General features: G+C 34.4%; 8 protein-coding genes and 1 long non-coding RNA gene across 16 annotated transcripts; 3 read left to right on the top strand and 6 right to left on the bottom strand.

The window, feature by feature from the left end:
* Positions 1-23,800: 23,800 nt before the first annotated feature.
* LOC120339970 (carbohydrate sulfotransferase 11-like) lies at positions 23,801-30,401 on the top strand. The gene is made up of 6 exons (XM_039408218.2): positions 23,801-24,242; positions 24,882-24,980; positions 25,424-25,539; positions 26,879-26,988; positions 28,634-28,831; positions 29,110-30,401. Exons 1-6 carry the CDS (start codon positions 23,960-23,962, stop codon positions 29,600-29,602), a joined length of 1,299 nt encoding a protein of 432 aa, XP_039264152.2. The 5' UTR covers positions 23,801-23,959; the 3' UTR covers positions 29,603-30,401.
* On the bottom strand, positions 30,101-35,262 carry LOC120339940 (uncharacterized). Its single transcript, XM_039408184.2, has 8 exons — positions 34,887-35,262; positions 33,522-33,655; positions 33,068-33,205; positions 32,586-32,939; positions 32,400-32,515; positions 32,213-32,322; positions 31,769-31,963; positions 30,101-30,909 (listed from the first exon to the last, which is right to left on the bottom strand). The coding sequence occupies exons 1-8, from the start codon at positions 34,913-34,915 to the stop codon at positions 30,414-30,416; spliced, it is 1,572 nt and encodes a 523-aa protein (XP_039264118.2). The 5' UTR covers positions 34,916-35,262; the 3' UTR covers positions 30,101-30,413.
* A 257-nt stretch (positions 35,263-35,519) lies between these two features.
* LOC120339896 (protein O-mannosyl-transferase TMTC1-like) lies at positions 35,520-39,114 on the top strand. The gene has a single exon (XM_039408133.2). The coding sequence runs from the start codon at positions 36,738-36,740 to the stop codon at positions 38,904-38,906; it is 2,169 nt and encodes a 722-aa protein (XP_039264067.2). The 5' UTR covers positions 35,520-36,737; the 3' UTR covers positions 38,907-39,114.
* A 3,224-nt stretch (positions 39,115-42,338) lies between these two features.
* Positions 42,339-48,833, bottom strand: LOC120339912 (tRNA wybutosine-synthesizing protein 4-like). The gene is made up of 10 exons (XM_039408155.2): positions 48,696-48,833; positions 47,852-48,032; positions 47,016-47,238; positions 46,569-46,695; positions 45,856-45,977; positions 45,178-45,485; positions 44,714-44,838; positions 43,665-44,188; positions 43,349-43,483; positions 42,339-42,734 (listed from the first exon to the last, which is right to left on the bottom strand). Exons 1-10 carry the CDS (start codon positions 48,708-48,710, stop codon positions 42,386-42,388), a joined length of 2,109 nt encoding a protein of 702 aa, XP_039264089.2. The 5' UTR covers positions 48,711-48,833; the 3' UTR covers positions 42,339-42,385.
* Positions 48,751-51,848, bottom strand: LOC120339987 (2-oxoglutarate and iron-dependent oxygenase JMJD4-like). Its single transcript, XM_078110321.1, has 2 exons — positions 51,692-51,848; positions 48,751-51,372 (listed from the first exon to the last, which is right to left on the bottom strand). Exon 2 carries the CDS (start codon positions 50,979-50,981, stop codon positions 49,548-49,550), a length of 1,434 nt encoding a protein of 477 aa, XP_077966447.1. The 5' UTR covers positions 50,982-51,372; positions 51,692-51,848; the 3' UTR covers positions 48,751-49,547.
* Positions 51,849-55,684: 3,836 nt separating this feature from the next.
* On the bottom strand, positions 55,685-56,737 carry LOC120337857 (uncharacterized). The gene has a single exon (XM_078115511.1). The coding sequence runs from the start codon at positions 56,735-56,737 to the stop codon at positions 55,685-55,687; it is 1,053 nt and encodes a 350-aa protein (XP_077971637.1).
* Positions 56,738-63,480: 6,743 nt separating this feature from the next.
* On the top strand, positions 63,481-67,402 carry LOC120343412 (uncharacterized). The gene is made up of 3 exons (XM_039412585.2): positions 63,481-64,410; positions 64,573-64,668; positions 65,774-67,402. Exons 1-3 carry the CDS (start codon positions 63,706-63,708, stop codon positions 66,974-66,976), a joined length of 2,004 nt encoding a protein of 667 aa, XP_039268519.2. The 5' UTR covers positions 63,481-63,705; the 3' UTR covers positions 66,977-67,402.
* Positions 67,403-70,131: 2,729 nt separating this feature from the next.
* On the bottom strand, positions 70,132-74,230 carry LOC120344431 (uncharacterized). 2 transcript variants are annotated; one of them, XR_005569709.2, is made up of 4 exons: positions 74,099-74,230; positions 72,930-73,029; positions 71,294-71,420; positions 70,132-70,617 (listed from the first exon to the last, which is right to left on the bottom strand). It is a non-coding gene; the product is annotated as an uncharacterized LOC120344431 (long non-coding RNA). The 2 variants fall into 2 exon arrangements; XR_013477235.1 differs by lacking the exon at positions 72,930-73,029 and having other exon boundaries at positions 74,099-74,227.
* A 1,592-nt stretch (positions 74,231-75,822) lies between these two features.
* On the bottom strand, positions 75,823-103,602 carry LOC120347462 (myoferlin-like). 7 transcript variants are annotated; one of them, XM_039417494.2, is made up of 55 exons: positions 103,414-103,602; positions 102,120-102,175; positions 101,555-101,646; positions 97,458-97,554; positions 97,149-97,233; positions 96,969-97,056; positions 96,609-96,783; positions 96,356-96,500; positions 96,165-96,280; positions 95,791-95,831; positions 95,631-95,713; positions 95,347-95,437; positions 94,862-94,990; positions 94,679-94,764; positions 94,181-94,204; positions 93,936-94,036; positions 93,600-93,722; positions 93,257-93,434; positions 92,674-92,798; positions 92,304-92,410; positions 91,881-92,073; positions 91,388-91,455; positions 91,208-91,295; positions 90,979-91,119; positions 90,501-90,569; positions 90,296-90,418; positions 89,809-89,977; positions 89,564-89,700; positions 89,242-89,415; positions 89,049-89,124; positions 88,347-88,511; positions 87,758-87,799; positions 86,817-86,957; positions 86,373-86,551; positions 85,742-85,813; positions 84,830-84,979; positions 84,515-84,691; positions 84,177-84,263; positions 83,925-84,099; positions 83,736-83,803; positions 83,559-83,609; positions 81,796-81,900; positions 81,566-81,697; positions 81,275-81,364; positions 80,997-81,154; positions 80,641-80,811; positions 79,367-79,523; positions 79,159-79,287; positions 78,767-78,855; positions 78,400-78,546; positions 78,046-78,236; positions 77,596-77,780; positions 77,279-77,388; positions 76,939-77,086; positions 75,823-76,607 (listed from the first exon to the last, which is right to left on the bottom strand). In XM_039417494.2, exons 1-55 carry the CDS (start codon positions 103,511-103,513, stop codon positions 76,572-76,574), a joined length of 6,435 nt encoding a protein of 2,144 aa, XP_039273428.2. In that variant the 5' UTR covers positions 103,514-103,602; the 3' UTR covers positions 75,823-76,571. The 7 variants fall into 7 exon arrangements, with proteins under 7 accessions (XP_039273428.2, XP_039273395.2, XP_077966434.1 ...); XM_039417461.2 differs by lacking the exon at positions 83,559-83,609 and adding an exon at positions 82,914-83,270; XM_078110308.1 differs by lacking the exon at positions 83,559-83,609 and adding an exon at positions 82,914-83,270 and having other exon boundaries at positions 87,764-87,799.
* Between the last annotated feature and the right edge of the window lie 8,497 nt (positions 103,603-112,099).

Genomic DNA, 112,099 nt, shown 5'->3' with positions numbered 1-112,099 from the left:
CGTATTTGAACAGATTAAACTTCAAATATATTGCACAATTTCAAGCATATTTTCTCTCAATGCACAGAACTCCATAATCAACATCCAATGAGGTACAGTAAAATCATTTGGCTTGAAATCTTCTGTTAATGCTCTACCTTCACCAAAAAATAGCATTGCTCATTACAAGTAAAGAGCTATAATAAAATCCGAAAATGTTACTTAAGAGTATGAAAAATGGTGAGCTCAGCAGCGAATCAGATTCAGGGTGTTCATTTTTACCTATGCGAAACAAGAGTGAGAGAGAATTCAAGATAGGTATATAAATTATATCAGGACATTTCACATACAGTCTGTTTTTTTATACTTTCAAATATGAAAACAATTTATCCTCACTAATATACAAAAATTTATAAGCTATTTATATTTTTCCCAGATTTAGAATTTGTTTTTGAATATTCTCGTGGTTGTCAATTTCACTTGTATTTATATATATGATGATTCAAATTTATGAAGATAGATTATGATAATTATAATTATGTTGAAGAGTTTCACGTGCGAAGACGATTTCCAAGTAACAACTATTCGCTTTTTCAAACGAACACAAGCCATTTTAGGAGAAAGTGACCGTCCGTTCTTTAGAACCCAACGAACTTGAATCTTTTATTACATCACTACGCTTTTCTGTACATATCATATGCGGCGTGTCGTCAGAACGGTTACAACAATTTGTGCTTCGAGCCTGACCCACCCATAGTGAATATTATATACAGTTAATACCACCCAACCCCGTCGCATGTAATTATAGGCTTTCGTAAAACTTGGCATATATTGAGGGATCAGGATGGATAACAATTCAGTAATAACTTCCACAATTGTAATAACTTTCATGACGACCTTTTGCGACAAATTCTCGCCCCGAATATTGGTAATAACTTCTTTACACGCAATGTGAAAACGTATTCCTGTCGTTGACCGCTGGTAAGCCTTTTTCAAAAATGAAAAAAATTAAATATAAGGAAAACTATTTCAGTTTCCTCTGGTTTTAAACTGTACTGTTCACGTATTTTTTTCAACAACAAGCAGGAAGTGAAGCATCTATTTCAATTTTCATTAACAGATTGAAAAATTTCATTCATGAAAAGATTTCGAGTCCGACACCCCTCAGCGACTCGCTGATTCGGTAAACACTTTTTATAAGATTATATTTAACAATTTACGTGTCCGGTGTGTCCAACTTCTCGACAAAAAAACGGGTACTCCCGTAGTATGTGTATCAGGTAAGGGTGAGGGCATAATTTTATTCCTATTTTCCTTATTTTAGTTCTATTACGAGTCCGGGACTGTCGGTGTTAGCCAAGTTAATATATATACCATATATTTCAGTCTCTTTACACAACTTGATGTAAAATTGGCAAACAAGATTAGTTACCTCCATATTGATACACATACTTCTGGAGCGCCAAACAACGAATGTGAAACCTTTATACGATTCCTCATCAATATCGCCCCTGGAATGTGTTGTGTATACACCACACTTTGTAACTACCTAATAATCATTAAAAACTGTTTATTTCTTTATGTTGAACTAGACCTAATTTCGTAATTTTCTCAGTATGTTTAAGGAAGCTGTGAGTAGCTGACAAACCAAGTGACATGGGCCAGCATGAAAATAAGATGTTACCGTTTTAACATTAGGTTAAATAAAACAAACGATTGCTTCGGAGTTCCAAACAAAAACAAAAACTAAGATTTAAACTGAATCCAAAACTTCAGACCGCTGATATGACGTTAACAATGATTGATGAATATTTATCGATGAATAGATCAGTAATATTATACATCAGACAGCTATGTATGAAACAAGTAAGTATGAATAACTTTTGTTGTGACAATCGATATTTTATATATTTGGCTCCGTAGCTCCACCTAACGTTATAAGCGGAACATTATAATGAAATTATATGATGGTGATTTTTAATGCTGTCTCATTTCTGAAGGTATATTTATTTTCTTAATTTGTAGATGGATTCATAATCCGCTTCTGAATTTCATGTAACAGAGTACATCGTATTTGGTATATCATTGGAGAAGGTCATGATTTTAGTCCCAAATCTCTAGTCGGCTCATCTGTGCAAAATATTTTGATCACGCTCGCACTTTCCATATTATATCAAAAAGTTATAATTATCAAGTGTTTTCTGCTCTTAAGAATTCAGCCTAATCATGCGAAAAAATGAGCAATAGATTTGGAAATGAGGTGTCTTTTTCCCAATTGCCGTCCGCGTAGTTTTTTGTCTGTCAGCGTGAAATTTTGGTACTTGCCTTGTTCTTTTTTCTGCCAGCATAGCCTTTTCGGATCGGATAAATGTCAAAACATACCAACTTGTAGAATGTTCAAGATAGGAAATCATGAATTAAATCAATAGTAGGGCCTAGGGCTAGGCTATGCCATATGTCAGCCCTCTTTGTTGTGGTTATATGTTTTGCGTTCGTGGATTTGATGAACATATAATAATGCTTCATTGTCGGATGATCACAAAACTAACTATAGAAGCAGGTCCTCTTGTAACTAATTTTCAATTTCTGTTTTATTTACGCTTGTCTGGCACATGAATTTTAACGTTATTGTGAATGCTCCTATTAGTTAGTGTTTATTAAAACAGTGCAGCTATTGCATTCGCTTCAAAATTGCCGAGCTGTGAGGAATTTTATTTAATGTCAACATTTCGATGGGGTACCACTGCTCCACGCGATACAACATGATGAATATATCGACGGCAATTAAATTGAAGGCAAACAGTTGAAAGTGTTGTGCTTGAACATGCTTCTAATAAATTACAATTCATGATAATTATTACAGATAACAAATGTAAAACCACCTTATACCTAATCCTATCATCTAACGCTGGTTAAACACAATGCAAACATTACACACTATCCTAGACAACAATTTCAGATTTACGTTTACCTCATCGATTAGAAGAAACGCAGAATCCTCTGTAATATTTGAACTGTTCTTAGATGATGATTTAATTGTTATTACTTCGCAGAACCATCTTTCAGCACAATGGCAGTACTTGCAAGCGACTTGTGTCTATGGAAAAACCTTGACAAATTTTTTAGATGTTGGATTGCTTGCGAGAGGGATAAAAGCATACGAACAATGAACAGATGAATCCTACAAAATATTAGATGTTGCAAAAATACGGGATCAAATATTGAACAAAAAGCGATGCTTTTCAATAACGTCATTAAATATTAAAACGAATTCCGTAGAAACCTCAGAAAACTTTTAAATAAATAAAAGTAATAGTCTTCTAACAAAATTACAATCTTTAAACACTGGAATTTCAAACAAATTGATCCAGTGATTAAAAAGAGAAGAGATTTTTTCATCACAACGAAGAGAAAAATAGCAACAAAAACAACAACATAAAAATAACAAATAAATCCATGATCATGATGAAAGATCACTATGTGTTCAATGAATCGTTTTTTTAATCAAACTATTCTCTTATTGTATATATATTATATGAGGCCAAACACAACTTAAACAGTGAGGCTACTCGTGGGCTTATTTTTAATGCATTACAAACGTTTAGTTTGACAACAGGATTGTTGAAATATTTGGTATGCTTTATGCATCTATGGCCAGAAAAAAACATGACTTTTTTTTTGAACTTATACACCTTGCCTTCTCCCAGATATATATTTTGATCGAGCTCTAAACGAAGAAAATTTTATGCCAAAATTATATTTTATAAAAAGCATTTATGCGAACTTTACTACCAAAGCTGTTTCGATGTACTTGCTTTTACTGCCTCAGTTTATATTCACTGGCGTATCATTAATACCGCAAATCAGCATGGTCGCCTGTAGATTTACTAAGAGATGACTTACCCTTATTTTTGAATGAGTGCTCGAATGAGCAAACTCGGAAACGAGAATATCGATCAGAGACCGAAGACTTATCGATCGAAAGTTAGGGGATCCCCCAAAACAGAAACTGTGGTTTCGATTTATTCGCATTCATTCGACTTCATAGTGACACCGCGTGTCCCATCACTAATTAATTAATACCTCGCTAATTATACGACATAATTCATCTAAAATCAATGGGCTTATGGTCCGAGATATGATGAATGCACATGCAAAATTTGAAACAGATTCAACCTCGCTTTCGTGAGATATCGCGTGCATCTAACAGACAGACAAACAAACAAACAAACAAACAAACAAACAAACAAACAAACAAACAAACAAACAAACAAACAAACAAACAAACAAACAAACAAACAAATACCTATCAACATACTTACCGACTTTAAGATCGATAAGTAAGAACTAACATGAATATCATCATTATTGCTGCCGTCACCAATTCCAATCGATACATTTGTCGGACTTTATCATCAACCAATAAACGGGCAGGTTTTCACACGTTGTGTTTACAAACTGTAATATTTATTTTGCTTCGTAAAAACTCAAAGTTGCATTAAAAAGCTTTAACATGAACACCAAGATTGTACTTTTAGAAATTTTAAAGTTACATAGTCAATTTTGTTGCGCATTTAAGTTCAGTAATTGTTTATTATTACTATCTGCATTGCGGCAGATGACTCTGCACGGGACTGCTTTGAACTTTTTGTTCATGATGTTGTTTCTATGAATTATAACAAGCAAAATTTTCAACCACAATATTCTGAATAATTTCATTTATTCCCTTCTTAGATTCCATTCGCCATAAAATGAGAAAATGTAATTTTTTGATGTTTGCTTTATTACACAAGAAACGCGTTATCAGCTCATGTATTTGTATTAGTATCTCACGTCTCATCTACGTAATCGGGGATAATTTTGAATATTTACTTGCTGTTTTTTGCCAATAAGGCTTCTATATTGGTTTTCGCCATGTTATTTTGGGTAAATGATGCAGTAATGTGATTCGTAAAAAAATTGTAAAAAAAACTAGTAAAAAAAACTGGGGTACTGGTGATATACCTAAACCTAGTAACTAGATCAATATCTCAAAGACATAAATTTGCTTAAATTTTTTTTAACAAAACTAACTTTGTAAGATTTTTCTACTTTATGATAAAAGTCTGGACCAGAGTTTGTGCAAAACAAACTGTATGTGGGTATTTCACATCTTTCAATGGTTTAATATAAATCTTTAATTTTTACTTCAAATACAATTACGCACAATCTATAATTTTTTGTTGATCCGTTCATAGTCACAATTTATAAATACCCCATACTACTTCAATATATACGATACATAAAATTCCAAAATCATCATTTAGTCGTCGGTAGAAAATAACAGCGCAAACAAAATATACAATCACTATACAACTAATTTAAATAAATATTGAGATTATTCAAATATCCTAAACAATAAAAATAAATAATTGAATAAATAGTTATGAAAATGAATGAAGAGCTGAATATGATAAAAAGTGATTCAATTATAAAACTGAAATATAATATGCATACACAATAAAAAATCATATTTTATTTTTAAATAAAGAAATTTTAGGCTGAAGACATTAAGTCAAATGCGTAAATTTTTCGAAAAATTAAAAATATTTAATGGCGACTATAGTAGTGTCTAAAAATATAGATTTATGAATAAAAATAATAGGTAAAATTGCATAAATATCCGTTTCAATTATTTTGCGCATCTTTGCATGCTATTGATAATTCTTCGAGCTCTTTTCAAGAAAGCAGTGCAGATCGTTATAGGATTTTTCTCCAACTCAGCTGAAAAAAATTCAATTTTTGCAGAAGTTCTTCTTTTATCGGTTAAATCGCTTATGCTCCTAAGACGTTGTGTGTTACGATCCTGGAAGAAAATTTTGTGACATAAGCAAAATATTTCATCGTGCATTTAAATATTTTTTTCAAAAATAAAAATAATGAAACACACTCACCTTACTACGCCGAAGTGAGGATACAAAGCACTTTCCGGTCTGGCGATCCTTTTAAATTATTATAATAACAATATTAAAACATCATATAATATTTTTCGTCATAATTAATAAAAAGAAACACTACCTTTGTGCATTCTTTGAGAATTTCCTCATTTACTAAAGCTAGTAAATTCATTCCACCAAAAAAGCATTTTCTAACAACATTTGATTTCTAAAATGATAAAGTTGAATTTAATGCAAATGTTTTGAATATATCAATACTATATATTTATAATATAATATATATCATACTACACCGTCTTGGACAAACTCAATTAATTTTTTGAATCGAGAAACGTTTGGATTTATTTGTACATTTCCTTCATTTTCATCATCTTCAAATAAATTATCAATCGACCTCAAAATGTCTATCCTTGTTGATAAATAGGAACCTGAATTCTGAAATAACAGATATCGCATTACTTTTTGTATCCATATCCTTGAATGCGTAATATAGATTAGATTCAGAACTCACCATCTCAATAACCGAATGTAGAATCTTACTCGCTAGATATTTTACTTCTGCTTTTATACAATAATCTGGTCTGTTATAATGCGAACAAAACGACATCTGGACGAACACTATCAGAGAAAGCAAGGCAAAAAACGAGGGTTTAAGATTAATGTGGTTCATCTTTAGTTGATGCGATATTCTGGTAATCGGTCTCTAATGGCTTTGTATTGAAAGTGTGCTACATTATATAGAAAATTTTATCTCTAGAAACCACTCTAATGTTACTATATATTGCATGTCTATCGTAGGAGACGGAATTTTTATTTCATTTTTAAATTTCTCTTTCAGACTTACTATGTATAGGAATTTCTGTTTTTTCTTATCTTCGATATGTATTTACAAAAATAGTCAATGATTTATTATCCGTAATGAAACTATTGGTCAGTATTGTAGATATGATAAATATTTTTACAATACGCGATATACGCCAACGCTTGTTACTTTCCACTTCCACATTCAGAAAAAATCAATTGTGCGGTTTCAGGCATTTTTAGCAAACCGGACTTTTCGGCATTATCGCATATGCCATATATTGTATCCAAATGAATTGTCGTCGTTGCAAAGATATGATCAACAGCATTTCATAAACATAACATGTATGGATGCTTTCATAAGACATAATAATATCTTTAAATATTAGGGTATCCTGAATAAAAAAAAACATCATTGTATATTTTGTTAAATTTGTTGCCAAACGCAATCACAAAAAAAGGCTAATCTGACATATTTTACAGGCAGTCTACATGTCATGTCAGTTTCCATGTGAGTTAGATGTAATTCTGTCATCAGGATGAAAAGCATGTACAGACAGATGCCTCCTGCAAAATATTCGCCGCTGTCAACAGTCGACAAATTATTCAAATGTATGAAATACAGAAGCATGTTAATACGTGGATTATGTTGCATAGCATATTTCTCGAACAGGTTACCGGAGATATACTACTAAAACAATTGGTTTCAAACTTTTGTCTCTTAAAGATGGAATAAGTCTTTATGAAATACTATTAATTTTGTATTCTTCAGTCTTATGGGACTTGAAACTAAACTGAACTCCAACTTGTATGTATATATTTCGGCCTTGTAATGCGTCGTCAGAATATAACGTCAATATTCATGGCAAACCCGGTTCTCAGCTCGGTACTGATGTTAAATTAGTTGAATGAGCAATCGGTGATTTTTAACCTCAAAGACTATTAGTCAGTTTGTCGTGACCATGCATACGACATAGATGAATAGAATCTACCATTTCGTAGGGGACGAAGATATTTGAATGATTTTATCATTATAAGGTTGTCCACGTGTGATAATGGCATTAATTGACTGTACCAAGTTTTTTGCTGAGGACACCCGATATTATTAAAGTTGAAAAATATTCATTTTTCCTATATGACATTTTATATATGGTGTTAAGCACATAATTGATAACTCCTTATCAACATGATAAACATGTTTTTTTTTTTCTATACAATTGAGATTAACTTTTTTAATTTGAACAATGCCAACTTACAACAATTAGAGCTAATATTCTTGAAAACATATTTAAGTTGGTCGTTTATATTTTGATTATGTTATAATATGTTATTTTTAGAATATGATCAGTTTATAATTTTCAAGAGGTTTTTATCTTGCAGATTTTCTATCAATACTATCAAAATAAATCGGTTTCATTCTAAATGATTAAATAAAGATTTTGAATTGGTATATTATCTGTGTCAATTTCGTACTGAAATGTCGAAGTCCTAAACTAATAACTAAGTCCTAAACTAATCGATCGTTAAACAAATGTGAAACTATGTAAATACCACAAATGATTGAAAAATACTAGTTTGAAATAAACAGGGCAACCAAAATTTTTTTAAACGTGATTCTGCTAAAATTAAGCTGTTGTAATGCAAAATGTAAAGCAAATGAAAAGTTGTATGCAATACATCGCAAAGGTAGAAAAATTAGACAGTCAATTTCAAGGATATGGTTTTCTTCGTAGCACGCATCTATATCCTGTAATATACAACAAAAAAAAAAAACACTTCATGTGCCTGTAGAAGCGTACTTTTACGTTGTCAAAAAATTTATCGTTTTGATATAAATTGCTCTATGTTTTATCGATGAACTGGTATATATATATACTGATCGTCGCAAATCATGATTCCTTCACAAATCAGAATATTGGTTTAATATCAATCCAAAAAACTTCAGTTTCAGAACGGTAGGTAACTTTTATATTTTTTGATTAAATTTTCCATCTATTCCATCGGCTAACACAGATTGTCCCCAAACTCGTAATAGAACTAGAATGAGGAAAACCGGAAAAAATTACGGCCTAACCCTAATCTAGTACACATACTACGGTAGTATCTTTTTTTTCGGAAATCTGTGAAATGAAAACGAATAGTCATATCTATCATATTTCAACTTTAGTGCTTTAAACAATTAAACATCAATGTAATTTGAGTAAAAATGTGTGTGTTCATTTTGCAGTATTTTCAAAACGTTAGAGTTTTGACTTGTTCACAGCTTACCTGCATGTAGTACTGGGCTGAATTATTTTCAAATAAAGTATTGTATTTTTCGAATGTAATGGCCTCTCATTGCTTAAGATATAGTCAAACTATTAGGTATGAATTTTGAAGGTCAGATGAGATCACGAATAAAATACATTTAAAATCATTTCTTTTTCGATACGTTTTCGTTTCTTTTAGGTTTTAGGACACTAGGTTGTTTTAGGTTGATGAATGTATCCCCGAGCATGATTTTCTTGTTTAATTCCGTAACAATAACAAATTAACAATAAGTTAACAATGACGTAACAATTGGAATTTATGCCGTCGCTCAGACACTTCTTTCGCTCAGATAGATATTCAAGCGCGTTGTGAACATTGCCTCTTTTTGGTAGTTTTGCGTGTTATTGTTAGTTTTTGATTGTGTTTGGATAAAAATGATAGTTTTGAACACACAGCGCCAACTCTCTAAAACACTCATAAAATCAGCGTTGAAAATTTTGCAATGATAAAGTATAGGGAGAATCTTTTAGGGACGAAGGAAACATTTATACCTATAAGGTTCTATTTGATTTCTATTTTGAAACCAACATCATGGAAGAAGGCAGGAAACAGATTTTAGACTTTGAAAGAAAAGTTATTATTCTTTTCAAAAGTGAACATCCGACTTGAGGACTAATAAGATGTCTTGGTAAATGCATTAGTATCGGAAAACTCATTTTTACGATGCTAATTTCAAAGACCAATTTTCAAGTTATTGATTGAAAATATTTAGATTTTTATCGCAAGAAGAAGTTTCCGTTGTCGTCATTATCCAAAAACTGTCAGTTTTATTATTTTGATAATGGTATTATATATCTGGTATTATTGGAACGTGATCTTTGTTTTTATTTCATGAGAATTTTAACATACACTGTTATTTTTAAAACGATTCAGTTTTATTTTGAATGGTGATGTCAATAAATAAACAATTTTCAAATTTGTGACGTATTTGTGTCAACGTCGCTGGAAACGGATCCTAATTAATCAATCTTAATGTAGTGATACAAATCAATCTCGATTTGTAGTGTCAGATCTATAAATATATATGTAATATATAAATATAAATTCTTTAAACACATGTATATATATTACAGGTGTTTATAGAACGCAACCGGGCTGTGTAAAATTCACGAGAAAAGCCGTATTGTTGAATTGTTGAAAAATTTCCGTGTTTACAGACTCGTACGTGTAAATAGGAATACACGCAAAATTATTAACATGTTTAGTATTTTGGTTAGAGTTTTAACATCAACTAGATTTTTGTTACAAATACAATCAGTGCGGAAGGATTCAGTTTTTGAAAATCAGTAATTTTTCTTTTGTTTGATTGAATTTACCATTTTTCCTAATAATAATGAATATTCTATTCTACTTCAACTTTTGTGTCAACTTTTATCATTTTCATTTTACCAAGCTATTACTATATAAATTACTTTTTTTGGAATTTGCACATCTTCTCAAATTTCTTTATTTTTCAAAACACAAAACAAGTTGAAAATATAAATGAACAAACTAAGACTATAATAAAAATAACTGAGGATATTGATAATTGTGACGCCAAAAATTCAATAACTTATATTAAATGCATTATTTAATCAATATTCATGCGAAATGAGCTAAGTGACACACTAACATTAAACTTTCATACATATGTTTTAGTCATTGTCGATTGAAAAAGTTACGTTTGCACTCAAGTTGTAGCGCGTTAAAATAATATGGCTGTCATCTTACCCAGTCATCTTGATGAATTTATTTTCCATGTGGTCGAATAGTCCATTATATTGTTGCGATACCGGGAGAATTAACATTACTATCCGGGTGAGTGAATTTTCATCACCGACTCTGTTCTGACAGACCAAGAGTCGAGCAAAACAGTTATATATCAAAACGTAATGGAGAGATTTATAGTTTTGTAAGTTATTAATTTGAATCAATGGTTTGAATTCTTCGTAACATTCACAACCATGCTCACTTAGAAGATCCTTATTGGACACGCAGTGGACCTATAGATCGTTTCAATATTATGTTGTTGTTTTTGTTGGACACGGTAGTGGACATAACGATCGTTTCAATATTATGTTGTTGTTGTTGTTCATGTTCTTTGACACTTTTTGGACACTTAGTGGAAAATCTAAAAAGTCGCTTTTCTCTTTGATTACAGGACCAATTGCTTTGAGATTTTTAGTGGTTAAAGATGAAATTTTTCTCCAGAAGGCTGTTACTTTTATTTATTTCAAATATTTCTGTTGGCTCTGTGAGATTTGTTTTTGTTTGCTATGACGTCACCGAACGTTCTGCGGACGCTTCTGTTCTTCTGATCGCGTGCCATCGAACGTCGGTGGTTCGTAATGGAATCCTTGCTTTGCTAAGATTTGAGGAATGGTGAATGACGAATAGTGCCGTACTTGGTGTTATTCTATTAAATTACAGTAGTGACTCGGATCTATGGTGTTACTACAGTTCTGAGTCGAACCATCTTGCAATTTCAATTCACGCTGTCACAATATAGGAACTTCTAAAGATAGGGCAGTTTCGGTACCGTAACACAGCGCGGTGGCACTGAACTAACTCGTAGCTGTCTGGTAAAAGCGGGGCTTGTTTTTTAAATTTTGTTCAAATAATGGAGTCACGGGACATGTGAAATGGGAGGCAGACAACTCGACTACACACTGACAACTCACCAGAGACAACTCGACTACAGATAGACCTGGTGAGTTATTTGTGTGGTCGAATCGTCCATCAGCCCTAAACGGCTATGACAGTCACTGTAACAAAATTTGTAACCCGATTCAGGTGGTGTTAAGTTGACGCATGTTATTTAGTAACGTTTTTATGTGAAAGCTTTGACTGTGGTTCGGTACCTGATCCGGTAATACGGTACATAGTTGACTCATATCACGAGATATTTCTATTAATGTTTCAATATAATCAAGAAGAATGGATCATTGTCACATGACCTAAAATATCTATGACAGTCACTGTATCGTCACGGTACCCCGGTCCCCGATACAGGTACTGGTACTCACCGCACATGATTTTTGGGGAATTGTTCTGCGTGTCCATATATTTGAGCCTTGCTCTCTTGTTTTGATAGTAGATCAGACCGTAGTGGTATATATTTACGATCAGACTCTATATTGTGGATATTTATATTTATTTATGGGGTTTGCTACCCATTACTATAATTGATTTGTTTACCAAGTTCAGAGGTCTGTTCCAAAGGCAACAATATGAACAAAAGTGAACAAGAAGAAAAGGGGCAACTGGACGTCGATCCCACAGACAAGAGTTCACTTCAACATAGATTCTTTGATCATTTTTTATAGAGACATTGCGTTTGCCATATTTTATTTTATTTTTGGGTAATCAACAGCACCGCTGCAGTGACGCACACGGTTGTAGTAAAAATCTTTGCTTCATAAATATGTATATATTAATCTCTGCAAATCTCTTTGTCAATATTTATTCAATTGTTCATAGGTAGATAACCTTTGATGCCCTGTCTGCAAAAATCTCACCATTTATATATTTTTGTTATTGTAAGTAGCTATATATGCCTATTCATCTTCGTAATTATTTGTCACTTTTGATACTCATTTGCCCTTCCTCTGATCATCGATAATTACAATGGGCAAAAGTGGACTGTAATTGGTGACATGTGGCTGCATTTGTTTTCATATTACAGATTTCATATTGAGAAATACTCATATTCCAAAACGATACTAATAAATCAACGTGATTTTTTTTTGTAAAGATTTACGTATATTAAGATTTATATATATTTTGTAATGATAACAAGAGACCTATGCTCAAATATGTGGGCACGTAAGGATAACGAAATATTTTATCAACAATTCCCCGAAAATCATACGCGGTAAATATTCAATACCTGTATTGGAGTACCGTGATAGTCCATGGACTGTCACTCTTTTCCAGATCCTGTGACGATGATCCATTCTTCATAATTCAGTTTCAAAGTAAATTGAAATATCAAGTGACTTCTGTACTACCAGTTCAGGTACAGCAGACTGCCATTCCTCATAAAAAACATCCCAAAATCATATGCGGTAACTTAGGAGAATACAGACATACCAGCAATTGCATTTTGACTTCATTTGACGTTAAAAGAAGTGATGTAAACGAGATAAATTGTAATCTACCCAGCCTACAAGATCATGCAAGAGCTCGACCGAAGTCACGTAAAAGCAAGGTTTGTTTTATTCATATCTTACTTTACTATTGAAACGGTGCACCGTTTGATCTTGCTCGAAAATAATCGGCTTCGTCTTTTTACAGCATTTTGATTCAACAACGTTTTGTTAGAAATTGTTTCTACTCGATTCTTTTATGTGGCAAATAGGCTTGAATGTAGTGTAAGGGATGCATCACCCCAAAGTATATATTTATTATTTTAGAGAAAAGGGAAAAAGACAAAGTCACTCTCTAATAATGATTTCAAGGTAAGAAAACAATATAGTGTTTGCGTGAAGTGGTGGCCTCATCGCCTGATCTCAAACCTTGAGATCATAAAACTGCAGCGTTAACATATAGCCCTCATACCGATAACCAATAGAAGCTCGAATCTAAAATTAGGTTAGATTTAAGATGAAAATATAATTTAAGCGTTTTAAAATTGAAATTGTTCGGAAAAGTTTGGTAAATTAGAAAAACACAAAGACAACTGTTTTCTAAAAATTTACAATGAATAGGTATATTTAACAAAAAGAAATAAATACGATACAGATTAGAGCTGATGTTACTGTGATTCGAATTTGACAAAAGTTGGAATAAAAATAAACAAATTTTTTTTCGTGCTCTAGGGTTAAAAGATCTTAATCGGAGAGGAAAAATATTAATAACCGTCAGAAATTTTGCCCGCTCATCGTGTCAGCAAAAAGTCAACAAGAAGTAAAACAGGCTTGCCCCACCTATACGAATTTGAAGCCAAATTGTCATCTACTTATATTTTTTTCAAGCTATAATAAATGAATCGTCATACGAGTACAGTACATGTACATAATAGAAAAAGACTGTAAATATCTGGGATATAACAGTGCCGGGATACCCGAGTCATCGACTCGAATGGAATCGAGTCATCAATTATCAAAATTAAAATTGACTCGGGTTATCTAAATGAAACGACTCGGACTTAAGTAACCATCTGTGAGACTCAACTCAGTGATTGAATAATAATTTTTGCCTTGATATTACTTGTGACTCGGGGTTCAGGAACTTATACCTAACACTGGGATATAGAGCCCATTTTTAAACCGCTGGTTTCATGTGGCATTGCACCATCATGACCAGTAGGTCTTACGAAGTGCACACTTGTCTATGACATCGTGTATAAGTTTCAGTTTATGACACCGTGTTTTGAAAGCGAAATAACAAATTAGCTTAAGTTAATGTAGTGTTGTGAATTTGGCCATCTCGATTTACATCATTCAAAATAACGACAAAATCGCAATAAATATATCTTCCCAAAATCTGATAATACAGAAGTAAAATATATTTTTGTTATTTCGTCATATAGATTTGCTTCAACGACATTTTTGTCTTCATTAAATACGAGATTGGTGTTTTTTTCTTCTTTCAGATGACAATACAATGAATTTCAAGTAACAGAATCTGGATCGATCTTTTGAGTTGTTATGTTTATAATATATATATATATATATATATATATTTGTATTTCAATAATAAAATTACGAAACTTTTACAAAATTAATTCATTGGTTTTTATGGGGAATCCTGGAAGTATACGATAATAAGTATTAAATACATGGCATGAGAAGAATTGGATTTTCGAAAACCCCGAATATCAGAGGTACTTCCGAAGCATTCTAGCAATAATTAAACGGTTATGTATGCGATGCGTTCTGTTATCGATGATTAAGGAAGTTTTGGACTTTTATTTTGCTTGCCGTCTTAATAAAAGGATTGGTGAGACAATCCATTTGGTTCGCAATCAGACTATGCGGGGTTGGCAAAACTACACCTACCCATTGTATACAAATTGAAACCGAGTAAATCGCGATTGATTCCGACCTGATGTGCTTCTACTTCCATAAATTGTACTGTAGATATTGTGATGTTACAAAACGTTTCCAATAGTACCCACTATAATATAGACCCGGGAGCTGTATTATTCCAACCCGGAAATTCGGTGAGGTGGACGGCATATAATATTTGAAAATCTGTTACGTCATAATATGATGATTGGTTTGAATTTTAAACAACGTGGTCAATTATAGTGGCGCCATCAACTGCTTCCATGAAATTCACTTCGGTATCATAACAGAGATTTCGTATTTCGTAAAATACTTTTTGCATCATAAATAAAGTTTCAGAACTATCGCAAAAAATTAATCCCAGGCAAGACACGCTCGGGTATATTGAATAATGTGTTGAATTTAAAATAAATTTTTGATAACAATAAATGAAAGCTAGAAGTGAAGAAATTGCCCTACTTGTTGAAATATTTTTCAATTGATCTCGCGGAAAAATAAATGCGATTTCAATTCAATATATAATGTATGTATTTTTGTCGCTCATTATAAACATTACAAATTTTCCGCGTGGTAGAATATTCTAGTGTATTGTCGTGGTACCGGGCATGTGTTGAGTTTGCGAAAAAGATAGAGGGAATAAACATTATCAAAACGTATTGAAGAGATTTATAGTTTTGTAACTTATTAATTTGAATCAATGGTTTCAATTCTATTCAACCTCCCCAATCATTCCCTCTTAGAAGAGCGTTATTTTGAGAGTAATTCAGATATATTGTGGGTCATTAAAGGGTGCACTTGCTATTATTATATTTAATTTGCTTACCAAGTACAGAGGTCTGGTATAGGAATTTGCTGATGATCCAAAAGCAACAATATGGTCAAAAGTGAACAAGAAGAAAAAGGCAACGACTGGACGTCGAACCCACAGACTAAGAGTTCACTTCAACATAGGTCCTTTCATCATTTTCTGTCGAGACAATGCATTTGCCATATTTTGTTTCATTTTTGAGTAATCAACAGCGCCGCTGCAGTGACGCACATAGTTGTAGTAATAATCATTGTTACATAAATATGTATATATATATATATATTATTCTTTGCGAATCTCTTTGTCAATATTTATTCAACCGTTGATAGGTAGCCTTTGATGTCCTGTCTGCAAAAATCTCTCCTTTATATGTATCAATATATTTGTTCTTGTAAGTTGCTATATATTCATATTGGATTTTGGTGTTCAAAAACTCACTTCAGCTTTTGGAATCGCGTAATTATTTATCACTTTCGATACGCCTTTGCCTTTTTCATGGGCATCGATAATGACAATGGGCAGAAGTGGACTGACTGTACATGGTGACATTGGGCTGCATTTGTTTTCATATTCCAGAATGCAAAGACGAACAACATATATATATTTATACTCATATTTCAAAACGATCCTAATAAATAAAAAAAGAGGTTTATTCGTAAAAATTTACGTACATTACATATCTTAGTAATAATAACAGGAGAGCTATGCTCAAATATGTGGACGCATAAGGCTAAACCAAATATTTTATCACTAATTTCCCATAAACCAAATGCGGTAACTTATCAGTATCTGTATCGAGGTACGGTAACGGTATAAGGACTATCATAGCTTTTCTGGGTTCCCCATAAAAAAAACTTCCAACTTTCGCTAAGCACGAGATCCGCCGGCGTTCGCTGAGCTCGATATCTGCTGATATGCGTTCACGGAACCGCCCCAAGGTGCGCATATTTTGATGGCGTTATATAGCACACAATAAACGAACGAATCCTATGGAGCTCGCAGAAATATTTGAAATAGTTAAGCTTCTAGTGAAAAATGCAATCTTCACCCAGTGAAAAATTTCAAAGCAATATGTCCAGTAATAAAAGAGAAAAGCGATTTTTTTCCCAACGATAGGAAGAAAAATGCCAACATGAACAAGGAAGCCATGCTCAAATACATGGACACGAAAGGCAAAACGAAATATTTTATCACCAATTCTCCCAAAATTATATGGTGTAACTTAACGGTACAGGGGCCGTCCTAGCTTTTTCCCGTCCGGTGACGATGATCCATTCTTCTTGATTCAGTTTCAACGTGAATTAAAATACCGAGTGATCCGAGTCACAGTTAATGGTACAGGGACTGTCCCATCGTTTCCAAGTTCTGTGACGACGATTCATTTTTTATAATTCAGTTTCAACCTGATTCGAGTCACTTCTGTATTACCAAATCCGGTCCCACAGTCTACCGTTCCCCATAAAAAAACTTCCAACTTTCGCTTAGCACGAGATACGCCGGCGTTCGCTGAGCACGATATCTGCTGATATGCGTTCACGGAATCGCCGCCACAAGGTGCGCTAATTTTGATGACGTCATAACACACAAAAAAACGAATCCCATAGAGATTACAGAAATATTTGAATAAATAAAAGTAATAGCCTTTCAGAGTTGGAATTTCTATTCTCTTACGATTCATTTTTACTTCGCCCATCGGATTCATGTGATAAGGTTGGTAACGTGATATGCAGTGGACGTGCAAATGTGTATTTTTGACATTCAATCGTAAATCTGTGTTGATTTAAGCAAACTATTTGTAGATAGTGATTTGATATCGAAAGGGGCATCAACAATTGTCAAAATAATAGCAAGTTGAACAATCCAAAAAGGTATATATATATATGTTTCATTGACGACCTAAAATATACTCTGACTTTTGTAAAGGCACTACTAATTTTTTTAACAATGCATGTATTCAATAGTAATTTGAAAACCCTTAATTTCCTATTCGAATTTATAAAGAATATCATCATATTAGGAATTGTCGGGATAAACTATATGTAGTGTTCCGGTACTGCTGTTTCATACAACGTCTGATTTTCATCACTCTCAACACCAGTCTTCAAACGAAAAGACAAATATATTTCCAAATTTTTCAGAATTGATGCATTGTAAGGAAAGATAAGCGCCAAAAAAAATTCAAAAATTGATCGTCCTTTTTTACAATTTTCGAACAAATCTCCTAGTAAAGATGGCAAAGTTGGGACTACTTGTGTAATGAAAAAATTAATGTTAGATTTGAACATATTGAAAGAAAGTTGTACCCGTGTTTTCATACGAAGAATCTTGGAATTTCCGTTTACTCAAGTGGTAGTTAACACGTTTATTTCCACTTCACAGCAATAAGAACAACTGAATGTATCTAGTGATATTAGCTTAGAGGAAATGGTTCGAAAAATAAACAGCAATACTTTTCTAATTTTTTTTTGTTCAGGGAGGGAGGATGAGTCATTGAACTTTGTGTATCATTTCAAGTTGATTGAAGTTTAAATTTGCATAAGAATTGCATTGAGCTATTTGGGCCCAATATTTAAAAATATCGTTAGAGACGAATGAGCAAAAGGACCATTAAATTTTTTGCATTCTATTCCTATATTAAATATCATTGTTTTTGCAGGAGAGTTCAATAAAAGTGTTTGAGCTTCATGCAACATATTTGTGTTTTTGAATTTTTGTTCCAAGGGATTACAGGATTCCTGATATCAAAAACGATTGAAGCGTATCTAGATATATTAGCAGTACTAATAGTATATAGCAGTACTCATTTCTCGCGTGTAATATGTATCATTGTAGGCTATGTGTACTGTGGTAAGTAGATCCATTCTATTCCCTAATCCTTATTACCGTTAAATGTGAATAGAAAACAATTGCAACTACATGTAATATATATGCTAAACCAGGGGTGGGCAACTTCTGTAGTCGGCGGGCCAGATGTGGGGAAATGAAGTTCTCGGCGGGCCGGATTATAACATGAATAGTATTCAATATCTTAATCACATATTTATTCGCTAATGCAAGAAACAAAATTATAAATCGCGTTAAAAGTAAAGTTTAAACTACAAAAAAATAGAGATCAAAAATCTATAATGAATTCATCATAATGTACTAAAAGTGTAATTATGTAATATCATAATATACTGATGTACAGTCAGCGGGCCGGTCAGAATCTCGTCGCGGGCCGGACCCGGCCTGCGGGCCGTATGTTGCCCATCCCTGTGCTAACCTATGCTAATAAATGAATAAAAACAACAGTTTCGAGTAAATACCTCGGGGGCTTGTCTGACGCAATTAGTATATAGGTTGGTAACAGCCGCTAGTGGATATACATTCGTGACAGAAAGCATTCTCGCTGGTACACATAACCAGACAGCATATCTGAATTATACGGTTTTGGATATTTCGCATCAGTAAGGCCTGGGGGCATCAAGTTTGCTAAAGATAGACAGACAAGTATCACGGATGTGGTGTAGCAATAAAAAAATGTTTTTTTTTTAAATAAAATTTTTGGTTTAATATAAGTTTCCACAGGATTCGGGCAAAAAGTATTAGCCTTCTTCCATTTCCATTTAGTGCTGAAAATTTGAAATCAATTTGTCATTTAGTTGCGGAGAAAAACGATTACCCCATCAACAACAATCACTTTGGTCAAGTTTTGCAACATAATTTGGTAACATAATTTAAATTCGATTCTTGCATGACTTTTTTAAACCCTTTTTTAAAGATTTTTGTTGTTGAAAATGTCTGCGTGTTAAAACATATAAACCCAAATACTGTTGTGCATTCTAGTAAAATATTGAAATCGAAGGATAATCTTATATTAAACAGACTATAGTATAGTATCTCACATCCACCCCACCACACGAAAATAGTTGCATAACAATCAACTCTAATCAATTTGTTATCTTAAATTTTAAAAATGAAAGTTTTTAGTGGATTCCAACACTATAAACTCAAAATAACATTTTCAAGAAATTATATTGGCAGCATTTTCAAAACGATTTCCTTCAAAGAAAAACTTTTACATTCTTTATGTCTTCTATATATTTGGTATAAAACTCCAATCTAACAAAAACAAATATTAAGAACTAGAAGCTCAATTTTGTTTTAGTCACTGGCTTTTCATATTATTATGGAGTCATGAGTGTTTGAACCTTCTTTTCTATTTCCGCTATTTAACCTCAAGGAAAGTATCTAGCAAGTATAATATTTAAGTATTCTGTAATAACATTTCACTGAATCAAAAATTAACATGAAATGAACTTAGCATGTGATTTTGCAGCAAACCACAAGCTCTCCGGTCAGAGAATCCAGGTCATATATAGGAATAGCTGACAAGGTGATTACTGATTAGTAAATTATATTTAATCAATTTCGAAAAATATTAAAGGCTATGTTTTATAATTTAATTATTATACGGCTACCTGTTATCTGATATATGACTTTTGTCTTGGTGGATAATTTGGGAATCTGGTTTGGAGCTGTGAATACCAAATTGACTTCAGATCACGTTCAGGCCAATTGAGATGTAAAAAGTTAACTGATCATGAAATATCATTACAGAGTGTGAAGTGGTGGGCTGGCATTAAAATGGACTGATTTTGATCCCCAAATTCCGAATTGACAATTTAAACACAGTTAAACCAATGCGCTAAACCCTACGCGTCCGCGTAATGCATGACTGGCATATGGGATATGGAAGATACTTATCGCGGTTAGAATTAGAAATTCGAGACAAAATAATCTACATTGTTTTGAAGATCTCACTTTTCAACGCACGAGATTAAACTTAAATGTTGTTGGATGTGGGTGGTATAGGACAAAACCAGTTTATCGTAGAGATGTATGGTAACTGAGGCTAACTGAGTTTAAATATCTTTCAGATATGTTCAAGCATTACAGGTGTGGATTGACATTACAATATTATCATCATATTATAGCAGCTCCACCTTTTTAAGTCACTTTATCGTAGTTTTCGTAATTTTTCGCTTGTAGTAATCACTGGGGAAAAAGTACATACGCAAATTTAATGTTAGATAAGAAAGTACGTTCAATCACTGTCTACGTTGGAAGTTATGTACAAATAAGCAATATTGAGATCTGCTACTCCTTCTTACGAAGAAATCATTAAATCATCTTTCAAACTTGTGGGTTTACCAAGGATTATACTAAATGTACCAATAACAAAATTGATTTTTGTCTTTCAAATGGAAACTAGAAAATATAAAAAATTGTCTGTTGTTGATATAAAATATTGTTATTTTTGCATAAAGCAGCTCAAATGTCTAATAAATAGAAGTAACGGTATGTCTTTTAAGCATTAATAGTCGATAAAGTAATAAAATTAGTTTATATGAGGATAGATAAACATAGATGCGCAATGCATGGCAAATTTTGATTGACAGACATTGCGTGACAGATCTGCTATGTTTAGTACTTATGAAAACTATTCTGTGATAGCAAATGCCGGAGGCTTGCAAGGAATCTTTAAGCTCAACTATGAAAACATAAAACACACAAACACACCTAATCTACTATGAAGATGTATTGGTAAGATTGTTGGAAATACATTTTATAAAACATGTTTTTTCATCATCTCCTAACACGTGAAAATAGCGATTGACAGGGAGATAATCAGTAATAGTCATAATGTTTCTTGCACGACGAAAATAAATTATCTGAATCTGAATCTAATCTAAGAAGCACTCAACAATGCCAGCAACAAAGGTATTGGATTGCAATAGGGATTTTTTAGACAGTAGAACCGTGGCTTCAGATATTGATAGTATATCATCCACATACATTTAAATTACCGGTACATATCTTTGTTTAACCAAAAAATTGTAAAAATGCTCATGGCTGGGTGTGAAATAAAACATAAACAATGTGCGATATCTCGCAAACGACGGACAGATTAAATCCCATGAGAAACTTTTTTTAGTTTGAAGTAGGACTACTTTTTCCTAAATAAACGCTATCAATTGAATTTTGTTTTCAATATTGATGCAGTATATATGACAATTTAACCGATTCGCAAAAAAAGAATTAGGCTTCGTTGCGACGAACCTTGCACGACCAGCTTTTATCGGGCAGTTTGATCGGGCTTTAGGCAATTTACCGCTAAAATAGTCACAATTATTGTCGTTGAAGTGATTCATTTATTCTGTACTTGTTGCATGATGAGTGAGGTATTTGTTACTGCGGTTGTTTGTCGGACATATGGCAATTCCAGCCCTAGATATTTATTACTAAACATGCAAATTGATACATTTAAGAATGAATATGCTAAAGATGAATAACGTGTTATTGTATAGCTTTATAAAGAAATTGTAAATATTGTTAACAAATTCTTATTAGCAGAAAACTAGAAAGTCAAAATGAGAAGCCAAAAGATACCGTAAGATTGAAATTAATACCCAGCAGTGTACCCTTAGCAAAAAACGAACTCATCTTGCTGAATCTTACAACTGAATATCTTAGTGTGTACAAGAAGTAAAGTTTAGCGCTTGATTCGTTCGTTTGTACTTTGTCGTTTTCATCACCAAACTTACTTTTTTAGCACATTTCAGTGAAAAACGTGGAGCGGTTGTAATGCGGCCTAAAGCCCCCGGGGCTGATTTTTATGTCATTGCGGAGGTTGCGGTTTCTCTTTTTGTTTGCTAAATCGTTTTGTAACCAATAGTTTGAGAAATAGATTTCAACTGCTTCCGGCAAAAGGAAATAGAAACGTTTTTAGTGTACATGATGGGAAGACAAGTATAAGTAGTTATTTTTGTTTTTGAGTCTGATTATAGATCGGTGAAGAGAAGGATGAGTTCTATAGTTTATTCATTTTAGCTATGTCGAATTGAAAAAGTAGTATTGAAAATTTTGGTTCCATTACATTTGAATCCACGTACATTTGAACCCATGGCAATTGCACCTGCATACTATTGCATCTATGGGAATTTTTTTGTTTTTCGGATAGTTGAACTCATACTAACCCTAACCCATGGGTTTTAGCACCCGCATATAGATTGAACGCGCGGATATACACATGGGTCCAAATGTCCGTGGGTTCAAATGTACGGTCACCGAAAATTTTACCAATGGAAAAGTTGCAAAAGTAAAGGATACGATATATTTACAACTGTTATTGTATAGGTCTTAAGATGGAGCATACCTTCGAGAAGTGTTTTAACAGAACAATGTTCCGCAAACTCAATCTGTGGTAAACGTGTGGCCTGTGCGGTACAGAACACTATTTATTTGTAAACCAAGTTTAAACCTAGCACATTACTCAGTATTTCATATTCATAGAATGTGTGTCCATTTGATGATAGTTCGCTACTATTCCAAATGGTTTTGTTCCTATAACTCTGTGGTTCTTAAACTTTAGTAATCCGTGAATCATTTCCAAATACTGTAATCACTCGTGGCCCCCGCATTTTATAAAAATACCTAGTTTTGCTTTAATTGAGGGTTGTCATCAGTTTTACAAAATAATCAACAAACCACAACAAATAAATAAATACATTACAGTCAAAAATTAAACAAATCACAGTCAATGTACTTTCAATTAATGTAGTCATCGCGAACGTCTTTACTTGTGGACTCCAGAGAACAACTTCTTTCCGACCTAAAGGAGCCGATGGCACATAATTTGAAATAAAAAAAAACTAATTCCCGCGAACTGGGGGTTCAGTGAATTCATCAAATTGACATCTATATATACCTTTAGCTGGTAAAACCTTTAGGTTTTTTGTTAAAAAAATATTTTCAAAATCTCATCTTGGAAACTTACTTGTTAGACCTTCATTTTTTGAGACCCTACCAATGGCGTTATCTTTACCCGCATATAACGGAAAGATAGAGTCCTAGTATGTAATGCTCAGATTGTGACACTATTTTAAGAGAGTACTTGCGATTTCTCACTATTTTTTTTTATTATTATGGAACGTCCGCTCAAAAATATGCTTTGACTGATTTAGATAAATGTAAAATAAAATTTTGCTTTGAGAATAACTAAGTGCTTTAAGAATATCAGAGAATAATGTTTTGAAGAGTTCGTATTTGTGGATGATCTTTCCGTGACTATACTTCATAAAAAGACTACTGAAATGAAGATATTATTTGACGTTATGCCATCCAAAGTAAAACAAGTTAAAAGACGTCATAGATCCATCCGTTCGTTGTGCATTTTTGCACTCCTTATATGCAGCACCAAACTATTTATGAGTTACAACATTTTTCCGACATTCCACCTCATGAATCGTTTTGTAAAAAATAGAAAAACAATTTCCAGTAACCAAATTTTGGAATTTGGAGATACGCAGGAAACAACGTGGAATTCAGAAGAAACAAGATACCAAACAAATGAAAAATACTTCTCATTAGGAAATGGTAAGTAATATACGATATATAAAAGTAATCTTATTCCTTATTGGAATTTTCGAATGTAATATTATAAAAAATTGGATGGAAAAGAAAATGAACATCCATATACTGCATGCACATATTTCACTTACGTGATACTCTTTCAATCTATAGTAAAAATTGCACCATCAAAATAAGTAATTTTGAATGACTCATTTTAAATTTACGTTCATGCTTACACAAGTAATGCAGATGAGGGTTTGTTCAATTATATGCGTCATAAAATCTGAGTTTTCATTAGATATTGATCGAACTCATAGTCGAAATTTAGTCAAAGAAAATTTTTGTATTGAAAAGATAGTTTGAAATGAAAATAGCTGGTTTTCCAATAAAAATATAAAACGATGACACGTAAACTACATCTACTTCGCATTGATAATGAATGGAGCGACATTGCTCTCGAGACTATATTAACAATCTGTAGTGAATGATACAGATGAAATTTTATTATGTACAATTTATGCCACAGCTAGATTAAAGATGTACTTTGCCCATTGTATTTACCACATTTCAAGGAATGCATGCTAAAATTCTAGACATTTTGTCCTTCTGATAACTCTGGAAGTTACAGTTTTTCTTGTTTCAATTTCTTTCTTTTTTTTCTAGAATCGCAGCAATCAAAAATTACACAAAATAATAAAATTGTCGTTGAGAAATTGGATGATGGGCGTAACACATTTCATATTAAAGGACTTCCAACTGCCAGTAGAAATATTTGCTATATATCACTTTTTGTTTTTCTCTTTTTATTACGTTTTTTCTAAATCAATGTATTGTCTCCTCAACTAAAAGGGGGTAGCTTATAGACATGAATGCAAGCATCATATTTTTTATCCAATTGTTCATTGCGATGATGAAGGTTACTTTGGATGTTTCAAAGTTTGAATCATTATTTCGACTGGACTCATAATTTAACGTTATATACCTCAGTAAGAAACTACATCCACAAGCTGATATATAGAATTACTTATAACTGAGAGAAACAGTTCACGAAAGTGTAAGTGATAGATGTAATCGTATATATTGATATCATATTATGTGGATTGGATAGATTTTTCAGAATTCTCATGTCATATGATAGTAATATGTGAAAGTATAGGAGAACCAGTCTGGTAGTCATGATATAAATAGTAGTCAACTTATTTCAGAAATACGAGAAGTTAGACATTTTTTGTCAATCACCAAACCACCGGAAAATATGAAACACGAGCTTACAACACAAGCTAAACAGGTCTATCAAAAAAGAAAAGAAAGGCTGTTGGAGGTAATAATGATCAGAAACAATTTTCTCTCTTTACTTCTCACATGAAATTCTTCTTAGCATATTTATAAGTATTAGTTGCTCAATGGTTCAATTTGATCTTCTCAAACTCTCAAACCAAATGACGATGAAAAGACGATATTCATATACATGCGATTCATGTCAGGCTTAAACGAGTCTATACGAATCTATAATAATATTCGTCACGCTAATAACCGAATTGCGTAAGTCATTTTTAGCAGTTTTGAGAAAAACGTAAAATACTTCCTAATGATATTGTTATGCCATTGAGAGTCAATGATTTGCCATGGTCCAATTTTTTGATCGTATCCGGATTTAGGTTAATTTGTATGACGCAGTTAAGTGACGTCATAATGGCGCACTGTGACTTAGGCAGAAATGTGTCTATGACTTGGGGACATACGCAATTTTGCAACTTTACTATAAGCACCAGTCCTGAAAACTAAACATTCCAAAAACGAATGTAATTCTCAGTATCTACAATGTCTATCCCCAAAATAGCTAATCTGTTCCAATTACATTACTTTTATGTTTAAAAATATATATTCCATCAATATAACACGTTCTGCACATCCACCGAAATAAGACTAAAATTAAATAAATATAAAGAATAAAATAGCAATGCACCCAATATAAAAGCCAACCAAGGTGAGTTGGACTTCGCCAGTGAATATCACAAGTGCACGCCTTCCTATACTGTAGTATAAATTCAAATTAATGCGCGCTAAGCTAGAATCCGAGATACAAAAACTCGAAAATACTTTGCCGAGGCTATTTTACTTTTGTGACGTCACAATAGTCATGCGGAACCATGATAATTCATTATGTCGAAACAATTGCACAAATGTGCATGTCATACTCAATCTCCATTTTTATGGTGTTCAGAATTCTTAAAATGAAATCTGAGTAAACAGACAGGTGCGCAGCATTACATAAATACCTATTTTATAAAAAAAAACTCAAAATCGCCAAAAATGACTTACGCAATTCGGTTATTAGCGTGAGGATATACATTTCAAATGGTATGTTGTTGCAAACATTGATCATCAGTTTTATCATTCGCTTTTTAAAAATCACTCGTTGGTACTTGGGTATTAATTTCACCATTTCTAGATATTTTTACAAATATTTTATTATTGGATACATATTGGCAACGCCCAAAGAAGTTTTTAATTGGATTGTTTTAATTTTTTAAATTATTTTAAATTATAAATTTAATTCATAAATAATATAAATGAAAAGAATCACAGAGACAATTTTTTATTAGCATGTTCCGGAATTTACTATCATTTAGTATCTAACGTAAATTGTGCATCTATAGACGTGTGAAGATCATCTGAAACAGGAATGGTCGAACGATATGCAGCTTATTTCATCACCAGATCAAATATTGACTGTTTGCGTGGTGCAAAAGGCAGGAAGTTCAAGCTGGTACGTAATTTGTCAACGTATAAATATATCTCCATATTTCCGAATATTATTAATTTAAATAATTGCTTATTCAAACCGTACATGACTGCAAAACCTCTAGCAAGAGAAATTCCATGACCTTATGCCCGAATCACGACTGTATATTATGAGTGAGAAGTCTGTGATGTTTTACCATTTTAAGACAAAAGTACAAATTAGTTATAAAAGCGCAGAAGAATATTTTGAAATATCTTAATTTAAAATGCTCAAACTTGTACTTTTGTATAGGTATCTGACTTTGGTGGAAATATAGTCATTTACGAAGTAAACCCTTTAAAAAACTCAGAGAATTAAAAGACTTTTCGGACGTTTGAATCTGCATTTAAGAAAAGCATAGATTTTTGAATGTTTATAATAGCGTATTCAATCGTGTTTAGGTACTAAAAATTTGAACTCGATTGGTCCATTAGTTATACAAATAAAAGCGACTTTTAGAATAACAACCAAACTTTAGCAAAACGTTCCACAGGTATACCTTATGTCCAAAAATAATTGTGTGTTGGGAAACTGTAAAAACCGAAAGCTTGTTGAAGTTCTACGCGACGAAAGCCAGCGAAAATTTTGAATTGCTCCCAAATTTTTGATGTTATAATATCGTTTACGGTTATCATATCGTTATAATATCGTTTTTCGATGGATCCTTCGAAGCGTGTATATTTTGAGTGTTATTTGGTTAAAGAATATGAATACAAATTAATATTTAAAAGAGACTAATTAAACCCCGAAGCTGACAAAAATGTATTTCCATTTCCCATAATGTCCGCCCTAAAAATTGATATTTGAATTCATGATTGTATATTCTAGAGTATTAGGCGCCTTTTTCTGATCGTATTTGTTGCTATATACCTTATTTTTGTCATACTGTGGAGGAACTTCTTATTTTACGTTTTTTCATTGAATAATATTTGGCCAAAGAAAAAAGTGTAATGGGTCGCGTCAAATCTACGAGTGGTATTTGGCGTTTTTGTGAGCCTTTAGGCTATAGCAAAACGCGTTTTGAAATATTATCAATTGACTGGTTGTAACTCGGAACTTCAAAATGTTGATATGATATTTCTGGATTTTATCTATACATTTTGCAAATCGTGACGTTAAAGACATGGAACCCGACCCTGAAATTGCAGTTCTTTTTGGGATAATTCAATCCATTCTCGTCCCGGCGCAAGTTTGTGGCGTTCGTTTATCGTTTTCGACATTTACAAATATGTATCCTTCAAAATATCGTAGTATTGTTTCTAATACCATGTCCTTAAATAAAAAAATCTTTAAAACGTTTGATTTTACAAATAATTTCATAACTTGAATTTTTGATGCTCACAAAAATAAACAGATTGGCACAAAATCGTGATGAAATTTACTGATTTCAGAATGTACTGAAGTAATGAGTAAAAATTATTTCCTATTTTTATACTGGAACGAAGTTTGTATTTTCATTGCTAACTGAGCAATGGTAACAGATATTATCAATTGAAAACCACTAAGAAAGTGCCTGTTTTAAAAAGCTAAAAATTATTAGGAGCAAGAATTTTGAATTCCTTTTTTGCAAGCAAAGAAACAATTGTGACCGTAAAAATTACTAAATAATAAATTTCATTGTTTTACACAGGCACAAAGTGGTGTACAATCTGAGAAATCCCAATACCACTTGGAGCGGAATTGGTCATGGTATCAATCGAGAGCACGGAATGTCCCTTCCTGAAATTGTCAAATACGATCTTATGAATAACGAAAATGGAACAAGAGTCCTAACCGTTCGACATCCATTTTCGCGAATAATATCTGGCTGGAACAACAAATTTCATAAGTAAGAAATAAATGAACAAAAATCTTCACCCGCCCATAAAACTATTCTGTCATACTAGAGTTAATCAACATAAAATCAACGTCGTATCATAGTATAATTCTCTCAGCAGAATAATGGACGAAATATAAGTATCATAAACGCACGTACGATATATTAAAAAAATATATAATTTGTAATACTTTTTGTTTTAAAGTTTTGAGAAATGTGTCCGTTGATGTATACATTAATTGAAATAATTTGAACCAATTGGCACGAGTTAAATATTATTTTACCGACAGAAACCACTTACAATCGTCGACAAGGATTCTCAGTGAGTTACGTGGAATTGAAAAATATATCAATCTTTCGAAAGCGGATGATGATCATATTATTGCATTTGAGGATTTTGTTCAGTATCTCGTCGACAGAGGTTTAAAAGGAATAGACGCTCATTTTCGAACAGTGGAACAACTATGCAGGCCATGTAATTTTCCTTATGACTATATTAGTAAAACTGAAACATCTTTACATCACTTGTGGTACATATTGGAAAGAGTGGGAGGAAATATGACGAATTTTGCAAAACATTATGCCGTTAAAGATGGATTTATCAAAGGCAAACGCGAACACTTTGACATGTGGAAAGCAGAGCAAAAAATTATTTCAAAATTTTTTGAAAAAGTGCCAGTAACAACAACAGAGAAGTTGTTTGATTTGTATAAAATAGATTTTCACAGGTTTGGATATACGTTCGATATAGAATCAAGGATTGCAGGAGACAATTTGGGTTAAGTCCAACTTCCAATTGAAAATATTTTCCATATTGGAAAATAAAATAACGTGTTGTAGATAATACTTCTTTCCACGTTGGAAAATTTTCTAATTATTTACAGCACGAAATATTGTTATGCAATACCTCCATTCAATTACCTTTCGTCATCATCATAAATATATTTTCATTTAAGGATTTATTTTTTCCATTATGGAAAATAAAATAAAAAAACGTGTTGTAGATAATACTTCTTTCTACGTTAGAAAATATTCTAATTATTTACAGCACTAAATATTGTTATGCAATACCTCAACTCAATTACCTTTCGTCATCTTCATAAATATATTTTCACTTTTACAAGGATTAATTTTTTCGCGACCATTCAATGTTTTCAATGCAGTCACTTAACATGCTCAGCCTTAACGGCCATGCTTGCTAACGCTTAGTAACGTGAATTCGCGACAACCACAAGTAATTAAGTTCTTTGTAAGCGCTGTTCAGTTACTGGACAACAAAAATTTGCAGAAATTAATCATTTATTGTCAAGGTATAATGGCTGATTATTATATAATCAGTAGTGGTTATCAATCTTTGATTTGAAACAATAGGATGAATTTGTGACAATTCAATGTGGACGTGCAAGTCTTCAAACCGAAAGTTATTCACAGTGTAGGTGTGATATTATATTTAATACACAGTTCTTCGTGATATCGTCTTGTTCGCAATCCTCTTTTTTTTCTGTGGCATTCAGAATTTGTAAGATTCCGGAGCGTGCTCATCTGTTTTAGAACATGTAAATTTTGAAATCACTCAGCAATCGCCCTCAAAAGTTCATGCCAAGCCACCCGCCAGCAGAGTGCTAATATCGAAAGTATAACCAAACGCGTCAAAGTCGTTTGCATACAACTGTTTCAAGACACGCGTCGTTGCGCGAGGTAGTTTTCGGAAAAGACGAGATATCACTCTAGCCTCGTCTGTTTGTCTCTCTTCTGCAGTAGTTGTACCCTTGACAGGCAAATTTACTGAGCTTGGAACATGCCTTGAAAAACTATTTAGCGTTGCATTCATTTTTTCTGTAACAAACCAAGAGTCTTCTGGGGCAGTTTCTGCCTTGATGATGTAATCATATGGAAACATACACGGACTGCACAGTTCGCTGATGGATTTCAAGTGAACGTCAACTTCATCTAATCCAACATCGGCCACGTATTGTGCCAAGTCCTCAAATGCTATCACATGATCTTTATCCGGAGGATGCTTCTGAACATAATCTTTCAAGCCGGGCATGGAATTCATCATCTTGTTTCCATTTTGCTGGACATAATCTCTAACAGTGAAACATATAAAGAGATTCGATTAAATGATATTATATCAGTACTACTCATTCGTTCAAAAAAGACAAAATCGATCAATATTTGGATATCAACTTTTATTGAATTTGCAAGTAAACAGGGCTATTTCAGTTTCATCAAAACAAAGTATTACAAGCACAACGATGCTATATATACGAGATGTAAATATTAATTCGTGTTACCATGATCATCCGGGATTGTTTTCTATTCACTTGCTCCATATTTGAAGTGGTGACGTTAATTTATTTCTCATGTATATTGATATCCTCTTAAATTAATATCCAAATGATAAATATATCTAATATATATACCAAATGGTAGTCGCGAAAGTATTTTTGTAAATTCATTTGCGATTCAATATGACCAAAAGGTGAGCCATTAAAATTAAATTTGAAGATGTATTTTAAACCAGCTGGCTAAACGTTTTATTTCTCGTTATCAGTACACATTATCATACAAGCTACTGATAAGATGATTTGAGACATTGGTCTAAAAAATGATCAAAGAAGGATTCAAAGTTAAAATAGTATCGGTCTGTGCAATATTCAATACAGTGCTGTTATGCTGTTAATGTTATAATACTGTATAGAAATCTTGAGCGATAAAAACACTTAAATGTTTGCTGAAATTTGGTTATCAAAGACAGAGTATTCATTTATAATTTATAGAGTTTTCAATATCCATACATTGCATGATCATTGTGATTTCTTTCCAATTTTTCAGGGAAATGTTATATATAAATGTTTTCTTTGGTCGATTAATGCAGAATCTAATGCAACCAACATATGTATATTATGAATATTTTTAAACATGCAGAATTTGTGTTCCACTTACTTGTGAAATTTATTATTCCATGCTGATACCAGCCTCGCAAATGGATGCCTGACAGTGATAACTCTGACTGAGTTCTTAGAATGGATCAGTCTGCGTCTTGTCGACTTATCGAGCTCAGTTGCATACTGCCAGTTTTTTATTCGGAGTCCGTCCCATTGCTGGTCTGGAAATCGCATATCGTGAACCAGTTTGTGCCTAAATGCGAAAAATGATTCCTAAATAAGAACATTATCACGCAATGGCAAGATGAAGATGTAAAATGTATTAGTCAGATTCGGATTTAGTCATACTCTGAACTCCATACATTTTATGGCCTTTCTTGTAACCTGGACACTTTTTACAGCATCCGTGAATATTCAACACATCGATTTACCAGAATGTCACATTGATATATTTAATATTCAGTATTAAGATCAATGTATGTGTTCTGTAAGTAAATCTTACCAAGAAGTGCTTCCAGCTTTTTGTACTGTACATACCACAAAATCACGTTCCGGTACCGCTAACATTTGCATTGCATCCGACCACATCCAGCCTTTATTCGGCCCACAATACTAAATAAATAATTTGCTGTAATAGGTTTCGAACTCAAACAAAATAGAAAAAATCATCTGCCACACTACCCACACACATTTCTTAAGTTTCTTCGTCTTTTACTAAAAATCTCGCCAACGTCTTTTCTCATTTTATTTCTCGCTTTATCTTGTGGATTGAAAATCTGCACAACTGTACTATATCGATCAGGGTCTGAAATAAAATGGAATATGTTAACGGATTATCATAATCATTATTTTAAAATTGCACAATATTCTGTTACCTTTTTGTACTTTCTTTGCCGTAGTCTCTATATTTTTTTCGTGCATTTTTTTATTTGGATGTTTCTTGGTCGTCGTTGTTATCGGTGTCGTATTTTCAGAAACGGCTGAATCGGGCATCGTAAATTCATCTGGATCTTCGGTGGTCACAAGATTCGTATCATTCGTAAGTTCGATTTCTCTTGGCGTTGTTTCATCATATATAATAGTAAAGCCTGTAGTAATTTCATCTTCTACCGTTGTTGTTTTTGGTGTTGAGGTAGGTTCAAAATCAAGTTTGGCCTTTTCTGTTAGGCCAAAAACTTTAGCCGTTTGCGACAGTAAAACGAAACCCGAATCATTATGTGTTCGGCTTCCTGAAAAGGTAGCATCACAAAAATTACCTTGAGATAAAATCTCCAATCCAAAAAATATATTTAATTGAAATGAAAGTCAGACCATGCACTCATTACATGTAAATCATTCGGTATTTCGATGAACTTACCTTCATCAGCAATACTGCTATGCGTTCGTGACTTCACTGTATCATTTAGTTTATCAACCTGGATTCCAGATAATAAATTCCAATGTTTGCTGTAAATTTCATCCACTTGGTGTTTCAGTTCATTATCGAGTTCTACATCTGCGTGAAATATACTCTCAAAATTTTGTTTATTGTTATATAAATTATAAGAAGGTGTCATTACATCAGCAATAAGAATACATGTTCTTCTCCTTCCTAAATAAAACCACTATAGGATGAACATTTTTTCTAATTAATTCTGATCTGGAGCTATACATTTCTTATATTGCCATTTTTCATGCCGAAATATGTATTGCATATATAGTGAAACTGAGAGTGACAAACGAATTGCCGAGTGTCAAACTGCCATTATAATACATATTAATGTGGTACCAACGTTTCTATTTGAATCAGAATGAAAGTAAATTTTACTTACTAGTAGAGGGAAATTCTTTTACTGGAAACTGCAACCACGTCAACTGGATGGAGCCGTAAACGTAGAACATAATTGTAAAAATACAAGAAATCACCAAAATTTTTGTAGCTGTATTTGCTAGTTTGGGTTTGCACCTGTATCAAAAACAAGCTCAATATGAGATTTCAGTGAATCGCTGTTGAAAAGTTTGTTTTTGTTGTTGGCGTTATTCCTGTTCTGAGAAATTGCATTTTTCCGCAACTAATGGATCAAACGATTTCAAATTTTCAGTCCTTGACAATACCTTCAGTACTTTTTCTCGAATTAACTCTGTGTCATAACTCATAAAAAGGGACTCAATATTTTACTCAGCATTTTGATGTTTTGATTTAATTCATGATAACACCTCATTTTATTCAATTGAGCCGTGATAACCGATGATCAGTATCGATGTTGATGCGGCATGTCTTGTTATTTGTCAAAGTTTATAGAATATAGAATTTGAACAGATCGAATATTAGTGTATAGAAATGAAACAAATATAATATTAGGAAATACGAAAATGACAACAAAATAGTAAGACAGTGGTACTTGAGCAATTACACCTCATATTGTCGTCAAATTCAATAACTTCGGATGCTTCCTAACCGCGGATGGAAATACAAGTCTGTATTACTGGACTAAAATGACTAATCTATTAGCCCACTTATTTCAATGGCAAGTATTAAATTGCTCCAAATATTTATATAAATTTGACGTCGCATGTACAATATGCCGTAATTTATTACGGCAATATCCCGCACTTCTGCCATTCCAAGATTATGCTGATATTTAGATATAAAGAAAACACAACATTTGTCTGTGAAACGAGGGCGTCTGGGAATATGGGGTTTGATAATAGGCCAAATTTCCGCCTAAGTTAGGCTCTTTGACATAGTTATTTCGTCATCGTGTACATATAATTGAGCATTGGTCTTCGATTTTTATAATCATCAACTCAATGAATTTGTAAAATTTGTTTGGTAACGCATTTAACAAGATCGGTACGATTGAACTGCGGTACGTACCGGGGAGCACATTACGTCATCACACTAGCATGTCTTGCTATCTTGAATATAATAATAATGAAGAGGAAGAAATTTACAGCTAACTCAATAACCTTTTGATATCTTATGCTAGCGAGGCTATTATGTCTTACAATAGATGAAAAGTATACGCAAATTGTAATTCAAGTAAGTACCTTTGCTGGAATGCATGATCGCGAAAAAATTCATGATCATTCCCAGTCAGTCAGTTACTCTATATTTTTAAAATATTAGCTTACAATCTGACAATCAATATCACTGTTCTCTAGTCTAGTATATGTAAATTCACCAGCACACTTACTTGAGAACCTCCGAGTATATCTCTGGCATCTTTTTCTCAAATTTGAGTAAGCATTTTTCGTTACTGCGATGTTATATTATGCATAATAGTCAGCAAAGATAATGAATAACAATTGCCTGAAGCGCTAAAATAAACGTCTTTCTTGGAGATATAATTAATTGAATAGAAGGCGCGTTTCATTACAGTCCAGTCAGGAGCAAAGTAAATAGCCCACACTATAACCTGCTGTGCTGCCAACTGAACATAAATTATATATATATATATATATTCTCACATAAAAATAATTCGAAGTGAAATATTATCATGATTGTTATAGTACAACGATAAACATTTCCGTTTCTTCATGATATATATCACGTAATTTGTTTAGCATTGTTTGTTCGATTACTTTACCCCTCCATAAAAGGCTGAATCATTCAACAATGTATTGCACAATAAATTACTTTTAGCTCATCTTGCTACGACTACATACCCCGAGGGCACAATAAAGTCGATTTATCGTACCATTCGTGCTATTGAAAAAAAACACTTCAGCTGCAATACGGACTTATACGCGTTAACAAACTTCATAAGATTTTGACAGGACTGTAAGGCAACCAGGAAAAGTTCGATCAGTAGGATAGTTCTGATTTAGATCATTTCACGAAAAATAATGAGAAAAAGCGTCACTTATCGATAAATCAAATAACATTTAAACATTGATTAAGATGAAGGAGCCGAGAAAAGTCGAAAAATCGAGTAGGTGGCAGCAGTGGCATATCTACCTAAAATGGCGGCCATGGCAAAGTCTAAAAATGCGCCCCCTTGATAGTTGTTTGACAATTTATAATGATTATTAATGAATTAGGATACTTCTACGTTATTATTTGAGTAAAAATACGAGTTCCAGTTGTTCCCAATTTGAATTTATTTCATTGAAACGTTTTATTATTGATACTTTTCGCCGTTTTTGCGCCCCTGTTCAAACGGCGCCCATGGCTCGTTTGCCACACCCTAGATACGCCACTGGGTGGCAGATTCAGATTTTGATATTTATTTTCGTCATGCAAAACCAATACACGCTATGAAATAATAAATTACATGTCACTAATTACAAAAGCGGATACCGGCTTGTGGTTGTTGATGAGGGGCGGGGTCGCGAAAAACTCAATGAGTCATCCAATCAGCGACACATTGTATCTGAATTGAAACAGCAAATATAGCAACGGAACAACTCAATAATAAATATTTATTTGAATAAACACAATCGTGAAAAAAAAGAACAAGAAACAATTCAAAATAAACTATGGGATGCCACACTGACTATGGAATATTAAGCATTTAATTAATTAAACACAATGATACAAAGAAACAACAACAACAAATTTGAAGAATCCTGACTTGAAAGATCATTTTGATACGTTTTGGTGTTGACTCATCCCACTTTATCCATTTTCATATAGAATTTTAAAAACTGCAGAGATACAGCTGCATTCAGATGCCAGCACATTTGATAAAACATTTACTGTTCGTGTCATCATTATTCGAATAATGCTTACGCATTACATTCTCTATAAAGTTTGACTATCATCCATCGCGAAGCCATTCGCCTGCCGCCAATCGGGTAGGTATAACCAGATGAATGTGACGCAGAAATAGGTAATCAGGCACCGTTACGGCGAATTGTCTCATATTCTGCGTGCCCTATTTCCACTACTCATCGTACGTACAGAAATACCTTTTATCTATTTTAATTATTTTGATATACTTTATTTTAATATTTGTGTCAGGAGAAAAGGAGAGTTAATAATATACCAATGCTATCTGTTTACAAAATGAAAAGCATGTAGGATCACATGTAGCACAAACAAGATGGTTCCTGTTAATGAATTGTCTATCCGCAAACGGAATGACAGAAAATTTGAATATGAATGCAGTAACGACTGCAAATTTGGAGATGGCTCGGAAAAAGTTATGGCCGGAAAAGAGGAAGCATCAGCCAACACTACGCCAAAAATAAATTCTGTATGTCTGTTGCAGTGTGTCGGAATATTTGGCGTTGCATTTGGAATTTATTCTAATACATTATATGGGGACTTTATACATGATGACAATCCTGCTATTTTACGGAATCCGGATGTCAAGGGATCAAATAGATTACTGAGTGTTTTCAAAAACGATTTCTGGGGGACACCGATGTCAAGCAACGCAAGTCACAAATCTTATAGGCCAATTTGCATTCTTATGTTTCGATTTGAACATTATCTGTTTGGATACAACCAATTTTTCTTTCATGTTACAAATGTATGTCTGCATTCAGTGGTGTCTGTTCTATTCTGGATTGTTTGCAATCATGTAGTATTCAAGTCCAAAACGAACTGCAAAATTTTATCTTTTGTAAGCGCAATTTTGTTTGCGCTTCATCCAATACACACGGAAGCTGTAGCAAATATAGTCGGAAGAGCTGAGCTTTTGTCATCGCTCTTCTATCTACTATCGATTCTGTGCTATAATATATCATTGAAGCGAGAAATTCAGCATGGATGTAAAATTACCGACGAAAAAGGGGATAAAAACGGCAATGAGAAGAATGATGGAATAAGAGTATTACTAAATGCCATGAGCTGTAAAGTTTGGTTGAAGATATATTTCTTTTCTTCACTACTGTTAGTCACATTTGCGATGCTATCGAAAGAAAGTGGAATAACAAGTTTGGGTATAATGCTTGTAATGGAATTTATTCACATGAGAGGATCAACAATAAAAAGTTCAGGAAAAGTAGTATTGCATGTTTATCGCGCAATAGCAGTTATATGTTGGATAACATTGCTCCTTATTTTTCGATTAGCAGTAATGAATTGGACGCAGCCAATATTTGCAAAACCTGATAACCCTGCTTCCCAAAGTCGTAATTTTATGACTCGACTTCTTACTTATTCATATCTGGTTTGGATTAATTTCAAGCTATTGGTTGCACCCGTTTATTTACTTTATGACTGGTCTTACGGCACTGTCCCGATAATAACATCTATATTCGATATTCGTAATTTTGTCACGTTACTGTTTGGGATATCTATAATTATTATAACCTTTCGAATAGCATTTGCTACGTGGAAAACGGGCATTATCAATCCATCCTGTTACGGATATCTCTTGTTGTTTATTCCCTACCTACCTGCATCAAACCTTTTTTTTCCTGTCGGCTTCGTCATTGCAGAAAGAACTCTGTACATGCCTAGCATGGGCTACATTCTTCTACTTGTCGTTTTCTGGGAATATATCTATAACCGCTTCCATAATATTCATAAAGTTCTGAAAGCGATAATCATTTCAATAATGCTTTTGTATGGCATAAGAACGTGGGTTCGGAACCAGGATTGGCAAAATAAAGAAACATTGTTCAATTCCGGCGTGCATACAGCACCACAGAATGCAAAAATCAGATACAACTGGGGAAATTTTCTGCGAGACAATGGACGGTACAGAGACGCCATGTTAGAGTACGAAAAAACCTTGAAGTTGTACCCTAGCTACGCTGGAGCTCTAAACAACTTGGCAATCATATTGGAAATGAACCACTCTACCTGCGCAAGGGCGGAAGAGCTATACGTAAGATTAATACGACTGGAACCAAACCGGATTGATTCCTACAAAAACCTAGCTGATCTTCACATGCGGAAAAAGCGATACGATTCTGCAGTTGATGTGTATTCACGTATTTTTGATGAATTCGGAACTCATGTAGCACACGTCATCTCATTTGCAGAGATGTTGTACAAGAACAATTTGACAAATCAAGCCGAACGACTTCTAGCGAGGGTACTATCACAATATTGCACTGTACAGAAGGACGGTGAAATCATAAACATAATATTTAAGAGTCAAAATTTTAAACGGGCCTCCTCGTGCATATCCAATACAAATGAGCTACATACCGTATATACTTTATATACTAAGATCGCAACAAAAAAGCTTACTCCGAAGGAGTTGAGTATTTTATTAGAGCGATCTGTCACTCTTGAATCAATCCAATACATTTAAGAGAAATAACGCCAATGCACTGAATTTCAAAAATATTAACACCAAAACAAATACTGTATATATAAAATGAGTTCTGAAAATTATGTACTATTGTTTTTAATATTTTGATGCGTAATATACTGTGAATTTTACTATTTTGTAACTTGTTTGCTGTTTATATTACGTTTATTGCATATATACACAGCAACACTATATATATACGAGGTGATATCAGTGTTATATATATTGAATTTGGAGGTTGATCCCATTATTGGACACGGAATTAACATATGGATCGTTTTGTTAGGATGTTGTTGTTTTCTTAATAACCGCCAAACCTGAGTTTTGAGCATTGTTGATTTGCGATGGATATATACGTTGGGGATCTCACGAGTAACTTGGGATCGAGTGGAAGCTACGCCAGTGGTGAACAAGTTAAGTTTTGGAAGCATTTAGTATTCTTTTGTTCGTTAGTTGCTATAGATTCGATTTTTTGCTTGTTGGCATGGGATAGCACGCGATTTGCCCAGCATTCAAATCGGGGCTGTGTCAACGATTTATCTATTAAATATCGACCATTCTTCTTCAATGGTATCGTATCTGTCAATTCGTAACAATCGCCCTAACTAATATTTAAATGGCGTGGGATCGAACTAATTCGGAATGTACAAGTTTGTTGAATACATAACATGGATATAGGAAAACTACAATAGTCAGATATAAATTAAGATGACTTCACATGAGACTGAACCCGACGAGAAATCCCAACACCGAAGCAGATCGTCCATATTCGGCAGCGGTTTCTTGCAAACGCAAGTGCAGTTTTAAGTATTTTGTGATGTCTGAAGCTACCGTAAAACGATGGCGGAATTTCAAACCATGGCCACTATAGCCAAACCACGACTTTTTAGCTGCCACAAACCAATGGCGAGATGCCGGTACCATGGCAGCAAATTGAAAACCAATGACGGGTAAAATTTTGCTGTCGCAACCCAAAGTGGCTATGGTCACTTTGCCGCAACCAAGGCATGTCGGCTGTAATAGCAGGGTGACATTCGGCGCGGCGGTGTGGCTCAACGGGCTAAGCGTTAGGAATACGCTCGCCACCGCACCTCTAATTACTCTGCGTGGGTTCGCAGGTTCGAATCCCAGGCAGGGATGGTTATGTGCGAGAGGATTGCTGGACTCCTCGCCGTCGTTGGGTGGTTCACGTAACCGCTGGTCGGTTACGGCTTCCTCCACCACCAAGTCCATGCTTCCGAAAACAAACAATATAACTAATCCCATACCCGACTTGGAATGGTAACCGGACGAGAGGCCGTGGTTCGCCATATGGATAAGCCGTCATATCGGCTTTCCTCTCCCCCGGGATAAATATGTAAATCCTATCCTATCCTCTAAATATTGAGTATGTTGGAACATTTTTCTTATGGATACAGTTTTTAAAGATTTGGGGTTAGGTTTCAGGTTTAAGTATGTATAATTCTGCATGATAAACTAAAATCTGGTACATGACTTTGTGAATATACCGGTAATACCAACGACTAACATACGTAATACTGATTACCGAATCGCGCCATAAAATTATGACGAGAGACGTCGCGGTTCGTTCGTGGCAGGAGCTGCCCTCAAGTGGTAAGAACTGCGACTCTGCAAACGCGAAGAACCAGTTACCAATTTTCCGTGTCCACGCGGATGACAAATATTACTAATATGAAATTTATAACTTGGTGCAATCATTTCTGAATGAAAATCAATGTAACTGTTTGTCTACACCAGCGTTGCCCAAACTTTTTTGGCCACGGAACACTTACACAATTTAATCCCGCCTCGCGGAACACCAAAAAATAAAAGGGTAAAATTGATAAAGAAAAGGGTGTAGTGCAGCGATTCCCAAAAGGGTGGCGAGTTGTCAAATGCGCCGCAAAAACTAACAGAACTAAAATATGATTGAATATTTTACATATATATTGCATTGTTTGTTTTGATTCGTTTATATGCGTCTTGATTCTCTGTATCACATTGTTATCAATGCCTACTCAATGTAGTTTTCATGGTTTTTGACCCTTCTCGGCAACTTATCACATTACATTACACCCACACATCGGATTGAATTGGTCCTTAGCTTGAGTATTTTAAAGTAGACAACAGCCCGAAAATTTATTACATTCGCGTATTTTTTGTGTGTTTATTTTTATGCCCAAGCCTTGTTTTAACAAAGTTTTTTTTTGTGAATGCGTGTTGGTGAGCGGGCACATGATACTCATCGTGTTTTAAACTTTTTTAAAGGTTTTGCTCGCTCTCCAGAATTCTCCATTTTTTTTTGTTTGTATTGTAAGATTGTGAAGATTCCGAAATAAAATATCCATCTATATATATATAGTTTTTTGTCTCCTATTTTAAATGCTGTGTATATGAATCAATAAATTAATTTTACCTTTCTATGCTGAGTGTTAATGAAAATGCCACTGCCCTCAGAAAGTTAGTCCGCATTAGGTCGACGGTGACATTGAACAATCACCAGTTGGTCGACAATTCCACGATCCCGAAATCGCCATGGCGACCAATTTAGTCGTTATTTTGATCCCTTTTCCAAAGAACACTCGCGGAACACAGTTTGGGAAACGCTGGCCTACACAGATGCAGACCAGCGAAGATTGTTGTAGCACGTTTAAAATCATTCGGCAATAATTGCTGTGCTGTAGTGGGTTGTCACTTCATTCAACTTCACCATCGACCCACTCAATGTTGGCATCAGCAATTCGATACGTATTTGTTTTCTTTACTTGGTAACATTTACTTGTGTTGTATTTTACTTTAGATTCATTCTAAATGTGCTTTAGATTTAAGTTGTATCAGCCTTATATCAAGGTATCCAGCTCGTACTCAATCTACTTTCTAAAATCTTTGTGGGTTATAATGTTTCCATAATAAAAATGCACTCAGATGGATTTTAATGTTTGTTGCGGATAGTTTAGTTTATAATTCAGTATGTTCGAACTCATTAGATGTTAACGCAATGGGTTCAATGTTTCTCCCAGCATCTGAATCGGTACTATATCAACGATTGATCTATTACTAATTATTATGTAAAGATGCTTTCGACTTCAATTCTTCTCAAACATTCCAATATGTTAGTATCTACCAATCCGTAATAATCGCCCCAACTAATATCGAAGTGGCGAGAGATTAAAATAACTTCAAATATCGGATTTTTATGTTTGTTGCACATGGTTTAAAATTCATTGGATCAGACTTTGGCTTTATAATATAAGTGACGGAATTACGTATGCCTTTACATTTATTTCGAATCCACTGATTGGATGTTGACAGAGTTTTTTTCACATACAAGCGTATGGAAGACATGTTACACTAATTTGACCAACTTATTACATTCCTTGTACATTTTATACTTCAACGACTACGGACCTAACAAAGTGGACTTGTCAGTAACCCAGCTCCCAGAGACTCTCGGCACACCATTAAAGATGAACGAAATGTTAATGTATTTCTAAAGATTGATCAAATATTAACTGCATAGGTGAAATGTTGAACCATGTACCAAAAGAAAAGCAGTTATCACCACCGCCAACAATAAACAAAGTCTGCTGTAATACCGAAAAAATGCTGGTATGATTGTGAAGCATTATGATATCATTTGATATATCATTTACAGTATAAGATGAACACTTTCCATTTTGCAAATTCAATACTGTTATCATACCACGCTCTCTTTCATCGCCGAATTTGGAGTTGATGTGAGATGTTACACCTCCTACCAATATTAACAAATCTCCATAGCAATGAGAAGTGTGAGAAAACAGCGGAGGCAGAGAGTATAGAATGATCCTGAAATGTTATCACATACTGAAAAATCAGTCCACTAGATCTGACTAGACTGAAACATACCGCTATAATTTGTACAAACTCATTTGCAAGCCATTGCCTCGAATAAAGAATCGCAATGGGCACAATGTTGGTGGTATTTTGATCAACTTTCTTTAGTATAACAGTCAAAACTTCGACACAGAGTATAATCAAGTAAGCTATATGTTGCACAGAAAAATCATTTTCTTACAGAAAAAAGCAGTGGATTAAAGTTTCAAACTTGAGGAAGAACTGAGAAAATAACAGTCCTTTCAAAAAACAAGGCAGATTAAAGGGTACTCCCGTAGTATTTGTCCCAGGTTAGGGTCAGGCCATAACTTTATTCTGATTATCTTTATTTTATTTCTATTAGGAGTTCGGGGACTGTTTGTGTTAGCCAAGTGAATATACCCCCTGCCCATAGATTTCTGTTCCTTTACACAACTTGATGTAAAGTAGCCGAACAATATTAGTTACCTCCATATTAGTACACATACTTCTGTAGAGCGCCGATTAAAGTTCAAAATTGGAGATTGTGACCTGGATATGATGCGACTGTGAACACACATACTAAATACAAAATGTTCAAAAGATACCTTTGCACACTTGCTTCAAGATTTTCTGTATCGATGCCAATCATGTATAAATCATCAAAGATGACATTGCCATCACCAATGCCCCCAGACAACAGAATATTTCCATCATTTGTTGCACATACAGAATGAGAATGTCTGTTGAGAAATGAAATAATCTCAGAAACCATGAACATTGAATCACAATTCAATCGTTTTCAATAACCATGAATATACTACCGAAATGAAGTGAAAAAAACATAGATAGATATTAAATTTAGTTCCTGAAACATGATAGAGTGTTCATATTAGACAAAATGACATTCCATCACATACATACCTTGGTGAAATTCCACTCCCATGCAGCGTTAATTGATTCCATTTCCTACTTTCAATATCATATACCCACATATCATCAAAAATTAATCGGTCATCTCGACCTCCAAACAAAATCATATACTTTTCCATTTGATTGTTAGGAATAATCTCAGTGGCATGCCTCCACCTTGGCGCAGGCCAATTTTCACCTTCCTTGACATCTATAACTTCCACTTTATACTGCCAATCACAGTCTTCTTGTAAATCTTCATTAGAAAATACCAGAAATGCTAAAGAATTTGTGCATTTGAGAGGCGACGCTCTACCACCGAAAACTAATATTATAGATTTTTCATGGTGTTGGCAAGCAACACTACTCCCAAACATTGGAAATGGAAATACACCAGCTCCATCCATTGCTTGATCGGTTTCATTGCACTTATATGATTTGCCTGTAGCTATATCAACCACTGTTACATTATTATGTAGCCTTTGGTGTGCAAGACTGTCAGCCGGAATGCCAAATCCACCAATGACGATGATAAACTGAAAAAACACAAGATCAACCATTTTAGCATGAACATGTAGAGTCACTGTATATCAGCCAAACATCAGAAACACTGTTGCTCCAGAAGTATGTGTACCAATATGGAGGTAACTAAATTTGCTCGCCTACTTTACATCAAGTTGTGTTAAGGGACGGAAGCCTATGGGCAGGGAGTATATTCACTTGGCTAACACAGACAGTCCCCGAACTCGTAATAGAACTAAAATAAGGAAATTCAAAATAAAATTAAGGCCTAACTCTAACCAGGTACACATACTACAGAAACACCCATCTCAGTAAACCTTGTAGAGAATTGTTTCTCAGGAAAATTTGTTTAAAACAAGGTCACACACAACTTGTGAATGAAAGAGACTAATCTCCGAGTGGAGTTGCAGGTTACCATGGAAAGACCAAGAGCGACTGAAACTTTATGGAAATATCACGATGTACTGTATGAATTGGGTGTAGAGCCAAAAGGTATATTGAGTGACAATTTGTTTTGGTAGAAGCTATATTTTACTAACCTCCCTTTCTTGACCAGTATCCTTTTTCTTTACCTTGATAAGTGAAGAACTATGACCAAACCTTTTAACTGAAGGTTCAACACTATATTTGGCATTCATTGAAATCACTGCTGCAGGGAGACTCTCTAAAAAAAAATATTTGACCTGAGAATACACATAGGAGAAGAGTACCGGTACTTGAAAACTTTTTTTCAATAAATCAAATGGATATGTTTGGATATGTTTTGGAATAGAGTTATACTCAATCCATTGATTGGCCTAGCCCAGGATTTACCAAATTTAGCCTGTGAGACTTTCCTGTAGTTTCGAGTAGAATGAAGATATAAAAAATAAAATCAAGAATGAAACATGACTGGCCATCAGTAGAGTTTAGGTATGTTTAAATATTCAAATATTATTGACTGTAACACAATTTCCTATCATTATTCTTTTGAACACATGATACAGGAATGAAATGTACAAACCTTTAAAAATTGCATTTGCATCTTCGAACAGCATTTTGCAGAATATTTTGTATTTTTCACTTTCGCTGTTTGTACTACACAAAATGAAATAATGCTGACAAGCTTCATGCCATGCTTCAAATTCATCGAATATTTCTAAATTTTCCAATAATTTTCTTTTTTCAGCAGGAACACAAGAGTAGTAAAATCGATCCAAACTTGTAGCATTACAGTAAGCTAAACCGAGGTTACAATGACGTTCCACTTGGCTTGCAATCGTCGGGTATTCATCAATGGTTAGCAATGGACTTCCAATCTGTTTAAAATGTCTGTTAAAATTTGATCAAACCTATTTTGTACAACAAAGCAAACAGGGGTGAAAGTATTAAAATATGACAAAAGAATTTAGAATTAGGGTAGAAAATTCTATTAAATGACCATTGCATTGCTAGATTAGTTTCAGCTCAAGTAATAATAAAAAATTATGAAAACTTTCCTCCATTGGGAAGCATTGTCTGCAAGGAAATAAATAAGAAACAAGACAAATTAAATACCCAGTTTCAATATTGGCTCCGATCTTGAATAATAACTTTATTTATCAAATAAAATTTATCAAAAATAAACAAATTTAAAATATTTTTAACATAAGTACCACACAGAGTGACAAAGGTATGAATTGTATAAATAATTCTCTCATACTTGCACATGACTTTTCCGAAACTATTCCAAGGATTAACTTGCTCAAATACCACAACTACAGCATTGTAAAAGTTTTTTGCAATCCATTGTAAAACCAATGATGAGTTTTTGGCTGGTAAATACTGTTAATGAAAAACAATAAATCAATACACTTATCTACACTTTTAGATTAACATTTTGATTATCTAACAATTCAAGATTTTCAAATCAATTATAAATGAAATTGTTTAAATATGGGTACCTGTGAAAATGTTGTACAAAATATAAAATACTGGTTAATTTGTCTAACATTTAGAACAAGGGTGTGCAATTTTTAATACAAGAGGGCCAGATACAAATAACTGGGTGAAACCGTGGGCCGCACCTTTAAATAACATAGGCTTTTAATTATGGTTATTGATCTTAATGACATGCGCTGTTCGATTCGGACACGCTAGATGTTAGGCCATCGTAACGCCATAGGCATAGATAATAAATTGGTCTCTGGTATTAGCTTTGCAACGCAATGAAATTCGAATTGCTCGCATGTACCAGATTAAAAACTTGTTTTGTGGGCCGCATACCATTCAAAATTGGCACTTCTCCGAGGGCCACACAATTTTTACCTGTGGGCCGCATTTGGCCCGCAGGTCGCACACCCCTGATTTAGAGGATTAAAACTAATTTTGCATTTTGTCTTCGTTTATATCGTAGAACACTGGAATAAGACTCACTGTCAACACAACTTCAGAGAGAAACAATGTTGGTTTCTTGAAATCAACATTAACCGACTCAAGCAATGCATGTAGTCGCTTCCCAACTAACTGCAAATCATATCCCAAACATATGTATTCTTCAGATCTGAAAATATAGGGTATAGAGTAGACACAAAAGACAATATCACATTCTGAAGTAAAAATATAAAATTAATAAAAAATTAAATGTATCCATTGATTATGTTTAGGTCTACATACATACATCTGTGAATTATTTGATATCAGTTCAATAACCGCAATGAAGGTTTCTGGAGAATTGAAATTCAATGATATTTTATACTTGAAAAATAAATACAAAATGGAAAACAGCTTCTAAAAAATCATAGTTAAAAAGTTCATACTTCAAAACAACAGAGCCAAATTGTTTGAAAATGTCATCAGTAAATATATTTGGTGGTAGCTTACTTATAGATTAGAAATCCAAGCTCTCTTTCAGTTCTGTGTTCTAATTCATCATCTTCCAGAATCAGATTTGCTCTCTTTGCTAGTGCTACCTTCCGTTTCATGACCGCTGGATAATCAATTTCAATATATTGAATATTTTTCATATAACCCTTCTGCTTTAAACGAAAATAGGTTGTATCGAATCCTGCACCAAGTGAAATGATTTGCTTCATGTCTTTGTCACCTGGAAAAAAGATATAATTTATTTTGTTAAACTAAAACTAAATATTTAGGCCTATACCAGATAGAATCAGAATTGCAATAATTTAGCAAAATATTAAAAACATTCAAAAAATAGTTGGCTTCGATGAATCACAAAATTTCAGATTTATTTAAAATTTGACGATTGCCAGAAGTCTTTCAAACCATTCAAGACATTTCTTTTTGCAATACATCTTTCTCTGAGAACATACATAGAATTAGGCATCTCATACTTTAAAATATGGCCCAAAATAAAAAATGTTCTTTTGATTTTCTCCTTCGAAATTGTTATTTGGTTTCATTATATGTAACCCTGGTCACCTGGAACAGGGATGGCCAAAATCAAATACCGGTATTCCAATATTTGGAATACATTCTGACAAAAAAATTACTCAATATATGATTTATCAAATACACTCTAAATGGGGGACAAGTTGTGGAAAATTGCATAAATCACTATTTTTTGATCTGCTTGTCTGACAGCTCAATTTTCAAATAAATTATTCCTAAATTTAAATTTTTTTATATCCATATAACGAATTTTGAATATATTCGAATATTCGATTCATTCGACATAGAATGTTTTTTTAACTCACTTGTAACAAATTTTTCGACACAGTATGATACGGCTGCTGCTCTTGCATGATAACATCTATTTATAAGAGGAGATCTACGTGACGGTTTCTCAACAAAAGATTTGATAAAATCATCCTCAAAATATCCCCTCTGTACCATAGAAAGCTTACTAACTATGCTGCTGTCATTGGTACCTTGCACCTGAAATTTGTATGACAATCTATTAAAATATATAGGCTAGATCAGGGGTGGGCAACCTGCAGCCCTCCACGGAAAAATTGTGTGACCCGGGGAGAAGTGCCAATTTTGAATGATGTGCGGCCCGCGAAACGTGTTTTCAAATTAGTAATTCCAATCCCTTTGCATTGCGAAGCCTATACCTGGGTCCAATTTATTATCTATGCCTATGACGATACAATGCTCTAACAGCTAGCTTGTGAGAAGCAAATAATTCATGTCTTAAGATCAAAAACCAAAATTTGTGTGCCAGCAACTAATAGAAAACTTATGTTAAATAATGCCGCGGTTTCATCCAGTCATTTCTATCTGGCCCTCCTGTATCAAAGGTTGCACACTCCTGGGCTAGATAATATGTAAAAACCATACAATTTTATAACAATTCATTTCAGTATTCTGAGGCTAACTATAAATTCAGCATGTTAATAGAATGTTATGGTTAGTAGTAGTGCATGGTTAGAAAAAATTGGTAAATTATAATAAAAAACTATTATTCAAAAAAAGTCATTCAAAAATTAAATAGCCCATAATGAAATCAAACTTTCATTAAAATCTATTATCAGCAACAAAATAGCACAAAAATGAAAGATATAACAGAAAATGAAAAATATACCAAAAAAATAGTACCTGTTCAGAATTCATCTTTACACAACAAAACTATGTCAGTTATAACAAGCACTAACTGTAGTAAACAAGAAGCATATGACAGATGATTCTCATAGAAGTATTAAGCATTTTATAATAAACAATCTACTTGGAATCTTGAAAATAAAATTTAAAAATAAATATCAGTAATTGAAATATTTGTTAGATCAACACATACCACTGTAAAATTATTCATGATTTATCACAAAGAAAAATATTGTAAATGCAACTGTTCTCACCCAGGTTGCTAATAGCGGGACACTATTATTATAAGCAATCTCAGCCTTACATAAACAAATTAGATAGTAATTTAGAACTTGGAATAAATAATTTAGATTATTCATATGTTATGATGGTTTCAGTGAAATATTTAAAACACAATGATAATATTATGGGGTCAACTTTGACTTATCCGCTAAATTCAAAAAACAAGGAGGAAAAGCCGGTGGAAAAGCCCTTCACAGTGGTGGTTGTTAGAGTCTAGTTGAAAAATGATACTCAAGGTGGGTCAATGACTCAAGTTAGCTCAGCGTAACTGTAGTCATAATTTACTTACAGCACACATGAAATTGACAGTATACAAAGATAAGAAGGTAAAAGTTTACTTTTGAAATTTGCCAAGGGGTAAATGAGAGTATAAAAGAGGAGAACCCCTGTTTTCATGTGACTTCCATGTTAATAGTGCCACTGAGCCACGTATTTATCTTTTTCATTTTTGTTTTATGAAACATATTATGACTCGGCAATAATTAAAATTTGCGAACATTCTGACTTGACCTTTGGTTCAGAGACAATGCAAGAGCAATGGCTTCAAATTACGTAATTTAAGACACATCACATTGATGGACACTCACAAAACAGATAGATACTGTTAAAAACATTGTGAAACAATTTTTTTATATCGCAACTTCCATAAATTTCATATTCACTGCTTTTCAAAACTATTTTAATAGCATTCAATATCATGCAAAGATCATAGATTGTGTGATTTATACAATACTCCATAAAAACATGATTTTTGTCATTATCAAGCTCACAGTATGTAGCATGAAAACTTGTATCATCTTCATTTTTTAATTTTATTCTATCTAAAAAAGTCTTGAGAACACTGTATATTCGCATATTGTCTTGGTATTCTGTATTTGAACATTCACAGGCGAATTTTAGTTTGGGATGTTTTTGCAAATGATTTTGCAGTGATATTATACGTGGATTAGATATTTTTGTTAGGAATTGAACAAAATCATTTAAATCTGTTCCACTATTTGCTTTCATTATTATTAGGCATTGGTTTAGCCATTCTTTTTCAGTCATTAATTCTTTGCAATCAATAATTTCTTTTTTAACCAATTCAAACTCTGAGCATAAAAAATTACAAACGATATCAATATTACTGGCATTCAACCAGTTATGGTTAATAGAAATTGTATCGTCAAGATTATGAACCTGGTGATACCATCCAGAAGGGACAAATATCAACTCTCCAGGTTTTTGTACTATTGTCAGACAATGAGCTTTTTGTGCATTGGGGTAAATATTCATGTCCTGCATTTCAGGAGCAGTTACATCAAAAGGAAGTTCGCCATTTACATTTTTTAGATAATGTTCATCACCTGGAGGAAATAATAACCATTTTTTAATACCACAAATATTTGCAGACCAACTAAATGAACGATAGACATCTGCATGAAAAGGTGTCCAAGAGCCCTTAGGGCCCATGTACACAAAGCGGAAATCATCACTTTCAATTTCATCATCACTCAGTTCATTTAACCAGTCACTGTGGAAATATTCTGCCACATTATATAGTTTGTAATTTTTGAATGATTTCACGAAATGCCAGTCTTTCAAATACAAACAAGGGTCTTTCTCCTTGTAGCCTTGTGTAATATAATTTTCCCAATAGGTAATAAACTCTGAAAAAGTAGTTTCCGTTTTGCATTGGCTGTTAAAATACTTTTTGTTGCAATCTGCAACTGGGACTTTGGCATTTCCAAAATGTTGTTTTAAATATTCAAAATTAGGCAAAACCTCTGTATAATTGTTCACAGTCTTTCTACTAGTCCATTCAACGGCACTTTTCCAATCTCTTGTGACAAAATTTCCAAAAAGACAAGGCCTGTTGCTCACAAGGTATTTACAGAAAAAGTCATCATATGATATTTGGCTGTCTACTTTATCTATGTGATAAGTTTCTGAATTATCGTCAGAATGTCTTTCAGTCGTTTTTTGCAGTATTTCACATAATTTTTTCTGTGATATATGCATCAAACCAAGCTATTTAGTAAGCCAAATAGTGAGATAGTGTATTGATAACAGGAACACATTCAGGTACCAGATTCTATGTGGTTGTGATACTATCAGGTGTTTAAATCTATCTTCTGAAATAAAAATAGCCTTTGAGGTAGTTTATAAATTGCTATATTATCTGATTTTTGATTTCACATACCTGAATTCATAATCAGGCAATCAAGCTGTCAACTTTAATGGCTTAAGTATGATTGACAATATGATTTGATCATCAACCTAACCCCTAAAAACATTAAGGCAGGAAACAATACAGCAATAATAAACAAATAAATTCATTTGGGTTATACTGCTATTGGTGCCCTGTGCTGCTCTTCACTTTATTTGCCAAATTGAATTCCAGTGCCAATATCTGAAAATGGAATTTGTTACTTTTGTCCATATAAAGTGAATTCAAGAATTGAAATTATTTGTATGTCAATTCCAATTTCCTGGTTTAAGTTCTGGATAAGCGAAGAAAAATTAATATACATTACAGGTATGGTACCCACATTAAATTATATCGTATTTCATATTTTCAATATCAACAATCTGACAATCCATTGACCATTGTATTTCCATTCGATTGTTGTCCCGAATGTTATCATGGTGAAGATGATTAAATATTTTATATGAGCGTGGAAAAACAAAATTTAGGCTACAAAGATTAGACAGCAAACCTGAAGACCTACCATGCCAATAAAATATTTCAGTGCCTGTGCGTTTCAATATAAAAATGCTGCACATCTGCACACGCCAATGCTTAACAGCACAAGCGAAACACGCGTCGCCCACAGAGTCGCCGCGCCCCTGTTACACCTTTTGCCTTGGCTGTGCGTAGAGTTCCATTATTTTTGCACCAGAGTTCTTTTTCTGAATATCTACACCTGCATACTTTTGGACTTGCAGGCACTTCGCCCGGCGATACCAATTACTTGTTTCGTTGAATGAATCATAATCAATGAAATAAAAGTGTTTCGTTAAGGAAAGTGAAGTATTTAGTATAAGTGTACGTTTATTTCGATTCCATAATCAATTAGAATACTGCATATACGTAATAGACCTCGACTGCCCAACCTTTTTAGTGCGGCGGGCCATTTCACATGAAGAAATTTATTGCGGGCTGCGAACGTTTTCAACAAACTGAAATAACAGCGGACTTACGTGAGAATTTACATATTACCCAACAGCTTTACAACATTTTAATTACATAAACTCAATGATTACTGAGAAGGACTGGGAGAAATATTCGAATATGCAGCGGCTCACTATTCGAAATACCTGCTGTAACACGTGACCTGCACATGACACGTTGGTTGCGCGTCGCTGAACCAAACGCTTGCATTGCACAACGCACTTTCTGATTTCAGACGAACACAAGAGAATCTAGACCAGTGCTTCCCAACCGTTGGGAAATTTCGAAGTTGCTGGTGAGAAATAAAATGCCACTCTAAAAATATACGCACAATAACACAATTATTATATATTACACAATGAAACTCACAATAAAAGCCATGAAGCGGGGAAAGATTGCCATTCAATTGAACGAAAATTTGGTAAAATATCACGGCGTTGGGCATGATATTCGATCGATTTTCGTTGTTTATTATACGACAAAGTATGACGTCAGTATAACACAGCTTAACGCTAGACAGTTCAAAACACAAGAATGAATAACAAGCACGCAGACAGGTAAAAGCAAGGAGCAATTACGAGAAAACAATTATGACATCATATTCACAAATATAGTCGGTGTTAAAACAACAAGCTATGACGTAAATACACAACACCCCTCTCCCCTTAGGAAGAAATGAACAATGTCACTAAATTAACACATTTACAGTGAACCCTCTCAATTCAATGTTCATTATCAATATCACTATAAATTTAATCTGTCAGGCGGTCTCCTGTTTCTGAGAGGATTGCGCCTGGGTATAGGATGCTGCTGTGCTCCTTGATTACCCTGTGGCTGGACAGGATTGTCATCTGTCAATGTGCTTGACCGGTTCCAATTCTACCATTCCGGTTTTTCATATCTTCGACAAAGTTCGTCATTTTCAGCTTTCAGCAGCTGATCGATATGGCGTTTCCAAGTTACACCATTAGAAATTCTGACAAGGTATGTCAGTGGTCCAAGATGTTTAATAATTGTGCCACTGACCCATCTTCTCTTTTTGCTAGAATAGTCACGAGCCAAGACTGCTTGACAAAGTTCAAAATATCTTGTTTTACGATTTCTTTTTGAATCTTGCACGTTAGTTTGCTTTTCATTAACTTTTGATGCTAGATCAGGCTTGACCAAGTCTAAACGTGATCGTAGAGATCGCTGCATTAATAACATGGCTGGTGACTCGTTCGTTGTCGAATGAGGTGTATTTCTGTACGCTAGTAGGAAATTATCCAGTTTGTGTAAAATATCACCTTTCCCCCTCGGAGAAGAGAACTCTTGAAAATTCCGACAAATCTTTCGACCATACCATTACTTGACGGATGAAACGGTGCAGATCGTGAATGAGGTATGCCATTATTCTTCATAAAATTTGCAAACTCTTCCGACGTGAATGTAGGTCCATTGTCAGACACTAGTTGTTCGGAGTTCTTTGCGATGTGATAGGGATTACTTCTGCCCATTTTGAATACGCGTCAATTACAACTAAAAACATCATATCCATGAACGGTCCCGCAAAATCAACATGAATTCGTTCCCACGCATTTGAGGGAAATTCTCACATATGTAGTTCAGCATTTGCAGGCATTTTTCGCGTTTCCTGGCAAGGAGCGCATTCTTTTACTCTATTTTCAATTGAGTTAGTAAGTTGTGGCTACCAGACATATGATCGAGCCAACGCTTTCATTTTGACTATGCCTGGATGTAGTTCTTCTAAAATTCTTGAACGTAATTTAGGTGGAATTACAACTCTGTTTCCCCACAATAAACATCCTTCATGAACACTGAGTTAATGCCTTCTATTGAAATATGGTTGTAATTCATCATTTTTGATTTTGTTTGGCCAACCTTTCAGGACCAAATCTATCACTTTATAGAGTCTTAGACAATATTGGCTCATTAGTGGTTGCTTTTCTGATTTCCGTACTTGTGACGAGTAATGCAACGTAAAGAATATTCTTCATCATCTGTATGTGAACTTTCAGACAATGCAAATTTTGATAAAAAATCTGCGTTACCATGATTTTCAGTTTTACGATATTCGATATCATATTGGTGTGATGCTAGAAACATTGCGTAGCGCTGTAAACGAGCAGCTGTCATTTTTGGAATTGATTTATCCGGGTGGAAAATGGAGGTTAGTGGTTGATGGTCTGTAACCAGTGTAAACCGTCTACCATATAAATATAGGTAAAACTTTTTCACGCCTCATACTATGGACAGAGCTTTTTCAATCTGTGAATAGTTCATTTCTGCTTTTGTTAATGTTCGTGACGCAAAAGCAATGGGTCTCTCTGATCCATCTTTCATTACATTAGATAATACGCAATCAATACCATATTGACTAGCATCACAACTCAATTTCACTGGTTTCTTAGAGTCATAATGCACTAATACTTGATCCGATGCAATCAATTGTTTCGCAGTTAGAAAACTTTGTTCACATGCCTTGGACCATATGAACGTTTGACCCTTTTTCAATAGACTATAAATTGACTGTAGCACACTTGCTAGCTCTTTGCAAAATTTAGCACAAAATTAATCATACCAGTGAATGCCCGGACTTGAGATACATTTTCCGGACGTGGTGCATCCACAATTGCGTTGACAAGTTTCTCTGTCATATGTTGTCCGTTACAACCAATATCATGGCCAAAGAAAGTAATACGATCTTTCATAAATTCGCATTTTGTTAAATTCAGCCTCACCCCATGTTTTTTTAATCTCTTTAAGACGTTTTCCACATTCTTGAGGTGATCCTCATCATTTGATCCAGTGATGATCATTTCATCTAATATACATGCCACTTTAGGCAATCCTTGCAAAATTTGTCCCAGAACCCATTGCCAGATAGCTGGAGCTGATGCAAGTCCATAAACCATTCTATTTACACGATACAGTCCTCTGTGTGTATTCAATGTGAGTAGATGTTTGCAGTCTTCATCGACTTCTAATTGCAAATAAGCATTTTTCAAATCCAATTTTGTGAACTTTTGTCCACCAGCTAGCTAAGATTTCAGCTAGCTAAGAACTCTTGGGAATGGGTATTGATCAATCTTCAAAGCTGGATTAACAGTTACTGCGAAATCACCACAGATACGTATTTGACCATTTGGTTTTGTTACAGCTACAATAGGTGTTCCCCAATCACTATGTGGTAAATATTCCTTCTTTTTCGAGACGATTCAACTCTTCTTCAATTCTCGGTCTCATGGCGAAGGTTACTTGACGTGCCCTATTGAACACCGAGGATGCATTTTCATTTAATACAAATTAAGCTTGATGGCCCTTGACAGTACCAAATTTATCTTTAAATAAATCTTCATAATTTTTCAGCAAAATATCCAATTTCGTTTTCATATCAATTGGATTTTCATTCGGATTTAGGCTATTCACATTGTCCCATTCATTCCAGTTAACTTTCAATGCTCTGATCCAATCTCTTCCAATTAATGGTGGTCCACCTTTTTCGAGTTTCGACCACATACAATTTCAGTTTTGCTTCTTCATATCCACATTAAACTTCAACTGGTAACAGCCCAAGTGGTTTTAATGGCTCACCCGTGTATGTTTTCATTTTTATAGCGGTAGGTGTGAGCTTCTCATTTTTAAAATGCTTTTGATAATCTTTATTCGATATTATCGATACTGCTGCTCCCGTATCCATTTCCATTACTTTTCCTGCTATTTTGACAGGTATCCATATGATATCAGTGGCATGGACGGACACTTCATTTTCATTTACTTTTGCCACTTGTATATTCGATAGAAATTTCGATGCCACTTTATCTGCAGCGACGCTTTTCTCTACTTCTCTAGTGCAGTTTTGTTGACGCCCAAGTCGCGGCTGGGTGCTTCTTCTGTGGTGTGGTTTAGATCTACACACAAATTTGGTGTGACCTCTTTTATTACAATTAAGACAATATTTCTCTTTAAACCAGCATTTATCTGGATGGTGTTCAATTTTACCACACCTGTAGCATTTCCTTGCTGCATCACGCTTTACGTAATGAGCATTTTCACTTTCATAATTTGCAGTATTTTTGCCTTGAAGCACTTTTGTATCTTTTGCAGCAATTTCAACTTCTACAGCAACTTGCAATGCTTTTTTATGTGTTAAATTTTTCTCAGTTATCAATCGATTTTGTGTGTGGCTGCATTTCAGTCCACTTACGAATTTATCGCGAAGTGTGTGTCCCAACTCAGCACCGAACTCACATGTGGTGGAGAGGCGCTTTAAATCTGCGTAAAAAGCTAACACACTTTCTCCATGTTTTTGACTTCGTTGATGAAAACGAAATCTTTCCGTTTGAACCAGTGGTTCCGGCGACAAATGATCTTTTAACACTTCACAGAGGTCTGCGAACGTTTTAGTGGCAGGTTTTTCAGGGGCGACCAAGTCACGTACAAGCATGAAGGTTTTACGCCCAATGACGCTAAGGTAAACGCTGACCTTTTTTCCATCTGCAATTTCGTTGGCAATCATGAATTGCTCCAGTCTTTCAACATACGTAGGCCAGTTTTTCTGATCTTCTATAAAATCTCCGATTGAGCCAATTGCCACTGCCATTTCACAGATTTTAAATAGTGATAACTGTTTACTTAGATGACTGACGACTTTATTTCAATTGATGCCGTTATTTTCAATTCCCGAAGCTTGATTTTTCTACTGAGTGATCGAGCGGGTATTTCTGCCTCTCTTTAGATTACGTTGATTCGTTTGTATTCGCCCTATAATAGGCAATAATATCCCATACTCGTCGCCAGTGTGATGTCTTGGGTATTAGCAAATCATCAGTAGACAGAAATATTACAGTTTATTATACGGCAAAGTAAGACGTCAGTATAACGCTAGACAGTTCAAAACACAAGAATGAATAACAAGCAAGCAGACAGGTAAAAGCAAGGAGCAATTACGAGAAAACAATTATGACATCATGATCACAAATCTAGTCCGCGTTAAAACAACAAGCTATGACGTAAATACACAACAGATTTAAATGGCGTTTCAGATAGTCAACTTCTTATTCCCTCCCATGATTTTCCCTTTTCAAATCACTATCAGGTGCCACTTCCCGACAAACTTTGTGGATTATCACATTCCTTGGCGTGGAATAGCAATAAGTTTCGCAAAGTTTAGCAGTTGTTTTAGCTTATGCATACCGGTATCAAAATTGCAAATTAGTGTCAAACACTTCACTGTTGTATTTAGCCATTCCACTTTAAAATCAATTTTCTTATTTTTAGCTTTACTTCCTTGAATAGACATTTCACACGTCAGATAAAGAAAACTAGTATATTATTAGTTGCTGAATATGAAAACGCTTCAAACTTTTTTTAGTAATTTCTGGTGAAACATACTTACGACATCGCTATATAACATCGGTATCATTCAGAAGCTCATGGCCACGTGTGTACCAATGTTGAGATTCATGAGCCGACAGTGCTAGCACTGGCTTAAACTCAGCTCTCCTTCAAATTCCAACTAGTTTAGCTTCCTGTAACAAACAATGGGCACCAGCTTTGCAACATTTGATACATATTAAAATTCGAAACCTTCCCATAAATTCATCTGTTTGATTACACTACGGACAATAACAAGATTTCGCCGGGTCGACAACACGAAATTCAGAGCGCGCGATGTAAATTTTAACAACCGACCCATGCTGGCATATAGAAATCAAGGTATTCGTGACAGACACGTGTGTGACATCACAATGACTTGTGGTCACCAGAATACGCTTGAAATATAAAACGAGCATTCTAGTTTAGCGTTAATAAAAATGACATATGAAATATGAGCCACGATTTGAAAACAAAATGTTGCAACTGCGCAAGAATTAGATTTTACTGCGCAAATGTTCTGGTGGTACTGCGCAATTGCGCAGCTTAGAGGGAACCTTGGTGACGACATTTAAGAAGTTTATTATAACGCAAAACTAACATAGACACGATAGAAACAAAAACGAGCAAAGCCAACACGGAAGATTACCTGATTCTGATTACTGCTTGTCTGAGGAAGTCTGACTATGGTCGGACGAAACGTTACAGCAATACATTTGTGTTAGTGTGCAGCTGCAGTCTTTAATTGGACGGAAGATAATAATCGCAATAAAATTAAATTAGAAAATTTGGGTTGCAGATTCATTTATAAAGTTTTTGCAAAGGGGCGCATGCTGAACTCGAAAGGTATTTTTCCAAGATCAGAGAATACAGTTTTCTCACGATTTCGTTCATCAAGTCCCATCTGCCGTTATTCACTCTCAAGATCAAGTGTTGGGGAATACTTAGATCCAAGCAATGTTTCGATACTGTGTACGGTTCGTATATGCATCTTTTACAGTAACCTCCATGAGCTTTCTGTTATAAACGCAAAATCTCCACACGCCATCTTGTTTTGAAAAGAACAATCAGAGCATTTTATGGGCTGACACTTGGTTGAATGACTCCCGAAGAAAGCATCTCATCAATTTCTTCCTTCGTAAGTTGCCGCAAAACTGATGGATGCTGTTTAATGGTTTACGCAGTATTTATTAAAATTTGATGCTTTGTTATTGAAGTCCACCCCATGCGTCCCCAGTTTCGGCAAAAATATTTTTCTATTCGATTAACATTATCTTAATTTTGTCTTGCTAATTCACACCCTCTTGGATGAACTATTTCTTCCAGGGTTCCCGCTTCTACATGTACCATCCGCGCACATACTGGGACCACCATTAATATTACAGGGCTTGTTCAACCTGCCAAATATGATATTCCATTTAGCACATTTCTGCAACTGTGAAGGTAGTGGTTTTTCTAACAATAAAAACTTTTTCGCCCGCAACATCGAGCTTACGTGTACAGAACTTTGGTACCAAATCATATTCAAAAGATAGTTCATACCTAAAATACCTTTTGCCAAGCTGTTCGGCGCAAACCTGGTCAATAGACAATTTCGCTATTAAACTGCCAAAGGCTTGAGCAGAAGTACCAGCAACACCTTTGCTACAAAGGAAGAACCAGAATCCACTTGGCTGCCATTAACCTTGGTGTCAACAACCCAATTAGAAACAGAATGATAACTAAGAAGATTTGAATTATTTAACATTGTCATAGTTGCCCATACTAATATTCGTATAAGGAAACGCACCTACGAATGTGGACATCATAGTCGCTGTTGGGAGTTGAAAATGATTGGAGCAACATCAACATCACCTGCCCCATTTGGACAATATCCAGGGTTATCGCAATGTGAATAAGGAAGTTACGGACAACAATTAAGGTAAAGATCCAGGGAATCACAGGTATGACAGGCTCAGCGTAGACGAGGCAACGATTACACTTTGTAGAATATCGTATACGGGGCCGACTTGGAAATATAAGAAGACAGCGTTCCCATCGATCCATAGTAGCTACAATTCCCCAATTTGCTTAGACAAACCACAACATGAAGACTCTCTTTGGTGATCGGCTGGGTCATCATAAAGGTGCTTGAACTGCTTATGCATATAAACTTTCAAACTTTTCAAAAAGTGTGAACGCACTAGTGCATTACCTACCAAGAAAATAAATATAAAAAAAACGACTTTTGTTTACATAAATGTACCTTCAAATTTTCGAAAATTATGCGTGATCGAGATAAGAGGTCAGACAGCGAGAAGCGTCTTACCACGTAAACCCCATGCAAAAACTAAACCGGCCTCGTTTTTCTCCTAATATCTTGCCTAGCAACAGGGGGAGAAACTCTAACCTCCAGTGGTCTAGTCAAACCTGGAGTGTATAACACGTCTTCCTCTCCAGTAACATCAGTGCACACCTGAGCGCGGGTTGGGTTTTTCTCAACTAAGCTTTCCCGTTACTCAACGATAGAGACCCATCAGATTCATTTACGCAAAATTGCGGTCAGACCCTAACCACATATTCTCCGATAATCGGGCATGGTTATAATTTACTTGTGTAATATTAGCTTTAACCTAGTGACCGCTATTTTCCAAAATTGCCATGCAGACAGTCAATTTGGCTACATTAGCTAAGATAATTGTGTAGGCCAGATTCAATATTATTTTCTTCAAAAAATTGGCATGCCTGATTTGGTGTTCCGTAATCAGAGTCGTCACACCCTTTTTGTTAACTCGCTATTTCCAAGCAACAGATATTTAGTATATATAATCTGATATTATTATCTTAATATATTTTTTCAAAAGTCGGGGAGTCATTCTCAAAACCTTGCCCAGGTTGTAAAAAATCAGAAAAACATTCTACTTCGTCGAAGTAAAGATGTGATAAAATCCTTAAATAAAACCGAAAAAAGCATAATCTTTAAAAAAAATTTGCAATAAGAAATGATAAATCATGACTCCATTGCACATCTGTACCAATCTTGGTTGTCAAGGAGGATCACTTGATAGACGCCGTTAGGAATAATTCGTTTTAAAACGAAGACAAAGCAAGTGTCGCTTTAACGGCAACTTTCAACAAAACTTATCCGATATTCATTAGCGAGGAAATCTATTGTTCTCTGCCTCTTGTCGTCACTCAAAAGTCTACTCAACTAATGCGTTCACTTAGAAGAAAGACTAAGTTAGTGCCTTGTTGAAAAGACATCAAATTAGTATGTTATTCACAGTGGTTTTAGACTACATATTCAAATATGCTTGTATGTAGTGCTAAGATAGATTTGTCCGTCGAGAGTAGGTCCAGCTGCTGTGGGAGTGAAAATGACTACATGTTGTTTTAAGAAATAAATGATTAATTTAGATACCTATTATTCGGGCTTCTTGTGAACCATATACAGTTATTTTGAATGATGACATCTTAGCCGCCCGGTATCGTTATCATGTTTTTCACGAGCGTCAACGCATCTTTATAGATCGGCTATTACATTGTGAAAAAAGAATAGACCCCTTTGTGAATAAGTGTTGTGATTATAAAAGACTATCTCTCGCGATTCTCCAATTACACTGAGAACACAATTAGATATTGGTAATTAAGAAACATTACAATATTATTTCATTCTTGTGTACGCTCCTGACAAATACGACGAGTCTATCCGTGTATCGTTATAGGATAGGAAGTTTCAATAACGAATAACAAACGTTCGGCCTTTGTTTTTGTAAAAGCGAAACTTTCAACGGCTTCGCGAAAGAATAAAACAATAGACTTGTTTTAGTTGTTAGTTCGAATGCTTAAAGTTAGAATGACTGAACGTGTAGTAGTCAGGATTTGGAAATATGTTTAGAATGCCTAAACATAAGTACGTAAAAATTGAATGGTTAAGCTGGGTTATTATTAGCAATTGATCTAGGTCTCATTATACAACTTATTCTTACTTAGTATACTTGCATTGTAGAAGCGATATGATAATATTATTTGTCACTGACCACTGTAATGATATTATTATTCAGGTCTCGGTGATAAAATATGATCGCTCAGCGTATTGTGCAATATTCAGCAATTCTGTAAACTCAATTGTACAATTATATTGGAAAATGACCATAGATAAATCTGAATAAAAACATACCCATATAATGCAATGAACTTTGAACTTTACTTTTAAGAAATCAGAATGCTTTTAATGTATTTTATGCAACTTTGCGTTCGCTTTAATATCGCCAATTATTTTACACGCATGATTCTACATTTTCGCATTACATTGTTTCCGCTGCAATTTCAATATGAAATGTTAGACGTGGCTAAATTCTTTGTCACGGATTATATATTTGACTACGCTCATCAAACTTAATAACTTAAATATTTGTTTTAAGCTTTATGTGAAATGGCAACTAAGTAAGACCGTATAGCAGTGTATTGTGTATACTTGAACTGGTGAACACGGAACCCTATTAAACCAAACAAGCTCTCATTAAAACGTTAGCCTAGACAAAATCTCTCTATCTTGCACTCGAATAAATGTATACCCCAGCCGAGTTATACATTAATTTTGTGGGTTAGCTCTATAAAGTTGCTTAATAGCTATATTTTGAATCGTTATCACGCAATGGCAATAAATATGAATTCAGTGCAATTTTTTAGAGGCTTTCTGTTTGATAAAGGGCGATTATGTACCGAGCATATTCCGCTCTGAACGGAAATCTTTGCAGGTTACGAACACTAGCGACAATCGTACAAGTGGCCGACACGACTTTGATGTAAAATTCTATTCGATGTGTCGTATCGTTTTATTGCAATATTTTGCCAAGTGTGCGTTAAGATATATCATGATATTTGGTTAGGCGCGTTCTGTGGTACCACGTACCTAGTTGTAATTCAAGTCAGGAAAAGTTCTCTTTCTTTGTGTCGTCTCGTAATAAGCGCCACTAACATGTCATTGCGCTAAATAGGCTAAAGTATTTCCGTACAGGAAACATTATGCCGCCAGATCAGAACAAGTGTCACAGTTTTCCCATGCCTTGACATATTAAATTTTAAATTGATGACGCGAAAATGAGAGTGTACAAGTGAATAATACAGTACCTAGAACGGAAAAACGTTTACGCGCGATGCAGTATTCGGCTATATCGGAAACAATAAAAGTTCCTATTCTGAAACATATGGTTTCAGTACAAAGAAGAAAAACAGTTTAGTTAACGAGCAATTGATTAGGTATAGTATTGGTATTTCATATTGGACGTTACCTATCCCAATCTATTTTCATTTATTTACAATCCCATATTTGGATTAAAATTCAAGTATTTTGTTTCCTCAACGCGTAATATGTTCGAAAATGCTAAATTGAAAAAGGAAATCGAATAAGATTCGAGAAGATATGATGCTTTTTATCTTCTAATGCTTTTATATATAACAGGGATACTGCTTGAAAATGCAAAAATAAGGAAGGGGTCACATTTTATATTTCAACCCAAATTGTTTTTGTCAACATCGGTGTATAATCGGTTGCAAAACGCGCCAAGTATGAATCAACCTTTTGAGTTAGAAATTTGCCCAACGTGTCTAGAAGTCTAGAAAGTCGGACATCAATGTTCATGCATGCGGCTGTATTCAATTCGATTCAAATTAGACTGGGGTTAGCGACAGCCAAACATAACAAATTACACTATATATGAATTCGATTATTAGTCACACTTTCGGATGTATGTTAGTATTTTACGGAATATTTTTGCAGTGAGTCCTATATGGGATATGCGTTTCCGTACCAGTTTATGCGTTCCTCGGGTTTCTCTCTAAAATAATATTTTAATAAGCAATCGCAAAGTACAAAGCTTATTGGACGAACTAATCGATTGATAACTTTTAGTATATAATTGACGCGTTGTCGTGCTTGACTCAGTGCGATTATCGTTAGCGAATGAGATAGAGTGATGCGTTAAATGATCTAATTAAGAGATATACCCACGTTATAACGACAAATTACATTGAAAATGACCTTCTAATGAAGGTACTTGACTGGTACTCGGGTTTGGCGTTGCACGACGCCGGATGTGAATTTCGTTTTTGAGTAATAAATTGTTTTAGTTTTTTTTTCGCTTACACTTTCAATTTATATTACGAAGTCGACAGCAAAACGTATTAGTTTATTTTAAAATAGTTTAATGCAAAATGGACGCTCTTGATCTTACGACTGGAGAACGTTTGAGTGGGCTCAAGTTTTTTCCAAAAGGGAGTCGAAGAAAAGCAGCTGCACCTCAGAGAAGGAATCACACCGAAGATATAATGAAATCGTCTGCTGCGAGCGATAAAGAAATGGAAACGTTACAGAATGATAACGAAGCCAAAGTAGAGGAAACCAATTTGGGCTCATCATCGCCACACTCTAGCAACAGCAATTTGGCAAAATCTGAAAACGAGAAACTAGCCCCTGAAGATCTAAATCCAGTTACACCACCAACAGGAGAACCTGATTTTGTAGCAAAATTTGCAGAACGTATTTTACAAACTAGAAAAAGACAATCAGATTCCGACAGTCAGCGGTTCGAAACGGGCCTTCGACAATTTCATCTCGACAGTGCTAGTGACAATAACAAGAACGACAACAATAATAACAATTCTAACACAGATTCACCAAACAAAAATGAATCTGAGAATGATTTTCAGTCTCCCTCGCCTTCCAGTGATTTGATATTGGCTCATGTCCCATCGTCATCTTCAACTTTCACAATGGATGATTTAATGCAACAAAGGCTCAGACGATATCTTGATGACGTTCAGCCCGCAGAAGCTCCGGGAATACCAGAAAGAACAAAGAAACAGAATCGTTGGGCTTTCAACGTGTGGAGGGAATGGGCTCGTAAAAGAAATATGCTGGTAATTTTTTCAATATTGAAATCTATTTGGCTGCATGTCAAAATTGAAATAATAAATTTAACTTTTCCTTGTCCAGTTGAGATATATGGAATTCGTAATCAAAATACCGTACGCCAACAACACAATGTTTAAAAATTCTGTTTTATAATTCCAAAACTATAGGAAGACAGCTTCGCTGGACCGTATAAAGGTGTTCCACTTGATGTCGGCCAAGCTACCGAAGAAGAATTAGACTATTGGTTGTGCAACTTTGTCAGGGTAAGCTTGATCATTAATTTTTTTGGATCCCATCAACTATTATTTGTGCTTGGGAAAGCGCATCTTTGGCTTAAATACGACGAAAATTAATTTAAGACTACGGATAGGGCTATTTTGCTGTCAAAAAATTCGAACAGATGATGGAGAATATACATTTCACGTAGCGTTTATTTTTTGTCAGTTTCTGGATAATTAATCGGTCATTTTAGGCGGTTTATTGTTATGATTGTTTATTCGCTGAACAAGTTTTGACTATTTCCTTACCTTCTCTGTGAGTGATATAGTTCCGACAGCATGTATATTGTTTATGACGCACTGCGCAGACAATTATTCATATTTTTCCTAATTAACTAATTCCCTAAAATATTTCAACTTTTGAGCCTACTTGGCCATGAGCCGGTTCGGGTTATTAGTATAAAGCTCGATCCGGGCTTGAAACTGTAATAAAGTTCTTTCCCCATCTTCTCTATGGCAACTGAAACCCGAGGTGATGCAATAATAATTACAGACTAAACTAATGTTAGTTTTGTTAATTATGCCACGCGTAAAGTTGCTTGCACTTATCGTTAGAGTGTTAGATCTCTTATAAAAACTACTGTTACAAAGTTAATCTTGATTATAGGTATTAAAAATGTAATATTCAGAAATAATCTTCGAGGCATTAAGTTGGGAATCATCACACATTATGTAAATCTCAAATAGAGAATGATTACTCCATTATCGTTTAGAAACTTGATTATTCTATTCAAACAGAGGCAGACAATATATCGATTCACAGGAGATATGATAAATTATTCAAATATTGTTGGGCGCTCTCGAAGTATTCGTAACAAGATGGCGCACAACCTGAACATAGTATGTGTACCAGATTAGGGTGTTCAGGTTGTGCGTCATCTTGGTACGAATACTCCCGGAGCGCCTATTGTTGTACTAAGATTAGTAGAAAAGTAGATACTAGTTGGTGATACCTACCATATAGTGTACTCGTTTTGGTAAAATAATATTCTTTCATTGTTACCTTTTTTAACTGAACTTGAAAAATCAAAATATTACAAACAGAAAAAGGTAATTAACAACTTACAACATATACTTTATTTTCATCCAGGAAATCCGTAGAAAAGATGGCAATCCCTACCCTCCACACACTCTGATGCAAATTGTCATGGGAATCCAACGCTACTTGAGACAACAAGCTGGGAAACCAACTATATGTATTCTTGACAGAAGCAATGCCATTTATAGTAATTTTCGATCTGTTCTCGATTATCGTATAAAAGAACTTACTAACAATGGAGCAACATCATTAAAAAGTGTTCCAAGATCATCACTTTTAAATCAAAGCGATATTAATCTTAATAGAATTCCTAAAAGCGACTTATTGTCAGCTGCTCATGACAGGTATGCCAAAGAAAATTTGGAATGGAAGAATAGGGGGCTGAACGTAGAAAGCGCTCAGGGATTGCTGAATGCAGTTTTCTGGCATAATCACAAAACTTTTGGTATCCAGTATATTGATGATCACTGGAATCTACGATCAGAAAATTTTGCAATTCATCAAAGGGACGACGAAAAGTCTTCAATGTATTTAGAGTTCACTCCCTCTCTCACATCTATGATGGTGGCTACTGGTAAATCTAATGGAATCCGCATAACCCCAAAAAGAATTTATTCGGATGTGACAAGTGAAAGGGAAATATTTGCGGTATATGAAAAATATTTATCACATATTCCGAAATCTGGACCATTCTATCGGCACCCAGTAGACCCAACCATTGTCGATCGTTCAATTAAGTTTTCAGATCAATGGATTGGTAAAAATAGACTTCGCGCTATGTTAAAACATCTCATAGACGCCGGTGGAAATTCGGGCCGTTCAAAATCCTACAATGTCACGATGCAAGGGCGACAAAGCATTTCGCCGATGGGCAATTACGTCACGCCACTCTTGCAACTACCAGTCCATCATCAGACGAAATTTCCAACAAAAATGATTCAAGATAACATTGAATTGATGAAACCATTGTTAAGACTAGCTCAAGGCAATTACATTTCCAGAGATCACGACGAGGATTTATTTCGTGATAACGACTCCCCATCACCAAAACGATCAAAAGTCGACGAATTCGAAGATAGAAAGAGTGGTATTCTTCCGACAAATGGGACTTCCAAAATTCCAGTTGATAAAGAAATTGTTAGGAGTCCCTCAAGTGCAGTAGAAGACGAAGGTTTAGAGATTGCTGTTCCAAAATCAATCCATTCTATTACTGTTTTGAAAGGGGGCAGGAAAATCACATTCCATCTTGATTAGCTTATTGGAAACTTCTTCGATTTGATCTGCTTATACTTTGTGCATTGAAACTGGGAAGATCAAAAATTACCGTTATTGCTTTACGTGTAAAAATATTAACATATGTTATAGTACGCAGACAATTTCATCCATATTTTTTTTCATATTTTGTATTATGAACATTTTGCATAATTTAAATATTTACTTTTTTCTCGTCAAAGAGCAGATTCGTGAACTGAAGATTATTTGTATGTTGTAAAATAAATTTCAAATGAATTTCAAGGCTGTTGAACGTCGGGTAGATGGCGATGCGAATGTGTTCGTGTGACAAAATATTGTTGTGCAAACACACCAAATAGGTTGTGCAGTAATACATATTCATAATTGTAGGATGTTTCAACCAAAGTGCGGCCTCTCGCATCAAATTCCAAAAATTCTGTCTTTTCGTATATATTCAGTAGGTTTGGAATAACTATTAGGAAATATTGTTAATATACATAAAGAAATAGTCAATTTTTGACACCCGGTGACGTGATGAAAAATTAAAGGAACAGTAACTAAAATACTACAATTAAAACCAAATACAGATATAAATTTTTTAACTCATATTATACTTTATAGCTGTGTGAGAGAAATTTACAATACGTGGGACGGTTTTAATTAGTACATCCAATATATATAGAATTGATTTCCTAAAATGTGTGCCCAACGTTAAATTAGCAATTTGTGAATATAGCTCAAACTCCTTTTTTCATTATAATATTGGGTTGAGAACAGTGGTGGGATTCAGCCGGTTCCTACCGGTTCTATAGAGAACCGTCTCACGGAATTTTATGAGATCAGCGAACCGGTTAGCATTACTGAAAAAACATGACTTTCTGTAACAGAACCGGCTGAAAAATATGTGATGGAACCGGCTGACAAAAAATTTGAATCCCACCACTGGTTGGACATACTTACATATACCATAGGGGTTTCCAACCTGGGGTTCGAGAACCTACAGGGGTTCACGGGAAGATTTCCAGGGGTACTTGGATGGCAGTTGTGTTTTCCTGCGTTGCTATTCTTTAATATCTATCCTTTACCATCAGCAGAAAATGCATGCCGATTGAAACTTTCCCCGATCTTGCGTTGTTGTGGCGAAACAATGTGAACTCCCCGGCTTTGCAGCCGAACTGTGAAACTCAAGAGACAATGTGCTTGTAGAATATGATATACTAAGTAAAACTTAAGAGAGAGATTTTAAGAATTCATCAGTTAGACGAAGGACAAGGACAATAACATCAACACGAAGATTTAATTTAGTTACAGCAGTTATGACAGCAAAAAAATTTGTAGCAAAAACTAAATAGCTTAGATGGATGACTAGATGGCAAAATTAAAAAAAAATAACTAGGCCTACTAATGTCCTCGTCAGCAAAGAAAGGAAAGATACTGAAGTAAAAATCGTATATACGCGTCCAAATTGGTTAGTCTTCTCAATTGTGGATAATGGAACTTCTCAAGTAGCATGGCAGCAGAACGTTACTAATTGAATGAAAAGTTAAAATGTAGTGGTTTCTGCAATGCATTTTATATGAAACACAACGCATCAACGGTAGGCTCGTGTAAACGAAATTGAGGTTTTGTGACGAGATGCACCGAATGCCCCTTGTGATTAATAGGCAGCCATAACGCCATATAAATTTATACGGACCATCCATCGCCTTGGAGCTTCAAAGACTTCACATTATTTTTCGATCGCTATTTTGTCCGGATTTGCTGTAATGGCGGACGATAAGCTGAATTACATGCTGGCTCGATGGCTTGCTCTGGTCCTTGTTTGAGAGATTCACATGTTGTTTCTTCAAGTACTACAGTCGAAACTAGTGGTACTAAGTGGCTGTCTTCTCCAGTGTCAGACTCCACTCCAAGTAACTCTTGCTTGCATTAGGGTCACCACCAGAACGTACAAGCACAATGCACCAGATACGAATCAAAATGTACCACCCAGTCGCGACAGAACAAACAAATTTCGGACCTCCAAAAGTATGTCCCCAATATGGCGCGCAACCTGAACACAGTATGTGTACCAGATTAGGGTTCAGGTTGTGCGCTACCTTGGTGCGCATACTTCGGAAGCGACCAAATTTACATATAGGATAAAGGCCCGATGATACATATACGAGTATACATATATTAACTTTGTCACCAGCACCAAACCAGCCATCCTCCAGACTGTCCCACCTATTCAAAGGTTTTTACCTAGCTCTTACTACAGAAGTATATGCATTGCTAATCGGTTATCCGGATTTCAGATAGTAGTGGCCCGTTTCCTGGTAATGTAGACTCAACATAGCGATTTAACAAAAAGGAAAACCGTCGTAACCGAGGAGAAATGGCCCATTTCCTAGTAATGTTGGACCTATCTAATGGAAGACTAAAACGATTCATCCAACAACAGTGTTAACGTATATATATATACCAGATTTCGCAGCGACCATGTCTTGAGACAGATTTTCTTGCAATTAAGTCTTTAACGTTCACGAAAATGACCCGAGCGTGAATAAGAAAAATATAAAACAAATAAACAAGAAAGCACCATTTTTCAAGCCACACTAGCAAAGTTTTAGCATCATCAAACCCCCTGGCTGCAATCTATATCTGGATGAACCAATGATCCCAACGAACAAGTTGTCGTTTCGATAATATATATATATATATCAAAGACAAGCAAATCAAATGAGATCTTAAAACGTTGGTTCGTGGCAGAAAGAAAGATATATATACAACGCCGAGGTGTGCACTTGATTATTAGAAGACAATTGTTCGCATACTGTATGTGAATTGTGAACATGTTTCTGGTTCACATCCTAATACTCGCACAATACCGACCTAAGACACCAGTAGACAAATTTTCACAGGATCATCTGTAGCAAAACACACAATTCCTTCTCGGGACGATCTGATAAAACATGGCCAGATGACACGTTTGATGACAGGTGACATTACAAGTTACCGAGATGACTGATGATGAAGTTAGATTTTTCAACCAATGATCGTTTCAAGATATCAGGCATCCTAAAGTTACAGCCTAGTCAGCCTTTCACTCTCAATCGGATAATAATTTAGATAACTACGTAACGGCGTTCCCACTGCATATCCAGCCTGACTACTGACACGGTCACAAGTAAAAATTATGGAAGAGCAAAGTGAAAAAAGCAGCAAAGTTTACAAATAAATGAATAAACGAGAAATGCTCAAAACATGCAAAATATAAATTTCCACTTGGACTTACTTATAGTCAGTTTTGCAAACCACAAACGTTGAATAAACAATATTCGTACAAATACTTTGTTTACAAAAACATTTCAACACCTCATTCAAAATTTAAAAACTTGTCACGTATGCGCAAACATATGGTACACATTCTCTGAATAGGAGTCGATACTTACACAAGATAAACTTGGTATGGTGTACAAAATAGTCAAATATTGACTTGTCAAACCCGAGTTTGTATATAAAGCATAAAAAAAAATTAGCAAAAATAATATTGTATCAAAAATACTGCTGGCAAGGTCAAATATGCAAAAACGACAAAAACCGGGCTTACAACGCCTTCCTCTGTGCTGATATTGTCACAGAATCGTCATCTATCTTCCTCGGTGTCAATGAGGTTTGACCTATAAAAAAGGAAATGGAATTAAAAACATGATAAGTTAGTTTTCGTTTTATCTGTTCAAGTATTATCAGAATACATCAGATGGTATACATCTGGATTGTTTTGCACAAAGTCACACAAATTATCATTGACAGCATCTCCTAAGTGTTTAGATCAATTATATATAATAATACAGAACGAGATTGAATTTCTGATCTGATTGCTATTTCTGATCATTCTCCTTCAAGACACAATAGCTTAGAAAATTAACTTGAATTTGCAATCAATGGTGGGAAAACTAAGATCAATGACAATATATTTCATATAGCGCATTTTCCTTGATGCCGAATACACACTATATGGCGTATACGAAAGCATACGATAAAGCTTAATAAGGTATTGTTAAAAATGTTATGATTGTACACAAAAATTATGGCTGACATGAAATGCATAATAATATTTTTCAAATATTGCGTCAATTAGTTTACCGATGTAAACATATACTTCCACAAAGTGAGGTAAAAGTCTGTTTTATTCAGTTAATCCAACTGATGAATAGTGAAAATGGCCGCAAATAATTACGATTCAAATCGGCAAAATGCAGTACAGTAATTTAATAAGAAAAATTATGAAAATCAGTGTCGTTTATAAAAATATTTCGAATACCGAATACTGTTTGACATGAACATATAACTTACATGTAAAATATTATTTTCCTTATTTGGTATTATATATTAGTAGCATTTTTCGTTTATCTGTATATTAAACGATGCTGCCTTCCGTCTTGTTCCCATCATCGATCTTAAGTTCATGAAACAAGAACATCTAAAAACAATGAAAAAATAAATACAAATCTGACAGAATGAATATTATTTAATCAACAGTTGCGGTTAAGTACTACGGCAAAAGCAATTTAATTTAGTGAAGTTGAATAAATTTCGAAATATCAATTAAACATCAATCAAAAGGCCAAACAAGAAACTTTTCGACAAATCAATAATAAGCGAAACCTCACACCATAATTCAGATTAACTCTGAGACACCTGGAGTCACACAAATGCAAATCTATGATATTTGTGTTTTATAAATCAAAGGTAAAACTACTCAAAATATATTATTTAAACTTCACGATCTTGGTGTTTTCCCGAACATGTCATATTGCTGAAACAGACTCCAGTAAGTGTGTGCGTTGTACAGGGAAAGAGTGTATCCGTTTTATTGGACTAATCACAGATCACGCGAATATTTCGCACTTAATTTGATAACATTTTTTATCCAATATCACTGATCTTGGCAACGATGAGTCTTTTTTCAATTAGGTAATCTATTTTTTGAGCCATATTTCAGCTGATTAAAAAACATGAAATAAATATATATATACATTGTTATTTATTTATAGGTCGGTGGTGAACATAAACCCCTTAAACTTAGATTCATAAAGTTCTTTTCAAAAGAGAAGTTTATTTTGCTCGTCCAAAGTGTTTTAGCGGGCTATCCCGAGGGCAGTGACCAACTATTATATGCTACTTTAGCAAAATATTGGCAAGTGTAAGCGGTAATACATGAACTACTATGTAACTGGGGTACCCGACACGATGCACGCTGATCCAATGTGGCTCGCCAAAAAATAATAAAAACGCGCTACGCAAACGGTTTCGTAAAAAGTAATTCTTGTATTTATAAAACATCTAACAACCCACGTTCATTTGAAAATAAATCTAATTCACCATGTTTATTCAGGTGAGTAGGGTAGAATAAAGTAGGATGTGGTTAGGTAGGTAAAAGGTAGTTTTACGATTTACGATGCGTAAATTATAATAAAGTGCGTTTTCGTCGTAATAAATTGAATGGGCAAGTTGATTCACATTCCGATCTATCAACAAATAAATCAAACAGTAGTGTTAAAGTTCATTTTGAAAACCGCTTTGCAGCCTTCTGTTGCCAGTAAACTTAGTAGGCTACCTATAGCTTTTTAACACTTAACATAAACACTAAAAATGGTAAGTTTAATATTCGCACTAATTGTCACAATGAGCAAAACCCTTTTCTGCGAAAGAAAACGAGGTGAAACCATTCGTGGATTTCAAAACTCGTGGACGATCTCTTTATCGAGTGTTTTTCATTTTTTATTTATCAAGTTTGTTGTTATATGTTCTACAGAAGTTCGTTTACATAACAGTGGTTTTAGACCGGGGGTCCGCGATACATTAAGGTTGGGTTATAACCAATAATTCGAACACGGCGTCACGGCGTAGGCAGCGACAAGATTGACTTCAAACTTTGACGCGTAATCTACACCCAGCGTGGTATATGACATAAACGTAGAATATTTACCTCTGTGGCGATTATAATCGCGTGTTTTCAAATGATTTTCTCCATCAGTCTATATTTCATTGTACAACGTTCCACGCAATTGTCAAACAATGTAGTGGATCTAAATATAAATACCTGATAAGAGAATATATTCGCAAAATTGTAATTTATTAGGATATGCCTTTAACATTTTTTAAAAAGTAAATAAGCTTCTTTATGCCAAACGATTAAAAGTTATGAAAGCGGATGTTGTTACCGTGATATACCAAAAGCAATAAAACTACTTTTAGACACATTGTTGGTCTCAATAGGATAGGATAGGATAGGATTTACATATTTATCCCGGGGGAAAGGAAAGCCGATAATACAGCTTAACCACATGGCGAACCACGGTCTCTCGTCCGGTTACTATTCCATGTCGGGTATGGGATTAGTTAGGTATTTGTTTTCGGAAGCATGGACTTGATGGTGGAGGAAGCCGTAACCGACCAGCGGTTACGCAAACCACCCTACGGCGGCGAGAAGTCCAGCAATCCTCTCGCACATAACTATCCCCGCGTGGAACTCAAACCCGCGAACCGACGTAGAGTAATCAGCGGTTCGGCGTATTCCTAACGCTTAGCACGGTGAGCCACACCGCCGAGTTGATAAATGGAACCAATAGACCGAGATCGACGTATATTGTAATTGCAACAGCTTACCAGCATTCATTAACTCGGTACGGTGGTAAAATGTATAAATGTTAGTTTACTTAAAGTGTATGAAAGAAAGATTCGGCGCATCAGAAGTGTGTGTACCAATATGGAGGTAACTAGTTTTGTTCGACTACTTTACATCAAGTTGTGTAAAGGGACTGGAACCTTTGGACAGGAGGTATATTCACTTGGCTAACACGGACAGTCCCCAAACTCGTAATAGAACTGAAATAAGGAAAATCGGAATAAAATTATGGCCTAACCCTAACCTGGTACACACACTACGGGAGTACCTAAAATTCAGCAAAATTAAGAAGGCGTCTCACCTATATTCGGGTAGTCAAGCACATAAGTAGATTGGTTGCTCAACCTTGTACGTTTATGTAATTATTTTAACCATCTTCAAGTTGCTATGTATAAATATAATACCAAGAATAGCAGAAATATAGCAACATTTGAAATGTATATTATATTAATTAAAAAACATTTGCTTACCTTGATGTAGCGTCAAAAGAAGCAATGACAACGTCGATTAGACCAGAATCTTGCGAAATACGCAAACCGTTCGTCATCACGTAACCCTGTGACAGGTTGAGGAATGCAAGTCGCTTCTCTACTTTCCCGCCCAGATTGATTAGCGATATCACATATTTAATTACCTTAATCAACAAAGATAACGGTCGGTAATAAAGATTTGATTAAATTCCTCACAGGTTACCTAAGGTCGATCGCATTGCCTGGCGGTAACATGCGCCTCAGAGAGGTTTACCATAGACTCCATGTTGATGGGAATTTGAAATATGACAACAAACATTGCTGCAAGGTGCATTTGGGTTGTCGTATTCTTTATTCAAGCAATCGCAATTCTTTGAATGGTTAGAGTTTCGGTATATTACTGCGTTTTTAGCGTAGAATTAGGGAAATGAGTGCATGTAAATTTATCAAACAATCAGTTATATTCAGGAAATAATTGTCACATGTTCCACTATTTTTGCACCCACGTACAGTTGCACCCAAGACATTTGCACCTGTACACTTTTGCACTCACCGACATTTGCACACATACATTTGCATCCCACATAATTTAGCATCATGAAATATATAGCACTCACGTACATTAGCACCATCGGTCATTACTAAAGAAGTAAAACCCAAACTTTTCACATCACATGGAGATCGAGAAATTCCATTTCCAGGATGAGTTGCAACATAAAGCGCTTCTATTGGCTCGAATTTAAAGAGATTCACACTTGAACTGGGGGAGAAAAGTCAAATATTGTATTCCCCGATGTGAAGGTATGAAAACGATCCATGAAAAAATAATGTATGCATTGTCAGAACAGAATAAAACGTTTTGGGGTTCGTATTTCATTCAAAAATCGAGAATTCAGTGACAAGGATTGATAGCAACTAAAGAGCTGAATCACATTACTTATAATGCAAAGTAGAAATAACTTAATACATCTCTTCATTTTGTTTAAGGTGATTGTAATTGGTATTAAGTCTTTGATCACCTCCCTGTCTGAGTTATTTTTTGGGTTATACACAATCACCATCGCCAGAATACAGAATGAATATTTGATATATTTGTGTTGAGCACAGGTTATCAACATGCATTATAGACAGCTTCAGCAGAGACGTGATTTCTGAACTGGATAAATTTACTTTTATTTTTGTTTCATCATGTCGTTCTTTTTTTACCCCTAGCTTATCTTAAAAGACTCAGTTCCTGTCGTAGTTTCACACCCAATCACGAAAATGTAATATTGTCACGTAACATTAGCTCAAAATTAGTATCTATCGCAATTACTCTCAAGTAAAACTAAATCGTTTTTAATGGAGATATTAGAAATATATTAGCTTTGAGTATTTATTGAAGGACCTGACGTATCCCACTTTCCTCCTTTCTGTTTTAGTAAGCTCATAACTCCATCACTGTCTGAATGTGAAAAAGTGAAATCGCGGCATGTGGCAACCCCTTCATGTAGCACGACATTCGATGTTAGTCAAAAAGTTATCCAAGGTGCGAGTATTGGCATGCAGGATAATGTTGGAGCAAATCCTGCCCCGAATAGTTCAACAATCGAACTACTCGCCAGTTTGATTCTCTCATTATTTCATAAAGAATGATTGATTAGATCCTATGACACTAAATGCTCCATGTTACGAGAATTTGTACAAAACTCAAACTATAACCATCGTCCAGTATACACTCAATATCTGTTATGTATTAAATTATTATTAATTATCAATAATTTAATTTAGAGATCATTCCAGTTGAAAGGCGATTCGTCAATTAATTTAAATCAATAAAATCTATAGGCAATATAACTACAACTGAAATTATTGTGTGTATATAGGAAAAGATAACAAAACATATATATACATTGTATAAGTACAGTGAGAAAATTCAAACATATATTTGTACTTGTTTATCTTAGTGAATGGTCAAATATAAAAGATATTGTAAATCAACAAATATGGATCACCGGCAGAAATATTGGGGAAAACAATATTTGTTTTTGTAGGTTCAAGCTCAATTGCATTCTGCACCAAAATGATGTAACACAAATTACAAATGTATTTAAAAATTTCAGGACATTGATTTCTGTTTTTCAAAAATATATATATATATATAAGATATAATATGACACAATTATTGATGACGCTTTCGAAATATGTTGCAATCATTTCTTTCTTTTTTAGGACAATAGCATGATATATATTCTTCTGATATTTACTACCTGTAACATATTTTTGCATTTCTAAATGTTTTTACTATGACAAATTGTATATTCGAATCAGCAAGCCACAAATAACTAATTACTAATGAAGCCAAGCAGAAAAAAATAGCAACCAATACTCGTAAAAAGATGTTACAGGATCGCATAGCAATAAAATACGGTACATCGAATCACTGGGGAAGTGGTTAAATTCCATGTTTTACACATATGTGACGCTGGTACGTTTAGAATTTTCCAAGAAACCAACCCGTGAAAGATCCCTGTAATTAAAAATTATATTGTTAGGGGATATATGAAGGATTGTACACAAAGTAATAATAATAAAAGTTAAAGTAATTGATTCCATTTCCTATACGGAAATCACTGCTGAATGAAGTAACAGCTAATCGAAATTATGTTAAATACTCAATGGATGAAAAGTATGAAACAATGGAATCATTATTCCGTCAGAGAAAGACAATTGCGATATACCATAGAACATTCATATTTGAGGTTTCAGATAGAGCGGAATGATCGTGAATTCGATAATATCGCAATGATGCTAATTTGGGAAAAAAAAAAAAGCATTATACCAAATTCGTGCATTCTTACCGGGAATGTATATATGAATAATGCGAGGAATACAATGAGCAAAAGAACGAGTAATATCGTGATAATGATGCAGCCATATTTTTTCCATATTATATAACGGAATGATTTCCACGGTGATGTGAACCAAGCAAAGGACGTTGCTGGGCGCCTGAAACAAAAAAAAGTTGCTTAGTGCTACCGACTGCTAAATGAAACTAATTTATGTTCCACGAATAACCAGAAAACAAGAAGAAAGAAAATATATCCTCGACAATTAAATAACCAAGAAAAGCGAAACACTTCGTGTCCGATACTATATACCAAACAACCTTTGGATCAAAATAATATATTGTATGCTTACTTTGGTTTTTCGAGTTTTGGATTTTCATTCGGTTCATCTCTTGCTTTTGCAGCAGGTCGTTCTTCGTGTTCTTCTCTCGATATGACTTCTACCGACATTTCAATTTTACCCTAAAAAAAAGTAACATTTGAATTGAATAAATTATATGATCAGGTTCAACTACGTAAAGTACATAGTATGTAGTATGAGAGTAAAACTAATTGATTTTCTAAAATGTTGGAAGACTAATTATCTTATATAAACGTTGAGAAATGTGTCAAAATCATCCTAGAAGTTTACCCTCTTCATGCTTTGAAACAATACAAAAAAATACTTACCGCTTGGACTCTTTCACCATCTTTCATGCAATATAAAGGCCACCAGCCATTTAGCATCTTCTGGTCAAATAGATTTACAACGGGAACAGAACAATTTCCCTGTAGGTCTGGTATATTTTTTATAGTTGCAAACTTGTTGAATTTCACACATTTCGGAGTTTTATTGAGTGGAAGAGATATTTCACCTGAGATAGAACAACATAAAATTTTCTATTTGCCGGAAACTACTATGTGACAAATCACTACCTTTGAATCGTATAGAGATTGTGCTGACATTGATTCCCCCATGGCCCTCGTTGGCTCTATGACGTGCATACATGTAACATACATCTATGTCTAATATACTAATGCTTCTCTTTTCTTTTTTTCGTGTTTTAGTTCGTTAAAAATAAAAATAGAGATTTGAAAATGTCTGCTTCGCCGGTACTGGTACGTTTGGTTATAACTTACTAATATATTCGTTCGGGCCGAAAAGATCATTGTCCCAAACTTGAAGATTTAGAACCGGAGGAACCTTTGTTGTTGTTTTATCCATGCTCCATAAATGCTCTTTCTTTGATACTACGACAACTCTTTCTTGTGGAAGATACTCGAACGGGAAAACAAATCTCCAGTTAAACATCCCAGTGCCGTCAAGAGATCTGACAAAACGTTCAAGAAATTTACCAATAGGTAACAAAATGATTGATTTATGGTATGATAATGCACGAACGTTGGAAGTATTATTAAGAGCACTAAATTTTATTGAAAGTATGAAGTATTAAACTGCTAACAATGCCAAGCAATATTCTGTGTATTTTCTACCTGTAGTGAACATCGGTCTTCTGTTTTTTATGTTCCAATCCCTCTATCCACCCTTTTACATAAATATCAGTCATCTTTTCACCAAACATAGATGTATCCATCATTGGAATTTCACGACAATTCCACACAATCACTCTGATAAAATACCTAAAGAAAAAAAAACTTTTAAATTCACACTGTTTTGAACCACAAATTCTATGTTTCAAACTCCGTAAAACAATCAAAACGAATTGAATAACTTCTAAACACATGCGATGTAATTCCACTGAAAGCCTTTCAATTACAAAAAAAAAAAAACATGATAGGCTCTGTTGATGATATGGTAAAATGAAATATGTTATTGAACGTTAAAACAAAACAAACTCACTCTGAAGGTTTTCGTGGTGTGATGTCTAACGGATCATCTGGTTCACCATATTGCTTTGGGAACATATCTACCCATAGTTGTACTCTTCCCTGCAATATAAATATAACATATTGATATTCCTTCAAACATTAAAATTTGACATTAAAATTTTACTACTGTTCTACACAGGGTCGGGGTTAGACTATAAAGACGTCATACAAACTTCTATAGAACTAATTATGGCGTCATAATATTACTATATATATTAAAATATGAAATTTCAGTCACTAGAATTAACCTTGTCTTGCCTATAGATAAAATTGACCTTGCTTTAACATCACTACAAATTATAAAATATTTGTCATCAGCACACAAAACACAAAAAACGATTCACATTAAGGAGGAGCAAATACCTGTTCAATTCCAGGCATGACATCAGTGAAAAGTGGTCTCGTTTCAACATGTTCAGTTACATGAGGCATAGTTCTCAACACATGTAGAGCCAGACGTTCGTCTGCTGATCCCCAATCTTTGCATGGTGACTAAAAGAAAATATTTATAATATAAATATTCATATACGGTACAGAAACCCAACAAATATGCTCAAAATATTGGACCAACCATATTCTTCTCAAACGTTTCAAGTAAATATTTCTTTTTGTTGAATAAAACACAGGTATTTCCGTTCCAAATTGGTTCGTCAATTCCAAGGTCTTTTGCTTTTTGAATGAGCCAGTCTTTTGGAGTTTGTTGGTCTCTCCATTTATTTGTTCCGCTTCTACAATATTAAAAAAAGTTTATTTATACAACTGGCAATAAAACATCATAGCCATAAGACGCACTGACTTTTTTTGACAACTTACGATCAATAATAAACCGCAACAAATTTTTTTTAAACATATGAAACGTTGTACACCAATTCCTTCTTAGTATTCAAATTTTTACTATTTAATTTTGACCGCTTACACCTATCACTAGCCCAAATAGTGGAGGGTGCTTAGAAAATCGCGACTAATATGATTAATTTATCGTTTTAATCAAGCGTAACTATCAGTCGGGGTTACGCAAGACCAGATACCTTTCCTTGCTCTATGCCTTTGCGCAAATGGATCCATAGGCGTGTAAAGCGAGGGCGTTGTAACTAAAATAAAGATTATTCTATTTGATTCAAGATTATGGCTGCACACTAACAGACTTCTTCAGAGAAGCATTTTCAAAGTAATTTTGTAACAATATTTTTTGAAAACGAAACGTTACAGAAATACATCAGTGTTAATGTCTATCAAAAGTGTTATACAATGTGCGTGGGTTCAATTTTGTAATCTTGGTTTTATATCCCGATTCATGGTAAAAAAGGCTACTCATTTCGGCACCAATTAACTTATATATACATAAAAAGATTTAATAGTTTAAACCAGGGGTCGGCAACTTGCGGGCCGGATCAGGCCCGCGACGCTTCGATAAATTATAGTACCAAAACAGCTGTTTTGACGATTATATTCTTTACATAACATAATTTAGTGTGAGACACGTGTAGACTAAATTATAATATAATCTAACAAGTATAAAATTCACAATTACTCGTTTAATGAGCTCATAAATTCAATTATAATTAGACAAATGGCAACAAAACGCAGAAAAGTGCAAAGGGTTCAATGGTGCTGAAATATTCAAATGTCATTTTTTAGATGCAATGCAATGAGGAAATAAATCTATATTCTGTTCGAGAGGTGTATCACTGCTTGATTTTTATTATAAAAGTTATCATCCGTTCGGTTTTCAACTTTCTAAAAATATGTGTGGCCCGCCAATGACTTGCAACCCTTAATTTTGGCCCAAGAGAGACGAAAGGTTGCCGACCCCTGGTTTAAACCTATGTAGGCAGATTTTCTTACGAGCAGTATGATTTTGGCAATCCACACCAAGCTTTGAATTTGCTGAGATATCGATTCTCCAAATCTATGACAGTTTCTCCTACTTTGTCGTCCGTTCCAATCAGATCCCAGTCAAAGATTTCCACTCTCAAATCTTTTTCCATAGGAAGAATCAAATCCAATTCAAACATTCTAAACGCAAGTATGGTATATTGAGAAATTATTATAATAATAGATTTGATAGTTCACATTAGCTAGTCGTATTACTTAATGAATCCAATGCTATGACCAAATTTTGCACTACTTTACTGATACATAACAATACTTGACCAAAGTCAAGGAAGATTATGCTATTGAGAAAATATATAAATTTATACCTTCCAAATGTGGGATTCAACGTGTTGGGTAAATAGTTGGATCTATCTAATATCCTCTTTTTTCCGACCTTGATTTTCAAATACGGATCAGCAAGCCCGTTCGAATCCTGAGGTGCAAGATCAAAAGCTCTCACAACGTAAATTCGCACTTTAACTTCCTGAAAAAGAATAGTTGTTAACGGATTAAAAGTCTAAATTGAATTAGTCCTCGGCGTTGCAAATAAATTTCCATATTTTGTTAAAAAGAAAGTTCGGTTATATTTTGAAAAAATACTTACCACGGGATCCGTTGATGGAATATTCTTGAATATTCGTTCGGGCATTGGATCATTTGGATCCGCTGGTAGAGGATACATGAAAATAGCTCCCTGTTGAATAAAATGACAGATATATTAATATTTCATCTATTATAAATAGAGCAAATGTAATTGTGCTTTAAATCTTTTGGCATTTTTTGTATCAATAATGACTCATGTATGTTGTACATAAATAACAAAAACGTTCTCCTGACCAGTTCATGACTATTTACTAATAAAGTGCAAAATCACAATGCTTTTATTTTCTATTACCTTGAATTCTCCCACTACAGGAGGAGCATCATCGTCATCTTTCCCTTGCTTCCCTCTGAATAATTCGAATGTTTGAATGAAATCGCTGAAACGATTATACGGCTCTTGCTTTTCCAATTCGCTTCTATAGACCTGTGGGAAATTGACATTAAAGTATCTCAAGTATTTAAAATTTTAATTTATTCCAAGTTACATAACTTATCGCTTTAACTACATATACCATTCTTTACCTTTATAGTGTCCATCCCTGTTGAAAGGTACTGTCCGCATTTGTCAGCATCTCCTATGGAGGCATAGTATTTAGACCACCAGTCAATTTCTTCCTCTCTAAATTCCTACCACAGAAAATATCAACAATCAGTGGAGTTCAAGTTAAAAATTGTAGACATTTATAATATACATATAAAAAAAAAAAACACTTTAATGTAAGGCATAACTATAGCAAATAATTATTCATAATATCACATGCTTCGTAAATTAGTAGACTTTAACGCATCTCAGGATTCCTGCGCGAGAAATCATGCAAATTATAATACTATATGTGATTCAATTTTCAAATAATTTAAAAAAACAAAAGTAGAATTAGTTTTTAACTCTAAAAATATCATAGGTTAAATGTAGCGTGTCGCGAATTCAACGACACTCATTCAATATATGATGAAGATATCATGTATGGCGATGAGTACTGAAATACTTTAACATAAGTTTGATATGAGTTGACATTGAAATGCTTATGGGTGATGTCATTCTCACTTTTAGGGTGAAAATCAAAGCTCGTTCACGTCGCCTTTTATCAGCTTTCTAGAATGAATGTTGAGATATACAAACATGATTTGATAAAAGATGATTGAAAATCGTTAACTGATTAAAATAGCGGATTTTAACCTTCGAATTTGTGCTCGAGTGGAGTGAAAATAACTAGCTTTACACCTAATTTGAAGTAGTTTAATTTCGTGGTGGAATCAAAGTCGCTGGAGTCCAAGATGCGAACTTATAAATTTAGAATGTTATGTCAAATGGCAAATAGAATCCTTGGCCAGCACTATTTATAAGAAATATATGATTAGTTATTGATGTTGTTTCTTGCTTTCTAGATATAAAATAGCATTTTAGTCATTTTTATTTTGCCAAAATGTTTACTATATTAAATAGGGGTCTTAGCAACTACATGATTCACTGTATTGAATGTTACTACAGAGCATATTATATAGGTGTAAACATGTTATATCCAAAATAGCGTAATATTACGACTTATATTAGTGATTATAACTTCTTGACTAGAAATCTTTGTCATATATCATAAATAATTTTATAAAAGAATATTGTTACACGTAAGACTTGAAACTACCTCTTCAAAAGAAATAAGCGGAACTGCACTAGCAATTTTTTTCCCGAAACCTTCGATGCTCGCCAAAATTCCTTGGGCAAACGTGTCTTCCTCCTCTTCTTCCTCTGATTCCTCCATTTCATCTTCTCCCGGTTGGTCCGGGTCGTATACCTCAATAACCTCTTGAAAATTATATTCACTGTGCTCAGAAATTGATAGTCGGGGCTCTCCCGAAGCATCAGTGATCACAATGCTAGGTCCCATGTCTCCCAACTCGTCGTTGTTTACTAATACTCGGTCATCGCGGTACGATTCGAATGGTGCTTCTACCACCTCATGTGGCCCTACCACACTCCCCATTCTTTTCAACTCCTCCCGCTTTATAATTATAGATTGAGATGATCACGTGATTCAACGAATGGTTGTGATTGGTTGATTGATGGTGTGATTGCGAATTTGATTTGAAGTGCATGGATTTGGAAAAATTGAAATGAGAAGAACATTAATAAGTGCTTATTACATAGTGAATGTGAGTACGAGTAGCATTGAGTGACTATGAATTTGAAGTTATAATTAAGTCATGCGTTGTAATTAATCTTTTACTACATGATTTATGTAAATTAGTCAATTATGACGAAATTATAGTTTGCTCGGTCTAATACCAACCACAGGTTCCGACGTTGTTGGGATAATTGACGACAACTTGAAAGAGTCCAGCTAAGGTAGAAACACAAACTTATCACATATGACTTCATGTCGGTTAACAATTCAATAAATCGAATTTAATATAATTTCCATGAACTGTTAATCACTGACGTCTATATAGCAATTTATTCAACTTACCAGTCCTTTACTTGCACCGTCGTCAACTGGTGATGGTGGGATCACTTCTATAACAGTTGGGTCATCATCTGAAAAAGAGGATAATGGTCTTCAAAATATTCGGTTGAAGTCATTGTACCATAATTTAGATGATTTATTATGATGTAATTGTTACAATAAATATCCAATACAGAGCAAAGTAAATTATACCAAATCCTTCGTCATCCTCATGAAGGTCTGTTTTGGGTATAGGTGGAGCAGCAACAACGTGTGCAGATAGGTCGGATATGATGTGTTGTCCTACCGTTGGCCTTCGTCCGAATTTCCTGTTGTCTTTCACTCGTATAACAATAGGTGGACAATAAATTTGTTCTTTCGGAAGATTCTGTCATTGAATACAAGTAATGTAAAATACCGTGGAATTGACAGTAATTTACTCTTTTTTATTTAATAAAAGCTTACCGCTTCCAGGAAAAATACCGGCTCAGAAAAATTCGGAAACTTCTTTATATTCTTGATCACTTTTGACCGAACTTCTACATCACCGATCTTAAAAAAAAATTTGAAGAAAAAAAATTGGGTTCATATAAAATCATGAACATTCAAAATGTTGAGTTATATTATTAATTAAGATGTACATGTGCGTACTCGTGTGGTGAGAAAGTATCTTTAACACTAATTCCGTATATAAATGAAAATGCTTCATTGCGATAAAAGTTCATTATATTTCATATATTTATCTATTATATGTGACTACACCAAGAGTCTAAAATGATAATTAAAATGTGAGTTAACAATACCTCTATCACGACGCTTGGTCTGTCCACACTCAGAAGTTTAAATGATTCCATATTTCGCACTCCCCAAATGACAAACTCGAGCGCAGTTCTTTGTAGCACAGGTCGAATTCCCGGGGGAACTTTAAAAACTTCCATCCGTCGAGGAGGAAGAAAAGGCATCATCTTGTCTTCAGATTTCTATAATTTACCAACATACTTCTATTAGTTTCTGTACGAGAACTCGCTATTGCAATAAATAAATGTTGTTTTCTGGCGCATATCGTCATAAGCATAATGATCTACATCGGCATACAAAATTCTCATTTAATATCATACCACCAATAATTCAGCAGTGGCCAAAACGCTTCCTCCTGCCAAGTTTCCGCGCATGATGTCAAACCAGGCTAATCTTGGCGAAACTGGTTCTTCGGGGTCAAGTTTAAACATTGGTTGGAGAGTGGCTCGTCCCATAAACTCCAAAGATCCCTGTAAACGGATATCGGATAATGGTTCACATATTTCAGCAGAAAGACTTTACTAATAAACATAATATTTGAAATAAGAATAAAAATTTAAATAAATTTAATAAAAAATGACTTCTGAGATTGGTTGTTTATAAATCATGCAATGATGCCAATGAAATTCCATTTTTTATTATGAATAGTGATTTTGTTAAAAAGTAATTAATAGATAATTCAATGTAGCAATATGATACGACAAGAAGCAGAAATTAGGACCCGGCAAAGAAGTAGTCCCGCGTCTAATTATAGTATATAAACCTGGAGATTTAAATAGAAAAATTGGACATGACGATCAAATAACGACTACATGGCATTTTAAAATATGTATAAATTAGCTTAGTCATAGATGTGGCCGTTTTCGCCTATATGTTCCATAATAAGCTAAATTCTTGTTTTAAGAAGAAAATAGTCCCCTAATAAATAGCATCCGATACATTTGGGTTTCGCTGTTATTATATAAAAACACTTTTTAGCAAGGTAATATTGCATACAAAAAGGTTACATTTTAGTGAATTGCAAAAAATAATAAAATAGTGAGTTAGTAGCGCGTTGTTAAAGAACCGTCGAAAATTATTTTTAGTCATTAATTAGTAAAAGTTATGGCTTTTCATGCTAAAATAAAATAATGAGAAAACAGGTCAGGTTAATTGTATTCATCGACGATGAATACTAACTCAAACATCTAATCAGGCAATGACTGATTAGGTTAATGGTGATGGACTTTTACTTTATTAACGTGTCCCCTCTTGTCTTCAACCTGATTTGTCCTTGATCGTCGACCAGTAAAGTTTATAGGAACCTTCAATAAATTATTATACTTGAAATACATTCTTGATCGCCTTTTTTCATCCAGTATCCAGTAATATTATGTCATTTTAATAATCTTTATTATAATCAACATTACAATGTGGAATACTTCGCCACTGAGCTGTTTTTCTTTCCGTTTATATAAAGTTATCCGACTTGGTAATGTGATAATAATATAACAGAGATCTTATGTTGCAATCTATATCATCAATATGCGACATCTTACAAGTTTTTGGAATTTCAGTAGTCGCTTTTCACCCTTTCACTGTAAATGATTCTTTTTCCAGTGGTAAGAATGCATTTTAACATTTATTTAGGTCTAATGACATATGAAAGTTAATTTGCAAGCATCTCCATATGCAGGGAATTAATAAGTGCATTCATTCTAATTGTTTTAAATTTTCGATGGCCAAACGTCGTTCGTCGCCTGTTGAGTGGTCGATCGTGTAATGATGTGTTAACAAGCCTAATGTTAACAAGCCTGAATGAAATTTGCCTCCAACCAATATTCAAGCTCAAAATCAAAACAATTTTAAATTCCCATAACTTACAATGTCATCCTTGTCAAATACTTCCAAAATAACATCTGGACATGAAGATCTGAGATGATTCAAATCTCCATAATAGTCCATGTCCATTATTAGAGTCTGATCCCAGATTGGATTCAATGTATGACGAACGAGTTCAGATCTTTTACATAAGCTCATGAAAGTTGCGTATACAAATGGATCTGAAACAAATATATTAATTTGTACCAAACTGTGAAATACAAAATTTTTATATCATCTGGTGATCTATAAATTTATCTTATCTGAATGAGAGAGTCAGTTTTTGGCATATCTTCCTGAAACACCGATTTCATTCCAAAAGTATGTCAGCTTGAAAACGGGAATTCAACTAGCATTAAACTCAAAATTTTGCACACTACATAGAAATAATATTCCATGACTTTGTAGAGCAAAAATCATATTCAAATTACAATTTAAGACACAAACCTGAAAAACTATCCTGGTCCATGGGTAATAAATCTCTAGCTTGATAAATATAAACTCTTAGTTGAAGTTTTATTGCTCCTTCAAAGTTTAAAAAAATTCTAGGTGTTGGCATCTTGGGTACCTTAGACTTTTTTGACTTTGCTAAAAAATGATAAAATAACGTAAACAAGTATAAATTACGGTATTAGTAGTTTTGCAGTTTGGGTGTTAGGTATATATTTTGAAATAATCAATCAACGTAACATTATAACATATATTCATGATGACTTGAGTTTACCATTTTCATTGAAATATTATATTGTTCTAAACAAGCGAAAAAAGGCAGTCCCACGTTTTCTTGCAGAAACACATCACTTAGATTGGAGATAATTTGACAATTAGAGGGTGAAGTCCGATGCTACCCTTATTATTATAGCATAGCAATTTAACACACAAATTAATATCTGATTTATCGAGAAATTAAAACGAATTTACGAAGTAATTAATTTGGTGTGAATGAAGGTTTATTATACTTTGATTAGTAACTTAAAATGACGACACTAATGAATCTGATGCGACAAACATGTATTATATTGTTAAATTTTTATATGCGGCTTGACATGTTATGTGTGGTGAAAAGCTATTGACACTGAATGGCTTGTTTTTAATTTCGTGTTAGTATTCATATTTCATTGATCAAATTTTTATACCATATTGAAATATTCAATTTATCTATTGCTTGTTATCAATGCTGAATCTAGTTTAGGAAGTTCCATGCTTAATGATTTGAGGTTTTGCAATTTTTGAATATGATCAAAGAATCGTTGACTATCAAACTGATTCATGCAAAATTGAGTGCAATGATAAATTTTGTTGACCTACAGCTATAGTTCAATCGTAACAAAATAGCGTGGTTAATTAGTGCCCAGCAATGATATTTAATTCTATTGAGTGATTTCTACCTTTACCAAATGAAAATATTGAAGACTTTCCACGCTTTCCAGCTGAAAGAAATCATACTTTAATGTTGCCAAAGCGTGATATCCTTATAAGCCGTGGTGAAAATAAAAAGTCATGCTGAAAACTATTCAAAACGGTCGCTAGAAATTTGCGTGATCATGAAGCACTAAAAGCATTAGAATCCATAACATTCTTCTAGCAACTAACAAAGAGCACATAGCAGCTTCAAGCAGAACATTTTACAATAGCGTTAGGAAGCAAAAATCAAATGTTAAATGTTCCGGTCTTTACATCTCAAAATATTTAGTTGTTAAGAGTTTAGTATAATTATTGGTCTATAAAATTATCATATTTATAATGTATGAAGTATTATTTTTCTGGTTATCATTATTCAGTTATATATTCAAACGTAGACTTCCATTTTGATCTACACGTAGACATTATCAGAATAGCTTCAATAGATCAATTGAACACATTGTTCTTTGAGTCGTAAAAATAAAATTTGACGAACTTGAATTTTCTAATGAACACTAATCATGAGTCAATAACTACTGTTTTGTTTTAACTTTTAAATGATATTGAATATTTTACCTGAAGGTTGTGATGCTACGCTTTCTTTTTTCCCCTTTTTCCTCTTGAGACCAATTTTCTTTTTCTTTTTTGTGGTCGATGAACTTGCTTGTTCAACATATTCTTTATGATCATCCGAAGTAATTGCACCTTCTTCTGGTCTAGGATCACTAAGCATTTGAGATTCTGAAAACATAATAACAATCATGCTCCTTTTTTCTATTTTTCTAAATGTTAGCAAAACGAAAATGTAAAATAACAGTGTTGCGGTATGCGAAATATTTTCTTCGTCATCTTTATGTATCTCTAGGTGTTTTGGACAATTTTGAAACATAGTGAAAATAACAAGATTATAATGCAGCAAACTTGGCTTTAAATTAGTCCGCATTATTGTAAATTTATTTGTCTCCTATTTATACTTTCCCACCACGAAAAGAAATCTATAAAAGCAATGCTAATACCAACGCAGGTGATTGTAGTTGTTGCATATCAAGTTAAACTTCCACTGCAAATAACATAAAAATCCTTAAACTGGAAACACTCTAGTATCATATAACCATGTTTCGAATACACAACAAATAATATGCGCCGATCAGAATGAAAGCAGTTTAAATATAATGTATCTGTGATGTATCCGCAACCCGAAACTATTTGGAATGTCGACGCTGAATAAACGACACGCGGAGGTTAACAACGAAGTCGTGTAATATAGAATCCGCTTACCATCTGGTCCTGGTGAAAGTTCCTCTCCGGATGGAGACATTGCAGAAGTTTCTTCTGGGATTGGACCATCGGGGTGCTGTAAAATTATAAGAAATATTTGATATTTCCAAGGTGTCTACGTATCAATCATATTTTAATGTTTTTTTGTTTCTCAGTCTGTGTATTTTTTATACAATACAACATTAAAACTTACTACTAAAGGTCGATCCAAACTGAATATTGCCGCTGATCCTCTAGATTCTTCAGCAACCATTCTTCTCATCCATCTTCTTCTCCGAACCAAATCAAACGTTTTTGAATCAGGATGAAATGTGCTTCCACTTGTTTTGGCATATTCCCATCCTTCCTCCAACGCCATGAGTTCTCTCTGTAAAATGAGAAGTCAGTAACGGTATTTTAAACTAAACTCGCAATAGTTTAGATGGAAATAAAAGACTTTTACTTGTAAATATATATATAACAACATATAATGTTCTCATCAGACACATTAAAATAGTCAGTAGTATGCATATTACTTCTTTTCTGGCTTGTAACTTCGCGTCAACACATTTTTTTGTTCGAACCCATCTTCTTCTTCTATTAAGATGAAAAACTTTTTCCATTGTTTGCCAAACTGGATTCTGCTCTTCGGTCGTTATTGTATATTCCCATCCTTAAAACATTAAGTGATTTATCAATACAGTATATTTGTGAAAATATATAAATCAGCCATATTGAAAGAAACAAGTTCAGTGAGTGAGGACTGTCATCGACGACTTACCGTCTTCATCACAAGCTCTGTTACAATCGATCTCCCATTCGTCCTGCCAGACCCAACCCTCTTGACTTTCTATCGCATTCAAATTGGGAATAGGATCTTGATTTGAGTCATACATTCCTTCATCCTCCCATGAACCCCCAGGGAATCTGTATTGAACTTCATACGCTTCCTGTAATTAGAGTCACAGATGATATTAATTTAAGGAACAATTTTTAATGGCAATCACGCAATTTAACTAGATACTACGAATGGTATATTTTACGTGATGCATTATCTTCTAACGTTCTGTATTTTATTACTCAAGTTCAAAATTGCCATTTTTAACAAATTGCCTTTCGGAATTTGGTATAAAGCCATGTCATATTCAAAACCCACCCGCTTTTTGACTCCCCTTGTTAATATATAAGAGTTTTGTACTTTTGTGACAATTGATTTCATCAATACCTATGCTGCATTCGGATAAATGTGCATTTTAAGTTGTACTTACCTCGGTGTAAACATCGAATCCTGATGAAGCGTCATACAGCCGATTTGTGCTTGGGCTAATAAACCAGTCTTCATCCCATTGCCAACCAGGCGGGCAGTTGAATTTGTCTTTCGGTAGAGGAATCTGAAATTTTCAATTTTATTTTTATTTTTCACATTATAACTTTTTTTCAAAATAGAAATGATCTTAACAAATTTATTATTACCTCCATCGTGCGATCTTTGAATCCATCTGCAGACCATCCCTTAACCGGTACTTTCGATTCCGTTTCATACTGAAGAATAGTAAAAAAGTTTCGAATTTGAGAAATTAAAAAATTACTTTACTTTATATGAATAATCTGACAAAATAGGCACTAATCAATATTGGTGTTTTAAATCAAGTTTGTATATTAAAATATGATGAAATGTAAATACGAATTCATTTCCGATTACAAAATTTTACCCTTGAGTTATTATATATATCCTAATTTCGGACACTCTGAAGTATGCGCACCAAGATGGCGCACAATCTGAACTCAGTTCGTGTACCAGGTTAGGATTCAGGTTGTGCGACATCTTGGTGCGCATACTCCAGGAGTACCCTAATTTCTACCCAAATTGGTCTCACGTAATACATTTTGCGTGTATCACAAGCTAAGTACGGCCCCGAGTTCAGGCAAATCACCTGTAAAAGCTATTTACCGTATCTGCGTAGACTGATATCTTCCCTCTAGAATTGAAATCGAAATCGTCTTGATCGGATGCTCGACCAAGCCAAACCATCGCTTGCAGTTGACAGGCTATTTTATAATTCTTCTTGCTCTTAGTTCTCGCAGTTGGATACTGTAATAAAAAAATGTGGAAATGTGTATGAGGTTACACATCATGAGTGTTTCTAGTTATGTCATAAATAATTTTCTAGTAAGAATACCTTCAAAAATATATTTTGCATTCTACCACACATCCTTCCGCAATATTGTTCTCTTTCTTTAGAATAAAGTACTTCGTTAGCAGGTATTCTAAAAAAATAAACAAAGATGGCAAATGACGAAGATATTAGCTTTGCTAATTGGACAAGAGTTACATCAGTTTTCGAGGTTTGTACTTTTACCTTGCGTATGCTATTCTCTTGTTATCCGACAACATCCATATGATGACATCAGGCATGCTGCTTTGAGGCTGAAATGTTATGATTTGCATTGATTAGTTTGTACAATACTGACGTAAACAACTATTAAGCACAGTTAAACCCTCGTCTAAAAAATAATTGCGATTTGAATTGCATGGCAACCCAAATAAATGTCACACATATTGGCTAGTGTTATAAAATGCGATTATCTACATTCTACGAACTAATCAGGATTATGAATTAACTGTTATCTATACTTGTTGGTAAAGCACAGTACTGCAATTACCGGACAGCGATTGCAAATTTTTTTTATATAGCATGAACCAAGCTATATTGGAAGGCTATGGAGTTGGCATAACCAAAATAGTTATCTGTGTGTATACATTTAAGTTAGGATATGCATTCCATAGCTGCTGTTCTAAAAACTGAGTTATGGTATTTATAAATTTAGTAAAATTATTTAATAAATTCTCACCTCATACGCCATCTCTTTCAATCTTTCTAGGTAATCCTCAAGTGCAACGAGCGCAAGTTTGGCATCGGTACACGTTTGTCTCAATTCAACTGCTTCTGTTCGTATAAGAGATAACTGTTGTAATCTTTGTCCGTACAATCTCGAGTCTAAAGAGTTTGCTACAGTTCGTCCACGAGGATCAGGAACGCCTTTTCTGTAAATGTCAGCATAAAGATTTCAAATAGAGTAATTCAAAGTGCATAGGAAAATAGGCTAATGCAGTATCACAGTTTCTCCAGATACCCACCCTTGCCCCATCCAGAGTCCACTTATGGCACGACTGGAGCCGATTTTTTATATACATGTATATATTCGAAAATCAGTCGATATATTCAGACATATCAAATGCTTTATTGAGATTGCTTAAGCATTGGAAAAACTTACGTGCACGCCAATAACAACTCGTTTAAAATTTCAACGATTTCTGAAGCAATTTCGATTTCGTCACATTCATCTGCCATCATTTTCTTTACACGAGCAATGTCTGTTTCCTAGAAAGGGAAAAAGTTTCGTAAGGTAGCAGTGGAGCGAATTTTTTCATTACGTGTGATGGTAGGCAATAATAGTGATTATCGATTGATTCAACAACTTGCCACGACTGGAAACAAGTATTTTATTGTCGAATAAAAGATATATCAAATCCTATATGGCTGTTCGAGAGCTTTTAAAGCTAATGTATGAGAATCATTTCTATTATTGATGCGGGTATAGTAGCCAATATGTCCACAGAGCGGAGATAGATTGAAAAGCTCACCATGGTTGAAATCAGTCTTAAGAGAACATTGAGTGAATGATATCTGAAACCAATGTCTTCCCAGTGCGAGGTCACACAAACTACAGGTTTCTTCGAAGCCCATGGAAGATAGTAGTAATAAGTCCCTGTATATATAACAAAACAAATGTTGAACTTTCCTCCTTGTGTTTTATTTTAAAAAAAGTAAATTTCGGCCTGGTTGATATGATGATATTGAATTGAATATTGAAATTGCTAATATTGAAAAATTGCAGTTCATATCGAAAAAATGATAAAGCGTGAATTAGTAAATTTGTGGGTACAATGGCCTAGCGTGATTAGGCATCCCGGGATCGATGGGCCAACAAAACGGAGGCGGTCAAGCGATACGAAATAAAACCTTTTAAGTAAAATGAAACAGCAAAAATTCAAGTGGAATGGGAATAATTTTTTTTTAAAGATAGCCTTTTCGTGACTTCTTCCATTTCCAAGTGCTGAAAATTTGAAATCTTCAGTTGGGAAGATATCACCTCAATAACAAGTTAACAACAAAATGCATTTAGCAAAACAATTTAAAAATAATGCATTTTTGATCACGACTCACCTTCAAATATAGCTTGAGTTGGTTCAGTGGTTGACGAACTTGCTTGCGTTTCATTATCAAATTTGTTTCCATAATTTCCCATTGAAACTTCAAACTCGATGGGCTGATCAGCCTTTTCAATCATACTAGCTTCTTGGAAAGCAACAATCAGACGATATTTCCGTCTTCTTAGATATTTCTAAAAAGCGTATAAAAGCGTTGAAAGCAGGTGTGAAGAATCATATTTGTAGTTTGTATTTGAGTTGATTCAATTAGAGCATACTGGGTACAACATATATAGTACTTTTCTTGCAAAAATACTGAACGATTCGAACAAACACACACATGCCACACATCAGACTACCTTTGTAGCTGCAACGATGTCATCTTCAATAGGTTGAGAAGATGGAGGATTTTCGATTCCTTCTTCTTCGACTTTCGTTTGCAATTCAACCATAAGTCTTCCCCGGTACGCGCATCCATCACACTGAAAATTGTTTTATTTGATTTACATATAGCAAAAACACGTGAACGGCTATAAATTTCCATCCCAGTTAAAGAATTCAAATGAGTTGGAGTTTTGGCAACTTCTGGTGTTTCTACCTAACTTGCAAATATAGTGCCATACCGAACACTCAAAAAACAAAACAATTTTTCGTTGTCAGTTGTTTACTGTTATGTTTCATTTTTAATTTCTTACCTTTCCCAAATTCATTCCTTCAAGGTTGTCTCCAAACTCCGAAAATTCTCTCGGAGAACCATATATGTTAACGAAAGTTGGCCCAAACGTAGGCAAGAAACCTTCAAAAATAAATAAGGTGTATCTATTTACAACAACTATCAGTATTTTCAAGCAATATTTAAAAACATTCTGGTAAAATAAAGCATAGAAAAAAGCAATGAAACCACGAAAAAAGAAAGACAAATAAACACAAAACCTCTTACCATCATCGTCGCCTTCGTCCATTTCTGTGATCGCCATGCATTGAAAAGAAGGAAGAACATAATATCATGCATTCAAACATCGACACAAATGCAACAAAATGATAAACAATATCAAAACAGGCCAAAAAAAAACACAAACGAAATATTTAATTAGAAAATTGAGTATAAAATATATAACATCAAACATGTTTGAAAATTTTATATTGAATAGATTTAACCTTCAATCTTGAGAATCACGGAAATGATTAAACAAAAAAGTAAAAATATATAGAAAATATAAATATCGCAATATAATAAATATATCTCGAGAGTTGAAGATTTTTGTACTATAAAATGAAATTTCAATTCTGCAATAGAAAGGTACATAGATCGGGATTTTGCAAACTTAACATCAACTCAAACCAAAAAATCAAAAAGCCAAACGTATTTGTAACTATTTCATTCAAAACAAAAACGAGCATGCATAGTTTCAATCCATCTGCAGAATATAATAAATACCTGAATCCGAGTCTTCTCCAGTTGATGAAATTTTTGAAATCGGGATCCTGAAAGTTCCAACTGCGTCGTCGTGACCTATTCTGTCCCTGGTACATAGAAGATCATATTATACTATCACAAATGTTTGGATATTCATTATAGATTTGACTTATCGAAGAATGAAATAGAATATTTCAAATTTACCAGTCATAAAGAGTTAATTGAAGTGTGTCGCACATCGATGGGAATTTCAAAGGTAGAGCTAATTCCTCATTCCATTCTGGATTATTGTTCTGTTCGATCACTTTTGTCTTTCGCTTTTTCCCCGCAAACCTTTGAAAAACATTGCACAATATAAAATGTTGTAAAAAGTGTGCTTAAATGTTCCACTCTCGGTACCGGCAACTACAGGGGGGCATTAAGGTGAACAAAGCCCCATGGTGTTGTTATTCGAGTAAATCTTATAGTTCTGATAATGCATAAACAACATCAATCTTCTTATAAACAAAAAAAACGTTTTTTACTTTCTCGTTGTTTAAAAATATTTTTGATGAAGATATTGACATCTAGGAACTCCTGACCGTTGGGAAATATCAGCGATCATGGCATTCTACAATCTTGAATTGTTCATGTCGGTAACTACATTGGGAATTTTTTAAATGTCGGAAGAATTGATAGTCAATACTGACCTGAAAACGGCGTATGGATCAACGAGAGTCCGTTGTGCTTCTTCGCCCATACCAATGAATTTCTTCATACTTTGAAATGCAGCAGTATCCACTGCGGAACAAAATATTAAAAAGTATTACGCGTTCCCGGATTTCAAAAGATAATAGATAGGAGACCCAATTGTTGACCTAATGGTCTTTGAGCAATAGTGTCTGTATATCTTCAACAAGCACGCTTTTATATTTTTAATTTATTAGCAAAGCGAATAAAATTTGTAGAATTGTTACATTGTAAACACACTTACTCTGGGGAACATCTTCGGCTTTGAATACTCGCAGGACAAAAGTTGCGGAACGAAGAGCTGCTCCAGCAGGCGTCAGAAGGTTTCTATCGAAAAAGATATATCGATTACATCGGGTACCGTGTACTATAAAAAATAGCGGTGACTACGTCATAATGCCTACCCTTCCACATCGTCGTCTTCTTCTTTCCCACCACTGTCACTCTGCAAATTGTAGTAAAATTAAATTTTATGATATTTGATCCACACTCATTTAAAATTTAAACAACGTGTCATATACATGAAACAATGCAAATTGTATATAGTTCATACGTGGCAGAGTGATGATGAATGCGGTAATAAACGGAAATTGTTGAGCGTGTGTTACACGCGCTATGTCAAAACAAAATTCTACTTTTATATCAAAATGTAAGCGATAACAAATACTCGTTAGTGAGGAAGACTGGTTTATTTTATTAACGCCTCGCCTAAAGACGTATAAATAACGAGTATATTTTATGTAATCTATTTACTTTTTAGCTTATTTATAGCACTTACAGGTGGCTCATCCCCAGCTCCCAAAACACAGATAGTTGCTTTCAGGTAACCCCTTGGTGTGTTTGACGAATCCTCTGGATCTGTCAGTAAGATCCACTTGCGAACATATGCATGACCTTAAAATGAAAAAAGCTCAATATGTATTGTTAGTTTACATTAAAGTATGTATCAGTGCTGATGATGACACTTACCTTGCTGGTCATAGACATTCCCAAGATCCAGTTTAAAAAATCCAATCAGTGCATCAGATCGAAGACGTTTTGAATTATTGACAGTTAGTTCTATTATACAGTCATAAAGATTTTTCAAAGATTCTTTAAAATTGAAGATCATCATCTATAAAACAGTATACAAGTGTCATAATTATAATTTTGTCATCCATTACACTAATGACGCCAACAAAGGAAGCGACTTAGTGTTTTATTCGGTATATAGGCCTATTACCTCTTCCCACACAGGAGCCGAGCTCTTCTTGACTCTGGTTATTTTTATTTGGTTCGGTCCGCACTTCACTTTGACAACAGGCTTTATGTTTGATCCTGCCAATTGCCGCCCTTCGTGAATTTTCACTCGAATTTGAAAATCTTCTACTTTATCAGATAATTTACTACGATCTGTACTGTAATGCCAACAATAAAAATAGTTAATAATGATGTGTACTGAAAATTTTAACGACAAAAATAATGAAAATTTTGTATTGCTTGAGTCACAAATTCTCAAATCAACGTTTCAAGTTCATCAATCTTATTTATTAAAGTATTAGATACTCAAAAACCATTATATACGTGAAAGCTACGTTCTTACGTTGTTTTTATCGCGCCTCCCCCTCCTCCTCCGCTAACATCAACCCCTTCATCATCTTGGCGGTCATCGCTGCTATCATGGTCACCTTCTAAAAAGCAATTTAATTCGATAAATAAGTAATGTACTTTATGTATTGTAGAATGACAATTTGCTTTTATATATTGTTACATATAATGTTACCTTGATCTTCTGCGTTTTTATGTTTTTGTCCTCCTTCATTCTCGTCTTTTTTCTCTCCGTCGTCCGTGACAATCGCCAACTTACCCTGTAAGCAGAATATCTTTCACTGAATCTGCGGTTACTACACATGGTATTACTTGAAATAAAACTCTGATAGAATACCGTTATTCTTCCAAGCAACTATATTAATATTCACTTTTTCTTGCGATTTGTCTTGTGTTATAGTTATATAAAGCTATTTTTTCAACAGCAATATAGATTCGACTTCGTTTTATGATTTTAAAACGATCGTTTTTGAACTAAAATTACCTCTCCAGACTTTCCATCTTTTCCTTTCAACATTAGATGGTGATGTTTTTTGCCACCATGAAAATCACGATAATCGAGAGAAGCTTGACCTATAAATCTGTTAATTGATTGAAAGAATCCAAATGAATGGTATTATCAACGTTTTATCATATCTCCCCGACGGAGACAGCAAAATTAAAAATGATAAGAAACACACATAGTCACGAAATAATAAAAGCTCACACCACTGCACCACTTTAAACGCATCTAAGAAAAATCTGAACTTGACATTCATGACCTAACTGCACCGCTTGCCTTGGATATCCTGGTATTTTTGCAAAAGTCTAAAGTTGTTTACACCACCTCCTGATCAATTGTTACACTTTCTCGGGTTGTAGCGGAAACGTCCTACGCTTGTTAAGAAATGAATCCAAAATTGGCCACGCAAATTTAAAGCCTACATGAACAAAACAATTATTCCCTCTGCATTGCAAACCAACTTCAAAGAATGGTCTGCATCAGGCAATGTTTTGTTCATTATCAGTAAACTACGCGAATAAACAATGCAATGATATAAAATTCAACTTTTAAGCGAAATACTATATCAACGCTTTAACTATGTCTATACCTTTAACTATTTAATTAATTAAGTACGTTTGATTACAAATGATGATTTAGAAGTTATAACTGCCCAAAGTGAAGAACAAATCTGCACCCAAATTGCATCTTACACACCTATAGACGCATAAAGATGTATCAATATAAATTATTGCATTTCAAATTTAAAGTAGCGTGACTTTATAGGGATTGATTTGAAAACTTTCAAAACAAAAAGAATATTTCGGCTCACACGTCATAATACATTTTGAATTGATTGTACCACACATGGCAAAGCTTGTGATTATATAGAATAAAGTCCCAATGTTAGGGCTCAAATGCTCAGATAAAAGGTTGAATTGATAATAACTTTTGCAACTTTTACCTCCATATTGGATGCAACTAATCTAATGTTGAATATGAATAAAAATAACATATAGAAATGCATTCAATATACAGGGTGGTCGCTAGAAAAGCAGAAATTTGAAGGTCAGATGAGATCACGAATAAAATGCGTATAGATACCGGTAAGTGGAATTGGAACTATATCCCATAAGTTAACCTTCAAAGCTACACGAGCCTGGATTCCTGGGTTAAAACACTGCTCTGCAGTGCGCGGACGACATTTTGGGCATCCATGAGTAAAATATAAAATATACCTTTAAAAAAATGTTGTAAGAGTTATGTTTTGTAAAAATAAATAGATGTTTGACAAATTTTCTGTTTTTCGAGCGACTACCCTGTATAATTTTCCTTAGTGAATAGTTGGGCACATCATCTGTGCAAAATGCATTCCCTCAAATATCAGCAAAAAATTTGGAAGTATATTTCATCTTGAAAATAGATACGTTCCATGCTCTTGTTTTACTATCAAAATCTGACAGTGACAAGCTCATCACGTCACACAAACACAGTATGCATGAAACTATGAATGGATGGATTTATCTTATCTCATCTGAGCCTTGTTGCATTTTAATTGCTGTCTAATATTATAAATCCATGCTTAACACAATGACTAACTTTAATGACTAAAATCTTCACTCATATACAATTTCCAACTGAAATAAAAGTGATTAAACCTAAGTGTTTCACCTCAGCGAAAAAGGAAATCGTTAGTTTATTTAATATGTGAGCAACGGTAAACGTATTAACATTTCCTTCCCGTATACTATGCTTTTGACAGGCAGAAAATATATTTAGATAAAGCACCCAGACACCTCATCGACTTATTGATTAGAGTGTTTTGATGCGATAAATGACTGGGCCTCCCTCGATCGTGTGTGGTATTGTTATGCTGATTTAGATTTGAGAATCTGCGACGATGTCCAATGTAAGATTATCATTTTTGCTGTTTGCTTCATCTATCCTGATTTAAATAATGTAAATACTATTGGCAAGGCTATGGACAATTGCCAAAGTACATTTTACATACCACATAAACGTTATTTTAGCGTTTAATATAACCTGTTTAACCTGTTAAAAGCGTTAGCTACTTCTAAAAGATGCAAACTTATATTATGATTACAGAAAAGTTTGCGACTTGTACTTATACAGAGAATCGCGGGGACAGATTCAGCGACCGTACTCCTGGATACCAGATCAGGTCGGCGGAACCCGCAGCGCCGCACACACGTCAACTTCGCACAACTTGTGATTTGATTTAATCAAGTATTCGCAACTACTTTCGCTCACAATCATGTGAGTTTTATTCAAAGACATTTATGGGCCGTGGAACTGAGAGTCGTAAATATTGAATGAATATATGAACGTTGATACATGAGCTCAATCAACTGACTTAATGATATATAGTATATGAAAAAATATCTCAATTCCACCCCATTTTACAATTTGAATGAAAAAAAACAAACGACCAGTTGTGAACCATTGATATATATATATATATAAACCAAATTCATTTTGAACAATCATGCCTCTTTTATAAAAATAAACAAACCAGAAAATTTTAAGCGACCCAGCTAACGTCTGTACTCAATATCCACAATATTTGAGGAGATACATTCGCTGTAACCAACAACTGATTACCAACTAAAAACCTGATACACAACAGATTCTTGAACGCATAAAAGGGCAGTAAACTACTTATAAAGAATGCGCTGATGAGGGATGGGGCCGTTTTTATTGATTGCCTAATTTTGTGATCGTTGAACCGGAAACGATACCAAATTATAGCATTCATTGGTACAAATCAAATTATCATTATTAAACTAAGTGGCAAATCGCATTGTATTTTATTAAATAGTTTGGTGTAGAAGCAAAGTTGCAAATTTTGCAGCCCGTCATTGATTCTATATTGGAAACTAAGGAAGGCGATCACAGCTTTACAACCTTACAAAAGCTTGAAAGCTATACAGGGTTTCACATGTCGTGTACAATAACGGTAATAGCAATACACCAATGCTCAAATATATGGACACGAAAGCCAAACGAAATTCGTACCAACTATTTCCTGAAAATCATAATCTGAACGAAGCGGTAACTATTGAACAGCCATACGATAAGTCACAAGAACCTGGCGGACTGCCCTACCTTGTTTGCAGCTTTAATGTGAATTCCAATACCAAATAAATCGAGCCACAACGGTATTATAAATTTTTCCCATTACCGGTGCAGAACCATTAAAAAATTCCGACTTTCGCGTGTTCCGTTGACATGGGAGTTCCGTTCCACGAGTTGCGTTGCCAAGCGGTTGCGGAACCGCTACGATTAATTTTTAATTTTGTTGACGTCACCACACAAAACGTCGAAGTGAAAAACGAATCCCATAGAGCCCAGAGGAAATTTTTAAATAAATAAAAGTAATAGTCCTCTAGCGATAACAACGATCTTTTATCAATGAAACTTTTAAAGCAATTGGTCGAGTAGTTAAACAGAAAGGTGATTATTTCACAACAACAACATAATAACAAAACGATTCATAGGTCCATTTCGTGTCCAACGAGGATATTTCAATACTTCGTACTACAATATTGGAGCACTATGTCGTTACGCAATGTGAGGTGTTCTATACAATTGATACATATGATTAATTAACTTGATGCCCTTGTTTCCTGTAGCAAACGCGCGTTCTTTATGAAGATATCTGGATAACGCTAAGAAAACGATTTACATGATCAGCCTGAATATTAATGTAATATTGGTACGATACTGAGTTATTAATTCTCAGGCAAGTAAGGATTGATTGTTAATTAACATGCATCACATGTCAAGATTCGAGCTATTGAAAATGTATATTTGCTCTACTTTGGAAGTCCACCAGAGAGAATCCACAAAAATAGGAAATTTATCACAATTGAATCAGAAATACATTCTTACATGCATCATATCAGCTACTTATGTTTTGTGTACATATTTAGGAATTTGGAATATAATCATTGGTACCGTCTTGATTGCTATATTATTTTCAAACAGCTCTTATGTAGTTCCCATGCGCCGACATAATATGTTTGTACACTACATGAATTCCAAAGTTACGCAGATTCCTTCGTTATTATCAAACTTACTTATCACTTGAGAGCATTCCTTCTTTATCAAATACTCGGAATTTTATTGAGTCTTTGGCTTTGAGAACTCCTTTCATTTCAAATTCAAGTTCCTAAATATAAAACAGTTGGAAACTAAAATTTATGCTGTTGATTGAAGTGGATTACCGCAAGTTAGATTTAAAGCGGGATTGGAAGCGATGCGCCGCGTCCTTTCTCCACATGAACACAATCTTTTATATACATTTTCGCCGAAATATAGTCGTATTGCAAAACACACGTTACGTTACGTTATCGACAAAATATTACAAATTAAATGGATATGTTATGTGTATATTGGGTATGCATTTGGGATTATGATGCGATCGAATTTGAAGGTTTCACATGTCAACCCGCTAACGGAATAGTTATAATATGAATGTGCGAGAATGAGATTTGTACAAAAACTACCGTTTTTAATTTAAATTATGGCCCTTATAACATAGTACAATCTAATTTTCGTTTGTTCATACTCAAAAAAGGAAATTATATAGTACGCATAAAATTTATTGGATAATCAATTTTGTTCGAAGTTTTGACAATTTACCTCGTTCCATTCCGGATTAGTATTGTTCTCCTTGACGGAAGTCTTCCTTGTTTTACCTGGTAATAGAAGCATAGGTATCATGAAGTGAGAAGGTTGTAAATTTGAACAGTTTATGGTTGGAATATATAATACATTGTGTCAAATTTCTCCCGTTAATTCATCTATATGTGTTTAGGTAGTATTCATTCGTAATGTCTCGAGGTCTAACGAATACGATAGCGCTTGGTTTTAATGGACTTTCGTTTCACCAAACATGATACAGTATAATATACAACATATTAAAATATTTAGTCGTCAAGTTAGCTTTATAGGAACGTATAGAATAATAGTAAAATAAATAAAGGAGTCTGTGGAAGACGTATTGTTTTATGTGTAAACTGAAGAAGAGAACAAATAAATTTTACGGTCTCCACCTTGTTAACAAACTAACTCCATGACGGAAGTCGGAAAACTTGTACGTGTGGTACTCGGAATTGGCCATAACCGGGCCGATTCCGAACCCTTGGCACATCTATGGAATATGCTCGGCTTTAAACTACAGCTCAACTATTACCTTGGGTTCGTTTTGATTACCAAGAAAGTTATAAAACGTTTATCGCTCATATATGTATATGTTTCGATGATATCAATTGCACCTAAATAAAGTATTTATAACACATGGTATGTTGTTGACGTAAATACAAATTGATATATTTTTTCTTTATTGCTAAAATAATCATTATAATGAGCATCGTAAAAATATATACGTATGTGACATTTATGGGTTGATATTTTCCTATAGAAAAAAATACAACCAACATAAAATCATTGCTTTCACAATTTTTATGAAAGGTTCAATTTTCTAACAGTATGATAGCATATTTCGAAATATTCACCGAATTTAGAAAAGCACTTTAGTGTTCAAGTTAGAGAATCTCGAGCTTCCAAGAGCAAACTATTAAACTTTCAAATAGATATATTTAATTCATCATAGTAATGTTCTTTGAGAGAGAATAAATAATAATATCGGATGAATTATCAACAAACTTCTCTAGGGCGAGATGCGAAAAATTGGAATAATTATTAAAACTTTGTCAAACACAATTATGCTTTTGTTAAAACGCGTTTTTACGTCTCTTTGCAGTAAATTTTGATGCTTTTGATATACAAGCATTTCTGGTGACAATTCAAATGTCGGTAATATTTTAGTATGAGTTATTTTTTTTATGTCAAGTTTGCTGGGTAGGTCAGGTAAATTTATAATAAAATATAAAAATAAAAAACAAAAGCAAAAATTTACAGAAAAAAACCTCACCTCGAAATGTTACAGAAACATAGGCATCAGTGACGTCACTACCAAATTGAGGTAATCCGATACCTCGTAGGATCTTTACTTTAAATACAGAAGATGACATGATAACATTCGTTACAGAATTCTATTTAAAATTCCCACTGCGTAGTCGGTATTCCTGGATTGCTTGTTTCTTACATTGAGACAATCTTATTTATACTGTGCAAAGAAATGAACGGTAATATTACTATGATTTTGCAAATGGCATTACGTGATAGCACGAAGCAGACATTACACAAATGGACATTGTTTTCTAATACATAAGATAATGTTTCTCAAATTTGTACTCAAGTTTGTAATGATAATAACGGAAATCTCAAACTAATATCGCATGCAGAAATTTTACCCAACTATATTCTATTGATTTGATAAAAAATGAAGCACAACCGGTGTTAGCAAAACGATGTTATTTGCCGACGTTTCGAATTTCTATACAGAAAAACTTCATCAGGGCATGGATCCATCCAAATTACATCGTTTTGCTAACACCGGTTGTGCTTCATTTATTATCAACATGAGTTTACCTGGTGGCAATCATGCAATATCTATTGATTGTTATAAATTCTGCAGTAAATCCTTCAGGAGGAACAAACTTCGTGACAATTAGGAATAATCTATACTCTAATCAGTAGAGTCTAATGTGTAACTCCTTCGACTACAAAACACGGTGAACGTCCACTGATAATTTGGCCAACCACCAAATAGTATAAAGTATTAAATATGTGCCTTCATTCACTCAAGTATTTTTCCGGTTTTATAAGAAAGATTTGTCAATCTACATGCGCATATGAAAAGTTCAATAACAACTGACGTAGTTACTTCTCAAAATTTTATCTTTTGTCCAAGTACGAGCGCTAATTATTTTCGTGTGATTCAAACTTGACCCCAAAATATGCTTATATTCTAATCATGCAGGCATCATCAAATTTGATTTATTTTCGAGCTTTATGCTTTAAAGCAGTCCTTCGCATGTAAGATATTCGAAAAAAAGTTGTTCTCGATGACAATCGCTTTTTTCTATCGATGACAAACACAAAATTAGATACACAAATGTCATGCAACCTCACAAAAATACATTATGTAGAAATTGCATCCTCACACCTGCACGAAATACCTCACTAAAATCAAAAATAGCTTCACCTCACCTGCTAAGCGAAAATGACCCATCATATAATAATCGCAATAAATTATGAAATGTGTCGACCTTAATACGCCCATAAGTGCAAATATCTAAATCGGTACCGATAAAAATGCAAACAAGTTTCCATTGATTACACATTTACTTAAGATCTGATACCGTTCTCGGTCTCGCTACCTTTTAGCATGTGGACAATGGTCTGAAAACTTAGAATAGCTTTAGAGACAGAATACTGCTGGTAAAATAAAGTAAAATTTAACAGAATATCCATATAATTCATTTATAGTGTTCGCAAAAAATAAAATTTACGTGTACCAATACAGGAACAGTCGCGATTCAGAAGAAGATTGTTCGAACGATTTTTTAATTTTAAGTCAATAACGAACGGAGTTACCAGAAGCTCGGAGTTAGGAGAATATGACGTTACCAGCCAAGGTCTGGATAAATAAGGGGCGACTATTCACATATTTTCTATACTTGAAGTGATTACAAATAAAATGTATAAGCATCAGTATTTCAAATATATATCAGTGATTGCCCATCGTTGTGTACATTAAATATTTACACTATGTACATGTAGCAGCAAGGATGTTTAAAACGATATAATATTAGAGTGATATATATATAGAAGAAAGCAATCTATGCTCAAATGTATGGACACAAAAGCCGCGCAACGGTACCCTAAAGAATCGAGTTTGTCAAAAATGGGGAGCGGTGATGTTCCTATTTAAATAAAATGTCGGATCCCATAGGACTTCGACTTCCCATAGGACTTCAGCCATTTATAAATACTGATTATTTGAAAATGAATGGCCCAGAATTTGCGGAAAAACGCAATTTTTTCCAATAACAACTAGAATTTAGTAAAACAATGTATATGTATGTGCTCTTGATTCTCAAATTTGGAATAGTGGTTGCCCATTTTTGTATTTATATAGTATATTTAATATTTACATTTGGTACTAAGATGATAATATGCAGTAGGTTGTCTGAAAAAGTTAGATCTAACGAAAGTTTATAAAAAACTCACCATTTCGTGAAAAGAGATTATGTTATTCTAACAGAAAAAATCTACATAATATCCGCTACTACAATCATCCTTTCTGCAGAATCAGGACTCAATTATCTAATATAACCATCAGTTGGGGTTACGCAAATTTAACTACCTTTCCTTGCTCTATGCCTTTGTAGAAGTGGATCCGTATCCGTGTAACGCAAGGATGCTGTGGCAAGAATAAAGATGACTACACTATTTATTTCTAACACAATAATCTGAAGAAGTCTGAACCCGATCAGACGAAACGTTACGGAAATACATTTATGTTAGTGTGCAGCAATACTCTTGAATCAAATAGTATAGTCAATTATATAATGCTGGATTTTTTATACTACGCAATAATGGGTCGTTTGGTTATGCAACGCCAAATGGGAACCGAGGAAATGCGGGATTGTCATTACAAATTATGATAGAATAGTCCAGTTGCATCAGAAATAGTACATATATTGCATAAGCATAAGCATTAACCTGGGATGCATAAAATGTCGTCTACTCAATCGATCTAACTGAAACATCGTTTCACGTTAGTTTACGTCCTTTGTGTTGTTTGCTGACCTGAATTTCCGTTCTGCGCGTTTTCCTTCTCACATGACGTCAAAAACGATGGAAACGACTTATGCTGCTTAAGATTGATAAGATTACCTCTACCTATATTCATGAGACATCATGATTAAAACTCCGCTATTCTATTTTCAAGCACACTGTAACTATAGGTTTATAACAGTTCATGTACGACTTCCCATTGCTCACTCACATTGTAATGTGTGAAGCTGGTTTAGGTAATGCCCGATTACGATGCCGTAGCGTAGACAATTTTGAAAGAGAGTTAGATTACCTATACATTTGTTTGGTAGAACTTCTAAGCTATAAATGCGTAAAAATATGGGTATAACTAATACAAATATAACCATAGAAAGAATCAATATATAAGTCATTGTGTATAGTACTGCAGCACATAAAATTATGTCATCGCTTAGCATTGTCCTAGCTGTATTTCATAATCTGAAAATCGGTATCGAAGTTACATGAAATCACCATGTAGTTAGACTGAAACCGCTATGATTGTGCATAGCATGATGATGGTAATGAATTGGGAGGAACACGTGCGCTCGTTACAGCAGGGCATTTGTTTTTTAATGGCTTCGAAATCGTTGATACTCCTATTTGTAAATCGAGTTTTAGGTTTTTTCATTAGATACGGAGTGGACCTATGGATCGTTTTGTTATTATTAATATTATGTTGTTGTCAGCCTTCTCTTCTTCTTGTTGTGAAATTCGCTTTTTTCAAGGACTACTGAACCAGTTGCTTCGAAATTTTCAGTGATTAAAGAAGACTATTTATTACTTTGATAATTTGCTTTATTTCCGAAATCTTAGTGAGTTCAATGGGATTCGTTTTTGACTCCGACGTTTTGTGTGGTGACGTCAACAAATTGAAAATAAATATTATTTGCGTTTCTGCGACCGCATGCCAGCGGATCTCGCGCTAAGCTAAAGTCGGAAGCTTCGAATGGGGTACGGTAGGCTATGGAAACGTAACTGTTAAAGTTTCAATAATACAGTTGTGACCCAGATCATTAGGTATTTTAATTCACGTTGAAACTGGAGGCATGAATCATCGTCACGGGACCTGGAAACGCTGGGCAGTCTCTTACCGGTACCCTGACAGAGGTACTGACAAGCAGGGGCGTGCCAAACATTTCTGCTGCGGGGCGAGTTTTCGATAATGCCGCCCCTTATACCTAACTTCATAAATAATTCGAGGGATAAACAGATTATAGATGTCATTATACATGAGAATAAATAAATTTGAAGTCAAGTAAGATAGAAACGTTTGTTTCAATTAGGTAATAACTATTCAAACTAAGCAACAAACTCACAGCTTTAAGAGCAACGCACAAAGTTTGAAAAACATGCCAGGCTCAACCAATGAAGCAAGAAAATCTTCAAAATTTTTTGGAAAATATCTGTCCCACTTCGGAAAAGCGACGTAACGTAGCCGTGTCAGCAGTCGCACAGACAGATTTTTTGTCATGGTTTTAACATTGCCTAGTTTTCGCATGCTATTTCTTAGTTTTTGGTTGTGTTTTGGTAATTTCAGAACGAATCAAAAAAGTCAATGATTTGATGACAGCACAATTGCACCCGTAAATTGCACCCAGAACATTTGCAACCATACATTTCCAACCATAGATTTAACCACACGCATATAGATCGCACCCGCGGACATTAGAACCCATGCACTTTTGCACCCAGTACATTTGCAACCGCAGACATTTGCACCCACGGACATATGCACCCATGGACGTTTGGTCTCATGTACATTCGCAGTTTGCACCCACGGACATATGCACACATGGACGTTTGCACTCATGTACATTTGCAGTTTGCACCCACGTACATTTGCACCAACGTACAATTGAGCGTTGGGTTCAAATGTCTATGGGTCCATTGTCCAAATATTCATGGCTTAAAATGTTCATGGGTGCAGTCTGTATGTGGGTGCTAAAATGTGCGGGTGCAAATTTTCGTGGGTACAAAAGTATGCAGATGCATTTGTCCTGTGCGCAAATGTACGTGGTGCAAAGATAATGGAACCCGATGATTATACTGTCTTCTCATATATTTTAATCGCAATAATCAAAAATGAGTTCAAAAATAGCTGTGATAGACAGGGCTAAAATTTTCTACCGGTACTTTCAAATACCAGGGTTGAATATTTCGAATTAAAATGATTGTTTGAAACATCACCAGTATATATAAGGGGCTAAATCGCGGATAATAGGATAGGAAGAATTTTGGGGTCACTGGTCGTGAAAACATCCATGGTTGACTCGCCATCACCACAGTCAGCCATTCAAGACTGAACACATAATGTCAGCTTTTAATTAAATAAAAACATGTTCAATACCGCCAACTTCACAGCTTGGTATTGCCCCATACTACGTGCTGCCCCTTCCACCCCACCTCTAGGCACACCACTGCTGGCAAGTTACCATTACTATGCTTCACAGTTCCAGCTCGTTCAGGATACTGTATGATTTTCGGGAAATTGATGGTGAAATATATATTTCGACTTGGCTTTCGTGACCATTTGAGCTTTGTTCTCTTGAATTTTCTTCGGACTAACGTCGCAAAAGAAAAACGCATTATATTTTCGTTTATGTGGGTTCGTTTATGTTAATTTAGCAATGGGTAATTTTTAAAAACCAGAGTGCGCTTTTAAAATTCCCATAGTTGGGCATGCACAAAAACGTCCCGCATTGCAGTTTTTCGTATAAATCGACAATGGTCATTGCATCGGATGCAACCGGCTTCTTCTCGGGATAAAACAGAAAAGGAATCGAGAGGAGTCCCCAATGACTTACTCCTATTTTCTGTTGGAAAGAGAAGCTGCTTTAAAACAATCGATTTAAAAATTTTACATACTTGGAAACGGGGTAGTCGCAGGAAGCCCTTTTCTTTCAATTTTTCGAATTTCATCTGAGTCCTATATTCGGGGAAGCCATATTAGTTTCAGAGACGACAAAACGAATAAAACAACCATTTTGTTTTTATTACAGTGAGGTTTTTTGAATTCTTGACTTTTGTGTTCAACTGCTGTCTTTATATGTGGACCACATGTTTTGTTGTGTGATGTGTCTACGATTAGTTCCGGGTCTTGTATTTTGAGCACTTTCGTTTTTTAATGTGTTATAAGTACCTACTCAGTCATGTAACAAACTTCTATTTTTACAGTTTTTATTCAAAAAGAAAGCGAAATGAATAAATATTATTGATCTAAAAAAATTTCCAGCTTTTACCCTCCAAGCTTTAACAATGTCCTGTGAAACCTGTGAGCAGAGAAATAAGTCCATTAAAATAAGCAATATTGGCAGAAGAATCAATATGACGTAAACTTTATAATCTGCTAGATTTTTCTCTGTTTTAATATTTTTTATGAAGGTGGCTACACAAATTTCCATTTTTTTATTATTATTTCAAGATAAATTTATTATTTTTTTGCCCAAGTAAATAAAAAAAAATCAATAAAAGGAAAAAACTAAATACTATGGAACTTGCCAATGAATTACAAATATTAATACAACTTACTAAAAGTCAACAGGGCTTTCCAGTATATCCCGAATATCTTCATCTTGAGTGATTTCGTTTAACATAGAATCCATAACGACATATACGTCATGTCTAATCAGTAATGTTGTTTTGATATAACGTTTTATTGTAACTCGAATGAAGCTATTTTATTCCCAACATTTCCTAATATTCGAAATACTCCGTTGTTTTCCTAATAATTAAATAACTTACTTCTTCCGTCTTTGCAACTTGGTCAATCAAATTTGCAAGTGTAGCCTCGATATCTGCATAATATTTTGACATAATATATATATTGAATTACTATATTAATCTTTGTTTAATAAACCATTCTTTCTATACCTTTTGATCATCCACGATGTTGACTTTCTCACTTAAAATTATTGAATTAACATAGTCATAGAATATTCAAAATTCGAATCGTATGAATATGCACACTTAGTATATATACCCGAACCAAACGATAAGCTCAAACTCGACAAGCAAATCTACCTTCCTGCCAGTCCAAAATTGAATAGGGTGATAATAATACGTAGTATTATATAATAAATAATGAAAAATTGAATAGTTCTATTATAACAGCAAGTGATTTAACTTGGATATCTCCCATAAACACTTGGGTCCACAGCGAAATAAGGTTGGGAAGCCCTGATTTAGAGCTAATTGACTGTGATTTGTTTACTTCTTGGTCTGCAATACATTTATTTTCTGGTGTGCATATGGATCGTTTTGTTAGTATATTCTTGTTAGTATTTTTTTCTTTTCTTCTTTAAAAAAATAGTCTTTCTCACTTGTAAGTTACTGTAGCTGTTGCACAGTTTCAGTTTCGTTAGGGATACCGTATGATTGATGGTTAAACTATTTCGTTTTGATCTTCGTGTAAATATATTTGAGCATTATTTCTCTCACATTTTACTTTCGTTTTTTATTATGATTAAACATGGCAAATAAAATAACTGATGACAATGTGTTTAAAGTGAAACTGGGTATTTTTATAGAAGAGCAGAGGGCCAGAAATGTCGAGAGTGTTTTAAAACGAGGTCCACGGATCATGAAAGTTTGAGACCACACTGCTCTATAGTTCTGGACAACTTCTGGTACATCTACGTTGTCCAAAAACTGCACGGAAATCTAGTTATTAAACATCACCGGTGCTATACATTGTATATATATATAGAGTTTGTTATTGGACACGAAGCATATCTATAGATCGATACGTTAAATGTTGTTAATCTTGCTGTTGTTGTTATTGAGAACAAATAGCCAATGACAACAATTAACCAATTGATTTTTCAGTAATTAACTTTAACACGAATGATGAAAATCTTAACGCAGCAATAAGCCAATTTCCCAAATGTCAGGTGTGGTGTGTCCAAAAGCATGTGTGACTCGATTTTGTGGGAAAGTTACCGGTTCGATTGAGTATATATATATAATTATACCGTATATCAGGTCAAATCCAGTATGGCACATGATGTACGAGAGTGTACAGTCTGTGCCAGCGAAGGTCATAATTGTTTGATACATGAGAATTTAAATAAGACTGTCAAATTAGAATATGCCCAATCCATTTGTCCCGTGCTAAAAAATAGTGACGAAACCAATTTTTTTTTACGTTAGATCACATTTTAAACCATGGTGAATGTGGTCACCTGTAATCAATTTAAACTAACGATAATCACTTATTGAAATTGATTAGAGGAGAACTAACGTCCGGACAGCGAAAAAAACGTCGATTTCTTCTTTTTTACTTGCACCCATTTTAGGACTGGTATAAGAATACTGTCATGACTTTACCAAGCAACTAATCACCACGTGTTTACTGGACATAAAGTGGACTTTTGAATCGCTTTTGGATACTGTATGATGGACCTATGGATCGTTTTGGTATTATGTTGTTACTAGAATTCCCTTTTTGTCGTTTTTGTGAAATTTTTTCCTTTTTTTCAAGTACTGGACCAATCGCTTTGAAATTTTCAGTGGATGAAGATTAATGTTGTCTCTAGAAGGCTATCAACTTTTGAATTTTTTCAAATTTCCCATTATACCCAAAATGCCGCTGTTTTTCTATTCAGGGGAACACTGTTTTTATTTCGCTAAGCGTGAGGGCGGTCTCCCGTTTTGATTTCGCGAGTTCGTGGGACGCAAAAGACGGAAGTTCGGTACCGGTAACGCACTGTAGACTATGTAGGAAAAGTTACTGTAAACGGTAAAGTAACTAACAGTTGGGGTACGTAAAACTAACTACCTTTCCTTGCTCTATGCGCAGGTGGATCCGTATGCGTATAGCGCAAGGATGCTATAGCAAGAGTGAAAATGACTATTCTATTTAATTTAAGAGTCTTGCTGCACACTCACACAAA

This window comes from Styela clava, chromosome 1, assembly GCF_964204865.1.
Source record: "Styela clava chromosome 1, kaStyClav1.hap1.2, whole genome shotgun sequence".
In the NCBI taxonomy this organism is placed as follows: Eukaryota; Metazoa; Chordata; class Ascidiacea; order Stolidobranchia; family Styelidae; genus Styela; species Styela clava.
The sequence above is the reverse complement of the archived record's forward strand: the minus strand, read 5'-3'. Positions and strand labels throughout refer to the sequence as shown.

Bases quoted from the DNA above. Each gene is read 5' to 3' on its own strand.
- LOC120343412 (XM_039412585.2), top strand. From the start codon at position 63,706: ATGGACGCTCTTGATCTTACGACTGGAGAACGTTTGAGTGGGCTCAAG. The intron at 64,411-64,572 runs GTAATTTTTTCA...CCAAAACTATAG, and splicing joins CTCGTAAAAGAAATATGCTG to GAAGACAGCTTCGCTGGACC. The intron at 64,669-65,773 runs GTAAGCTTGATC...ATTTTCATCCAG, and splicing joins GGTTGTGCAACTTTGTCAGG to GAAATCCGTAGAAAAGATGG.
- LOC120347462 (XM_039417461.2), bottom strand. From the start codon at position 103,513: ATGTCATCTTCTGTATTTAAAGTAAAGATCCTACGAGGTATCGGATTA. The intron at 96,784-96,968 runs GTAAGAACGTAG...TTGGCATTACAG, and splicing joins GGAGGCGCGATAAAAACAAC to TACAGATCGTAGTAAATTAT. The intron at 84,980-85,741 runs GTAAAAGTCCAT...ATCCGTTTACAG, and splicing joins AGAGGGGACACGTTAATAAA to GGATCTTTGGAGTTTATGGG.
- LOC120339970 (XM_039408218.2), top strand. From the start codon at position 23,960: ATGAAGATATTATTTGACGTTATGCCATCCAAAGTAAAACAAGTTAAA. The intron at 25,540-26,878 runs GTAATAATGATC...GTGCATCTATAG, and splicing joins GAAAAGAAAGGCTGTTGGAG to ACGTGTGAAGATCATCTGAA. The intron at 28,832-29,109 runs GTAAGAAATAAA...TTTTACCGACAG, and splicing joins TGGAACAACAAATTTCATAA to AAACCACTTACAATCGTCGA.
- LOC120339940 (XM_039408184.2), bottom strand. From the start codon at position 34,915: ATGCCAGAGATATACTCGGAGGTTCTCAA. The intron at 33,656-34,886 runs GTAAGTGTGCTG...TTTTTGATACAG, and splicing joins ATATACTCGGAGGTTCTCAA to GTGCAAACCCAAACTAGCAA. The intron at 32,516-32,585 runs GTAACAGAATAT...ATTTTATTTCAG, and splicing joins GGCAAAGAAAGTACAAAAAG to ACCCTGATCGATATAGTACA.
- LOC120337857 (XM_078115511.1), bottom strand. From the start codon at position 56,737: ATGGCAGTGGCAATTGGCTCAATCGGAGATTTTATAGAAGATCAGAAA.
- LOC120339987 (XM_078110321.1), bottom strand. From the start codon at position 50,981: ATGCATATATCACAGAAAAAATTATGTGAAATACTGCAAAAAACGACT.
- LOC120339896 (XM_039408133.2), top strand. From the start codon at position 36,738: ATGGTTCCTGTTAATGAATTGTCTATCCGCAAACGGAATGACAGAAAA.
- LOC120339912 (XM_039408155.2), bottom strand. The intron at 44,189-44,713 runs GTTAGTAAAATA...GTGTTTTTTCAG, and splicing joins ATACTGGTCAAGAAAGGGAG to TTTATCATCGTCATTGGTGG. The intron at 42,735-43,348 runs GTATCTTTTGAA...ATAACATTTCAG, and splicing joins CTTGAAGCAAGTGTGCAAAG to GATCATTCTATACTCTCTGC.